General features: G+C 39.7%; 9 protein-coding genes, 1 long non-coding RNA gene and 3 pseudogenes across 12 annotated transcripts; 8 read left to right on the forward strand and 5 right to left on the reverse strand.

The window, feature by feature from the left end:
- Positions 1–3,675: 3,675 nt before the first annotated feature.
- Positions 3,676–7,023, forward strand: LOC139475043 (uncharacterized). The gene is made up of 5 exons (XM_071258266.1): positions 3,676–3,753; positions 4,316–4,475; positions 5,467–5,589; positions 6,138–6,197; positions 6,936–7,023. The coding sequence occupies exons 2-5, from the start codon at positions 4,316–4,318 to the stop codon at positions 6,944–6,946; spliced, it is 354 nt and encodes a 117-aa protein (XP_071114367.1). The 5' UTR covers positions 3,676–3,753; the 3' UTR covers positions 6,947–7,023.
- A 4,629-nt stretch (positions 7,024–11,652) lies between these two features.
- On the forward strand, positions 11,653–13,222 carry LOC139475144 (uncharacterized). Its single transcript, XR_011654015.1, has 3 exons — positions 11,653–11,671; positions 12,231–12,390; positions 13,104–13,222. It is a non-coding gene; the product is annotated as an uncharacterized lncRNA (long non-coding RNA).
- Positions 13,223–19,391: 6,169 nt separating this feature from the next.
- Positions 19,392–23,643, forward strand: LOC139475058 (uncharacterized). 2 transcript variants are annotated; one of them, XM_071258288.1, is made up of 5 exons: positions 19,392–19,420; positions 19,979–20,138; positions 22,050–22,172; positions 22,721–22,780; positions 23,553–23,643. In XM_071258288.1, the coding sequence occupies exons 2-5, from the start codon at positions 19,979–19,981 to the stop codon at positions 23,561–23,563; spliced, it is 354 nt and encodes a 117-aa protein (XP_071114389.1). In that variant the 5' UTR covers positions 19,392–19,420; the 3' UTR covers positions 23,564–23,643. The 2 variants fall into 2 exon arrangements, with proteins under 2 accessions (XP_071114389.1, XP_071114388.1); XM_071258287.1 differs by lacking the exon at positions 19,392–19,420 and adding an exon at positions 19,430–19,489.
- A 7,958-nt stretch (positions 23,644–31,601) lies between these two features.
- On the forward strand, positions 31,602–35,812 carry LOC139475085 (uncharacterized). Of its 2 annotated transcripts, none has more exons than XM_071258331.1 (5): positions 31,602–31,685; positions 32,242–32,401; positions 34,257–34,379; positions 34,878–34,937; positions 35,734–35,812. In XM_071258331.1, exons 1-5 carry the CDS (start codon positions 31,614–31,616, stop codon positions 35,742–35,744), a joined length of 426 nt encoding a protein of 141 aa, XP_071114432.1. In that variant the 5' UTR covers positions 31,602–31,613; the 3' UTR covers positions 35,745–35,812. The 2 variants fall into 2 exon arrangements, with proteins under 2 accessions (XP_071114432.1, XP_071114431.1); XM_071258330.1 differs by lacking the exon at positions 31,602–31,685 and adding an exon at positions 31,687–31,754.
- Positions 35,813–40,648: 4,836 nt separating this feature from the next.
- Positions 40,649–44,022, forward strand: LOC139474664 (uncharacterized). Its single transcript, XM_071257759.1, has 4 exons — positions 40,649–40,808; positions 42,633–42,755; positions 43,287–43,346; positions 43,938–44,022. The coding sequence occupies exons 1-4, from the start codon at positions 40,649–40,651 to the stop codon at positions 43,946–43,948; spliced, it is 354 nt and encodes a 117-aa protein (XP_071113860.1). The 3' UTR covers positions 43,949–44,022.
- Positions 44,023–48,147: 4,125 nt separating this feature from the next.
- Positions 48,148–52,342, forward strand: LOC139474665 (uncharacterized). Its single transcript, XM_071257760.1, has 5 exons — positions 48,148–48,231; positions 48,788–48,947; positions 50,725–50,847; positions 51,393–51,452; positions 52,246–52,342. The coding sequence occupies exons 1-5, from the start codon at positions 48,160–48,162 to the stop codon at positions 52,254–52,256; spliced, it is 426 nt and encodes a 141-aa protein (XP_071113861.1). The 5' UTR covers positions 48,148–48,159; the 3' UTR covers positions 52,257–52,342.
- Positions 52,343–60,256: 7,914 nt separating this feature from the next.
- Positions 60,257–64,718, reverse strand: LOC139474666 (uncharacterized). The gene is made up of 3 exons (XM_071257761.1): positions 64,584–64,718; positions 63,649–63,730; positions 60,257–62,433 (listed from the first exon to the last, which is right to left on the reverse strand). The coding sequence occupies exons 1-3, from the start codon at positions 64,615–64,617 to the stop codon at positions 61,326–61,328; spliced, it is 1,224 nt and encodes a 407-aa protein (XP_071113862.1). The 5' UTR covers positions 64,618–64,718; the 3' UTR covers positions 60,257–61,325.
- A 5,828-nt stretch (positions 64,719–70,546) lies between these two features.
- On the reverse strand, positions 70,547–76,360 carry LOC139474445 (uncharacterized). The gene is made up of 7 exons (XM_071257469.1): positions 76,261–76,360; positions 75,250–75,570; positions 74,020–74,364; positions 73,507–73,560; positions 73,013–73,063; positions 71,767–71,872; positions 70,547–71,266 (listed from the first exon to the last, which is right to left on the reverse strand). The coding sequence occupies exons 1-7, from the start codon at positions 76,337–76,339 to the stop codon at positions 70,819–70,821; spliced, it is 1,404 nt and encodes a 467-aa protein (XP_071113570.1). The 5' UTR covers positions 76,340–76,360; the 3' UTR covers positions 70,547–70,818.
- A 10,530-nt stretch (positions 76,361–86,890) lies between these two features.
- Positions 86,891–99,532, reverse strand: LOC139473611 (uncharacterized; annotated as a pseudogene).
- On the forward strand, positions 93,835–95,622 carry LOC139474021 (uncharacterized; annotated as a pseudogene).
- On the forward strand, positions 95,658–97,554 carry LOC139475773 (uncharacterized; annotated as a pseudogene).
- An 8,331-nt stretch (positions 99,533–107,863) lies between the features above and the next one.
- LOC139475135 (uncharacterized) lies at positions 107,864–119,104 on the reverse strand. Its single transcript, XM_071258394.1, has 8 exons — positions 119,035–119,104; positions 116,452–116,769; positions 111,197–111,562; positions 110,820–110,871; positions 110,627–110,691; positions 109,897–109,986; positions 109,008–109,110; positions 107,864–108,538 (listed from the first exon to the last, which is right to left on the reverse strand). Exons 1-8 carry the CDS (start codon positions 119,102–119,104, stop codon positions 107,935–107,937), a joined length of 1,668 nt encoding a protein of 555 aa, XP_071114495.1. The 3' UTR covers positions 107,864–107,934.
- Positions 119,105–121,839: 2,735 nt separating this feature from the next.
- On the reverse strand, positions 121,840–134,766 carry LOC139475823 (uncharacterized). The gene is made up of 6 exons (XM_071259026.1): positions 134,697–134,766; positions 131,345–131,665; positions 126,565–126,609; positions 126,360–126,434; positions 123,364–123,454; positions 121,840–122,833 (listed from the first exon to the last, which is right to left on the reverse strand). Exons 1-6 carry the CDS (start codon positions 134,764–134,766, stop codon positions 122,233–122,235), a joined length of 1,203 nt encoding a protein of 400 aa, XP_071115127.1. The 3' UTR covers positions 121,840–122,232.
- Between the last annotated feature and the right edge of the window lie 9,413 nt (positions 134,767–144,179).

The following is a 144,179-nucleotide window of genomic DNA, read 5'->3' on the forward strand; positions in this document are numbered from 1 at the left end:
GGAGTTTTGGAGGGAAACAAATGCTACTTGTTTGAGATTTAGTCCTAATTGTTTTTATGGAAACAAAAGATTTTATTTGTTAGAAAAAATAGTCAAGTCAACAGTGGAGCATGTGGTCATTGCACATGTACTTGTAGTGTCATGCAATAAATATTCATTAGTTTGGGTGTTATGGTGCGGAAATGAAACCCAGAGTTGTTTGAGACTCGGTCCAATTTGTTTTCATAGAATGGAAAGGTAAATTAAAAAATCAAATTTAGAAAGAAACAAAATTATAATAGCAAAAAACACTTGTTAAGATGATGGACAACATTTGTTTTCAAGTTATTGCCCGGAAACAAACCTTCCCTCGCGTGAGACTAAATCGAAAGTGTTTCCATGGAAACATAAGAAAATAAAATTTAGGCAAATTTAAGAAAAGCACTAAGCACCAGGTGATAAGTTTCGTTGAACGGTTTTCAAGTTATAACCCTGAAACGAAACCTACTGTCGTTTGAGTCTATGTCGATTTTTGTTTCCATGGAAACATAAAAGAGTATAATTTGGATTGTAGGCACGTAATACATTGGGAATTTGATGAAATTGTGTTGTCATATAATAAACCCAGAAGCCTTACTGGGTTAAAGTCACCGCTAATTCACTGCTAATTCCCAGATTACAATTAGTTAGATTTGTGTAAGAGGAGATAATATCCTTTCTCGACAGTGGTATACTGTGTTATCACTGATTATAATACATATCACTTAATATAATACTGGGGGCACGGGTGGCCCAATCGTCTAAGGCGCCTCGATTCGCTGTGCAGAGTTGCGTCCCTTGGACACGCCAGAAACCTATGATTATGGGTTCGAATCCCGGTTCGCCCCGATTATGTTTCTAGGTTTGTCAGCAACATACCCGTGCTCGTGGGCTTCACCGAAGTGGTAAACGTCTCAGACCTGCATCACTTCGGGCTTTCCTCCCACAATAAGCTGACACGCCGTGATTTAACTGGAATAGTGTTATAAGCGGCGTTAAACCCAACTCACTCACTCACTCACTCACTCACTCACTAATATTATACTGTGTTTTAAGATCCTAATCTATTTGTGACCAGAGTTAAATATAACTACGTGTATATATAAAACATACACGTTCATATCAACAAACGGGACTGGAAGAGTGTATTGATAGAAGTGAGTGAACAGTGTTTGCCAGCATTATCCAATTACAAGGGGTAGAAATTTACATTTTTAATACACTAACCAGCTGACAAACTACGTTGTCACAACGTTGTAGTAAGGTTGTGAATTGGTAACGTCGTGACACAACGTTGTCACAACGTTATTATTACGTCACTGTGCAACGTTATTTCACAACGTAATAACAAGTTTGCACATTAACGTTATGAAAACGTTTTGCATCGGAAATCACACGTTTTGTAACGACGTTTCTGAAACGTCGGTGGAACGTTATACAGTTTCTTGATAGTCTTTTAGGAATAGAACTGCTTCATGAAAATCAAGTTGATTTCGTCAGAATACCAAGGCTGTAAAGCATTCCTTTCCAATTTATTTGGCATTTTGATTTTCATCTTGAGATACTAAAATCTTACAGTTTTTCCTACATTTTAGGCAATTATAAAGAATGTGTTTTCTTTTTGGATAAACTTCAAATGTATGTTTACGCGTCCATTAAAATTACTGGACGGCTGTGTCCTGATTTCTGGATAATAGAATGAGAGGGTCTTGTGTTGCAATAGTGCTGAACTATATTTGTTTGTTTGTTTCTCGTTTAACGCCGCACTCAGCAATAATCCAGCTATATGACGGCGGTTTTAACTATATGTCACTGATTTCGTATTGCTGTCTCTAGATTTCTGTGTGTAATAGATAAGCAGAATGTTAAGTTAATTGTTGACGTATTTATTTATAAGAATTAACTTAAATATGCTATTTGCGTAAAAGCCGGTGTGGACACTTTGCGTAAATTTAAACAGTGTATACAGTTTATATCCCCATTTACACACAAGCCTATTGAAGTCAATTCTTATATATTCATTATACTAGTGAAATACTGTTTCACGTGCTGTACAAGTTTTGAAACTTTCTATGCTAATCTTATACTTGTTGTACAAGTAGACGTTATTTTATATTGCAGAGATCAACTACAGGAACAAATGTGGACTCCACAGGAATTTAATACTCAGTGAATTAAATTGATGAATTAGAATTCCTGTTTTGTTGTCATTTGAAATAGAAAACCCTATGTCAAACCTTATTTGTTTCGGCAGATGCTGGAATATCACGTTATCCGTTTATTGCAATTTGGTCAGAATAGGTCTTCGGCAACCCATGTTTGCCATAAAAGGCACCTATGCTTGTCGTAAGAGGCGACTAACGGGATCGGGTTGTCAGGCTAAGTGACTTGGTTGATGCATGTCATCGTATCCCAATTGCGTTGATCGATATTCATGATGTCAGCCACTGGATTGTCTTGTCCAGACTCAATTATTTACAGACCGTCGTTAAATAGCTGGAATAATGCTGAGTGCGGCGTTAAACAAGAAAACAAGAAAAAGCAATTGGGGGAATCGGCGTGGTGTAAAAGTTACTCATATACATGATCTACACATTCTTTAGGCAAACTGTAAACGCATATTCGACCAGACGAGTATTACCGGAACGCCTCCAATCGATCCAAACCGCTTTGGTATCAAAGTCACTCAAAGGAAATATGGTATGGGTGACGATTAAATTCTACTTTCCAGAGCAGTATAATTAAGTGTGCACTGAAACATTTGATCATATACATATGTAATATATATATATATATAAAATTTCTACTAGTCCTTATGATACCTTAACTATTGGCCAGTTTGGCAAGGAATATAGGACTAATGGCAATTTCTAATCGATTCCTTTGAATTTGCATCTTCCGTTTATCATGTTGACAGAAATTTTGAGGGGATAAATCAGTGGCTATAGACATAATATCCTGGTGGACAGCAAACCTGATATAAAAAGTGTGACTCGGAGTGAATCACGACTTCCCCTGTCGACACCTCTGGCAGGATGTAGTACAACGTGATTTATATGTTGACGATAAAACAAGGCAAAGTCTGAAGTCGTCACTGGTCAGAGTGGCTGTTGCCATTATAACTTGTCATATATGTGTTACGAGTAATTGGATACATGATTCTCTGTGATACAGCTAGATATTTCATGGTTGGTAGTTGAGTCCCGCTTTTAATAATGTATCTGTTATCTATAGATCATAAATGTGGAGTTTATGGAAAGAAAACATGAATTATAAATACTGGAGTAACAAGGACTACATAATACACCCTGATCAGTTCACAGAATGCTGGCCTATGCAAAAGTAGACCCAGAGGACCAGAACTAATGATATAATCAAACTTAAACTGCCAGTAGGTTGTCTTCATGCGGAATGGCAAGTAGGAACAAATTAAAGGCGGTACATTTAATCATAATTCAGACAAAATACATCCTCACCCAATATAACATAGTTTATTGAGACATGACAAAAACAATTATCTGTGTTGACGTGGTGACATATCCTAATTGATACCTATATGATGTTATCAATCATACAGTGCTGATTAGTCACATATTGTGATGTCTGATATGGTGTTGAAACTATCATTCATCGTTTATCACATCAAACAACTCATCTTTGATAGTGATCTTCTACCTTCTATATAACCCAGTCAGTAATGAGTCTCTGGCATCCGAATTCGACATTCGTCTGAAGGTAAGTCATTCTGTAGATTCTATTCAAGCTCAAACAGTGGTTGAAAGTTTTCGTCTAATAAGGAAAGTGCGTTAATGATATTTATAATTTTGTGTCTATTATTAAACTGTAGGCTAAGAGTGATTAATGCAAACAGATCTATGTGCGTATAAGAATCCTTAGTCTCCCACTGTCTATATAATTTTTTGTTTTTCTCATCTTCATCTTCTTCAAAATTACCAAAAATGAAACTAAAAGTATCAAAGCAACTAAGATATCCTTCATGTAAACCCATTCGATCGCCTTAATATATATCAGTTAAAGAAATGATCGAATTACTGATTTTCTAAAAAACAATTCGCGCTGTTATTTATGTTTTTGTTTCATAACCAGCTCAAAAATGCAACAGAGTTTTTCGTCTGTCCACCCGTTCGCCCGCCAAAAGAAAGTACTGTCAAAACAATTCTAAAAATGAGTTAGGTGTCCCCGTGTAGATCCACGGGTTTTTGTGCAAGTTCTCAAGGAACTCTCGTGCTATTGTGAATACAGTACACAACACCAGATGTTTTCTTTATTTGCCCAGATGAGACTGCTCGTGGTGTTCCTCCTGATGGCTTTGATTGTTCTCCCAACGGAAGGACTATTCCGTCGTCGTCGTCGTCGCAGGTGGATCCGTATCAGAAACAGGAAGGTTCTCACCGGAGTTGGCATTGCTGCCAGACTGGGACTGATAGGAAAGAGAGGTAAGACGATGAATATGTGACATCCATCAGATCTTGAACAGTGCTTGATAGGCACATATGTGTGGACTCTATTCTATGGATTTCTTATTGCTAAAACATATCAACAGTGACAAATGGCAAGTGTGACGTTATATTTCTTTAATAAGCACATCTTCACACACTTAAATATCTACAACCTCTGAGTATAACAATTGTAACTTTATAGTTATAAATTACTCTTTTGTAAACGAAAAAAGGAAATAGATTGCACTCCACCAACATGTATTCTACCATGACACTGAAGAATGGTTGATTCTGATTGGTCAAATTCAAGCATATAATTTCTTTCATACCTGAAAAATTAATGAACATGTATTTTCACACAAACACCTTGCATATGAGAACATCGCTCTATCGATTGTCTACACATTGATGCACACAACAATGGTTGTCGATAACCCTTAAGAAATGTGTACGTTCGATATCGGAAGACAAGCTTATGAAATATAATGAAATCTCATTCAGAACGGACGCAATTAAGCATACATGAAGTAATTAATCTTGAGCTTGAGTAATAATTTATATGTTTGTATCTACCAGATGCCCCTATTCGGCACGTTCCAAGATAGTTTGCCTGTTGACTCTATTTGCGCATGGTTCCAAATTAAAAAAAGAGGTTTCTATGTAAATATAACGACAGGATTATCTCATAATTTTATCTGCATTTGTTGGTGTGAATTACTATTCTGTATTTGAAAATGAAATAGAACAAACTCTACCAGCATACATCTGAATTATCTTGATATTAATGTTGTTGATATTTCAACAAAAAATATGCTGTAAAACATTTCATAAACGACATAGTTCAGTACCATTCATGAATGAGTTTTGTTATGTCAACAGATGAAGTATGTACGATTTATCCTTACGGTGAGAAGTGTTTACATTAACGACTAGAAATACATGTTTCAGTCAGGGAAGTCTATCACGGAAACTGTCATATATATTCCAGATATACAAAATGACCTTGCCACTGCTGATCTGAATGAGGATGGGAACATTGACCAATCAGAAGTTGAGAATCTGTTCGACAAACGAGAAGCGGAACAAATCCTGCAAATGGTTGACATGGACAGTAAGTAAAAAGACAGCAGAGGTATAGTTTTATACATGCCATGTGTATGATTTCCAATTGTGATTGACGTTAAGAGAACTAAGGACGATTCCTGTTATTTATGACATGACCAGTATGTTTCAAGATCACATAGTCGCTATGATAATTGTAATTATTTAAGCATTTGGTAATTCTAATGCTGCCAAGTTATGAGTTGAATTATAAGGCTGTCTCTTTCATTTATTACAATAATAAGGGGGCACGGGTGGCCCAGTCGTCTGAGGCGCCGCGATCCTCTGTGCGTCCCTTGGGCACGCCAGAAACGCATGATTGTGGGTTCGAATCCCGTTTCGCCCCGATTATGTTTCTATGTTTGTTAACACAATACCCGTGCTCGTGGGTTTCACCGAAGTGGTAAACGTCTGAGACCTGCATCACTTCGGGCTTTCCTCCCACATTAAGCTTACACGCCGCGATATAACTGGAAAACTGTTAAAAGCAGCGTTAAACCCAACTCACTCACTCACTATCATAATAATAATGCAATGTTTCGTCATGATGTGTTTCAGGTGATTCAGTCGTTAGTCACGACGAGTTCATCCGAGGAGTGGAAGACCTTTTCTCTCAGGGTGGGTGATCGATTTTTGTTTGTTAATGGAATGCAACTCACACTATTGACAGTCGGTTTACCTCACTCAGGTGAACACTACCAAGCTATCTGTCGCTCATACCCCGATGAACGTCAGTATGTCGTGTGAATACGAGAGAAACAGAAATAGGGTTGTGCATGTATGGCTCGTCACCGAAATGAAACGTCCATTCGAAGTTACAACAGAGAATGTTCTACTTACTACAAGAAATGACTAAGCTTCACACTGTTTTGTATTGCATCAGGGAATCCAACCGAGCCGCCTCAAGTGGTAATCTAGCCTTAGTATGACTCAAACACAACCCCGATGTTCAACGTTGATATTGATCCATTTTCAACATCAACCGGGGTCTGGATTTCAATCCAATTCCAACTTTACCTCGTTAATATAGTTCGATTTAAAAAAATAGTTTGGTGTTTAAATGTATTGCTTTGTAATGAGTTATGTGTATCTAGATTTATGCTGTCTGTCAAAATATGGATGGAAGTTGTATTTGTTGACGTCCATCAGCTGATGAAGACAATGCCTCCATGAGAATATTTATCCTGAAGCGCTTCGCGCATCATGGAATTTGCTCACGTGAGGCACTGTCGTCATAACCTGATGACCGTCAACAAATACAACTTCAATTCTGAATTATGTGCCATATGTTATTCTGCCCATGATGATTAGTAAGACTTAGGCACCTCTTTATCACGTGTGCATTTTCTGTTTCAGATACTGAATAGATACTTTCCAACCCAGCGCATTAAGATGATTTGATAATGTTTTCTTCTTAATGCTTGAAAATAAATAATAGCAGAACAAAGTCGTTTTTATTATTTGTGTGTCAGAACATTTAAACTATATATACGTTCCACTCCTATCTCTTTGATTTTCCAAATCCAATATGTACTTTCAATTGTTTGTCGTGTTAGACCAGTACAGGATATGTTTTCAGGACTGATGATCGACATTTCTCTCAAGAACACTGCTATTTAGATTAAGATAAACATCAATAAAACATTGTCATATTAACTAGTTGCATGAGTGAGGAAGTGAATAGGTTGATTCCGGAGTCCTATTATGTAAGCCTATGAACAACAGAGTGCATATTGTAATTCAGGCATAAAAGGAAAATCAACTTGCCGATGTGAACTTTATGAGCTTGGTCACGACAAAAAATGTCAGAGGCATGCATTTACCAACAAGCAATGATACTTCACGGGTTTGTTTCATTGTGTTGCTCAATCGCCCGTGAATACATGTACATTTGGCCGCAATTTTGTTGTGATCTCTATTTTTAACAAACGGTTAAGGAGATGCCAGGCTCCGGCGAGAGGGAAACCTTTCCAGCTGGTGAGGAACATACTCGCCATGTTTCTCGTTTGACGGTGTATGCAACATATTTCATGGCTTCGTAGATGTCTGCTCTACATATTATCAAACAATGATAGCAATCGCACAAAATACAGCACGCAGTACGGCTCATCGGACTTTCATGAGTCAAACGGACTCATCCCAATACTTGCAGCTTGCTACCAGTGCGTCACTACCACAAAAACAATTATCGTCTGGAAAGATCTCATGGTTTCATGCAAATTATAGTCTTGACACATTTCATGGTTTTATGCAGAATATTCATTTGCTGTGGAGCTTTGGTGGGAAACAAACGCTCCTTGCTTGAAACTGATTCGATATTGTTTCTATGGGGACACAAGAAATACAAAGAATGACGTCGCGTTCAAGATAGTTGCACTTATATATCGACGTGCATGCACGTGCGTGTATGAGGCTGCTTTTACCAGTCTGGACAAATGCCGATTTTATAGTGCTTGTTATAGCCAGACAGGTTAACAAGTACCATATTTTAACGTATTTTGGCATGACACTGCCGGGGATCGAACCCCCGACCTCCGGCAGTCAGGGCAGACGCACTACAAATAGACCACGGAGGCGGTCTGAAAAATATGAAAAGGCAATAGTTGAGCATGTGGCCACTGCACATGTCTAGCTCCACGCAAAAAAACCCATTAGTTTGAATGTTATGTCTCGGAAACGAAGCCTAGAGTTGTTTGAGACTAGATCCAAATTGTTTTAATGGTGACATAACAAAGTAAAAAAAAACAAAAATGTAAAGCAACAGACACCAGTTAAGCTGATGGCAAATGCATATGCCAAATTTCATTGACAAATGCGGAAAGGTTTTTAAGTTCTGACCCGGAAACAAACCTTGTGTTGTTTGCGACTATAAAAAAACAACATAATTTTTACAAATATGAGTAAGAAAAGAATTAGAAAATCAGTTTAAAAAAATTGAAATAGCAAAGTTAGCAAAGTTAAGCTGAAAAAAACATTTAACGTTTTAGAAGTTATTGCTCGGAAAAGGATGTGAACATCGACGCCAACGCCAATGCCAACGCCAACGGCAACCGAGCCAATCCCTTTGTGGGGGATACAAAATTCTGAAAGCTCAACATCTTTTTCTGTTCTATCAAATGCAGTGAATACTCATGTCGAGATCGTGGACACGTAAAAAGATGGGAATTGTGTTGTCCTAAAATAAAGAATTCCTACCGTAAAGTTGGTTAATGTGAATCATGATCATGAAATTCACTACGAATTTCCAGATTACAAATAGTTAGATTTGTGTAAGACGAGATAAATTCCTTTCCATACAGAGGTATACTGTGTAATATCTAATAATGATAATTATATAATTAATATGATACTTGGTTTTAAGTGCAATAAATCACATTGCACCTTTATATCTTAAACTGTTTTCGGTACCAATTCTTTATTATAATTTTTTTACAGTAAAATAAAGACGTTGTGCTCCACAAATTCTGTCTACTTTGTCATCCGCCAACTTCTAAGAAATGCATATCAAACAATTCATTCGTTTATACGGCGTGGTATGGACCGAATTAATCTCACAATGACAATTTCGGGGTGTCCTGCTTACTCGAAGCGCCTGACCAAGTTCGGCTAACGTAGCGATATACCTTTAACGTGGGCGTACTCGTCTCCAGATCATGTCCAAGACGTGTTCTATATGGGGAAAGGTCAGGACTCATGAATGGCCATTGCAGGGTGATGTTTTGCGGCTGGAGGTAGCCAGTTACGATCATGCACGACCAGTATAGAGGGCAAACGGCACAACTATTGGTGCAAGTATGTTGTCTCGGTTGTGCTGTCCAGGGACCCGTCCTGGGACAATATGTAATGGCGTCCTGGCATATCATGAAAGACAAAAAACAAATCTGTTATGTTCGCATGATGTTCGTTCGTCCACGTCTATCCTGAAGGTCCGGAGTGAATCTGGACTGATCTGAAAGCATTACACAAGACATTACATTAATTGAACTCTAAAATCCATTGGCGTATGGTTTGGACTGTGTCGATTTGTCAACGCTGGTCGCGGAATAAGCAATTAAGCATACAAGTTCTAATTCTGGTGGCCTGGCGCAAGTAAATTTGATTGGATGTTTCGGGTCAATCTCTTAACGATCATGGACTTGTGTTGTTGACCGAGGCCCCTGTGCAGGGTCGAGCATTGACATTTTGTCTGCAAAAACCTGTTCCAAAGTCTGCAAATCACGGACTAATTATAAGACCCATTGAACAATGTGGCTACCTCTCGCTGAGTTCTACCAGTTTCAATGGAACTGATTCGTCCATCACGTTGTAGACGACGCATGTGCATTCCCAATCTGATCACAAATACTGCATTACAATAAGAGCATATGGCTAACATTTTACTACAGATTTAACAAATTGAATAATGCTAATTGCTTAGGACGACGTGATAACCTTCAACTGTAGTGTCAAAATCAAGTTGACCCCTGCCAGTGCAGGGATGAATTGCATGGTCTAATTGCAATGTCTCTGCTGTACACGATTGTGTTGGGGCATTAGGTTTTGGTTTTGGCAGTCCCTTTTTAAAGCTGAGCTTTCTTTGAGACCGACTATACCATTTATATTTCATGATAGTGTTTATTTCCTGACACGTGTACGGCAAATAGAAAGAGGAAGGACGCTAACAAGTTTTGTGTTCTTTCTTGGTTTAAACATAAGATCACAGTGTAGCCTGATTCTATTCCTTATGGACCTAACAAGCTAAATTACACATTTGAATATTGTGGTAAGGGCATTTTGTGGCCTATCATTGTACATATTATCACTTAAATATGTCTACCGACAATGACAAGAAGTACTTTTCTAAAAACATCAACTTCCGCGGTGTTCCTGCTGTTTCTATAAGAGGGGATTTATTGTGACTTAATACATCTGACTGACCAATCAAACTCGAGTATTTTCCCAATTCTTGGTAGAAGTTTGTTTTACCAACATAAAACTAGAGGAACAAATGTTTAGAATAGAGGAATGTCAAATAATACAAAGTTTTTAACACAAGACAATGTCAAACATTTATAAAACTCTCTTTCAAGAATAAAATAAAGAAACTCAGAACTTTTTGATAATCCTGACTCTTTTGAACACAGACTTATTACGGGCTATAACATGTTAATGTAGTTGCGTTGAGAATAGTGTCATCGTGTATGATATAATGACCAATCGGCTAAGTCTATGTAATGATGGTTTTACCAACGAGTTTTAAACGTTCATATCAATAAACGTGACTGGGAGAGGTGAATATAAATTGAAGAGAGTGAACATTGTTATCCCGGCACCAACACATTACTCTGTCGTATTTATATATATCAGCAGCAGCTAGACCTTTGAATATATGGATATCAAATTAGTTATACAATGTACGAATTAAAAATTCCACAATGCACAACCGAAGCTTCGCTATTGAATTGGTCATGTGACAGACAATCTGAGGTGATAGATCAATGAACAGAGACCTTAGATCCTGGTGGACGTATGAAATGTGTGACTCGGAGTGAATCATAAAGTCACTTGTCGACACCTAACACACCTCTGACAGGATGTAGTAGGACGTGATTGATGTGCTGACGACAAAACGTGGCTTTGTCTGAAGTTGTCACTGGTTAGTGTGCCTGTTGCCATTATTACTTGTCATATATGTGTTTCAAGTAATTGGATATTTGATTCCCTAAAATACATCTAGATATTTCATGGTTGATATTTGAGCCTTGACAGATTAGGCATTTCACACAAATTTTGTTTAATAATGAATTTGTTGTCTACATATAATGTGTTACAAAATGGAAAGTAAACATGAAAATGATGAATACTCGAGTACATGTAATGAAGAGTACATTATAAATACATGACCATAAATAACTTATCCTAATTGATAGTTCTATAATTGTATCAATTATACAGTGCTGATGAATCACATATTGGGGTGTCTGATGTGGAGGTGAATATATTATTCATCGTTTATCACATCAAACACCTCAGCTGTGATAATGATCTTCTACCTTCTATATAACCCAGTCAGTAATGAGTCTCTGACATCCGAATTCGAGATTCGTCTGAAGGTAAGTCAATCTGTAGATTCTATTCAAGCTCAAACAGTGTTTTGAACGATTCGTCAAAGATTCTGATGAGTAAATATTCTTTAATGAATTTTTAATTTTGTGTCTATTAATGACCTTAGGGTTTACAGTCTCTGGTGCATTCAGACCTACAGTAATTGACGTATACAAATCCCCAGTTTTCAAACGGAATGTCTATAATTATGCTTATTTGTTTTTCCCATCTTTCTCTGCTTCCAAATTACCGTGTCTACCAAAAGTAACTGAAAGGTATTTCATGTCAACCAACCCCCTTGCCTACAGTTAAATAAATGAACGAATGATTGGTTACATAAAAAAACAAACGTTCGCGCTGATATTTATGTTTTGGATTCATAACCAGCTGAACAATGAAAAAAGGCTATTTCTCAGTCCATCCTTTCGCCAGCCCAAAGAAGGTACTGTCATAGTTTTCACAGCACTGTGATTAGGTACACTGGTTTTCGTACAATTTGTCAAGGGACTCCCATGTTATTAAATAGTGAATGCTATACATCACCAGATGTTTACTTCATTTGACCAGATGAGGCTGCTCGTGGTGTTCCTCCTGATGGCTTTGATTGTTCTCCCAACGGAAGGATTATTCCGTCGTCGTCGCCGTCGCAGATGGCTCCGTATCAGAGGCAGAAAGGTTCTCACTGGAGTTGGCATTGCTGCCAGACTGGGACTGATAGGAAAGCGAGGTAAAACGACGATTATGTGACGTGCATTTGAACAGTGTTTCCTTGGAATTTATCTGGACCCGCATTCTATGAAATTCCTATTGCTATATCAACATACATATTGACAATAGTAGTATATCCTGAATTGATAGAATAATTGCAACTTCATTTATTGTTATGAACTACTACTGTATTTGAACAGAAAATAGGTCGCAATCTACCAACATGTATTCTACCATGGCACTGAAGAATTGTCGACCTGTTGACCCATGACACAAGTGCGCGTTCACAAAGATCACCGTTTTGAAATTGCTCTTGTCGTCTTGGTAGATACAGATATATCTATTGTGTTTTGAAATAAAAATTAAAGGTTTCTAACTTACAGTTAAGCTACCTCAAATCTAAAAACACATTAGGTTTATCTCCTTACTGTATCTGCATATTTAGTGGTAAGGGTTACTATTCTGCATTTGGAAAAAAGAAATTATAGAATTCACTCCACCAGCATGTATCTTAATTATCTTTATCATTGTTTTGAGATTTCAACACAAATTTACTGCAACAAATTCCATAAACGACATTCCTTCATACCATTCATACAATGAGTTTTTTTTATGTAATCCCAACAACAGGAAAAACATGTATTATTTATGTGTTTGATGAGACTGTTAAGGACTAAAAACACATTGATCTGTTAGCGAATGTTTTCATGGAAACTGTCACATATATTCCAGATATACAAAATGACCTTGCCACTGCTGATCTGAATGAGGATGGGAACATTGACCAATCAGAAGTGGAGAATGTATTCGACAAACGCGATGCGGAACAAATCCTGCAAATGGTTGACATGGACAGTAAGTAAAAAGACAGCAGAGGTATAGTTTTATACATGCCATGTGTATGATTTCCAATTGTGATTGACGTAAAGAGAACTAAGGACGATTCCTGTTATTTATGACATGACCAGTATGTTTCCAGATCACATAGTCGCTATGATAATTGTAATTATTTAAGCATTTGGTAATTCTAATGCTGCCAAGTTATGAGTTGAATTATAAGGCTGTCTCTTTCATTTATTACAATAATAAGGGGGCACGGGTGGCCCAGTCGTCTGAGGCGCCGCGATCCTCTGTGCGTCCCTTGGGCACGCCAGAAACGCATGATTGTGGGTTCGAATCCCGTTTCGCCCCGATTATGTTTCTAGGTTTGTTAACACAATACCCGTGCTCGTGGGTTTCACCGAAGTGGTAAACGTCTGAGACCTGCATCACTTCGGGCTTTCCTCCCACATTAAGCTTACACGCCGCGATATAACTGGACAACTGTTAAAAGCGGCCTTAAACCCAACTCACTCACTCACTATCATAATAATAATGCAATGTTTCGTCATGATGTGTTTCAGGTGATTCAGTCGTTAGTCACGACGAGTTCATCCGAGGAGTGGAAGACCTTTTCTCTCAGGGTGGGTGATCGATTTTTGTTTGTTAATGGAATGCAACTCACACTATTGACAGTCGGTTTACCTCACTCAGATGAACACTACCAAGCTATCTGTCGCTCAATTCCCGATGAACGTCAGTATGTCGTGTGAATACGAGAGAAACAGAAATAGGGTTGTGCATGTATGGCTCGTCACCGAAATGAAACGTCCATTCGAAGTTACAACAGAGAATGTTCTACTTACTACAAGAAATGACTAAGCTTCACACTGTTTTGTATTGCATCAGGGAATCCAACCGAGCCGCCTCAAGTGGTAATCCCCGTCATCTAGCCTTAGTATGACTCAAACACAACCCCGATGTTCAACGTTGATATTGATCCATTTTCAACATCAACCGGGGTCTGGATTTCAATCCAATTCCAACTTTACCTCGTTAATATAGTTCGATTTAAAAAAATAGTTTGGTGTTTAAATGTATTGCTTTGTAATGAGTTATGTGTATCTAGATTTATGCTGTCTGTCAAAATATGGATCGAAGTTGTATTTGTTGACGTCCATCAGCTGATGAAGACAATGCCTCCATGAGAATATTTATCCTGAAGCGCTTCGCGCATCATGGAATTTGCTCACGTGAGGCACTGTCGTCATTACCTGATGACCGTCAACAAATACAACTTCAATTCTGAATTATGTGCCATATGTTATTCCGCCCATGATGATTAGTAAGGCTTAGGCACCTCTTTATCACGTGTGCATTTTCTGTTTCAGATACTGAATAGATACTTTCCAACCCAGCGCATTAAGATGATTTGATAATGTTTTCTTCTTAATGCTTGAAAATAAATAATAGCAGAACAAAGTCGTTTTTATTATTTGTGTGTCAGAACATTTAAACTATATATACGTTCCACTCATATCTCTATGATTTTCCAAATCCAATATGTACTTTCAACTGTTTGTCGTGTTAGACCAGTACAGGACATGTTTTCAGGACTGATGATCGACATTTCTCTCAAGAACACTGCTATTTAGAATAAAATAAACATCAATAAAACACTGTCATATTAACTAGTTGCATGAGTGAGGAAGTGAATAGGTTGATTCCGGAGTCCTATTATGTAAGCCTATGAACAACAGAGTGCATATTGTAATTCAGGCATAAAAGGAAAATTAACTTGCCGATGTGAACTTTATGAGCTTGGTCACGACAAATAAATGTCAGAGGCATACATTTTCCAACAAGCAATGATACTTCACGGGTTTGTTTCATTGTGTTGCTCAATCGCCCGTGAATACATGTACATTTGGCCGCAATTTTGTTGTGATCTCTATTTTTAACTAACGGTTAGGGAGATGCCAGGCTCCGAGGAGAGGGAAACATTTCCTTGTGAGGGACATAATCGCCATGTTCCTCGTTTGACGGCGTATGCAACATATTTCATGGCTTCGTGGATGTCTGCTCTACATATTATCAAGCAATGATAGCAATCGCACAAAATACACCCGCGGAGTACGGCTCATCGGACTTTCATGAGTCAAACGGTCATCCCAATACTTGCAGCTTGCTACTAGTGCGTCAGTACTACATGACATAGAGACGGCACATTGTCACAGGTGATTGATGATCGTTGTGTCCTTTTTAATACATTTGTTCATTTATGGAAATCCAATACATTTAAAGTAGTTACTATAAATGTGTTTGCAAATCCGAAAAACAATTATCGTCTGGAAAAATCTCATGGTTTCATGCAAATTATAGCCTGGACACATTTCATGGTTTTATGCAGAATATTCATTTGCTGTGGAGCTTTGGTGGGTAACAAACGCTACTTGCTTCAAACTGATTCGAGACTGTTTCTATGGGAATACAAAAAAATGACGTCGCGTTCAAGATGATTGCGCTTATATATCGACGTGCATGCACGTGCGTGTGTGAGGCTGCTTTTACCAGTCTGGACAAATGCCGATTTTATAGTGCTTGTTATAGCCCTTTGATGCCGAGCGCCAGACAGGTTAACAAGTACCATATTTTAACGTATTTTGGCATGATACTGCCGGGGATCGAACCCCCGACCTCCGGCAGTCAGGGCAGACGCACTACAAATAGACCACGGAGGCGGTGTGAAAAAAATATGAAAACGCAATAGTTGAGCATGTGGCCACCGCACATGTCTACCTCCACGAAGCCTAGAGTTGTTTGAGACTAGATCCAAATTGTTTTAATGGTGACGTAACAAAGTAAAATAATACAAAAATGAAAAGCAACAGACACCAGTTAAGCTGATGGCAAATGCATATGCCAAATTTCATTGACAAATGCGGAAAGGTTTTTAAGTTCTGACCCGGAAACAAGCCTTGTGTTGTTTGCAACTATAAAAAACAACATAATTTTTACAAATATGAGTAAGAAAAGAATTAGAAAATCAGTTTAAAAAAAATGAAATTATAGCAAAGTTAGCAAAGTTAAGCTGAAAAAACATTTAACGTTTTTGAAGTTATTGCTCGGAAAAGGATGTGAACATCGACGCCAACGCCAATGCCAACGCCAACGGCAAACGAGCCAATCCCTTTGTGGGGGATACAAAATTCTGAAAGCTCAACATCTTTCTGTACTATCAAATGCAGTGAATACTCATGTCGAGATCGTGGACACGTAAAAAGATGGGATTTGTGTTGTCCTAAAATAAAGAATTCCTACCGTAAAGTTGGTAAATGTGAATCATGATCATGAAATTCACTGTGAATTTCGAGAGTACAAATAGTTAGATTTGTGTAAGACGAGATAAATTCCTTTCCATACAGAGGTATACTGTGTAATAACTGATAATAATAAATATATAACTAATATGATACTTGGTTTTAAGTGCAATAAATCACATTGCACCCTTTATATCTTAAACTGTTTTCGGTACCAATTCCTAATTATAATTTTTTACAGTAAAATAAAGACGTTGTGCTCCACAAATTCTGTCTACTTTGTCATCCATCAACTTCTAAGAAATGCCTATCAAACAATTCATTCGTTTATACGGCGTGGTATGGACCAATTTTAATCTCACAATGACAATTTTTGGGTGTCCTGCCTACTCGAAGCGCCTGACCAAGTTCGGCTAACGTAGCGATATACCTTTAACGTGGGCGTTCTCGTCTCCAGATCATGTCCAAGGCGTGTTCTATATGGGGAAAGGTCAGGACTCATGAATGGACATTGCATGGTGATGTTTTGCGGCTGGAGGTAGCCAGTTACGATCATGCACGGTGGGCAAGAGCATTATCGTCTTGTAAGACAAAATGTGGACGAGTATAGAGGGCAAAAGGCACAACTATTGGTGCACGTATGTTGTCTCGGTTGTGCTGTCCAGGGACCCGTCCTGGGACAATATGTAATGGCGTCCTGGCATATCATTAAAGACAAAAAACAAATCTGTTATGTTCGCATGATGTTCGTTCGTCCACGTCTATCCTGAAGGTCCGGAGTGAATCTGGACTGATCTGAAAGCATTACACAAGACATTACATTAATTGAACTGTAAAATCCATTGGTGTATGGTTTGGACTGTGTCGATTTGTCAACGCTGGTCGCGGAATAAGCAATTAAGCATACAAGTTCTAATTCTGGTGGCCTGGCGCAAGTAAATTTGATTGGATGTTTCGGGTCAATTTCTTAACGATCATGGACTTGTGTTGTTGACCGAGGGCCCCTGTGCAGGGCCGAGCATTGACATTTTGTCTGCAAAAACCTGTTCCAAAGTCTGCAAATCACGGACTAATTATAAGACCCATTGAACAATGTGGCTACCTCTCGCTGAGTTCTACCAGTTTTCAATAGAACTCAGGCGTCCATCACGTTGTAGACGAAGCATGTGCATTCCAAATCTGATCACAAATACTGCATTACAATAAGAGCATATGGCTAACATTTTACTACAGATTTAACAAATTTAATAATGCTTATTGCTCAGGACGACGTGATAACCTTCAACTGTAGTGTCAAAATCAAGTTGACCCCTGCCAGTGCACGGATGAATTGCATGGTCTAATTGCAATGTCTCTGCTGTACACGATTGTGTTGGGGCATTGGGTTTTGTGTTGGCAGTCCCATCTATATTTCATGATCGCATAGTTTTGTGGTAGTGTTTATTTCCTGACACGTGTACGGCAAATAGAAAGAGGAAGGACGCTAACAAGTTTTGTGTTCTTTCTTGGTTTAAACATAACATCACGGAGTAGCCTGATTCTATTCCTTATGGACCTAACACGCTAAATTACACATTTGAATATTGTGGTAAGGGCATTTTGTGGCCTATCCTTGTACATATTATCACTTAAATATGTCTACCGACAATGACAAGAAGTTCTTTTCCAAAAACATCAACTTCCGCGGTGTTTCTGCTGTTTCTATAAGAGGGGATTTATTGTGACTTAATACATCTGACTGACCAATCAAACTCGAGTGTTTTCCCAATTCTTGGTAGAAGTTTGTTTTAACAACATAAAACTAGAGGAACAAATGTTAAAAATGGAGGAATGTCAAATAATACAAAGTTCTGAACACAAGACAATGTTAAACATTTATAAAACTCTCTTTCAAGAATAAAATAAAGAAACTCAGAACTTTTTGATGATCCTGACTCTCTTGAACACAGACTTATTACAGGCTATAACATGTTAATATAGTTGCATTGAGAATAGTGTCATCGTGTATGATATAATGACCGATCGGCTAAGTCTGTGTAATGATGGTTTTACCAACGAGTTTTAAACGTTCATATCAATAAACGGGACTGGGAGAGGTGAATATGAATTGAAGAGAGTGAACATTGTTTTGCCGGCACCAACACATTACTCTGTCGTATTTATATATATCAGCAGCAGCTAGACCTCTGAATATATGCATATCAAATTAGAAATACGAATTAGAAATTCCACAATGCACAACCGAAGCTTCGCTATTGAATTGGTCATGTGACAGACAATCTGAGGTGATAGATCATTGAACAGAGACCTTAGATCCTGGTGGACGTATGAAATGTGTGACTCGGAGTGAATCATAAAGTCCCTTGTCGACACCTGACACACCTCTGACAGGATGTAGTAGGACATGATTGATGTGCTGACGACAAAACGTGGCTACGTCTGAAGTTGTCACTGGTTAGTGTGCCTGTTGCCATTATTACTTGTCACATATGTGTTTCAAGTAATTGGATAATTAATTCCCTAAAATACATCTAGATATTTCATGGTTGATATTTGAGCCTTGACAGATTAGGCATTTCACACAAATTTTGTTTAATAATGAATTTGTTGTCTACAGATAATGTGTTATATATGGAAAGTAAACATGAAAATGATAAATACTCGAGTACATGTAATGAAGAGTATGTCATAAATACATGACCATAAATGACTTATCCTAATTGATAGTTCTATAATTGTATCAATTATACAGTGCTGATTAATGACATATTGGGGTGTCTGATGTGGAGGTGAATATATTATTCATCGTTTATCACATCAAACACCTCAGCTGTGATAGTGATCTTCTACCTTCTATATAACCCAGTCAGTAATGAGTCTCTGACATCCGAATTCGAGATTCGTCTGAAGGTAAGTCAATCTGTAGATTCTATTCAAGCTGAAACAGTGTTTTGAACGATTCGTCAAAGATTCTGATGAGTAAATATTCTTTAATGAATTTTTAATTTTGTGTCTATTAATGACCTTAGGGTTAACAGTCTCTGGTGCATTCAGACCTACAGTAATTGACGTTTACAAATCCTCAGTTTTCAAACGGAATGTCTATATGCTTATTTGTTTTTCCCATCTTTCTCTGCTTCCAAATTACCGTGTCTACCAAAAGTAACTGAAAGGTATTTCATGTCAACCAACCCCCTTGCCTACAGTTAAATAAATGAACGAATGATTGGTTACATAAAAAAACCAACAACATTCGCGCTGATATTTATGTTTTGGATTCATAACCAGCTCAACAATGAAAAAAGGCTATTTCTCTGTCCATCCTTTTGCCAGCCCAAAGAAAGTAATGTCATAGTTTTCACAGCACTGTGATTAGGAACACAGGTTTTCGTGCAATTTGTCAAGGGACTCCCATGTTTTTAAATAGTGAATGCTATACATCACCAGATGTTTACTTCATTTGACCAGATGAGGCTGCTCGTGGTGTTCCTCCTGATGGCTTTGATTGTTCTCCCAACGGAAGGATTATTCCGTCGTCGTCGCCGTCGCAGATGGCTCCGTATCAGAGGCAGAAAGGTTCTCACTGGAGTTGGCATTGCTGCCAGACTGGGACTGATAGGAAAGCGAGGTAAAACGACGATTATGTGACGTGCATTTGAACAGTGTTTCCTTGGAATTTATCTGGACCCGCATTCTATGAAATTCCTATTGCTATATCAACATACATATTGACAATAGTAGTACATCTTGACTTGATAGAATAATTGCAACTTCATTTATTGTTATGAACTACTATTAAGAACTACTACTGTATTTGAAAAAAAATAGGTCGCAATCTACCAACCTGTATTCTACCATGGCACTGAAGAATTGTCTTGCCTTTTCACACAGAAACCATGCATATGACAACATCGATCTATCGATTGCCTACACATTGATGCACATAACAATGGCTGCCGATAAACAATTATCGAAGTTGTATACGTTCGATATCAGAAGAACAGCTTACAACTATGATGAAATAAATTTCAGAAAACACACTTGTTAAGCAAAACACACCAACCACTATATATGTCAGGGATACAGAATCGGAGATAAAACGATAATCAGCCTTATTTCAGGGTGGTTCCATTGGCAATGATCTGAGGTTTCGGCCATATCCATCATTAAAGCATCACGTTATTTGTGAACATTATTTCAGGTCGAGGTTATCCTCTGGGTTCATGTAATTAGTAAATAGCACTGTCACCAACTATTGTTGAAGTCATGAACAGTAAAGAGTAAAAGTAGAAGGTCAATTCAGCCATGTCCAAGTTTGGGGTGAAGAGCTAGTAATATGAATATGTATTATTGTATTATTGTTTCTGGGTAGGTATTTCAGAAAACTGGTACATAAGTACACCTTCAAAATAACTAAAGTAGTAGTATAGTTTAATAACGTATTTGAGAAACAGGTCAGCCGGATGGAAGATGTCCTTTTGATTTCAAAAAACGATTTGGTCGAGTTCAAACAATGCAAATATGCAAAAGGTGAGGTGAGGTGAATTGGGATTTAACGTCGCCTCCAAGATTATTGCACTTATATAGCGACGTACATGTACGTGTTTGTGTGTTTGTGTTGCTGCTTGTACTAGTTCGGACTGATGCCGATTTATAGTGCTAGCTCACTCAGATACCATGCCGCAGTTTAACATGAATACCCCACTCAGACACAGTATACTGACTCCGAGCCGACCAGTCCTTGCTTTAGCCCCTTAATGCCGAGCACCAGACAGGGTAACAACAAGTACCATCTTTTAACATCTTTTGGTATAACGCCGCCGGGGATCGAACCCCGAACCTTCCGCTCTCCGGGCGGACTCTCTACCTCTTGACCACGGACGCGATGCATATATGCAACAGGTTGCGGTGAAGTTATATATATATCTATTGAGGTCTTTTTATCAATTCGTGTGGAATTTTTGTTACTCTGTAACCATTATTTGGAACTAGTCAAGAATATATAACGCAATCTGTGACTCCTTTTCGGCACGTTCTAAGATAGCTGGCCTGTTGACCCATGACACTAGTGCGCGTTCACAATAAAGAGTACCGTTTTGAAATTGCTCTTGTCGTCTTGGTAGATACAGATATATCTATTGTGTTTTGAAATTAAAATTAAAGGTTTCTAACTTACAGTTAAGCTACCTCAAATTTTAAAACACATTAGGTTTATCTCCTAACTGTATCTGCATATTTAGTGGTAAGGGTTACTATTCTGCATTTGGAAAAAAGAAATTAAAGAATTCACTCTACCAGCATGTATCTTAATTTAATTAATCATAATCATTGTTGTGAGATTTCAACACAAATTTACTGCAACAAATTCCATAAACGACATTCCTTCATACCATTCATACAATGAGTTTTTTTTATGTAATCCCGAGAACAGGAAAAACATGTATTATTTATGTGTTTGATGAGACTGTTAAGGACTAAAAACACATTGATCTGTTAGCGAATGTTTTCATGGAAACTGTCAAATACATGTATATTCCAGATATACAAAATGACCTTGCCACTGCTGATCTGAATGAGGATGGGAACATTGACCAATCAGAAGTGGAGAATCTGTTCGACAAACGCGATGCGGAACAGATCCTGCAAATGGTTGACATGGACGGTAAGTAAAAAGACAGCAGAAGTATAGTTTTATACATGCCATGTGTATGATTTCCAATTGTGATTGACGTTAAGAGAACTAAGGACGATTCCTGTTATTTATGACATGACCAGTATGTTTCAAGATCACATAGTCGCTATGATAATTGTAATTATTTAAGCATTTGGTAATTCTAATGCTGCCAAGTTATGAGTTGAATTATAAGGCTGTCTCTTTCATTTATTAAAATAATAAGGGGGCACGGGTGGCCCAGTCGTCTAAGGCGCCGCGATCCTCTGTGCGTCCCTTGGGCACGCCAGAAACGCATGATTGTGGGTTCGAATCCCGTTTTGCCCCGATTATGTTTCTAGGTTTGTGAACACCATACCCGTGCTCGTGGGTTTCATCGAAGTGGTAAACGTCTGAGACCTGCATTACTTCAGGCTTTCCTCCCACATTAAGCTGACACACGGCGATATAACTGGAAACCTGTTACAAACGGCGTTAAACCCAACTCACTCACACACTATTATAATGATAACGCGATGTTTCGTCATGATGTGTTTCAGGTGATTCAGTCGTTAGTCACGACGAGTTCATCCGAGGAGTGGAAGACCTTTTCTCTCAGGGTGGGTGATCGATTATTGATCGTTAATCGAATGTTACTCACACTATTGACAGTATCGGTTTACCTCACTCTGATGAACACTACCGAGCTTACTGTCGCTCATTTCCCGATGAACGTCGTATGTCGTGTGAATACGAGAGAAACAGAAATAGGGCAATCAGGGAAGGTATCATCACACGGCAATTCCTTTTAGACAGATTGTGCATGTATGGCGCATCATGATCCGATCACCGAAATGAAACGTCAATTCGAAGTTACAACAGAGAATGCTCTACTTACTACAAGAAATGACTAAGCTCCACACTGTTTTGTATTGCATCACGGAATCCAACCGCGCCGCCTCAAGTGATAATCCCCGTCATCTAGCCTTAGTATGACTCACACCCGAGGTTAAACTTTCATATTGATCCATTTTCAACATCAACAGGGTCTGGATTTCCATCCAATTCCAACTTTACCTCGTTAATATAGTTCGATTTAAAAAAAATAGTTTGGTGTTTAAATGTATTGCTTTGTAATGAGTTATGTATATCCAGATTGATGCTGTCTGTGAAAATATAGATCGAAGTTGTATTTGTTGACGTTCATCAGCTGATGAAGACAATGCCTCCATGAAAATATTAATCCTGAAGCGCTTCGTGCATCATGGAATTTGCCCACTTGAGGCACTGTCGTCATAACCTTCAATTCTGAATTATGTGTCATATGTTATTCCGACCATGATGATTAATACGACTTAGGCACCTTAATCACGTGTGCATTTTCTGTTTCAGATGCTGAATAGATACTTTCCAACCCAGTGCATTAAGATGATATGATAATGTTTTCTTCTTAATACTTGAAAATAAATAATTGCAGAACCAAGTCGTTTTTATGTTTTGTATGTCGATACATTTAAATTATATAATTATACGTTCCACTCCTATCTCTATGATTTTCCAAATCCAATATGTACTTTCAACTGTTTGTCGTGTTAGACCAGTACAGGACAGGTTTTCAGGCCTGATGATCGACATTTCTCTCAAGAACACTGCTATTTAGAATAAAATAAACATCAATAAAACATTGACATATTACTAGCGCATGAGTGAGGAAGTGAATAGGTTGATTCCGGAGTCCTATTATGTAAACCGATGAACAACAGAGTGCAAATTGTAATTCAGGCATAAAAGAAAAATCTATTAATTTATTGCGGCCTTAACATCCAAATGACAGGCATGCTTATACTGGAAAAGTACCCCCAATATCCAGCCTGGGGGACCGGCATGTCTCTGAATAAGTGAGTGCGTTTGGCTTAACACTGCTTTGAACAGTATTTATATTTTAGTTATATCCCGGCTTGTCGGTTTATAGGGGCACTATTCTTCTTCTTGGCTGTCTAACACTGCCAGCTTGGGCTGACCATCTGCCGATTTGCTCGCTGACGCAACTGAGCGTGACAAGAGGTGAGGTGAGGTGAAATGGGGTTTAACGTCGCGTCCAAGATTATTGCACTTATATAGCGACGTGCATGTACGTGTGTGTGTTTGTGTGGCTTCTTGTACTAGTTCGGACTGATGCCGATTTATAGTGCTAGCTCACTCAGATACCATGCCGCAGTTTAACATGAATACCCCACTCAGACACAGTATACTGACTCCGAGCCGACCAGTCCTTGTTTTAGTCCCTTAATACCGAGCGCCAGACAGGGTAACAAAAAGTACCATCTTTAAACGTCTTTTGGAATGACGCGGTCGGGGATCGAATCCCGGACCTTCCGCTCTCCGGGCGGACGCTCTACCACTAGACCACGGAGGCGGTCGAGCGTGATAAGAGACTGGACTACCGTGTTCAAGAACACTGATTGGTTACCGGTAATCTCTGAATCTCAGACAAAGGGCGCATGTTAATTAATTTCTTCAGCCTAAACAAACGGACAAAAAGAACGATGGAAGCTCATCGGATGTCGTTATTTGGAAATACCCAAGATGGTTATAAACTGAGGGCCAAAAGAAACGTTACCAGCATTAACTGATTTGCCACTTTGAAACAAAGATGCCAACCTGTTCAAAAACAGTAAAAAACACATTTCACGAATACAGCCTTCATGTTCTCTTTCTTTCTTTGTACGTGCTTTGCGGATTTTGGGAAATATTGGTGTTTTTCAGCAATTTTTTAAAACATTCTTTCCAAAATTATCGTGCAATTTCCGGGTATAAATTACGCAGGGATCTGTTCCCTATCTATGGTTGCAATGATTAACACCAACGAACATGCCAAGACTGACCGCTGTCCAGAGGTTTGCTGCAGATGGGAGCGACACAGAGAGCGGTTGCCATTAACATGAACTGCTCCAAGATGACCATTACCAGACTGGTTGCACGTCTCCGACAGACTGGCAGAACCGCAGACAGACCACGAAGTGGCAGACCAAAGGTCACGACCCCGCAAGATGACCGCTTTTTACGGGTACTTCATCTGAGGAACAGATTTCTTACTGTGACGTCATCAGCTGCCAACAGCTTAGGACATCCGGTCAGCAGACAAAAAGTGATGAGACGACCTTTCAAGGGCATGACCTTGACCCGTCAACATCGACGTGCCAGATTGACGTGGTGCAGGCAAACTCAGCGATGGCAACAAAGGGAATGGCGGCGAATGCTGTTTAGTGACGAGAGAGGGTTCCAACTCTTCAAACCTGATGGGCAGACGCGAGTTTATCGACGACGTGGTGAACGTACGGCTCCTTGTTGTGTCCTGGAGGTGGAACCTTACGGGGGCGGAAGTGTGATGGTCTGGGGCGACATTTGCGGGGACGAGAAGACGGAACTTGTCATCATCGAAGGCAATCTGACAGCACAACGCTACATTGACAATATCTTACGGCCAGTGGTTCTTCCTTTCATCCAGCGTCAACAACGGACGGTGTTCCAACAAGATAACGCCACATCCCATAAAGCCCGTATTACTAGAGACTTTCTCAACGCCAACAACGTGACTGTCCTGCCGTGGCCAGCTCGATCACCAGATCTGTCACCCACAGAACATCTCTGGGACCAGCTGGGGCGTCGTCTTCGGAAACGTCAACATCCTCCCTTCACGAGACAAGCGTTGATCGTTGCCCTCTGTTAGGAATGGAATCGGATACCTGCAGTCGATCTGAGGACGCTTGTCTACTCAGTGCGACGCCACATTCAAAGATGCATTGCCGCTCATTGAGGTCATATCCCGTATTGAACGGTCTGGGCCGTCGTCACCTTAAAGTTGTAACCAATGTTGTTGATCGAATACTGGACGAATGACCCCTTGTCAAGAAATGTCCCTGTTGGAGGTCAAGGACTTTGTTGTTCAATTAGTAAATTCGTATTTTACTGTTCTGAATGATGAATTTCTACAATACAATTGTTATTTGCTGCTTCAATTTGTGTTGGTCATATTTTATCCTAGAAATATCGTTGGTAACGTTTCTTTTGGCCGTCAGTTTATTTTCATAGTATCCCAGCAGTGAAAGCATTTTCGGATTTTGGATTGCGCGGATAATACGATTGCTATCTCTTGTTGTTATCCACGTTTTTGGCATAACCCTACACCTGTGTCTTTGTTGCCATTCACTAGAAGCTTAGTTAATGAACCTATTACAGGTATAGTTCGTGGTAGCACTACTCAGATTACCTCCTGACAACGGTTCTCATTTGGCATGTCTTGTGTCTGGGGTAATCATTTCATCTGAATCCAGGTTTGAAGTGAGGTGAAATGTATGTTATGTAATATTCACGTCGCAGCCCAGCAAGAGGAGTGATCAGTTCATTTACTTTTTTTGTAAACGGATCATTCCTCGCCATCAAACGTTCCACAGAAAATACGCTCATTGATTAATCACTGTTATCTTGCACAGTGGATTTGTAAGTGTTTACATGTGTAGGTTTACTAAAGCAGACGGAATACACTCATATCATGGCGTGAAGTGCCGATGTAAGAACATCATACTTGGTTCAAAGGATTAGCCGATAATACGTTTATTGATTGTTCATTGCTTTCTAACTCCATGGGTATTTTTAAAGCACCATGGACATCATGAACATAATTGTCACACGTGCTATCTTAGCTGACCGATGAGACTTGACACCTTTGTGAAACATCTGAAACAAACTTAGTGATCAGTTGAGAAACGAACACGGGTTATAATATCTAGAAACGCTATATGTATATATTTTAACATTTGAATGTAACAGTGCCATTTGACGTCGAATAAGTTTATTTGTACAGCTGCAGACGTATGGGATATTGTTCCTATATGTGAATATTCACGAACACATTCCTCGAACAAGGAAGCTGCCCAAATGTATACATAAAACTTCGATGGGTCGTAATTATGATATTTGCATTTTGTTTTCATTCATTGCTGTTGCATTGGATAGAATCATTTTTGTTCCTCTTGTACCTGTATGCGTGTATACATGTATATTACACTCAATGTCTAAAAAGTGATTCACTCAGGCAATTTATAAAATGTCTAAATATTTTAGTAATATAGAAATTGACTGAATCCAAGTCCAGATTGACTAACAATTTTTAAGAGGTTTAAAAGGGCTTAAAAATAGATTATTTATCCTAGTATTAGAGTGAGTGAGTGTGTTTGTTTTTACCCCGCTTTTAGCACTATTTCAGCAATAACCACTAGGCTACCCGACCGCCCCGCTAGTATTAGAAACCAAGACTATAAAAACGTACTTTGAATTTTGTTTTCTTTTAATCCTATCATTTTCAGTCACTGGGTGATGAAATTAAAACATAAAAATGTTTGGAATTCGTAAAAACAATAACATAAATTGACCGATTTTCAGTCAATTTGTAAAATAAATGAATATTTAGGCGTTGCAAAAATTGCCTTCGTGAAACTTGATACATTTTGGCTAAACAATATAGCCACAATGAACTACTACTCGGGGCATTGCTGTAGATCAGTGCCCCTTAAAAATTGGAGGAAACCTACCATTGTAGGTTTCTGGCACATTTAAGGGACGCAACTCTACACAACGAATTGCGACAACTCAGAAGACTGAGCCAGATGATGACTGTATAGGCAATCAGCACAAAAACACGAGAACGCAAGATCGCGACACTTGACCAATGTCGCAATCTCGAGTTTCTCGTGTTTTTGAAAATAGTTACATATAACTGTATAGACAATTAGCACAAAAACACGAGAATGAGAGAACGCGAGATTGCAACATTGGTCAAGCGTCGCGATCTCGCGTTCTCGCGTTCGCGTGTTTTTTGAAAATAGTACATATAACGGTATAGGCAATAAGCACAAAAACATGAGAACGCGAGATTGCGACATTGGTCAAGTGTCGCGATCTCGCGTTCTCATGTTTTTTGAAAATAGCACATATAACTGTATAGGCAATAAGCACAAAAACACGAGAACGCGAGATCGCGACACTTGACCAATGTCGCAATCTCGCGTTCTCGCGTTCTCGTGTTTTTGAAAATAGTTACATATAACTGTACAGGCAATTAGCACAAAAACATGAGAACGCGAGATTGCGACATTGGTCAAGTGTCGCGATCTCGCGTTCTCATGTTTTTTGAAAATAGCACATATAACTGTATAGGCAATAAGCACAAAAACACGAGAACGCGAGATCGCGACACTTGACCAATGTATAAATACAGTAGTTTCAAGAAAGAGGTAATTGTATTTATAATGTTAAGTGTATTTTACAACATGGACCAGGTTTATATTGTATCTTGTGATGTCAGGATCAATTTATCGTTTGTTTGTTTGTTTATTATAGGGTTAAGATAATGATTTTGTATATCATTGATTATTAAGTTCATGTTCATGTACAGAATATAGACGTATGTTTATATGAAATGAATTAATGTGTGATTATGAAACCTGTATGTGTATGAAACCTATGCAGTATTTTTTTAATAATGTTTTTGTTTTGTACATTAAAGGATGTCATTATCTACTTTGGCAATAAACACTCACACCCGTAGCCTATGTTTGAAATTGTATTTTCCATCACAATCCCCGGTTATAATATGACAATCGGTTTTTGGAGAAAAGGTACGTGTAATCGACCTGAGGATTGTGTGAGCATATGCGGGAAATACCCAGGCACCTTAAAGAGGGGTAAATATTTTTAAACCTTGTACATTTTATCAACATCCTTAAAGAGGCTGTACATAATGTTGATATCTCATATAATCATTAAACGACTCGTGGTTGTTGTTTATTGTACAATAAAACACTCGCTCCTCATGGTTTATTCTCCCTGCAGTATTTTATTGTACCCCCACTCGTCGTTTATTTCTTTAACAGTGGCCCGCTCATTTATGATAACATGCTGGCGGTTTAATGATAATTTTATCCATTTTAACTATAAAGTAATGTAAAGCAGGATGTTTTGTAGTCAGGTTGGAGCGGATGAAAATATGATAATTAATTTTGTATTTCAAATTGGTCTATGAGAATTTTGCCTTTCATGAATATGCTAGCCATGTATAAAATTGCCCCATTGAGAAACTAAATGGCCTGTGATTATTTCTGTAACTGTAGTACTGCTGATGCGGCTTTAAGCACTATTACTCACTCACTGACGGTAATAGATTTGTTTCCAGCTTTCGGACACATTAATGCTTTCACCATCTTTGGACATTCATGTACACAATTTCTTTTGTTAAATTATATTGAGCATGTTGAGGGTTTTATTATAAAGTACATAGGAAACTGTAGCAACGGGAGATGACTCAGACTTTGTGTATGTAAATTACATAGCATTTCAAGCTCAAGTCATAAGTTTGCTAAATGCTACTTGGAGAATGAAGAGCATGAAAGACGCATGACAAAAGGACTACTAACGTGCGCAAGCGCTTGACCTTATGATATTACGCATGCGCACGGACAGCGTCTAAAACGCGAGAACCCGAGAACGCGAGATCGCGAGAAAATGAAATGTCGCATTCTCGCGTTCTCGCGATTTCGTTATTTTGTGGCCTAATTTGACCAGTCGAGAATGCGAGATTGCGAGATTGCGAGATTTTGCATCATGTCCAAATGTCGCATTCTCGCGTTGTCGACTTTTGGCAAAAAGTGCTATGTACCAAAAACACGAGAATGCGAGATCGCGAGAACGCGAGATTTTGGCCAAATCTCGCGTTCTCGCGATCTCGCATTCTCGTGTTTTGGGCATATTTACCTCGTTTCCAAAGGTCAAGATCGCGAGAATGCGAGATCGCGAGAATGTCCCTTACAGTATTCCATAGTATATGGCTAACATTTTACTACAGATTTAACAAATTGAATAATGCTAATTGTTTCAACTGAAGTGTCAAAATCAAGTTTACCCCCTGCCAGTGCACGGATGAATTGCATGGTCTAATTGCAATGTCTCTGCTGTACACGATTGTGTTGGGGCATTACGTTTTGGTTTTGGCAGTCCCTTTTTAAAGTTGAGCTTTCTTTGAGACCGACTATACCATTTATATTTCATGATCGCATAGTTTTGTGGTAGTGTATATTTCCTGACACGTCCGCGGCAAATAGAAAGAGGAAAGACGCTAACAAGTTTTGTGTTCTTTCTTGGTTTAAACATAACATCACAGTGCAGCCTGATTCTATTCCTTATGGACCTAACACACCGATCACTTAAATATGTCTACCGACAATGACAAGAAGTACTTTTCTAAAAACATCAGCTTCCGCGGTGTCTCTGCTGTTTCTATAAGAGGGGATTTATTGTGACTTTATATATCTGACTGACCAATCAAACTCGAGTATTTTCCCAATTCTTGGTAGAACATAAAACTAGAGGATCAAATGTTTAAAATGGAGGAATGTCAAATAATCCAAATTTGAAAACTCTAGACAATGTTAAACATTTATAAAACCCTCTTTCAAGAATAAAATAAAGAAACTCAGCACTTTTTAATAATCCCGACTCTCTTGAACACAGACTTATTACGGCTATAACATGTTAATGTAGTTGCATTGCGAATAGTGTCATCGTGTATAATACAATGACCAATCGGCTAAGTCTATGTAATGATTGTTTTACCAACGAGTTTTAAACGTTCATATTAATAAACGTTACTGGGAGAGGTTAATATAAATTGAAGAGAGTGAACATTGTTTTGCCGGCACCAACACATTACTCTCTCGTATTTATATATATCAGCAGCAGCTAGACCGTTGAATATATGCATATCAAATTAGAAATACGAATTAGAAATTCCACAATATACATCCCCAGCTTCGCTATTGAATTGGTCATGTGACAGACAATCTGAGGTGATAGATCAGTGAACAGAGACCTTATATCCTGGTGGACGTATGAAATGTGTGACTCGGAATGAATCATAAAGTCCCCTGTCGACACCTAACACACCTCTGACAGGATACAGTAGGACATGATTGATGTGCTGACGACAAAACGTGGCTACGTCTGCAGTTGTCACTGGTCATTGTGACTGTTGCCATTATTACTTGTCATCTATGTGTTTCAAGTAATTGGATAATTGATTCCCTAAAATACATCTAGATATTTTATGGTTGATATTTGAGCCTTGACAGATTAGGCATTTCACACAAATTTTGTTTAATGATGTATTTGTTGTCTACATATAATGTGTTATTTATGGAAAGTAAACATGAAAATGATCAATACTCGAGTACATGTAATAAAGAGTATGTCATAAATACATGACCATAAATAACTTATCCTAATTGATAGTTCTATAATTGTATCAATTATACAGTGCTGATGAATCACATATTGGGGTGTCTGATGTGGAGGTGAATATATTATTCATCGTTTATCACATCAAACACCTCAGCTGTGATAATGATCTTCTACCTTCTATATAACCCAGTCAGTAATGAGTCTCTGACATCCGAATTCGAGATTCGTCTGAAGGTAAGTCAATCTGTAGATTCTATTCAAGCTGAAACAGTGTTTTGAACGATTCGTCAAAGATTCTGATGAGTAAATATTCTTTCCTGAATTTTATAATTTTGTGCGTCTATCAAGGACCTTGGGGTTAACAGTGTCTAATGCATTCAGACCTACAGTAATTGACGTATACAAATCCCCAGTTTTCAAACGGAATGTCTATATGCTTAATTGTTTTTCTCATCTTTTTCTGCTTTTAAATTACTGTGTCTATCAAAAGTAACTGAAAGGTATTTCATGTAAACCAACTCCATTGCCTACAGTCAAATAAATGAACGAACGATTGGTTACATACAAAAAAACATTCGTGCTGATATTTATGTTTTGGATTCATAACCTGCTCAACAATGAAAAAAGGCTACTTCTCTGTCCATCCTTTCGCCAGCCCAAAGAAAGTACTGTCATAGTTTTCACAGCACTGTGATTAGGTACACAGGTTTTCGTGCAATTTGTCTAGGGACTCCCATGTTATTAAATAGTGAATGCTATACATCACCAGATGTTTACTTCATTTGACCAGATGAGGCTGCTCGTGGTGTTCCTCCTGATGGCTTTGATTGTTCTCCCAACGGAAGGATTATTCCGTCGTCGTCGCCGTCGCAGATGGCTCCGTATCAGAGGCAGCAAGGTCCTCACTGGAGTTGGCATTGCTGCCAGACTGGGACTGATAGGAAAGAGAGGTAGGACGACGATTATGTGACGTGCATTGAACAGTGTTTCCTTGGAATGTATGTTGACTCGCATTCTATGAAATTCCTATTGCTATATCAACATACATATTGACAATAGTAGTACATCCTGACTTGATAGAATAATTGCAACTTCATTTATTGTTATGAACTACTACTGTATTTGAAAAGAAAATAGGTCGCAATCTACCAACCTGTATTCTAACATGGCACTGAAGAATTGTCTTGCCTTTTCACTCAAAAACCATGCATATGACAACATCGATCTATCGATTGCCTACACATTGATGCACATAACAATGGCTGCCGATAAACAATTATCGAACTTGTATGAATTATCGATATCAGAAGAACAGCTTACAACTATGATGAAATAAATTTCAGAAAACACACTTGTTAAGCAAAACACACCAACCACTATATATGTCAGGGATACAGAATCGGAGATAAAACGATAATCAGCCTTATTTCAGGGTGGTTCCATTGGCAATGATCTGAGGTTTCGGCCATATCCATCATTAAAGCATCACGTTATTTGTGAACATTATTTCAGGTCGAGGTTATCCTCTGGGTTCATGTAATTAGTAAACAGCACTGTCACCAACTTTTGTTGAAGTCATGAACAGTAAAGAGTAAAAGTAGAAGGTCAATTCAGCCATGTCCAAGTTTGGGGTGAAGAGCTAGTTATTCTGTTCTGAATATGTATTATTGTTTCTGGGTAGGTATTTCAGAAAACTGGTACATAAGTACACGTTCAAAATAACTAAAGTAGTAGTGTAGTTTAATAGCGTATTTGAGAAACAGGTCAGCCGGATGGAAGATGTCCTTTTGATTTCCAAAAACGATTTGGTCGAGTTCAAACAATGCAAATATGCAAAAGGTGAGGTGAGGTGAATTGGGATTTAACGTCGCCTCCAAGATTATTGCACTTATATAGCGACGTGCATGTACGTGTGTGTGTGTTTGTGTTGCTGCTTGTACTAGTCTGACTGATGCCGATTTAAAGTGCTAGCTCACTGAGATACCATGCCGCAATTTAACATGAATACCCGAGCCGACCAGTCCTTGCTTTAGCCCCTTAATGCCGAGCACCAGACAGGGTAACAACAAGTACCATCTTTTAACATCTTTTGGTATAACGCAGCCGGGGATCGAACCCCGGACCTTCCGCTCTCCGGGCGGACTCTCTACCTCTTGACCACGGACGCGATGCATATATGCAACAGGTTGCGGTGAAGTTAAATATATATCTATTGAGGTCTTTTTATCAATTCGTGTGGAATTTTTGTTATTTTGTAACCATTATTTGGAACTAGTCAAGAATATATAACGCAATCTGTGCACGTTTTCGGCACGTTCTAAGATAGCTGGCCTGTTGACCCATGACACAAGTGCGCGTTTACAAAGATCACCGTTTTGAAATTGCTCTTGTCGTCTTGGTAGATACAGATATATCTATTGTGTTTTGAAATAAAAAGTAAAGGTTTGTAATCTACAGTTAAGCTACCTCAAATTTTAAAACACATTAGGTTTATCTCCTAACTGTATCTGCATATTTAGTGGTAAGGGTTACTATTCTGCATTTGGAAAAAGAAACTATACAATTCACTCCACCAGCATGTATCTTAATTATCTTAATCATTTTTTTGAGATTTCAACACAAATTTACTGCAACAAATTCCATAAACGACATTCCTTCATACCATTCATACAATGAGGTTTTTTTATGTAATCCCGACAACAGGAAAAACATGTATTATTTATGTGTTTGATGAGACTGTTAAGGACTAAAAACACATTGATCTGTTAGCGAATGTTTTCATGGAAACTGTCACATATATTCCAGATATACAAAATGACCTTGCCACTGCTGATCTGAATGAGGATGGGAACATTGACCAATCAGAAGTTGAGAATCTGTTCGACAAACGCGATGCGGAACAAATCCTGCAAATGGTTGACATGGACAGTAAGTAAAAAGACAGCAGAGGTATAGTTTTATACATGCCATGTGTATGATTTCCAATTGTGATTGACGTAAAGAGAAATAAGGACGATTCCTGTAATCATGACATGACCAGTATGTTTCTAGATCACATAGTCGCCATGATAATTGTAATTATTTAAGCATTTGGTAATTCTAATGCTGCCAAGTAATGAGTTGGATTATAAGTCTGTCTCTTTCATGTATTATAATAATAAGGCTGCACGGGTGGCCCAGTCGTCTAAGGCGCCGCGATCCGCTGTGCGTCCCTTGGGCACGCCAGAAACCTCTGATTGTGGGTTCGAGTCCCGTTTCGCCCCGAATATGTTTCTAGGTTTGTCAACACCATACCCGTGCTCGTGGGTCCCACATTAAGCTGACACGCGGCGATATAACTGGAAACCTGTTAAAAGCGGCGTTAAACCCAACTCACTCACTCACTATTATAATAATAACGCGATGTTTCGTCATGATGTGTTTCAGGTGATTCAGTCGTTAGTCACGACGAGTTCATCCGAGGAGTGGAATACCTTTTCTCTCAGGGTGGGTGATCGATTATTGATCGTTAATCGAATGCAACTCAAACTATTGACAGTATCGGTATACCTCACTCAGATGAACACTACCAAGCTAACTGTCGCTCATTTCCCGATGAACGTCAGTATGTCGTGTGAATACGAGAGAAACAGAAATAGGGTAATTAGGGAAGGTATCATCACGCGGCAATTCCTTTTAGACGGATTGGGCATGTATCGCGCGTGACCGAAATGAAACGTCCATTCGAAGTTACAACAGAGAATGCTCTACGTACTACAAGAAATGACTAAGCTCCACACTGTTTTGTATTGCATCAGGGAATCCAACCGCGCCGCCTCAAGTGATAATCCCCGTCATCTAGCCTTAGTATGACTCAAACACACACCCGAGGTTAAACTTTCATATTGATCCATTTTCAGCATCAACAGGGTCTGGATTTCAATCCAATTCCAACTTTACCTCGTTAATATAGTTCGATTTAAAACGATTAGTTTGGTGTTTAAATGTATTGCTTTGTAATGAGTTATGTATATCTAGATTTATGCTGTCTGTCAAAATATGGATGGAAGTTGCATTTGTTGACGTTCATGATCTGCTGATGAAAACTATGCCTCCATGAGAATATTAATCCTGAAGCGCTTCGTGCATCATGGAATTTGCTCACCTGAGGCACTGTCGCCATAACCTGATGACCGTCAATAAATACAACTCTAATTCTGAATTATGTGTCATATGTTATTCCGCCCATGATGATTAGTAAGACTTAGGCACCTCTTTATCACGTGTGCATTTTCTGTTTCAGATGCTGAGTAGATACTTTCCAACCCAGTGCATTAAGATGATATGATAATGTTTTCTTCTTAAATAAATAATTGCAGAACAAAGTCGTTTTTATGTTTTGTATGTCGATACATTTAAACTATATATACGTTCCACTCCTATCTCAGGTCTATTTCAGGCCTGATGATCGACGTTTATCTCAAGAACACTGCTATTTAGAATAAAATAAACATCAATAAAACAATGACATATCACTAGTCTCATGAGTGAGGAAGTGAATTGGTTGATTCCGGAGTCCTATTAAGTAAGCCTATGAACAACAGAGTGCAAATTGTAATTCAGGCATAAAAGGAAAATCAACTTGTGAACTTTTAAGCTTGGTCACGACAAATAAATGTCAGAGGCATACATTTTCCAACAAGCAATGATACTTCACGGGTTTGTTTCATTGTGTTGCTCAATCGCCCGTGAATACATGTACATTTGGCCGCAATTTTGTTGTGATCTCTATTTTTAACAAACGGTTAAGGAGATGCCAGGCTCCGGCGAGAGGGAAACCTTTCCTCGTGAGGAACATAATCGTCATGTTTCTCGTTTGACGGCGTATGCAACATATTTCATGGCTTCATGGATGTCTGCTCTACATATTATCAAGCAATGATAGCAATCGCACACCCACGGAGCACGGCTCATCGGACTTTCATGAGTTATAAACGGACTCATCTCAATACTTGCAGCCTGCTACCAGTGCGTCACTGCCACATGACATAGAGACCGTACGTTGTCACAGGTTATTGATGATCGTAGTGTCCTTTTTGATACGTTAGTTCATTTATGGAAATTCAATACATTTAAAGTAGTTACTATAAATGTGTTTGCAAATCCGAAAAACAATAAAAGCAAATTATCTCATGGTTTCATGTAAATTTTAGTCTGGACACATTTCATGGTTTTATGCAGAATATTCATTTGCTGTGGAGCTTTGGTGGGTAACAAACGCTACATGATTGAAACTGATTCGAGACTGTTTCGATGGGAACACAAGAAATTAAAAAATGACGTTGCGTTCAAGATAATTGCACTTATATATCGACGTGCATGCACATGTGTGTGTGGCTGCTTGTACTAGTCTGGATAAATGCCGATTTTATACTGCTTGTTTTAAGCCCTTTAATGCCGAGCGCCAGACAGGTTAACAACAAGTACCATATTTTAACGTATTTTGGCATGACACATGACACTGAAGTTATTGCTCGGAAAATGATGTGAACATCGACGCCAACGCCAACGTCAACGCCAACGCCAACCGAGCCAACGCCTTTGTTGGGGATACAAAATTCTGAACGCTCAACATCTTTCTGTACTATCAAATGCAGTGAATACTCATGTCGAGATCATGGACACGTAAAAAGATGGGAATTGTGTTGCCCTAAAATAAACCTAGAAATCTAACCGTAAAGTTGGTTTATGTGGATCATGATCATGAAATTCACAGCGAATTTCCAGATTATAAAAAGTTAGATTTGTGTAAGGCGAGATAAATTCCTTTCCATACAGAGGTATACTGTGTAATATCTGATAATAATAAATATATAATTAATATGATACTTGGTTTTAAGTGCTATAAATCACATTGCACCCTTTATATCTTAAACTGTTTTCGGTACCAATTCTTTATTATATTTTTTACAGTAAAATAAAGACGTTGTGCTCCACAAATTCTGTCTACTTTGTCATCCGTCAACTTCTAAGAAATGCCTATCAAACAATTTATTCGTTTATACGGCGTGGTATGGACCGAAATAATCTCACAATGACAATTTTTGGGTGTCCTTCCTACTCGAAACGCCTGACCAAGTTCGGCTAACGTAGCGATATACCTTTAACGTGGGCGTACTCGTCTCCAGATCATGTCCAAGACGTGTTCTATATGGGGAAAGGTCAGGACTCATGAATGTCCATTGCATGGTGATGTTTTGCAGCTGGAGGTAGCCAGTTACGATACGTGCAAGTTGGGCAAGAGCATTATCGTCTTGTAAGACAAAATGTGGACCAGTATAGAGGGCAAACGACACAACTATTGGTGCACGTATGTTGTCTCGGTTGTACTACCCAGGGACCCGTCCTGGGACAATATGTAATGGCGTCCTGGCATATCATGAAAGACAACAAAAAAAAAAAAAAAAAATCTGTTATGTTCGCATGATGTTCGTTCGTCCACGTTTATCCTGAAGGTCCGGAGTGAATCTGGACTGATCTGAAAGCATTACACAAGACATTACATTAATTGAACTGTAAAATCCATTGGCGTATGGTTTGGACTGTGTCGATTTGTCAACGCTGGTCGCGGAATAAGCAATTAAGCATACAAGTTCTAATTCTGGTGGCCTGGCGCAAGTAAATTTGATTGGATGTTTCGGGTCAATTACTTAACGATCATGGACTTTTGTTGTTGACCGAGGCCCCTGTGCAGGGTCGAGCATTGCCATTTTGTCTGCAAAAACCTGTTCCAAAGTCTGCAAATCACGGACTAAGACCCATTGACCAATGTGGCTTCCTCTCGCTGAGTTCTACTAGGTTCAATAGAACCCAGGCGTCCATCACGTTGTAGACGACGCATGTGCATTCCCAATCTGATCACAAATACTGCATTACAATATGAGCATATGGCTAACATTTTACTGCAGATTTAACAAATTGAATAATGCTTATTGCTCAGGACGACGTGATAACCTTCAACTGTAGTGTCAAAATCAAGTTGACCCCCTGCCAGTGCATGGATGAATTGCATGGTCTAATTGCAATGTCTCTGCTGTACACGATTGTGTTGGGGCATTAGGTTTTGGTTTTGGCAGTCCCTTTTTAAAGTTGAGCTTTCTTTGAGACCGACTATACCATTTATATTTCATGATCGCATAGTTTTGTGGTAGTGTTTATTTCCTGACACGTGTACGGCAAATAGAAAGAGGAAAGACGCTAATAAGTTTTGTGTTCTTTCTTGGTTTAAACACAACATCACGGAGTAGCCTGATTCTATTCCTTATGGACATTACACGCTCAATTACACATTTAAATATTGTGGTAAGGGCATTTTGTGGCCTATCATTGTACATATTATCACTTAAATATGTCTACCGACAATGACAAGAAGTACTTTTCTAAAAAAATCAACTTCCGCGGTGTCTCTGCTGTTTCTATCAGAGGGGATTTGTTGTGACTTAATACATCTGACTGACCAATCAAACTCGAGTATTTTCCCAATTTTTTGTAGAAGTTTGTTTTAACAACATAAAACTAGAGGAACAAATGTTTAAAACGGAGGAATGTCAAATAATACAAAGTTCTGTTAAAAAAATTTAAAACTCTCTTTCAAGAATAAAATAAAGAAACTCAGAACTTTTTGATAATCCTGACTCTCTTGAACACAGACTTATTGAGGGCTATAACATGTTAATGTAGTTGCATTGCGAATAGTGTGATCGTTTATAATACAATGACCAATCGGCTAAGTCTATGTAATGATGGTTTTACCAACGAGTTTAAAACGTTCATATTAATAAACGTGACTGGTAGAGGTTAATATAAATTGAAGGGGGTGAACATTGTCTTCCCGGCACCAACACATTACTCCATCGTATTTATATATATATCAGCAGCAGCTAGACCTTTGAATATATGCATATCAAATTAGAAATACGAATTAGAAATTCCACAAGGCACAACCGAAGCTTTGCTATTGAATTGGGCATGTGACAGACAATCTGAGGTGATAGATCAATGAACAGAGACCTTATATCCTGGTGGACGTATGAAATATGTGACTCGGAGTGAATCATAAAGTCACCTGTCGACACCTAACACACCTCTGACAGGATGTAGTAGGACGTGATTTATGTGCTGACGACAAAACGTGGCTATGTCTGAAGTTGTCACTGGTGAGTGTGCCTGTTGCCATTATTACTTGTCACATATGTGTTTCAAGTAATTGGATAATTAATTCCCTAAAATACATCTAGATATTTCATGGTTGATATTTGAGCCTTGACAGATTAGGCATTTCACACAAATTTTGTTTAATAATGAATTTGTTGTCTACAGATAATGTGTTATATATGGAAAGTAAACATGAAAATGATGAATACTCGAGTACATGTAATGAAGAGTACATTATAAATACATGACCATAAATAACTTATCCTAATTGTTAGTTCTATAATTGTATCAATTATACAGTGCTGATTAATGACATATTGGGGTGTCTGAGGTGGAGGTGAATATATTATTCATCGTTTATCATATCAAACACCTCAGCTGTGATAGTGATCTTCTACCTTCTATATAACCCAGTCAGTAATGAGCCTCTGACATCCGAATTCGATATTCGTCTGAAGGTAAGTCAATCTGTAGATTTTATTCAAGCTCAAACAGTGTTTTGAACGATTCGTCAAAGATTCTGATGATAAATATTCTTTCCTTAATTTTTAATTTTGTGTCTATCAATGACCTTAGGGTTAACAGTCTCTGATGCATTCAGACCTACAGTAATTGCCGTTTACAAATCCCCAGTTTTCAAACGGAATGTCTATATGCTTAATTGTTTTTCTCTGCTTCCAAATTACCGTGTCTACCAAAAGTAACTGAAAGGTATTTCATGTAAACCAACCCCCATGTCTACAGTTAAATAAATGAACGAATGATTGGTTACATACAAAAAAACAACATTCGTGCTGATATTTATGTTTTGGATTCATAACCAGCTCAACAATGAAAAAAGGCTATTTCTCTGTTCATCTTTTCGCCAGCCCAAAGAAAGTACTGTCATAGTTTTCACAGCACTGTGATTAGGTACACAGGTTTTCGTGCAATTTGTCAAGGGACTCCCATGTTATTAAATAGTGAATGCTATACATCACCAGATGTTTACTTCATTTGACCAGATGAGGCTGCTCGTGGTGTTCCTCCTGATGGCTTTGATTGTTCTCCCAACGGAAGGATTATTCCGTCGTCGTCGCCGCCGCAGATGGCTCCGTATTAGACGCAGAAAGGTTCTCACCGGAGTTGGCATTGCTGCCAGACTGGGACTGATAGGAAAGCGAGGTAAAACGACGATTATGTGACGTGCATTTGAACAGTGTTTCCTTGGAATGTATGTGCACTCGCATTCTATGAAATTCCTATTGCTATATCAACATACATATTGACAATAGTAGTACATCCTGACTTGATAGGATAATTGCAACTTCATTTATTGTTATGAACTACTATTATGAACTACTACTGTATTTGAAAAGAAAATAGGTCGCAATCTACCAACCTGTATTCTACCATGGCACTGAAGAATTGTCTTGCCTTTTCACACAGAAACCATGCATATGACAACATCGATCTATCGATTGCCTACACATTGATGCACATAACAATGGCTGCCGATAAACAATTATCGAACTTGTATGAATTATCGATATCAGAAGAACAGCTTACAACTATGATGAAATAAATTTCAGAAAACACACTTGTTAAGCAAAACACACCAACCACTATATATGTCAGGGATACAGAATCGGAGATAAAACGATAATCAGCCTTATTTCAGGGTAGTTCCATTGGCAATGAGGTTTCGGCCATATCCATCATTAAAGCATCACGTTATTTGTGAACATTATTTCAGGTCGTGGTTATCCTCTGGGTTCATGTAATTAGTGAATAGCACTGTCACCAACTTTTGTTGAAGTCATGAACAGTAAAGAGAAAAGGTAGAAGGTCAATTCAGCCATGTCCAAGTTTGGGGTGAAAGCTAGTTATTCTGTGAATATGTATCATTGTTTCTGGGTAGGTATTTCAGCAAACTGGTAGTAACTAAAGTAGTAGTGTAGTTTAATAGCGTATTTGAGAAACAGGTCAGCCGGATGGAAGATGTCCTTTTGATTTCCAAAAACGATTTGGTCGAGTTCAAACAATGCAAATATGCAACAGGTGAGGTGAGGTGAATTGGGATTTAACGTCGCCTCCAAGATTATTGCACTTATATAGCGACGTGCATGTACGTGTTTGTGTGTTTGTGTTGCTGCTTGTACTAGTCTGACTGATGCCGATTTATAGTGCTAGCTCACTTAGATACCATGCCGCAGTTTAACATGAAAACCCGAGCCGACCAGTCCTTGCTTTAGCCCCTTAATGCCGAGCACCATCAAATAGTACCATCTTTAAACATCTTTTGGTATAACGCGGCCGGGAATTGAACCCCGGACCTTCCGCTCTCCGGGCGGACGCTCTACCTTTTGATCACGGACCCATATATGCAACAGGTTGCAGCGAAGTTAAATATATATCTATTGAGGTCTTTTTATCAATTCGTGTGGAATTTTTGTTACTGTGTAACCATATATTTTCAAGAATATATAACGCAATCTGTGCACGTTTTCGGCACGTTCTAAGATAGCTGGCCTGTTGACCCATGACACAAGTGCGCGTTCACAATAAAGAGCACCGTTTTCAAATTGCTCTTATCGTCTTGGTAGATACTGATATATCTATTGTGTTTTGAAATTAAAATAAAAAGTTTCTAACTTACAGTTAAGCTACCTCAAATTTAAAAACACATTAGGTTTATCTCCTAACTGTATCTGCATATTTAGTGGTAAGGGTTACTATTCTGCATTTGGAAAAAGAAACTATAGAATTCACTCCACCAGCATGTATCTTAATTATCTTAATCATTTTTTTGAGATTTCAACACAAATTTACTGCAACAAATTCCATAAACGACATTCCTTCATACCATTCATACAATGAGGTTTTTTTATGTAATCCCGACAACAGGAAAAACATGTATTATTTATGTGTTTGATGAGACTGTTAAGGACTAAAAACACATTGATCTGTTAGCGAATGTTTTCATGGAAACTGTCACATATATTCCAGATATACAAAATGACCTTGACACTGCTGATCTGAATGAGGATGGGAACATTGACCAATCAGAAGTGGAGAATCTGTTCGACAAACGCGAAGCGGAACAAATCCTGCAAATGGTTGACATGGACGGTAAGTAAAACGACAGCAGAGGTATAGTTTTATACATGCCATGTGTATGATTTCCAATTGTGATTGACGTGCAGAGAAATAAGGACGATGACATGACCAGGATGTTTCCAGATCACATAGTCGCCATGGCAATTGTAATTATTTAAGCATTTGGTAATTCTAATGCTGCCAAGTTATGAGTTGGATTATAAGTCTGTCTCTTTCATGTATTATAATAATAAGGCTGCACGGGTGGCCCAGTCGTCTAAGGCGCCGCGATCCTCTGTGCGTCCCTTGGGCACGCCAGAAACCTATGATTGTGGGTTCGAATTCCGTTTCGCCCCGATTATGTTTCTAGGTTTGTCAACACCATACCCGTGCTCGTGGGTTCCACCGAAGTGGTAAACGTCTGAGACCTGCATCACTTCGGGCTTTCCTCCCACATTAAGCTGAAACGCCGCGATATAACTGGAAAACTGTTAAAAGCGGCGTTAAACCCAACTCACTCACTATTATAATAATAATGCGATGTTTCGTCATGATGTGTTTCAGGTGATTCAGTCGTTAGTCACGACGAGTTCATCCGAGGAGTGGAAGACCTTTTCTCTCAGGGTGGGTGATCGATTACTGATCGTTAATGGAATGCAACTCACACTATTGACAGTCGGTTTACCTCACTCACATGAACACTACCAAGCTATCTGTCGCTCATTTCCCGATGAACGTCAGTATACGTATGTCGTATGAATACGAGAGAAACAGAAATAGGGTAATTAGGGAAGGTATCATCACACGGCAATTCCGTTTAGACAAATTGTGCATGTATCGCGCGTCACCGAAATGAAACGTCCATCCGAATTTACAACAGAGAATGCTCTACTTACTACAAGAAATGACTAAGCTCCACACTGTTCTGTATTGCATCAGGGAATCCAACTGCGCCGCCTCAAGTGGTAATCCCCGTCATCTAGCCTTAGTATTAGTATGAATCAAACACACACAAAGACAATGCCTCCATGAGAATATTTATCCTGAAGCGCTTCGCGCATCATGGAATTTGCTCACCTGAGGCACTGTCGTCATAACCTGATGACCGTCAATAAATACAACTCTAATTCTGAATTATGTGTCACATGTTATTCCGCCCATGATGATTAGTAAGGCTTAGGCACCTCTTTATCTCGTGTGCATTTTCTGTTTCAGATGCTGAGTAGATACTTTCCAACCCAGCGCATTAAGATGATATGATAATGTTTTCTTCTTAATGCTTGAAAATAAATAATTGCAGAACAAAGTCGTTTTTCATGTTTTGTATGTCGATTCATTTAAACTATATATACGTTCCACTCCTATCTCAGGCCTATTTCAGGCCTGATGATCGACATTTATCTCAAGAACACTGATATTTAGAATAGAATAAACATCAATGAAACAATGACATATTACTAGTCGCATGAGTGAGGAAGTGAATTTGTTGATTCCCGAGTTCTGTTATGTAAGCCTATGAACAACAGAGTGCATATTGTAATTCAGGCATAAAAGGAAAATCAACTTGCCGATGTGAACTTTATGAGCTTGGTCACAACAAATAAATTTCAGAGGCATAAATTTTCCAACAAGCAATGATACTTCACGGGTTTGTTTCATTGTGTTGCTCAATCGCCCGTGAATACATGTACATTTGGCCGCAATTTTGTTGTGATCTCTATTTTTAACAAACGGTTAAGGAGATGCCAGGCTCCGGCGAGAGGGAAACCTTTCCTGGTGAGGGACATAATCGCCATGTTTCGGCGTATGCAACATATTTCATGGCTTCATGGATGTCTGCTCAATACTTGCAGCCTGCTACCAGTGCGTCACTGCCACATGACATAGAGACCGTACGTTGCCGCAGGTGATTGATGATCGTAGTGTTCTTTTTGATACATAAGTTCATTTATGGAAATTCAATACATTTAAAGTAGTTGCTATAAATGTGTTTGCAAATCCGAGAAACAATAATAGCAAATTATCGTCTGGAAAGATCTCATGGTTTCATGTAAATTTTAGTCTGGACACATTTCATGGTTTTATGCAGAATATCCATTAGCTGTGGAGCTTTGGTGGGTAACAAACGCTACATGATTGAAACTGATTCGAGACTGTTTCTATGGGAACACAAGAAATTAAAAAATGACGTTGCGTTCAAGATAATTGCACTTATATATCGACGCGCATGCACGTGTGTGTTTGGCTGCTTGTACTAGTCTGGACAAATGCCGATTTTATACTGCTTTTTTTAAGCCCTTTAATGCCGAGCGCCAGACAGGTTAACAACAAGTACCATATTTTAACGTATTTTGGCATGACACATGACACTGAAGTTATTGCTCGGAAAATGATGTGAACATCGACGCCAACGGCAAACGAGCCAACGCCTTTGTGAGGGATACAAAATTCTGAACATCTTTCTGTTCTATCAAATGCAGTGAATACTCATGTCGAGATCATGGACACGTAATAAGATGGAAATTGTGTTGCCCTAAAATAAAGAATTCCTACCGTAAAGTAAAGTTAAAGTGAATCATGATTATGAAATTCACTACGAATTTCGAGATTACAAATAATTAGAAATGTGTAAGACGAGATAAATTCCATTCCAGACAGAGGTATACTGTGTAATATCTAATAATGATAGTTATATAATTAATATAATACTTGGTTTTCAGTGCTATAAATCACATTGCACCCTTTATATCTTAAACTGTTTTCGGTACCAATTCTTAATTATATTTTTTTACAGTAAAATAAAGACGTTGTGCTCCACAAATTCTGTCTACTTTGTCATCCGTCAACTTCTAAGAAATGCCTATCAAACAATTCATTCGTTTATACGGCGTAGTATGGGCTGAATTAATCTCACAATGACAATTTCGGGGTGTCTTGCCCACTCGAAGCGCCTGACCTAGTTGGGCAAACGTTAGCGATTGACTTTTCACGTGAGCGTACTCGTCTCCAGATCATGTCCAATACGTGTTCTGTAGGGGGGAAAGGTCATGTCTCATGGCTGGCCATTGCATGGTGATGTTTTGCGGCTGGAGGTAGCCAGTTACGATACGTGCACGTTGGGCAAGAGCATTATCGTCTTGTAAGACAAAATGTGGACCAGTATAGAGGGTAAACGGCACAACTTTTTGTGCACGTATGTTGTCTCTGTTGTACTGTCCAGGGACCCTTCGTGGGACAATATGTAATGGCGTCCTGACATATCATGAAAGAAAAAAACAACAACCCAAAAACAAATCTTTTACGTTCGAATGATGTTTGTTAGTCCACGTCTCTCCTGGAGGTCCGGAGTGAATCTGGACTGATCTGAGAGCATTACACGAGACATTACATTAATTGAACTCTAAAATCCATTGGCGTATGGTTGGACTGTGTCGATTTGTTAATGCAGGTACCGGGGGTCGCGGAATAAGCAATTAAGCAGACGATTTCTAACTCTGGTGGTCTGGCGCAAGTAAATTTGATTGAGTGTTTCGTGTCAACTTTTTAACGATCATGGACTTGTGTTGTTGACCAAGGGCCCATGTGCAGGGCCGAGCATTGACATTTTGTCTGCAAAAACCTGTTCCAAAGTCTGCAAATCACAGACTAAGACACACTGAATAATGTGGCTTCCTCTCGCTGAGTTCTACCAGTTTCAATATTACCCAGGCGTCCATCACGTTGTAGACGACGCATGTGCATTCCCAATCTGACACAAATACTGCATTACAATAAGAGCATATGGCTAACATTTTACTACAGATTTAACAAATTTAATAATGCTAATTGCTCAGGACAACGTAATAACTTTCAACTGTAGTGTCAAAATCAAGTTGACCCCTGCCAGTGCACGGATGAATTGCTTGGTCTAATTGCAATGTCTCTGCTGTACACGATTGTGTTGGGGCATTAGGTTTTGGTAGTCCCGTTTTAAAGTTGAGCTTTCTTTGAGACCAACTATACCATTTATATTTCATGATCGCATCGTTTTGTGGTAGTGTATATTTCCTGACACGTCTACGGCAAAGAGAAAAAGGAAGGACGCTAATAAGTTTTGTGTTCTTTCTTGGTTTAAATATTACATCACAGAGTAGCCTGATTATCCATCTGGACCTAACACGCTAAATTACACATTTGAATATTGTGGTAAGGGCATTTTGTGGCCCATTATTGTACACATTATCATTTAAATATGTCTACCGACAATGACAAGAAGTACTTTTCTGAAAACATTAGCTTCCGCGGTGTTCCTGCTGTTTCTATGAGAGGGGATTTATTGTGATTTAATACATCTGACTGACCAATCAAACTCGAGTATTTTCCCACTTCTTTGTAGTAGTTTGTTTAAACAACATAAAACTAGAGGAACAAATGTTTAAAATGGAGGAATGTCAAATAATCCAAAGTTTTTAACACAAGACAATGTTAAAAAATTATAAAACTCTCTTTCAAGAATAAAATAATGAAATTCAGCACTTTTTAATAATCCTGACACTCTTGAACGCAAACTTATTGCGGGCCATAACATGTTAATGTAGTTGCATTGCGAAAAGTGTCATCGTGTATAATACAATGACCAATCGGCTAAGTCTATGTAATGATGGTTTTGCCAACGAGTTTTAAACGTTCATATTTATAAACGTGACTGGGAGAGGTAAATATAAATTGAAGGGAGAAAACATTAATTTGCCGGCACCAACACATTACTCCGTCGTATTTATATATATATCAGCAGCAGCTAGACCTTTGTATATATGCATATCAAATTAGAAATACGAATTAGAAATTCCACAATATACATCCCCAGCTTCGCTATTGAATTGGTCATGTGACAGACAATCTGAGGTGATTGATCAGTGAACAGAGACCTTATATCATTGTGGACAGTTAAAATGTGTGACACGGAGTGAATCATAAAGTCCCCTGTCGACACCTAACACACCTCTGACAGGATGTAGTAGAACGTGATTGATGTGCTGACGACAAAACGTGGCTTCGTCTGAAGTTGTCACTGGTTAGTGTGCCTGTTGCCATTATTACTTGTCACATATGTGTTTCAAGTAATTGGATAATTGATTCCCTAAAATACATCTAGATATTTCATGGTTGATATTTGAGCCTTGACAGATTAGGCATTTCACACAAATTTTGTTTAATAATGAATTTGTTGTCTACATATAATGTGTTATATATGGAAAGTAAACATGAAAATGATGAATACTCGAGTACATGTAATAAAGAGTATGTCATAAATACATGACCATAAATAACTTATCCTAATTGATAGTTCTATAATTGTATCAATTATACAGTGCTGATGAATCACATATTGGGGTGTCTGAGGTGGAGGTGAATATATTATTCATCGTTTATCACATCAAACACCTCAGCTGTGATAATGATCTTCTACCTTCTATATAACCCAGTCAGTAATGAGTCTCTGACATCCGAATTCGAGATTCGTCTGAAGGTAAGTCAATCTGTAGATTCTATTCAAGCTGAAACAGTGTTTTGAACGATTCGTCAAAGATTCTGATGAGTAAATATTCTTTCATGAATTTTATAATTTTGTGCGTCTATCAAGGACCTTGGGGTTAACAGTGTCTAATGCATTCAGACCTACAGTAATTGACGTATACAAATCCCCAGTTTTCAAACGGAATGTCTATATGCTTAATTGTTTTTCTCATCTTTTTCTGCTTTTAAATTACTGTGTCTATCAAAAGTAACTGAAAGGTATTTCATGTAAACCAACTCCATTGCCTACAGTCAAATAAATGAACGAATGATTGGTTACATACAAAAAAACATTCGTGCTGATATTTATGTTTTGGATTCATAACCTGCTCAACAATGAAAAAAGGCTACTTCTCTGTCCATCCTTTCGCCAGCCCAAAGAAAGTACTGTCATAGTTTTCACAGCACTGTGATTAGGTACACAGGTTTTCGTGCAATTTGTCAAGGGACTCCCATGTTATTAAATAGTGAATGCTATACATCACCAGATGTTTACTTCATTTGACCAGATGAGGCTGCTCGTGGTGTTCCTCCTGATGGCTTTGATTGTTCTCCCAACGGAAGGATTATTCCGTCGTCGTCGCCGTCGCAGATGGCTCCGTATCAGAGGCAGCAAGGTTCTCACTGGAGTTGGCATTGCTGCCAGACTGGGACTGATAGGAAAGAGAGGTAAAACGACGATTATGTGCATGTGACGTGCATTTTAACAGTGTTTCCTTGGAATGTATGTTGACTCGCATTCTATGAAATTCCTATTGCTATATCAACATACATATTGACAATAGTAGTACATCCTGACTTGATAGGATAATTGCAACTTCATTTATTGTTATGAACTACTATTATGAACTGCCACTGTATATGTCATAAACCATGCATATGACAACATCGATCTATTGATTGCCTACACATTGATGCACATAACAATGGCTGCCGATAAAACAATTATCGAACTTGTATACGTTTGATATCAGAAGAACAGCTTCGACTATAATGAAATAAATTTCAGAAAACACACTTGTTAAGCAAAACACACCAACCACTATATATGTCAGGGATACAGAATCGGAGATAAAACGATAATCAGCCTTATTTCAGGGGGTTCCATTGGCAATGAGGTTTCGGCCATATCAATCATTAAAGCATCACGTTATTTGTGAACATTATTACAGATCGAGGTTATCCTCTGGATTCATGTAATTAGTAAATAGCACTGTCACCAACTATTGTTGAAGTCATGAAGAGCAAAGAGTAAAGGTACAAGTAGAAGGTCAATTCAGCCATGTCGAAGTTGGGGTTCTGAATATGTATCATTGTTTCTGGCTAGGTATTTCAGCAAAGTGGTACATAAGAACACCTTCAAAATAATTAAGTAGCAGTGTAATAGTTAGTTTAATAACGTATTTGAGAAACAGGTCAGCCGGATGGAAGATGTTCGAGTTCAAACAATGCAAATACGCAACAGGTGAGGTGAGGTGAATTGGGATTTAACTTCGCGTCCAAGATTATTGCACTTATATAGCAACGTGCATGTACGTGTTTGTGCTGCTTGTACTAGTCCGGACTGATGCCGATTTATAGTGCTAGCTCAGTGAGATACCATGCCACAATTTAACATGAATACCCCACTCAGACACAGTATACTTACTTCAGACCAGTCCTTGCTTTAGCCCCTTTATCCCGAGCGCCAGACAGGGTACCAACAAGTACCATCTTTTAACGTCTTTTGGTATGACGCGGCCGGGGATCGAACCCCGAACGTTCCGCTCTCCGGGCGGACACTCTACCACTAGATCACGGACGCGGTGCAAATATGCAACATGTTGCGGCGAAGTTAAATATATGTCTTTGGAGGTCTTTTTGTCAATTCTTTTGGAATTTTTGTTACTGTGTAACCATTATTTTGAACTAGTCAAGAATATATGACGCAACCTGTGACTCCTTTTCGGCACGTTCTAAGACAGCTGGCCTGTTGACCCATGACACAAGTGTGCGTTCATAAAGAGCACCGTTTTGAAATTGCTCTTGTCGTCTTGGTAGATATAGATATATCTATTGTGTTTTGAAATTAAAATTAAAGGTTTGTAATCTACAGTTAAACTACCTCAAGTTTTAAAACACATTAGGTTTATCTCCTAACTGTATCTGCATATTTAGTGGTAAGGGTTACTATTCTGCATTTGGAAAAAGAAATAGAGTTCACGCTACCAGCATGTATCTTAATTATCTTAATCATTGTTTTGAGATTTCAACACAAATTGTTCTGCAACAAATACCATAAACGACATTCCTTCATACCAATCATACAACATTTTCTTTTATGTTATCCCGACAACAGGACAAAAATGTATTACTGATGTGTTTGATGAGACTGTTAAGGACTAAAAACACATTGATCTGTTAGCGAATGTTTTCATGGAAACTGTCATATACATGTATATTCCAGATATACAAAATGACCTTGCCACTGCTGATCTGAATGAGGATGGGAACATTGACCAATCAGAAGTGGAGAATCTGTTCGACAAACGCGATGCGGAACAGATACTGCAAATGGTTGACATGGACGGTAAGTAAAAAGACAGCAGAAGTATAGTTTTATACATGCCATGTGTATGATTTCCAATTGTGATTGACGTTAAGAGAAATAAGGACGATTCCTGGTATTCATGACATGACCAGCATGTTTCTAGATCACATAGTTGCCATGATAATTGTAATTATTTAAGCATTTGGTAAATCTAACGCTGCCAAGTTATGAGTTGGATTATAAGGCTGTCTCTTTAATTTATAATAATAAGGCTGCACGGGTGGCCCAGTCGTCTAAGGCGCCGCGATCCGCTGTTCGTCCCTTGGGCACGCCAGAAACCTATGATCGTGGGTTCGAATCCCGTTTCGCCCCGATTATGTTTCTAGGTTTGTGAACACCATACCCGTGCTCGTTGGTTTCATCGGAGTGGTAAACGTCTGAGACCTGCATTACTTCGGGATTTCCTCCCACATTAAGCTGACACGCCGCGATATAACTGGAAAACTGTTAAAAGCGGCGTTAAACCCAACTCACTCACTCACTATTATAATAATAACGCGATGTTTCGTCATGATGTGTTTCAGGTGATTCAGTCGTTAGTCACGATGAGTTCATCCGAGGAGTGGAAGACCTTTTCTCTCAGGGTGGGTGATCGATTATTAATCGTTAATGGAATGCAACTCACACTATTGACAGTATCGGTTTACCTCACTCAGATGAACACTACCAAGCTAACTGTCGCTCATTTCCCGATGAACGTCAGTATGTCGTGTGAATACGAGAGAAACAGAAATAGGGTAATTAGGGGAGGTACCATCAAACGGCAATTCCTTTTAGACAAATTGTGCATGTATGGCGTGTCACCGAAATGAAACGTCCATTCGAAGTTACAACAGAGAATGCTCTACGTACTACAAGAAATGACTAAGCTCCACACTGTTTTGTATTGCATCAGGGAATCCAACCGCGCCGCCTCAAGTGGTAATCCCCGTCATCTAGCCTTAGTAATACTCAAACACACACCCGAGGTTCAACTTTCATATTGATCCATTTTCAACATCAACCGAGTCTGGATTTAAACCCAATTCCAACTTTACCTCGTTAATATAGTTCGATTTAAAACGATTAGTTTGGTGTTTAAATGTATTGCTTTGTAATGAGTTATGTATGTCTAGATTTATGCTGTCTGTCAAAATAAGGATCGAAGTTGCATTTAATGACGTTCATCAGCTGATGAAGACAGTGCCTCTATGAGAATATTTATCCTGAAGCGCTTGGCGCATCATGGAATTTGCTCACGTGAGGCCCTGTCGTCATCACCTGATGACCGTCAATAAATTCATCTTCAATTCTGAATTATGTGCCATGTGTTATTCCGCCCATGATGATTAGTAAGACTTACGCACCTCTTTGTCACGTGTGCACTTTCTGTTTCAGATGCTGAGTAGATACTTTCAAAACAGGGCATTAAGATGATGTAATATGATGCTTGAAAATAAATAATAGCAGAGCAAAGTCGTTTGTATTTGTATGTCCGTACATTTAACCATCTGACCTAGGCAAGGGAGTTAACTAACTATGAAACTTAAGTCTAATTCCAATGTGAAAACTGGATTTTTCAGTGTGTTAACTCCCTTGCCTCGCGAAGATGACATTTAACATAAACTATGTTCCACTCCACTCTCTATGATCTCTGTGTTTTTCCTGTTATATCTGTATAAGGTGATCATACATTACTGCCAAGAACAAGAGAGATTACACTGCTGTTTAGAATTCACAGTATTCTGCATTGGAGCCGACCAGTCAATTTTCATCCCATCAACGCCTAACGCAATTGCCATCTTTTAACGTCTTTTTGTATGACGCGGCAAGGTTATCGAACCACCGACCTTCCTTTCTCAGACTGTCACACTATTCAATAGCAGTATCTGATGAAGTAGCACCACAGCGCTACAAGTGCAAGTTATATGCACATTATATTTGACTAATGGGAATGTGACAACTGATCAAGAGATATTGGACATTATATCGTTTGAATGATTACTCTTAAATGTTACGCTGCTTTGCTGCCAAAACGCATATTTCTATACTTGTGAGATAATGAAACAGGAATCAACGTTGTGGTACAATAGATACATTATTTCAGTAATAAACGATACAGAAAGAAATTAGGCCCGGACTGTTGATATACACTATGTCAGCACTCGTCAAACACAGAAGAAACCCTCGTCTCAGTCTCAGAAATGTGCTACTTTAATAGTGTCGTGTGTATATATTTGATATCAAAATCCACTATTTCGAGAACATTTGGTGGTGAACAATATCTTTAAAAACATTAGTACAGATTGACCGACTCTAGACATTGACGGTAACATGTGTATGTTGCCAAAAGACCCAGACATAATACATTGAGCTTTAGGCTGTATGTTGTAATATAAGACACAACCCATTTTACTCAAATCAAGGATCCGTAAGTGTTTGGCAACGTTTTAGATGCGGCGGTTCATAGATGTTAGTGTACTGTGTTTGAGTGGAATATCAATCCTGCGACATTGTATGTCAGTGAGATAGAACTATAAATACCGACTTTAGTCCTGACCGGTACAAAACTACACGCACGCACGCGAGCACGCACGCACGCACACACGCACGCTGGCACGTATGCACGCTGGCACGTACGCACGCACGCACGCACGCAGGCTGGCACGCACGCTCGCACCCTAGCACGCAAGCACGCACGCATATATTTTTTTAAACCAGTACCCTTTCTGGCTTACAATCTTCATTCCATTTTGAGTTTTCACTTTTTGATGAAATAAAGTATACATATATGGAGGTAAGAGGTACAAGGAAGATATCTATAAATAGATGTAACGTATATTGTATGACTAAGGGCCAATCAGAAATACCGACATTCATTGTAAATGGTAAATTTGTGTAGCCGGTAGCAACATCACAAGAACAACTGATATTAAACGAAGAACGGATGAGGGAATATGGTATCTGCCGATAGTACTGTTGTGGAATGAGGTGGCATGGTTTTGTGACAAAGCTAAACGTACGCTTCCGGTTCGCCACTTTCAGGACAGAGGCATTCCCAGGAATCAGAGAACTGGGTACAGAGAATTGCTCCTGTCCCCGTGCCAAAGCGATCTTAACACCAAGGTGATCGAAACTCCCATATTTTAGCATAGGCTTGCTATAGTCGTAACGCTTTGCGCAACGGGGCAACAACAAGTTACGACACAGGAGGTTAAGACTCTGTTTAAACCTACTGTTCGGAATAGAGTTTCTGAAGAGAGCATTTCAAAAGCCAATAATCGCTGTAAATCATCGACGCCAACGTTAGCCATTGACTGAACAACACCGGGCAGGGGTTCTCCGTCATTAACTTTTCGCTATCTTGTTTGAAGATTAATGAAAGAAAAAGGTCTGTAAATAATCGAGTCTGGACCAGACAATTCAGTGACTGACATCATGAGCATCGATCTACGCAATTTGCATCGATGACATGTATCGACAAAGTCAGCAAGCCTGACCACCCGACCCCTTTTTAGACGTCTCATCCGACAAGCACAGTCGCCTTTTACGGCAAGTATGGGTTGATGAAGACCTATTCCGCCCCGGATCTTCACTGGCCAAGATATGTTATAAAGCGGTTCCTTCAATATCAAGCCGTATATCACTAAGACTTGTATTTGGAAGTTTCACGAGGCATTTGATGAATATGTACCAAAGACCTCTGATCTGATTACAAATTGTTATATTAATCGTTATATTTTGGAAACTAGTATGTACTCTTGAGTCCCGTGGGGTTCAGTTCTCTATTCATTTTGATCTTCACAATCAATAATCCAGGTGATGACACATGTACGTCAACAATCTGTCCACAAAGAACACATGCACTGTTGTTAACCTGAGCACACATCTATTTCTATACGGGGGGCACGAGGGGCCCATTCGTCTGAGGCGCCGCGATTCGCTGTGCAGAGTTGCGTCCCTTGGGCACGCCAGAAACCTATGATTGTGGGTTCGAATCCCGGTTCGCCCCAATTATGTTTCTAGGTTTGTCAGCACCATACCCTTGCTCGTGGGTTTCATCGAAGTGGTAAACGTCTGAGACCTGCATCACTTCGGGCTCTCCTCACACGCCGTGATATAACTGGAATAATGTTAAAAGCGGCGTTAAACCTAACTCACTCACTCACTCACTCACTCACTCACTCACTCACTCACTCAGGACATAAACGACAAACGATCCATGGTGACATTTTATATATCTCATACAAAACATTTCAAAGCCTATAAAATGTTCGAAACTTTTCCATGTAAAAAAACCCTGATTGACAGTGTCATAGATTACAACAAAATGAAAGAACAGACTAAATGCAATTAGAAGTCTGAATTATGACGATTTCATCAACGAGTTGTGGATGTTCCTTGTTTAGAGGGGACTAACACAACATATATGTATGTTGACCATTGAACTACGATGACACCCTCCTCTGTTACCATTTATTTGTCAATATATTGTGCATGTATTGCTTGTCAAAGGTTTTATCAATCTCCGAAAAAGAAGTATTGCGTTAATATCAACCCCAATTCCAAGCACCCGGGTATTGATTTCATCTACACATGAATATGTACATATATGTACAGTAGACCCAGAGGTAATTTGTGGCCAGCTATAACCTGGCAGGTAGAACGTCGATATATTTTCTATATCTGTTATTTGAGGAATGAGCCTGGGACCATTTTGGGAAGATGTCTTTGCACGATAATAGTAAGCAAATTTAATCATGGCGACAAAGTGGTAAACGTCTGAGACCTGCATCACTTCGGGCTTTCCTCCCACATTAAGCTGACACGCCGTCATATAACTGGAATATTTTTCACAGCGACGTTAAATCCGACTCACTAACTGGTCTCAGCAAGCGTCGAAACTAAAAACCCATACTAAGATGAAGAAGGGTAAAGTGCCTCTGTGTACATTCATTGAAGCGCCAGTAAAATAATAAATTCATCACTATTTTGCTTTTTACGCCAATAGGAATCCGCAGATCGAGACTGGTTATGCTCTGGCGATGACGTTTTAAATTTACACCAGCTGCCGCATGGCTATGACATTGTATTACGAGAAATGAATAAAATACATTGTCGCATAGTCTTTTATTAAGTGAAATACGTACACCTAATCCTGTTGTTTACTCTTTGTTATTTCTAAACGGTATATTTGATATTTTTGGATTATTATATGGATGCTTCAATCATATGTCAGTTCAGTCTACCTTACATTTGTTACACTGCAAAGTGTCATTGTGTGCACTCTTCTGTTAGTGAGTGAGTGAGTATGGTTTTACGCCGCTTTTTTAGCAATATTCCAGCAATGTCTCGGCGGGGGACATCAGAAATGGGCTTCATACATTGTACCCATGTGGGCAATCGAACCTGGGCCTTCTGCGTGACGAGCGAAAGTCCCCTCTTCTGTTAAATATATAGCCTACAAAATATGCGGATATTATGATACTCATTGGTCCATTAAGGACATGCTGTAAACACAACACCAGATAGTCACTTACATTGGAACCACGTTTGGAGAACCTGACAGACAGACAAGCGATTTGTTCCCGGACATTACAGTTACGCTAGTAACCTGTTAGCTAATTGTTTGTTTGTTGTTTAACGCGACACTAATCCATAGTCCGGTATTTGACGGCGCCCTGTTAGTCTCTATCACAAACGACAGAGCATATGCTAAGTATTCAATACACCATCCACCCCAATTTCACTCTCACCCTTTCTCATCTTTGGCAGCCTAAACTTATTCCCCTCCAAGCCCTTGTATCCCCAGCTCCTGAAATCAAGAGATGTGAAATTTCATCTAATGCTCTTGACTTCCCATGTTTAAATGAGCTTTTGTTCACATTAGACATAACTTCAGTTCAGTAGGTGGTTCGATCCCCGTTCACGTCATATCAATAGACGTTAAACCATGGTATTTGTTGTTACCCTGCCTGGCGCTCTCTCGCTCGACAGGAAGGGGTAAAACAAAAGCTGATCGGCTTGGGGTCAGTTTACAATGTCTGAGTGGGATGTCCATGTTAAACGGTGGCAAGGTATCTCGGTTGTCCAGCACTGTAAAAGCGGCATTACAAGTCCGGACTGGTACAAGCAGCCACACACACGCACGGGCGTGCACATATAAGAGTATACTAACATGAACGCGACGTTAAACCATATTTCACCTCCAATCACTCATTATTATTTTTACATCGAAACCGGACATTCCTCCAGAGAGTAGAGCGACGGATACAGAGGTAATAACGAACATCGATACGTATGTTAATCTGTATTCATTTTACACTATTTTTCAAGAATTACACATCACTATTTGAATTAAATATGAAACACAGCAAGGAAGTTTCGTGTACAACCAATAAAGTGCAATATGGGTTTTACACTTTTAACTCGACGGCTGATGAATGAATAGCCCAGAGCCTTCCTTTGTTATATCCCACTGTCCCCAGTGGGACAGGGTAAGAGCACCTGTTCTCGTATTATCCCTATTTGATAGTAATTCATAAACACAGTCATGCTAATGATAAGGTCGGAATCGTACAAGGAACTCTGCTTTCGGGAGATATTTCTAAATTAAATGATGATGGAACAATTTTCGCTTTATTTATTGCTGGGGACACGGGTGGCCCAGTCGTCTGAGGCGCCGCGATTCGCTGTGCAGAGTTGCGTCCCTTGGGCACGCCAGAAACCTATGATTGTGGATTCGAATCCCGATTCGCCCCGATTATGTTTCTAGGTTTGTCAGCACCATACCCGTGCTCGTAGGTTTCACCGAAGTGGTAAACGTCTGAGACCTGCATCACTTCGGTCTTTCCTCCCACATTAAGCTGACACGCCGTGATATAACTGGAATACTGTTAAAAGTGGCGTTAAACCCAACTCACTCACTCATTTATAGGGTCTCGGTTGTGTAATGCATAATGTGCATTCATAGGGTCAAAGTCGTGGGTCACAGTTATTCATGTCCTTGCTGGAGAGCTGGAGAGTATCCGCGTTCATGCAGTACATGAGTAGGGAAGTACGGGGAAACAACTTGCAAGCGGAGACAGCCTCCCTCATATCTGTACTCATTGTGTGTGGATACGATAAGCAAGATGACACCCGGAAACAGAAATGACTTCGAAATTAATTAGATACACGTTTCTTGTCCGTTTCCGGTTACGATTTAATCATCACATCATACACGTACGGAAGCATGACGCCCATGTGATACAGCTGACGTGGGAGAAGTAAGATAATTCTATGTGTAATGCAGGCTATATCCTTCGTCGCAGTCTTCATTTCCTGAAGACATCTCATTTGTCCATATATTTTAACAATGTTTTCGTATATGGATGAACATACTTGCCTTTTTTGTTATGGGTATGAGAAATGTACATGGGGATCTGGGGGCATGGGGACGGGTACTCGTCGGGAAGACGTAAAGAAAATTTTAAAAGAAACTTCATTTTTTGTCTCATATATGTTTAATGATATGCGTACATATAATAACTATATAATTATGAAAATATTTTTTAAGTATTCCTTTCTGTAAATCATTACTCTAAACATGTTTATGATACTCGTCATCAACCATGTGAGTGAGTCACGACCTACCCTAGGGCGCTTGCTCTCCTCGCCAAGAGGAGAAGGGCAGGGTACCATTCTAGCTGTAACCGATCTATTTCAACCCATACATTTCGCTGCGGTGAAACGTTGACCCATTTCCATAACGCGGGTCTGCCTGTTGAGAGGGTCGGGGACAGGCGTACGGTATATCGCTATGTGGGAAACGTTGACCCATTTCCGTGTAGGGAGATATTAACACTTTTGGACAGTGTGAATAATTGATGTGTCAGGCTACACGTGTAAACATATTACCATAAGGGATGTAACTCTCGTAGAGAAGTATAACATCAACTAGTAGATATGATACAATATTCTTTGTGTCGTGTTGATCCTGTGGAGTATTATATAATATTATATATGTTCGTGTCGTACGTTTTCTAATATTTCTGGCCTTACAAGTACATATGGGAGTGGGTTTTGTAACGCCGCTAGTGACAATAGTGCATACAAACACACAAACAATGAAATGCTTCCCTCTGTGCAATAACATTCGATAAAAAACTATTTAATCAGTGAATTTCACGTACCATAAGTATTCTATTTATTGCAACATGATTTTGCCATATATAGTAATAATTGGCAGTCACAATGCGCGTGATGATAAATGCGGTGGCTTCCTTGTTTTGCGGCCTGTTATCAGTACATTTCAGACAGGCTCGTTTCCTTGTGGCCTGTGTAGTATCTGATTCATTTGCATGACAGTGTAATGTCTGGAGTCACGATTAGCATATCACAATCGTGTCACTAAGTGAAGGAACGGAAAACAAGTTACAGCAACTTAGTAAGCCTTTCCCATACGAGTTTACTGAGAATGAATGTTAACAGTATTAGATACAGCCGTGAATACAACACTGGGTGTAGTTGTACACTATGGTGTAAAGCTTGATGAAGGATAACATTGGTATGTGGTGGGCGTGGAGGAAACCCCTGCAGCAATAAGCATTACAGCAAAATACTTTAGATCTAGAGAATAGTGAATGAGTGAGTGAGTTGGGTTTATCGCCGCTTTTAACAGTATTCCAGTTATATCAAGGGTCGCAACTCTGCACAGCGAATCGCGGCGCCTTAGACGACTGGGCCACCCGTGCCCCTCTAGAGAATAAGCTCAGTGAGTGAATATGGTATTGCGTATACTCCAGCAATATCACGGCGGGGGACACCAGAAATAGGTTTACAAATTGATCCCTAGTCGAGAATCGAACCCGGGTTTTCGGCGTGACGAGGGAACGCTTTAACCACTAGGCTACACCGAAGCCCCCGAATAAGTTTAGTTTAGATGGGGTAAGATTCTTGAGAATAACCAAGCCGCAAGGAATTGTCGATTCTGTGAATACATGTATAAATGGGAGGGGCTTACATCATACACACATACATAACCTGAAGTACGAATGACAAATGTACCGTTATATGAGGTGGAGTGGGTATGGTATACACTGTCTCAATGGGGTATGAAGGTTAAAACTACGGAATGGTATCTCAATGGGGAATCACTATATCACCAGCTTAAGTACGGGTTAGTACAATCAGATACACACACACACACATGCATGCACGAATGTATCATCATCATCATCAGCAGCAGCAGCATCATCATTATTACTCAATGTAATTAAGATATTTGTAAATCAGGCAGAACACTCTTTTTATATATTCAGTGTTAAAAAACATAATGTTTCTATGCCACTGTTTGTAAGAGAAAACATTGGTTGAGAGTTTCAAAACCATCAGTGTCGTTACGGACAGATACCAAGTCTTCCCTCATTCGGTTTATTCTTGCTTAAAACTACAGTGAAAAATACAATCTCATATGTGTATATATTTTTTTCAATGTGAACTGTTTCAATGGTTATACCTATATTAACAATCTTGCAAAGGTGACGAACCAAAACATTTCAATGTGGACCCCTAAATCACGTGACTGCCACTGACGTCGAATATTGACTCGTCACATGATCAGTATTGTCACGTGATGAATATGATCCGTGCGCTAGAAAACAAGATGGCGTCTGATACTACAGTTTGCAGTAAGTTTGAAAGACTTACCGTTTAAAGACTTAATAAACTTTAAACACATGCTAGTATATGTGTATATGGTTTTGCTGACTATATCCATAGCACATCCGGTGGTTACAACAACAATCTTAGGTAATAGAGTCGTATCAGAAGTACCTAGATGAATCCCTTGAAAAAAGTCATATTACCAGTTCCTTGTATGCAGTCACAGAGGTAATACCATAGGGTTTCAAATATGTATCTTAAACTTTCGGGAAACGTTCTTCGCACATTTACTGCCTAGGGTCTGCTCCTTCCGCAAATCCCACACCGTTTGGGGTTTTCGACATTGGTCTTGCGGTATATGTAAGGGGATAGACCGATAGACAGTTAAAAATCACCGAAACGTTTGATGTTTTTCGCAACATTAAATAGGTATATATGGAAGTTGCAAAACTTATTGAACGCCCCTCGTATCTAAATTGGTCGCAACGTTTCGACCACTATGCTACCTTTCCGCACACACAAGAGTGAAGAATTGCGTAGATCGATGCTCATGATGTCAATCATTGTCAGGACCAGACTTGAACATGTACAGACATCCATCATATAGCTGGAATATTGCTTAGTGCAGCTTTAAACAGCTTTGAACAATATGTCTGTTATATCACGTGTCAGCGTGAAGTTGGAAGAAAGCCCGAAGTGGCGCAGGTCCTAGACGACCCACATAAGAATGGGATTCGCAAGGTTGCATAATTAATGTGTCTACAGTCCTATGACTAATTCCAGTGTGACAAGGAACTGGAATAATGTTCAAAGCGGCGTTAAAAGCAACTTACTCACTCTTTGCACATGGGCAAATCTGAACCAGGACTACTGGGTTTCCTCACAAGCGAACAAGCATCTAACTGTGTGTCATAGAACGTTGCCAAGGACTGGACAGACCTGGCTGGTGTTTTCAATTTTGGCTTCTTTTTTATTGGCGGTTTCTCTTTGACAGTTTTAGCCTCCTTTCTGTCCCGGATGTGACGGGGGGTGACAATGTCAGCAGCTTCATATGCAGGTCCAACATCAGTAGCCATAGAATACACTTGTTCAGCATCTTCAGTTTCCTTTACAGTTTCGGGATTACTGAAACATTTTTGAAATGGAACAGCCTTTTGTTTGTGCTCAGTCTCTCCTATTCGAGACAACGGTAGCGTCGGGATGTCATATATCTGAGACGTACTTTCCTGTGGCGGCATTATGGTACCTAATGCATACGCGAGATGATTGTCATCCTGATTTAGTTCATCGCCAAGAGATAGGTTCTCCTCTTGAAATTCTAATCTGATCCCGGCATTGTTAAAATAATAGTTTTCATCAGTATCAAAATCGGAATTTTCTTCATCGGAACTGTCGTAGTTCACGTCAGTTTCTGATGGCTGTGTGGCATGACCAGGTCTTTGTATCGTGGGTACGGAATAAATCTCTTGCGAGACCCTCGCAACGTCATATTCATTCCTCAATTGTGGTTGCACCTGTGCTGAACCAAGAATGTTGTACGTAGAACTTGCTGTCGTTGTAGATGGCAACACAGCTTCTAGACCTTTGGGAACGACAACCTCATATCGATGGTTGAGGACTTTAGGCTTAGGTTTGTGGTTAAGGTGGTTATAGCCATAGTTCGTATTGTCTTGGCTGGTATTCTTCGTGTTGCTCGATTGGCGTCCTAAGGAGGAGGTATGTTCATACACACCCGGGGCGTTACCAATGTGATCATATCTGTCTGTCCTTCTCTGACCAGATTTTGGCCCATTACTCCCGTCTGGGTCTTCCACGCTTGCATAGGCATAGGCGTCGGCGTCGTCAAGGTCGAGCTCCACGCCGTATTCGCTGTGATACCTAGCAACGGGATTCCTGTAGAGTGTGCGTCGTTTCGGCACCAGCCGCGGCAGTTTTAATCCTCTGAAAAAACACATCGGTTAGTTCACGTCTTGTAATGAAGGTTATCATATATATCCACTGATTGATTACAGAGATAGAAATCTCGTTTCGAAAAAGGACGATTCAAATATTTATCTCCGTAACAATGTTACATATTGAAAAGCTATTGTCCATTAAACCAGTATTTTAATTCTATTAATGCGCTGGCGATACTGAACTTACACCATAGCAAGTAAAAATACGCAAATATAGGTAATAATTATTTATCAAACATGGAACACTCCAGTCTGTTGATTTCACCATATACTTATGATATCCCCATTAGGTACATGTATGTATGTGGCTGCATTGAAAAAAACTACAGATACAACAATAGGAACAATACGAATCTGTTACAGAATGGTGTGGAATACATATTGTAACATAATTAATAACTTTCCGAATTTTCGAATCATATGTGCATAATACTATTGCCCTTCTGTTATACATGTAAATGTCAAAGTGTAAAATGCGATTCATTTAGGAAATGTACAAATTGCCTAAATATGTCAGCCACTTCACAAACTGACTGACATATCTGATAATTTCTTTGGACGTATTGACAAAAGTATATTAAGAAGTTCAAAGGGCTTAAAACATCCCAATAGACTTATTATCCTAGGAACAGAAGCAGAACAAAAACATATACCTTGACTTTGTGTTTCGTTTAATCCTATCATTTTCAGTCATTAGGTGAAAAAACATGTTTGGAATTCATTATCATAATAAAATAAATAGACAGATGTTTCAGTCAATTCGTATTTTGTAATAAGTTTTGGAAATAGCCAAGAAGAAAATGTGAGTCATTTTATACACTGACTGTAACATATATAAGTGTAACACAGTGGTCACCAGGCGACAAGGTTCTTGACTCATGAGGTTCCATTGTAATCCAAGTACATGTAGGTCATGCTTCTTTTAAGAGGCGACGTGAAATGTTTTTGTTTGTTTGTTTGTGTGTGCGTTGTTTAACGCCGCAATATGCCAGCTATATTCTTAATCTGATGGACAGGCTCTTTGGATAATAACCAGTATAACTATTTGTCATCGCACCCAGATGGATAGGATCAATGTCATGCATGCAGTGACGTCTATATCTCGTACAGGTTCGATTATCAATGTGGCACCGATATCTTGCTGTATTGCTCTGTGTGGCAACACACAACGTTCACTCACTCACTCACTATGGATACGTACCTGATCCACATGCAGTACATGAGTAGAACGACAACACACGCCGCCGCAACGATTGCTACAGCGCCCTGGACGGCGGCTCCACCTGCAAATTAGAAAACGTTTAATAATATGTGCTCGACAATATGTTTCTGTTTACCTTACAATGGAGGAAGTATCACGCAGTAAAAACAAATTAAATATACATTTTATTAAGCTGAAAGCAGTTATGCGGTGTTAAAAGTCCACTTCCCGAGATATTCTGATAGAAATGCAATTCAGATACTGGTTTACTCACGGTATTCACAAATAGGGAACAAGGAAGCTTTCATAGGATGGGTTAAAATAAATGAGATGCATGAATCGAAACTTGTTCAGTGCATTCTAAATGTATCTATTCAAAATCAGAACTAAATGTAATGTCAACATTATATAACCGATTAGAGTTCAATGTGCCGTTTTAATAAGCATTGATGTGATCAAAAGTGAAATCTCTCTTAAAACTGCTATAAATCTCTAATCGGGAATGGCAATAACCAGATGATTTATTAACAGGGATTAGAGTTCATTGTGCCATTTTAATGTGTATTGACCGAATCAAAAATCAAATCTTTCTTTAACATTGCTGTAAATCTCTAACCGGGAATGACAATAACCAGATATTTACCAAATCATTTTCACCGAACAAAATTAGAACTACTCAGAATAAATCTTCAACTGAATCCATGCACAATCGAAGTTCAACATTGAATCATTAAGCAGAGGAGACTTCTGAATTAACTATAAAATCGTTATTAGTCCGGACAAGTACAAGCACACACACACACACACACACACACACACACACACACACACACACACACACACACACACACACACACACACACACACACACACACACACACACACACACACACACACACACACACACACACACGATATGAAACAACTCATCTCACCTGTGGTTGCAGCTGCCCCGAGAGGGAACATCATGAGCGAGGTAACACCTACACGGTATATACACTACATCACAGCGGTTTCTGGCGGGTAACCATGAGTACGCTTGTAATGAAACCATAACTTATGTTACTGAGCACATTGTTAAAGGCGGAAAGAATAATGTTTGTAGCAATTTCGTGTTTCGAAATGTTGTTTAAACTTCCTTGTATAAACTGCGTCCCCGTTAACGCTGATACAACGTCAAGTAAATGTAAATGAAGTGGTTTCAGTACATTATTACATTTTAATAACTGCAGTTTAATGCTAGCTTATCGGGTGATTTTTGCATTATATTCCCTTACAGACTTCGCGATCGAAATGTTTTGGGTATGCTTGTATTGGTCTTTATAGCTGGTGGCGGAAATAAGAATTAATATACAATAATTATAATCAAGGAAAAACACCTTTCCGCGGAATTACGGTATGCTGTACAGGGATCCAGAAAGTTTGCACATACAGGCTGTGGTACAACGTGGCCACGTTGATGAATCCTTAATATAACATGATAATGTTTTTTACCATCTTCTGATCATGATAGTCATGTGGTTACATCTTCTTTCATACGAGGTTTTATAGGAAAGGTGTCAAAACAGTCCTGCAACATCAATAACGATGTCACAGCAAGTGTTGATGAGTTTCTGGCACTATATAGTCAGGCATATGCAATTACACGTTTACAAAAGTGTACTTCAAATACTACACGAGAAATAGGTTCCCATATGAGTGGACCGCCTCCGTGGTCTAGTGGTAGAGCGTCCGACCGGAGAGCGGAAGGTCCGGGTTTCGATCCCCGGTCGCGTCATACCAAAAGACGTTAGAAGATGGTACTTGTTCTTACCCTGTCTTGCGCTGGGCATTTAGGGGCTAAAACAAGGACTGGTCGGCTCGTAGTCGGTATATTGTGTCTGAGTGGGGTATTCGTGTTAAACTGCGGCATGGTATGTCAGTGAGCTAGCACAATAAATCGGTACCAGTCCGGACTAGTACAAGCAGACACACACACACGTACATGCACCTCGCTATATAAGTGCAATAATCTTGGACGCGACGTTAAACCCCATTTCGCCTCACCTCACCTCCCATATGAGTGATTGGGTGAGTGAGTAGGGTTTTACGGGGATCTTAGCAATAATCCAGCAATATTCCAGCAATATTATGGCGGGGACACCACAAACGGGTTTCACGCATAATAATTGTATTCCCATATGAAGCATGCGTGTCTCCCTGATTGGTTTCAGCAATTTGGAGCAATTGGCAGCAGTGACGTTCTTAAACCAGAAAGATTTGTGTTTCGTGTTTGTTTGATTTTTGTGTTTTGTTTAGCGCTACTCTAATCAATATTCCAGATATGTGACTGTTGTCTGGAATATTCAAGAAACCCATGAACCAACTGACCGACCAGATCCATTTATTCACCTCTTTCGACAAGTACCAGCGACGTCTTATCTGACCAGGAATCCCCACAGACCAAGGTAGGGTGAACACAGGAAACTACTTAGAAATAAATGATAGATTAATGAAATACGCAAATGACCTTCATTACACAACGTTGAAACGATTGACTGGACCGTTAAACATGCTACATAGGGAGACCCTCCAATGTGATAAATCCTGATATGAAAGCTGCTGTGGAGAAGATGACAATGAATGCTCGATGGGTTGTAGCACCAGCCCGTGAATTTGAGGTTTCAGTGGGTAGGATGGAAAACATCTTTCAGTGAAGGAGTGGGTGCAGTAGTGAGAGAAGAAGTGAGTGAGTCTGCCACTGTTCAGCTTTCCATCCAGCTTTCCATCTTCTAAGCAAGAACTGTGAGAATGAGTGAGTGAGTGGGGTTTTACGCCGCTTTAAGCAATATTCCAGCAATATCACGGCGGGTGACACCAGGAATGGGCTCCACACATTGTACCCATGTGGGAAATCGAACCCGGGCCTTCAGCGTGACGAGCGAATGCTTTAACCACTAGGCTACCCCACCGCCCCCGAAAACATCTTTCATCAACATCCAGATATGTATAAGGTGTCAGCAAGGTGGGTACCAGCAAACATACTGCGCTAGATCCCCCCACAGGATGCAATGCATCTAATATAAATGCATAATTATGGAGGTGTTTTTTTATGTCTTCAGTTACACTCTTTTCATGGTTAGTCAAGGTTTGGTTGGGTAGTAGCGTACTCACTCGCTAAATCTCGCTCCCTCACTAACTTACTCCTTTACTCTTCAATCCGTCACTCACTCTGTCATTTCATCACTCATTCCTCCACTCACTCTTCACTAAGGTGGTTAATAGCGTACTCCCTCGCTCACTCTCCCTCCCTCATTCACTCACTCACTACCTCACTCACTCCTTTATCACTCATTGCTCCACTCTTCACACAATCATGCCTTTACTCACCCGTCATTCACTAACACCTTCATTCACTCCTTCACTCACCACCCCTTCATTCAATTCTTCCCTCAATCACCCCTTCCTTCACTCAATCCTTCACTCAATCCCTCAATCACTCCTTTACTCACGACTTCATTTACTCACTCCTTCAATCTTCCCGTTATTCACGCCTTCACTCAGGGGCGGTCGGGTAGCCTAGTGGTTAAGGCGTACGCTCGTCACGCCGAAGACCCGGGTTGGATTCTCGACATGGGTACAATGTGTGAGGCCCATTTCTGGGGTCCCCCGCCGTGATATTGCAGGAATATTCTTCCTGAATGTTTAGAAGGCAGAAGTGTTACTCATGCTTGTGACTGTTATCGACAGATTTGGGAATTTATACTATCCGCTCGTTTTATATGGAACCAATCAAATGTCTGAGTTTCTATTCTACCGCACTCCATGTTACATGGCTATAACGACGGATATAGAACAATACATTGACATTCTTATTACCTTGATAACGCTTTTTTTTAAAATGTACTATTTATCATCATTATTTGACTATAAATAATAATCATCTCGCTTGATATTACAATGTACATGTATTTCTTGCCCTTTTGTTTCTAAAGTTGTTCTATAACTGATGTCTGGTACACGGATGTTCCGACACTGACAATGCTTTATGAAAGCGTTAACTTCCAGACTGGTTCTAAAGTCCAAAGATGCCGTCACGATGACTTTCATGCAGGCATTGGGGGCACGGGTGACCCAGTCGTCTAAGGCGCCGCGATTCGCTGTGCAAAGTTGTGCCCCTTTGGGCAGGCAAGAAACCTATGATTATGGGTTTGAATCCCGGTTCGCCCCGATTATGTTTCTAGGTTTGTCAGCACCATATCCGTGCTCGTGGGTTTCACCGAAGAGGTAAACGTCTGATACCTGAATCACCTCGGTCTTTCCTCCCACATTAAGCTGACACGCCGCGATATAACTGGAATACTGTTAAAAGTGGCCAACTCACCCAACCCACTCACTCATGCAGGCATTCTCGTTTCGTGCGTTTATGTTCTTCAATGATAGTTTTGAACGCTTTGTTCCTCTTGGGACGGGGCGGTCGGGTAGCCTAGTGGTTAAAGCGTTCTCTCGTCACGCCGATGACCCGGGTTCGTTTCCAGACATGGGTACAATGTGTGAAGCCCATTTCTGGTGTCCTCCGCCGTGATATTACTGGAATATTGCTAAAAGCGGCGTAAAATCAAACTCACTCACTCACTCCTCTTGGGACGGGATTACGAATAATGACCCTGCTGAGGTCAACAAACAACAAACAAACAAACACATACAATCAATAGACACGTAGATGTTGCTTCTTGTTATAATATTCAAGTCGAATATATCAGCGGTGTTACAATAACCTCACGGAAGTCAGTTTCACAGGGAAGGATGCAATACGACAAGTTTCCTGCTTCGTGGTGTGACCTGGTGAGTCAACACATTGTCCCAGTTACAATGCAGTCGACAGACATGCCGTCCGGCTGTCTGATATGTTTAGGTCATGCCCTTCATGGGCCTTCAGGTCATGGGCCTGTGGGGTAGCCCAGAGTATGTTTACACATCTTTACAACGTGTAACACTTATTCTTGGTCCCCCTGCCAAATAGTAGAGCAGTATTTTAAACAACCTAAATCCCAACTCGCTCACTCTACACATTTTACATTTGTACGTGCATCACTAGCAGTTTTATTGGGTGATATTGTCTTGCTTGATTTATATGTGTGAGTGGCCGATGTTTCCACGCAAATGGAGACGACTTGATTGAAGATCGTTTCAGGATTTTAAAGCTGACGCCGAGAAAGGTCCTCCTCCTAATTTTCTGTGAAAATAGCCTTTGAGTGTCTGTGTCTGTGAGTGATGTGTTTGCCTGAATCAACATGTGTTAAGGTATTGTTTGATTTGTGTGTAAGATGCATACTTGTTGAACACGTGAGTGGTGGTTGAAAAGCCCAACTCTGAAGGCCTTGGTTCATGGAATGGTTGCTAGTTATTTTCAATCATAATCCCCTCTGAGGTCCACAGCGATGGTTGGGAGCCTGGAGGATAATGAGTGAGTGAGTATTGTTTTACGCCGCTTTTAGCAATATTAAGCAATATCACGGCGGAGGACACCAGAAATGGGCTTGACACATTGTACCCATGTTGGGCATGACTAGCGAACGCTTTAACCACTAGGCTATCCGACCGCCCCTCTAGAGGATAATGAATACGACCGCCCCCCTAGAGGATAATGAATACAAAGCCACAGTCATGTATTGTAGCGACGGTCTCATGACAGATGATGAACCTGGAGCGTTTCTGATCAGGAGTCAGAAGCCTTGGAACCCAGCGTGCGGAAACCTTTATAATGCTAACTTAATTCCTCAGAATGTTCCCAACTCTCTCATGAGAGATGACTCCTGTATTGGCTATGCCACGTGTGATGTGTCGTCAATCATCAATAATCAGATCATGTATTTTCTCAAAGTTTGCATTGGCGATGGTACTTGACGATGTTCCACTTGCACAAAGCGATCTTAGCGGTACGACTATCTTAAGTCCATGTTAGAGTATGGGAGTTACGATCATCGTAGCGCTAAGATTGCTTTATGCAAGTGGGCCCTAATCTTGGGTCATCTTCGAGGATAACTCATCTGACACCCGGTGCCCACCTTTTAACAATGACAAAGACACCGCGTCCCAAAAACATCATGTCCCAAAGGATGGCATTTAGCCACTTTTGTCCATTCTCATCATCAGAGTGAATGAGCGAGTTGGGTTTAACGTCGCTTTTAACAGTATTCCAGCTATATCGCGGCGTGTCAGCTTAATGAGGGAGGAAAGTCCGAAGTGATGCAGGTTTCAGGCGTTTACCACTTCGGTGAAACCAACAAGCACCGGTATGGTGCTGACAAACCTAGATAATGTATATATATCATCGGGGCGAACCGGGATTCGAACCCACAATCATAGGTTTCTGGCGTGCCCAAGGGACGCAACTCTACACATCGACTAGGTCACCCGTGCCCCCTTGTCATCATCAGAGAATACCTCTGATGCCTGCCTGTGTATTGGGATAAAATGCAGCCAGGAAGCATGTAAACTATTGTACTTTACATATGTAAACTTTGAGGGTGTATTATACATCCTTCGTATTTAGGTTCAGAACATTTGAGCCATCATTCGTATTTAAGCACTTAAACATGGGATGATTGATGTGCATGTTGGGGCAACTGTACGTGAACCAATTTCAGTCTTTAATTTTCTGGCCGTACGCCTGACGTGAAACAACTGTTTCGGTTTATATGCTCGCGGATAGTGCAATGAAATAGATAATTATCTGAAGATCACGCCAGCATCTAGAATATTACTGATAGAAGGAAATGAAACACTTGTGACAGCATAATCTAGAAGAAGGAAAACGTGCTATTCTGACAAGGATGTTCATAATTGTATCCATCCATATATTTTCGAAACATACATGTTATAATGGGTACGTTCATATAGTCGATCGGTCGTGAAAATTAAGCAAGCCACTCTTTAGTCGAATGCGATATATTTATTATAGAAGTATACGATATCTGAAACGTACTTGCTTAAATGTATATAACCATCATTTAAACGCATAATCAGAATTCATCGAATCGCCTTACATTAATCTAGCCCATCAGCCGTATAGCTACATATGCACTAGATGTATTGTATTAGCACTAAAGAGCACACATCTGTGCTGTTGGCAGGAGTTTGTTTCTGAAAGAAACTAGAACCTTAAAAGTGATCTTCCATCTTGTTATACTAGTTCAGTTTCACATGTTTCTCTGTTACATCATAGTCGTTGCTGACTTTTTCAGTGGGTGTCGCTTGTTTCAGATGATCATAGGCATTTTCATCTTGAATGTCACCCGCTACCTGCAAGGATTTCTCTGCTGAGGCTGTAGTGTCATATGTTCCAGCTGGGGGACTCCTAGATAATCCATCCCGCATATGGTTGTAGTCGTCTTCTTTGTTTGATCCTTGATTGCTTCTGAAGGGATGTTCCCCAGATTCGAGAATGAAATATGCATTCGAATTAATCACATCATTGGTAGTTACATAATCATAATTACTCGCAAGATGTTGCCGCAAGTCTTCAATTTCATCATAGTTGCCCTGTTGAGCGCTGTCCGCTGGCGGGTATGATGTGTTTGCTTGTCCATCTGGGGTTGTCTTCCTTGGGGTTCTTGGGATAGGCTTTTTATCATTTCTAAAGACATATGGAACAACGCATACATTAAAAAATATCAAAAGAAATGCTTAAACCTGTTAACGTACAATGTGCATTTGAATGTAGATTTCATTTTGAACACCGTCATCATGCCATGTACTAAATTTATAATCGGTGAACATAATTGAAGACCATCATGATCAACTTAAGCTGTGCCTATATTGTAATCACATGACTCTTGTTTCAACAGGGTTACATTCAAGGCCATCATAAAGCTTTAAAGAAGCGTTATGTTAGACATCAAGTGGACGTTTACAAATTTGACTCATCAATGATCATGATGATGTCCGATGCAATTCCCTATGTTGACTTGCACCACATGTTCCTGTGTACTTTTGCTGCAGACATTCGACATCGGATACTCACCGTTTCGCGAAACATTAATAGTGATTTCTTGCTTTCTAGGCGGAATCGTACAAGGGACTCTTTCAGCAGAGATTTCTTAAGATTATGGAAATGGTTTTGTCTCTTCTATTTACCTGTTTCTCCAAAACCATAAAGATATGACAACTGCTGCTACACATAGAAGTATGCCCACAACAGCTCCTGAAATAACACTGGTTGTGTCGGGGTTGGAGTTGGGGTCTGTAATTAGAACAAAAAATCATTATTACTCAGATTAATCTCAGACTGTCTTTACTATTAAAACATTTAAACTACTTGTAAATACTAGTGCCTGCCTATATGTTTTTCTTTTTGTGCAAGGCAGGGACTATATATATGTATGTATACACCTTCCATGTCTGTTGTATCGTACGCTAGATTTGTGTTATCAGGTTTGTGGACCGGCCTTTGTATGGAGAGTGAATGTTTTAGCCGCTGTAAGCAATGTTCCAGTCGGTAAATAACATGGCAAACATGGGATTAAAACCATGAGCAACAATCCACGCCATAGGGGCACAATGACACGCAAACAGACTGATTACAAAGACTGATCCCCCTCAATCCAATTTATCGCCTCTTACAACAAGCAACACAACTTTGGGGATATATCCTAATCGAGGGATCCGAGAAAGTGTATAAGACCGCGACAGTATTCTATCTTGACAAATAGTGGATAGTATTTGCTTGTTGTTTATCACCACACTCAGCACTATTCCAGTTATATGAAGGCGGTCTGTAAATAATCGAGTTGAGACCAGGCAATCCAGTGATGGACATAATGAACATTCATCTACGCAATGGGGATACAATGACATGCCGCAACGAGGTCTGCAAGCCTGACCACCCGATCCCGTCAGTGGCTTCTTACGGCAAGCAGGTTGCTGATCATGAAGACCAGTTCTAGGCTTGTTAATGTACAATGTGCAGTTAAGTGTAGATTTCATTTTGAACTCCGTCATCATGCCATAACTAAATTTATGATCGGTGTACATAAATGAAGACCGTCTTGAAGCATGACAAACTTCAGCTCTGCCTAAATAGTGATCACACGACTTTTGTTTTATCAGGGTCGCATCCTTCAAATCCATAGTAAAGCTTTAAAGAAGCGTTATGTAAATAACATGGCAAACAGGTGATTGAAACCACGAGCAACAATCCACGCCAAAGGGGCATGATGACAAGCAAACAACATGGTCACAAAGTCTGTTCCCTAAATCCAATTCATTTAAAACAAGTAGACTGTAACGTGACTGCTGTGTGTGGTGTATATTCATCTGTACACTAACTTTTTACATATAGTTATCAATATGTTACTTTCAAATGTGCTAGTATAATTGTTACCTGGTGTGTTTGGACGCCCAGTACCTCTCCCCTCCGTCACACTGGTGGTAACTGTGGACACAATGATGGCGTTAACTAACAAGGGCCATTGTACCTGGGGAACATGCATTCAGTGGCCATGCTGCAACTGAAATACTGCTCAAAGGGTTTAACTCACTATTTCACTGAGGCAAGTTGTTGTAATATCGAGATACATGTATTTGATACAATCATATATATTTCGGATGTAATATCAATATTACCGTTGCATATCAAAAGACAAGGGTTGCTTAAATGTTAATTTAGCAATCATTGGGTTAAGCTATGATGTGATGAATTAAGAGGGGCTAGAACAACGACTCGAGTGGGAGGGCATGCCATGCAAATCCAAGTGTGATTTCATGATATTGATAGAACCAGTCACTCTAAATCATCAGATTATATGACTAAAGCGTACATACCGACAAACATTATGACTCGTCGTCATGCTTCAAAAGAAGGCAAACCGTACTCACTAGGTCTTCTTGTCAAATCTATCATACTACAGTTGATAAAGAAAGTGCTGATAGCTGAAATATACAAATACTGCTTTAAATAAGAGTACAGAATCGGCTATACTCTCTTTTTTACTGTTTTTTGTTTGTTCTGGTCTGAGTTTATTCACATGTGAGTGAGTGAGTGTGGTTTTACGCCGCTTTTAGCAATATTCCAGCAATATCACGGCGGCGGACTCAGAAATAGGCTTCGCACATTGTACCCATGTCGGGAATCGAACCCGAGTCTTCTGCGTGACTAGCGAACGCTTTAACCACTATGCTATCCGACCGCCCCTTATTCACATGTGATGTGCAACAACTTAAGCATTTGTGTCAAGAAACGAAGTTCGTTACGAGACAGCATATGATAAGAAACAGAATCATATTCATTTGGATCTTGTGTACGTTGCAATACAATGGTTGTTCCAGGTGAAGATATCCATGCAGAAGAGTGTTTACCGTAAGGATAGCATGACTTTAGCGGATACTTACACTTGATTCGAAGCCAGACAATTGTTTGCGTTCCTTGTTGGACTTCGAGTGTTATAAATACACCATCACGTGCTTGTGTTAGTGGGAGCTGTCTGTAGGGCTGTATCGCGTCGCAGCCATACGGGTCTGGTAGAATGGTCAGGCGGGAACAATTTGCACTTTCTTCCACGGGACCAAGACGTAGATCAAGAGCGGTAATGTTTACAGGCATTTGTGACTTAATGATACATGTGTAACTATAATCTTTCATCTTAGCTGAATGAGTTGAGCCACTTTGATTGTAGATAATTGTGATGTCAGAAGCATTCCGTTCTGAGGTTGTACTGATGTTTACAATGGAATCTCCTATAACATATGAATGTTGAACGATAAAGTAGATCAAACTGCATAACAGGCTGGTTAAACAAACTTGTGCTTGTTTCTAACAACATATTTTCAAAACTAGCGGTTGGAGGATTATGATTTTGTCCGTTACACATCTGAAAACCTGATTCTAATGTACAACCTTGCAATTGCCTCTTTGGCCAGTGCTCCTGAAGCGAAAAAAGGGATTTATAGCCACGAAGCCACAGTCAATTTGATTCCCGGCGAATCTGACACACTACAAATGAAATAAGCAAAATAAAGGAACCTGGTGCACACAGGAATTGGTGTTGAAACAATCATTTCTTAGAAAGGATTATGGGCAGGAGCAATGTTAGCGGCCAATTGGTGATGAGAAGCAAGAGATATTTTTTAACAAGCCTTGTGAAGGTCTAACAAATCCAGAAAAAATATGACTCACACAAGGTACATTTCTGTAGACTTAACGAGATGTTGCAGATGCATCTCCCACATATATACTTGAACACGGAAGTAGTTACAGTTTCGAGAGAGTACCATACTTAAATGTGGCGTTTTACGAGAAATACCAAGTAGTTTTGATATTGTGTTTCTTGGATTACAACTCATGAATATTAATATGTCATTTTATTACGTTTGTTGTTATTATGATGATTATTCACTAACTCCCTTGGCAAAATTACCATCAATACATCGATATTCCATAACAGAAAAAAAACAAAACGCGTTTCTCCTTCCGACACGGTGCATGAATATGAGATGTTGTATGTGTTGAAAAGTTGATGACGATGGACGTCATTTCTGAATCGGTAAACGTGTAATGTTATTGTTATAATGTCGTGTAACGTTATCATTAAATTGTTGAGAGTCGAGAAAAAACACACTTACCGTCAATGCACTGATATTTCACAACAGAGAATGCATGAGCTGCACCTTGCCGGGGAGCACGATACACACATCGAGTCTCTGTTGAACAGTTGTTGTAGAGGGAGACCAGTTCAGTGTTGTTGAACCTGTGATATCCTTGTTCTGTCACATTATCCGGGTTCACTGTGATGCAACTAGAGACACCAGCATGACAATCTGTATTGCCAGTGTAGTAGGCATCATAGATTGCGATCTTCTGGGTGCTGCTGCAGTTGATGTCATGTTCAGTACATTTCAGGCCCCGAGAACCATAACATGCTTTACTCGTCTGTGTCGAGATCTCTACATGAAACAATATTCAAGCTATTACTAATTTCACAAAGTTGTATTCGAGGTTTATCAGAGCAATGGGTAGTTTGATCAGTTAGCAAACATGTTTGCCATTAGTTCCGAAGTATACCAATTTAATCATAATTCGTAATTGAAAGACAAATACCACCACAACTGACGGTAGTTCAATAAACAAAAAATAACATGATATTGGATCACTTTCCAAATTACGACTACATTGTAAATAATCGTGACAGTGACCTCTTGGCAAAGGAAAATATTCATATATATCAGGTGAGAATTTAACCAACTCACGTTGATGTCATCAGATATTTCACACTCGTATTTTATCATGAACCAATTCCGATTTTAAAACGCAAATAGGCAAATAGGCAAATAGGCAAATTGGCACGATTACAATTCCTGCCTCACATGGATTGACTTGCTTATCTTACAATCACTAGCAAATTGTAATAAAAGTACGAAATAGAACATACATCAACACGCCACATGCACGTACACATGTACAGTAACATTTATGAAAGATAACTCATTGCGAATCACATCAGAATGAACATTGAGGCTGTAGTTGGTATGTCAAAATAATATTGAACGAATGAAAGTGTGGTTAACTGTTTTACGTACATTCGAGGCATTTGTTATTAACATTGTAAATAAAAGTCGTGGTTTTGAAGCACTTACCCATATGTACCACACCAAGAAGAAGAAGACACAATGCCAGGCATACGGAAATCCAGTGGTTGAGTGTTGTGACTGACATGATCAGCTGTAGAGTTATCCTCTGTAGAGTTACATTCACGCTTATGCCCTTACAGATGTTATATATATATAGATGAACCAGGATGTAGATCTGTCGTTCTACTGTTGTAGCATGTCGACTGGGTTTTCCTGATGTGAGTTGTACATGTTATGAGACTAGTTCAATTTGCAACCACATGTACCTCCTTATTTGTTTGATACTGTGGTCTTCCAAATTCCTCATGTCAGTGTTCAGGTGTGTACGTTTACCATGAATGATGTGTCGTCTTGAAGATTGACATTACTTGTCTTTTTTTAATTAAAATTGAATTGTCGAATGTATGCCAGGGGGACATACTTCTTTCATCCTATACAATGCACTTGGTCCCGTGGTATGCGCCAGCAACTTGTGCTTGTCGTTCGAGGAGACCTAATGGATCGCGTGTTCCTGGTCAGTAACTTGGTCTCGTACCCCGACAACGTAAGTCATTGATCATTTTATCAGTCAGTGTTTTGACTGGTCGGGACTCGGTTATTTAGAAGCCGCCGTCATATACATGTAGCTTGTGTATGGCTGATTGCAGCGTTCAACAAACAATAAGTGTTGATAAGTTTTCTCCTGACTGGAAGAGAAACTAAAAAGTTTGGATATCTAGATATTCAGTTGAACTATAATGATGTTCAGTGATTTACGATTACACCTTTCACGGTTTACCAGCTGATATATTTAGTCGTCTCTTAAACCAGTATAAGGTGTAAGAAACCTAATCTATCCATGGGTACAATGTGTGGGGGCCATTTATGGTGTTCCCCTCCGTGATATTGCTGGAATATTCTTAAAGGCGACATAAAGTCATACTCACTCAGTCACTAACCCAGAATCCCCACTGGGTACAGATCTTAAAGACGTGGCCACAACGACAAAACTAACAAATGTGACATTAAACTACAACATTGACTGGACAAAATGAATTTAAGTGTCCAAGACAAGGAATACACATTTCCCCGAGAGAACACGTGTTGTTAGATAATATCATAGATGTAACAAGCTGTCGTGTAGACAATGTAGATGCTTCCGGCAGAACAGGACATGCCCTCTCACCACATCACTTTGTGACTGAGTATTTTGGGAATTCTACTTGGAACATTGTTACTCCTGCATGTGTTATAATGCATAATAGATCATACTTATTATTTGTCGTCAAACTGTACAAAAATGTCAATTGATCTAGAATGGAAGAATGCTTGTATTCACGTTATATCATGTTGGTTTGTTACTTTGTTGTTTAACGCCGCAGTATTCCTGCTTTATGACAGCGGTATGTAAATAATCAAGTCCGGAACAGGCACTCCAATGATTGACATAATGAGCATCGATTCACGCAATTGGAATACGATGACATGCATCAACCAAGTCAGCGAGCCTGACGACCCGATCCCGTAAGTCGCCTCTTACGACTAGCATAGTCGCCTTTTACGGCAAGCATGGATTGCTGAAGACCCCGGATTACTATTCTACCCCGGATTTTCACGGGCCCGATTATTTAGGATCTGCCGTCATGTTGAAATCGCTGATCATTACATCATCAATCGTTACATCATGTGCACCTAGTTAATGTTTGAAGTGGTACTGGGCGATCAAGGTATGAAGTGAGTGAGTGAGTGAGTGAGTGAGTGAGTGAGTGAGTGAGTGAGTGTGGTTTTACGCGGCTTTTAGCAATAATCCAGCAATATCATGGCGGAGGACACCAGAAATGGGCTTGACACATTGTACCCATGTCGGGAATCGAACCCGGGTCTTCTGCGTGACTAGCGAACGCTTTAACCACTAGGCTTATATACACATTTACGTGCAATATGGTTAAATATCTCTCATACATTAGAACATCATGACTTCCTAACGAATGCGACTCCGAATGGCCTGAGGATACTGGTTTCAGCTGAATGTGGGATATTTCATGGAATGGTTCTTAATGACTGACTTCCTTTATTTTACACCAAAATCAGGGTTTCATGAGGAAACAAGTTTTGTTCGCGATGGTAACGAGAATGAAAGTCGGTTAAATAACGAACGGAGTCATATAATTACATTTTAATGACTAAAATCGCCATTGTGCCAATTTCAAATACGATCAGTTATGCCACAGATTCCCCACACCACTTGAATCGTTTCAATAGTAAATGGTCTGCAATGAACTGATGTATATCAACTTATGTTGTGAGGCATCAACGTCATGCTCGGGCAGAGAACAGAATAATCTCCGAGTAAGAAATTATTGTGTGACGCCCCAGTCAGCATTATCTCTACAATATCACAGCAACATCACACCAATATGACATCAATGTTACATCAATATCCCACAAATATATCACGGCAATATCATGGCAATATCACAGCATTATCTCTGCAATATCATGGCAATATCACAGCATTATCTCTGCAATATCACGGCATTATCACAACACTTTCTCTGAAACATATCAATATCACAGCATAATCACAGCAATATATCTTTGATATTTCAGCATTATCTTGGCAATATGACATCAATTTCACAGCATTATCTCTGCATTATCAAAGCAAAATCACAGAAATGTCACAGCAACATTGCACCAATATCACAGCATTATCTCTGCAATATGACATCAAAATCACAGCATTATCTCTACAACATGACATCAATAGCACAACATTATCTCTGCAATATCACAGCAATATCACAACATTATCTCTGCAATATCACAGCAATATCAAAACATTAATTATCTCTGCAATATCACAGCAATATCACAACATTATCTCTGCAATATCACAACATTATCTCTGCAATATCACAGCAATATCACAACATTATCTCTGCAATATCACAGCAATATCACATTATTATCTCTGCAATATCACAGCAATATCACAACATTATCTCTGCAATATCACAGCAATATCACGACAGCCCTGTAAATAATCGAGTTTGGCAAACAACGTGTAGAGCAACGAGACACGACTGTTGGATACAATAACACAACTCTATGACCATTCGATCCTTTTTGAGGTCGGTCCTACGAGGACTTTTGAGAACGGGTGATCTCGGGTCTATAGGGATCACTCTTCATCGGAGTGGCGTTGGCGTAGCCTAGTGGTTAAAGCGTTCGCTCGTCATCCCGAAGCCCCGGGTTCGATGCCCACATGGGTACAATGTGTGAAGCCCATTTCTTGTGTCCCCTGTCGTGATATTGCTGTAATATTGCCAACAGCGGAGTGAAAACAAACTCACTCATTCACTCACTCGTCATCGGAATCTCACTCTATCAAATTAGGTTCGGAGCAAACTAATCATCAGTTTTAAATAGTTCAGGATAATCAGACAGTATGTTGGTCCACTTGTGTCACAACAACTATGCAAATATAACCTCCCTATTTATTCCAGCCACATAAACTATTCCGTTGACACATGGGTTAGACTGTGTACGGCTATTTTTTATCCACAAACAGCTTCCACGGGATAGGTCACTTGGGTGAAATTGATGAAATTGCACCACACCACTGTGAAGATCATCGTGACGTCACCAGGTACGTCACAATCAAATGACATCACTAATCTCTCTGTCACTGGTTATCAGTGTTCACAAAACTGAAAAGGATTTGGGATGATAAATATAATTTCACCCTCGTTTCTCTCGATAAAATATACCAACACCAGTTGATAACATTCGGCAAACCTTGGAGTTCTAGACTTTTATCGAATCATGCTGATATATTTGTTAGTGAAAGACATTCGGGTGCTATTCACTATATATCGCTCCGTATAATAAACGTCAGTTGCCGTGGACCGACTCTTAACCATATTAGGTCACTGTACCATACCGTAAATACACTTTAAATCATACTGGCAGGCAACATGTCCTATCATGAGATTCACATATTATACAGACCTTTAAATTTTATACCTTGATTCCGATGTCAGCCAATCGTATGCGAGTAACCAGACCCCTAATATTGCAAATGATGATTAAGTGATCAGCAGAAGTGTTACGATGCTAAAAGTATGAGTTGAGGCATGGAATGCTTAAACATATCTTCATACCTATTTTACAGGAAAGCAATTTTGTAATATGTCACAGTATTGCCATACTCATCAACAACTTTCACAACGCCGCTTTTAATATTCTGATACAATTTTATTCACAAAAATAGCAACAATGTTACTCAGTATAACTTTTTTGTATTTATCCACGCAAAAAAATCTACATCTAACTGCAGCAACCGTCTCAACAACAGTTTCACGAAAGCGGCAATATTGGGTTCATTTTGCATTGAAATACCATATGATGTGACGGATGAAGGCTTCAGGTGGGTTTAAGGACAATTTGCACATTATTTCAAGGTGTTTTAGTTGAATGTAGGGGGATGGCAAGAGTCTCAGACGTTTACCCTGCTGGTGAAACCTATGAGCACCATAATCAAGAGATCATAATCAGGGGCATCGGGTATTCGTGCCCACTTTCATAAGATACGTACTTCTTCAAGGACTGAAAGACGAACCGCAAATTTTCGAGGCAAACGTTTCTCCATTCTATTCTATTCTATTCGTATATTAATATGCTCTATATTTTTTCTATATTTTTCTATATTCTATATTGTGAATAGTAGCAATTGAAACGTTACATCTACAGATACAAATGCGATCGTCACAAAATATATCACGTTATGATTTATGCCCATCTGCTTGGGTGACAAAATAAAGAAGCCACTCGAGTCCTTGACGAGTTCACTTGAGTTTTTGTTGAAATGGGTGTTTCTGAATGATTAAGCACTGACAAGGAAAAGAACGCCTAAAGGCTTTGTTAAAACTATACGAGGAAATTTCAATTATTAATAGCACCAAACACACGTTACCACTGATGATTAAGAAGAAACAGGCTTCAAGTTTGTGTTGTATTTCGTATTTATTAGGTTTTTTAACATACGTGGATATCCAGCAAGCATAATGCGTTAAAATGAGTCTAAAACCAGACTTTCGTCCATCTAATGCTAAATCAAATAAAAATTACATTGCATAGTCTACTTTGCAAAAAGTTAAATCGTTATGCTTGTGCTATTACACTTTGTTCACAGTGCACGACTGACATCATCTTCAACTTGTATGAATAACGCATGTATACGTACGTCGTGGGCACGGGTGGCCCCGTCTTTTCAGACCTGCATCATTTCGCCCTCTAATTAAGCTGACACGCCATGCAATAACTGTTTGAAGCTGCGCAAAAGGTCACTCATACACACGGGCATATTATTAAACAAGTACAATGTTCACATTGAATCATCATAGTCAACATTAGCTCCTACAATCATGGCAAGAAAAACAGTCACATATACTTGTTATATGTAATAAATCCGCGGGGGTTTCATGAATGAATTATAGGTCTCCGACAACCTTTGCTTGCCTTACGAGGCGACTGAATGGATGGAGGGGTCAGGCTCACTGGCATGGTTCATATGATCAGAAGTCACTGTATCACAATTGCGTGGATGATGTGCTGTGTTACACGTGCATTGATACAATAGATCATTTAATGTTGCACGTGATAGTGATGGTGCTATATCATCAATCAATGTTTTAGTGATCTTGTTCTCCATCCCGTCGTAAGGTGAGTCATGTTGAGGATATTGGTGGCGTATAATCAATAGACTTCCAATTTAATATGATTTAAGCCTCTGCTATCACTTTAAGATAATACTGTGGCAGGTATATGACACTGATACGATTCCAAAAATCGTTTTTAGTGCAAAGGCGACCTTAACTCGAATGATTTAACATTGTAGCTCCAAGATTGCTTTGTGGAGCGAATCACTGGTCTGTACCACTGATCGCAGCCAATCTCAACTATCGGGTTATTTGTCACCGTCTGTAAGGTGAACATAGATGTTGTCTTCAATTGGACTGTCCAACTTTACTTCATCTTCAAACGTAGCAGGCGAAGCAGGGTGTAATGGTTTCATCTGACAAATGCGATCATAGTCGCAATCGGGGCGAACCGACGTTTCTGTTGAATCTTGGGTAGAATAAGTTCGATCATTTGACGCGGAAACATGATCTTTCTCGTTCGAGTTCTTGTCACCCAACACGTCTGTGTGGCCAGATTGGCTGGCAGACATACAATCACAGGCAGTGACCCGAACAGATGTGTTCTCACAGATGTTTGATACAGTACACAGACAATTATGCTGTTATTATAAGGTACAAAGACCATTATGCTTTGGGGCGGTGGGATAGCCTAATAGATAAAGCATTCTCTCGTCAAGCCAAAGGCCCGGGTTCCATTCCCAACGTATGTGTACAATGTGTGAATACAATTCCTGATGTCCTCCTCCGTGATATTGTTGGAACATTGCTAAAAGCGGCGTAAAACCATACTCACACATTATGACATCATGCCATTACATATGGGACACCCGAACAGCGGAAAGATACTCTGTGGCACAATGCGTATTGATTTGTGTTTAAAACGAAACATAAGGAAATACTTATTGCCTCCACACCATTCAAACCCTAACTTACGAAAAATATAGAATAAATTATGTCCAGTCACGAAATGTCCATATCGGTAAAATACACATGCATCTTCCATACTCTAAATATATGTTCAACAAGATGTTGTCAAAAAACATTCCAAAGAATAAATATATGAAGGATAATTCTATTAGAGGAACAAATGTTGTTGTTTTTTCTGGTAAGGATGTTCTGACACTAGCTAGCGATATAGGTTGAATGATTGTATGAGCGCATCATAGGTGTCGCCATTGATCACACCTGTTGGGAGTTCAGAAAGTGAGTTGAGATATACTTCGACGGCTGTAAACCTCACCTGTATACACGAAGATCCTTTACATATATGTGTATATAGATAGGTAGGATGTACATCAGTTTGGTTACTATATATTCGGTCTCGAAACTACCGATGCCTGTGGGTGGATACAAGCAGAGTTTATACATGTACGTGTATGTGTATTTCGTTTGGCAGTGCTTTTAGCTTGTATTCAGGAAAGTTTCTGATACAAGCGAAATCTTAAAAAAAAATTGTGCAATGTCAGTCCTCTCTCCTCTCGCTCTCTCCCCTCTCTCTCCATCTCTCTTTCTCTCTCTCCCTCTCTCTCTCTCTCCCTCACTCTCCCTCAGAGGCTGTGAACAAATTTTATGTGCAAACTCTTATATCTCCTGACACTGTATGTTCGTTATTTCTGTTTTTACAAATGTACCCACTCAGGCATATATGAAGAGTGAACGTATGTATGTATGTGTGTGTATCAACACCCGAGTTGTATAATCACAAAGAAGTTCTTAGTACTATTTTGCTCTTGTTTCCCCCAGCTGAAAATGTAGCATTAATCAGTACACAACTGCTGGGTATCTATTCTCGAAACATTCGTGGCGCTACGAATTCTCAGGCCCTAACGGCACCATTGGCAATAACTTAAAAAACTAAGATAAAAAGTATTCACGAATCGTTGTTATCGTTTTCATAAGTGTGTACACGCGTTTCTTAGTAAAACGTTCGTAAGTTAAAATAAGAAGTCAGAGTAACGATTCGTCCGTATTTTGTCATGCGAAGTCACACGCACTGTTGAATTCCCCTCGTGCCGCCGACACCCGGCCAGGGTGTTATAGTGTCGCCTTATCAGCAATAAATTGAAATCTGCCCCTACAAAATTTCATGCAAATTGAAACATCTACTGTTAAAACCGGCCTCTGTGCAATCCACCTATAAGTAAGGCGTCCTGTAACGCGTGTAACCTAAGCAGCTCACCATACATGAAGGCGGCAAAGTTTCGGGTGGTCTCCGCGATACACCATTTTTAGAGACGAATTAAGATTTTGCCTGCGATTCACAGTTGATAGACAACGTTTTTGGAGCCGTTGCGGCGAGGGCAACGATTCTTGACCATGATCGGTATAGGTGCAGAAGTGTCATGGTGTGGGGCAGTATTACTCAGTATTATTGCTGATTTGGTTATCATGAATGGACATTTGACTGGCCAGGGAAATACTTGGCACAATTTTGCGTCATGTCGTTGTTCCATTCGCTAGAATTATCAGCAGAAATTTTGAACTGCAAGATGACAATATTAGACCACATCGTGTCTAGGCCGTCACCTTTTATCTCCGACGAGAAGGCATACGGACATTGGACTGGCCCGCTTAAACCCCAGATCATGACATGTCTCGATCTGTGGGATGTTCTCAAACGGATAGAGTACTCAATTGGTCCAACTTGGAGTAGCTCTTCAGGAGGAATGACGGGCAATAAATACCAAGAGGTATACGCAGGTTAATCAACGGTATGCCATCAAGATGTTGTGCATGTATCGCCCGACATAGTGAACACACTATATATTGATCTTCTCGTCCAAAATGTATTTTACTATGATTTCATCATCCTGTTTTGTCGGTAGTATATTTACTGGTCAGCGAGCAACTTATTGGAGAAATTAATACATTGCCAACGACAAATGAAATGCGGAGTACGAAGTCATGTTAAATCAGATATCAAAAGCCAAGTCGATTTACCGAACTCGGCAAATATCTTTGAATACATATTATCATAGAATCATTCAGAGAATGTCGTTTCTTTGTGTTCATACAGAAAGCGTATCACCTTTGTGATTATGGGATAAATTCATGCGTTTTCCTGAACACATGGCTCCAACATTAGCGTTCGGCTGGATTGATTGGTACGTAACAATATCTACAAAGATCATAAGGCTATTTGTTGGCCTAATTAGGATTGAATGGTACTAACTTTTTCGTAGATTATAAACATATGATATCAATGCGTGCCATCAAATGTAATATTATGCTCTAATTTTTTAGGAGAGGCCCATTAATTATACACAGTACATTAATTATACACAGATCTATCTATCTACCAAATGGTGCGATTTATAATATAACTCAACTAACAAAAAGGGTGCCGCAAAATTATATGCAAGAAACATAACCTTATCATGACCTTGCATTATCAACTGTTTTGTAATGATTTATGGCAAAATGTCATTCGCGCGTTGCAAGTATGATTCCGTTTAACTACCGCATTTTAAATTTTCCTGTTGCGATATCGCATTTCGTTTTACACAATGTACAGTATACAGCTACAGACATATTTGAAAAGCCAATGTCTCTATTATCCTTACACATGTATTGTAGATGACAACTACAATATCGCTTGCCGTGTTATTGTGACGTGTGTATGGCTGTTCCTGATAAATTGATAAAATTGATTAATTGATAAAACAGCACAATCGTCACAATTATCATTCCCCTTCCTGCTTCACTGATAACGCGTGTTTGATTTGCAAGCATAGGTATGGCAAAAATGCACCATGATTTTATGCAACAGATAATTGTCCATAACCTACGTGGCCGCTCAGTTAACTATCACTTGGTCTCGAGTACCGCATAAATGCGGACTACGTATTTATTTACATACAAATGATGGGCCGGTTTCGCTGGTTTCTTATATGGTGGTGAGAACCTTCACTCTGAACGCTCTTCTGCTTAGAATTGCATGATGACATGTATCGTCATGCACAGTCGATCGGCTTGTTTACATGCATCATATAGTCAGGGAAGCAAATACCGGCCTGTGTCTGAATGAGGAAAGTGTGGAGATTACACCACACAATACTGTTCCTCCTTGCCCTTAAAGGACAAACACTGTCATTGTACTTGAAATAATGGTAATGCTCAGGTGTACATGTAGTGTCGGTATTTATTTCAAGCATTATTAAAAAGGCCGATTACAGTCTACATATGGAGTTATAGCCAATATTACAAAAATATACAAATTGTAGAAACAGCTACTGCTAAATAGCGAAAACGTTTAAATATGTATAATACACTTATACATTGTGATCTCAATAAGATTTGAGGTAAGTCCTTAAAAAATAGTCAAAGGCGCGGCAATGAACTGTAGAGTTGTGTCTCTTACGCCCGCCAACATCTGCATTTCGCGGGTTTGAATCCAGACTTTTTCCTTACTATCCTTATCAGCACCATACCGTTGTTCCTTGGTTTCAGATCAGTGGTTAATATCTGAGAAATTCGTCACTTTGGCTTTTCCCCTGACATGGAGCTGGAATATTGTTACAACTTAAATACTGTTCAATAAATCAGAGCGACAAAATTATTTCCATAATTATACTAAATATCTGCAGAAAGCGAAACCATTGTACGATTCCGACTATATCATGAGTATGTGCTTCTGAATCAATATAAGATAGTGATGCTACCAGTTTTCGCGAAACCATTCAATCCACACACTGGCTGAGATCCATACAGTAGACTATCATAGTGCTAACAGCCTGACAGTAATTTCGAAGAAGAAAATCTGGTGGTGTGAAATATACATTTCAAGGGCATACAGCCCTACTTTTCCCTCGGGACTACTAGACTAGATACTAATTTCATATGTGCTGGAGCCAAACTGAAACCAGTACACGACACGGATGAGCATAAGATGATTATCATAGAGTCATTATCTTGTCTGTGTTACATTTACAGAATGATTGACTGATGGTAAATCAAAGGTTTTAGTAATCTGGTGTAGCCGCCACCTCATGTGCAGTATCCCCTTGAAACCCGGAAGTATGTTCAATAATGTCATAGTTGTTGACAACAGCTCCATCTGACAGACCGGAGTAGGTTGGGTATTCAATGGAAGCTGGGGTGTCTCCTTGTTTCTTCACAGTAAGATCGTATCGACGCCTGAAAAGACACATAATTTAAGACTATACTCTGTAGGATAAGGGAATGGGGACGTCAGATTAGTTTCAGTTGAAGGTAAAATATTTGATCAACATAGCGAATATCCCATTGCGATTCCCCACATCTGTAAATTGGTAAATCCCAATCGTGGTGTCCTCTGCTGTGATATGGCAGGAGGGATTTGCAATAGTAAATCATACATTTCACAGCTCAGATGGGTGTTATTACTGGGCGTCCTTTCAAAGTACAGTGTTTCACTATATGATCCCGGAAAGATAGCTTGTGAATGTGCTTTGAAATATACCTTACAACGAAGACGTACACTGCGAGACCGATCAGGATGACAATAACAACCCCGACAGCCACCCCTCCTACAAACACACCGGCTGAAACACGAAATAGACCATGTTTACCACAGAGAACAAGAACGGGAAAACTGTTCATAATTCAATGACATTCAATGAAAAAAACATTTTGGAAAACTTCCATACACTATACTTGATCTTCAATGGATGCATGCAATATCTCAACTTCACAAGAACAAATACCAACAAAACCTGGCCAACCATTGTGTACAGTATGCAACGTTGCATATAGCCAAAACCTTTTCTATATGTACAGGTATAAGTCGTTTTGTAAGTTGCATCGACGATACATTAAGCTATCTACTCATTACCCTCAGAAGGTGCTAATTCACGTATGAAATCCTACAATGAGCAATGCTCACCTGGGAATTGTGAAGAGGTGGATACAGGAGACCTGTCCCCTGTTGACCCAGTGTTGAATCCCGCTGTGAAAAGATGGACAAACGTTTATGTGTTGTCATGGTCCACAATGAGTACAACCGATCGATGCAAAACGCACGGATATATATTTTTGCATTTGGAATAGTAGGTGAGGTGAGGTGAAAAGGGGTTTAACGTCGCGTCCAAGATTATTGCAGTTATATAGCGACGTGCATGCACGTGTGTGTGTGTGTGTGTGTGTGTGTGTGTGTGTGTGTGTGTGTGTGTGTGTGTGTGTGTATGTTGCTGCTTGTTCTAGTCCGAACTGATGCCGATTTATAGTGCTAGCCCACTGAGATATCATGCCGCAGTTTAACATCGATACTCCACTCAGACACAGTATACTGACTCCGAGCAGACCAGTCCTTGTTTTAGACCCTTAATGCCGCGCGCCAGCCAGGGTAACAACAAGTAGCATATTTTAACGTCTTTTGGAATGACGCGCCAGGGGATCGAAACCCGGACCTTCCGCTCTCCTGGCGGACGCTCTACCACGAGACCACGGAGGCGGTCTTGGAATAGTATATCAGGAACTAGGTAATGCAAAAATATTTAATGAGCTATTAATACAATATACACCCAAAACACATGTGACATCGCATTGATAATGATTAACGTTATGGATGCTAATGATAACCAAGATCTGAGTGTAGAATGCACTGTTCCAGAAAATGTACTTTGCGAATTTGTGAACAATTCCAATCTGGGGAGGAGCCTGTATACAATACGAGTGGAACATAATCGTCAGCAATCTTATCGTGACCTTGAGATCAGATCGAAATAGACTCAAGCTCAGGTTTATGAACTATTATAAAACTTCACTGGAGCAAGAACTTCCACAGAGCTGAACGTTTAGGTGAAAATATAAACTTAGGTTATAGATATACTCTGTACTTTAAGCTCAAAATGTACTCCATGATAAGTTACAACGAGCAGCATGTTTTATGAATAATTTGAAAATATATAATTTTGTAACTTTAATGGAAATGTATTGCATCCGTTAAACAGGTGCTGTATCTTTTTTTTTTGCAATGAAGAAATAACGTAACTGTTTTTTGCAGTGTGAACTAAGGTGATGCAAACGTATTCTCTAAGCTGTATCTGGTTCTCAATTTCTGATGTTTCTAAGCCGAAGTTGAACAATATTTCATGCACGTGTCTCTTCTACTTACTGCTTACCAGAATCCAAAATAGGGTTGATGACGATCGTGTTCTAAGACGTTCAGAGGCATCTTACGTTATCAAACGGGAACTACCATGACTATGTTTATCATTTTAGAGACCTTTTGCTGGAGAAAAGGTATCGATAAAACACGTCGAACTGGTTGCTTTCTCTATATTGTGCTAAATAGTGTGTTCATGTACGTTGTGTATCATAATGCATAGTACTTGTTGTTTGAGTGTTGTCCCTCGTCGTCACCATTGAAGTGATATCTATTGTCGTTGTTGATGCCTTTGCTCCTGCATGAAAAGACAATGCGATCATTGATTATAATACATTTTCTATTCATGAAGTCAACTTTTATTAGATATTAAATCATTAATAACATTATAAGAAAGACATTATCTCACATTAGTGAGACGTGGTATAATGCCGTTATTAGTAACGCATATCTTATTATCAAAAATGCATCTTGCTTGATCTGCATTCAACATGTGACAAGAATGCAATGTATCGCCCTCGACGCGCAAATTCTTATGAATAACAAAGCTAACATGCAATATGTTTACCTTTCGAGAAAGTTTCTGAATTAGAACCGTAAATGTTTTTGAATGTGTAATAATATCAAAAGACTGTACTGTACATATACTGTATATGCTACATCCAATGTGACTGATAATGGTACAATTTATGGAGCCGAATTATGTCAATGTCTGGGCTATATTTTACAACGTTTAAAGTAATTAAAATAAGTATGCATATATTTTATGAGTGAGTATGAGTTAACGCTGGTTTTGGCAATTGTCCAACAATACCACGGCGGGTAACACCAAAAATGATCTTCACACATCGTACTCGGGTGGTATGTATTTGTGATATTGAGAACTACACTAAACATTTCAAATGAAGCCACTGATTGTCTTTATCCCTCAAAATTAACCCGGTTGATATACATGTGACCTCGCCTGTTGCGGAAACATGCCTGTTTGATTACGGACACACGTTGGATATTTAGATAAAAAAATAGTGCACATAGCATCACATAACAGTTTAAGCAGCATGTACTTGCAACAAAAGGTGAACATCTGGACATGGTGCCTACCTGTGCTTGTCACTGTTTCAGTTTCGCATTTCACATTGAAAGGGTCTGATGCTGCAACACACACAGTAACATATGAGGGTGTAGTTTTCAGAAATTGAGATTTTTGGTAGATTTATTTTGATTATACACAATCAAACATTGTAAATAGATAACGTCATAGTAATGATTCCTGTACAACGACACATGCTGTTGCTGGGGGTGAAGTACGAAAAAACCTCTATATGATTACACTACTCATTCTCACCATTGATCAGAAGCCACACTAATGTTGATGGCGGCCTTATAATATCTGAGAAGTATAGAGATACTGGGAGCTCCGCTGTTACGTTGAGTCTCTCAAACGGTTGGAACAGAGTTGAACAATTATTTGTTATGATGACATCCCCAGGTAAGACAGATAACTGTGATAAGCATTGCCTTGAAGTTCCTCGTCCTGACCGCGCGTCAAGAACATACACTGATATGCTTGTAGCGGTGACATTAGACTTGAAAGTGCACACATAAGTGTTGGTTTGTGGCGTTGAACTTGGTATTCTTTGCTCTCCATGGGTGAGTGAGACTTGAGACAAGCCTACTGCAACACCTCCACTGATGTTCAATAAATCAATTTCTGAAACATTCATAAATTCAATCAATAGTCACTCTAAGATAAACCTTTGTGTCTTGAAGGTATCATATCCTAACCCTCGTTACATAAGTGTTGGTTTGTCTTCAGAAATTAGGTATCCTCTGTTCCCCATGAGTGAGTGAGTGAGTGAATATGGTTTTACGCCGCTTTTAGCAATATTCCATCAATATCACGGCGGGGGACACCAGAATTCTGCTTCACACATTGTACCCATGTCGGGAATCGAACCCGGGTCTTCTCACCTCGCAGAGAGATCTTTAGTTTTGTCATTGTTTGACAGACATATCTTTGTTTTGAATAAATGTTTGATACTTCAATCTTACTTGTAATATCAGACACCTATCGTCATTGAAACTGGAACGTAAGAGTCGGGCGAGGGTGTGTGGGGCGAACATCATTGGTTGCACATCGCAAACTCTTACAAACAATCATTGCACAATACACATTAAACATACATATGATATTTGAGCAGCTCGGAATCTCATCCAACTGCACAGGACGTTTTTCCCAATCAAAACAGTAGCAAGAGAGATAAACTATTCATCTTCTACCAATAGAAACTTACTTTCAATGCACTGATATTTTACAACAGAGAATACAAGAGCTGGACCACGCCGGGTGGCAGGATACACACACCGAGTCTCGGTTGAACAATTGTTGTAGAGGGAGACCAGCTCGGTGTTGCTGAACCTGTGATGTCCACGTTCTGTCACAGTGTCCGGGTTCACTGTGGCGCAATTAGTGAGACCTGTACCACACTCTGTATTGTCAGTGCAGTAGGCATCATAGATGGCGATCTTCTGGTTGCTGCTGCAGCTGATGTCATACAGAGTACAGGAGAGGCCAGGAGTACCATAGCACGCCTTACTGGTATGTATTGTTCCTACATGGAGGACACGTCACAACATATATACATGAACACATTCTGTGAAAGTAAATTAATTTCAATGTATTATTTCTGATTGTACCGCCTTTCTCTCCATTGCCCATAACTCACTTTTCTCGGGAGTATGCCATCTCACTGATAACCTGGAACGGGTGGTCACTCTATATTGTCAGTGTTGTATATGTCATACCGCCTCAGTCAGCAATATTCCATCTATACGATGGCTGAATACAAGAGACACCACGCATAACAATACGTGCTCTGCTTGCCTGTCCTTTGGAATCTTCACGGAGTGCCGTTTTGTAACTTAATTAATGTTACAATTGATGTGTTTCAAGAAACATTAGGCGATATATGGCACATCATGTGTACAAGCATGTGTCTAATGGAAAATTGGACAATCACCTGTGCTCTGAGTGTTTATAGTGGTGGTGTCGAACACATATATCGTAAACATATTTAATGCCAATATATAAAATGACATGCGACAGCATCATATATACAATTCCGATCAATGCATAACATATTATAGCTTCCCAGTTATTATAGATACTATCCCAATTGTAGAGTACTGTAGAGTACATATAATTTGTTTGTTTTTAACTCCGCACTCCAGTCTCTGAATCATGAAAATTTCTCTGTTATTGCTTCTGTACATGGCCGATCTTCATGTGAATTTTGGTTTGATTCATAATAAAGATCATATCTTGAGAAAAAGTGTTTAGCATCACTTAAAAAACAACTCCGATTTGAACATTTTCACATGTTTACATTTAGTACTAACTACTAAATGACTTTATCGCGCGTATCCAAACCATGGGCTAATTACGTCTGTAACCCAATCACCCCTCGTAACTCAATCACCCCGGGCCACCACTCGGCACCGTGCCCGGGGAATAATCCCGCGCAAGCATCATCCCGCCCTTTGTTAGTCCGTCATTCGCGAGCAGCCCTTCCCCAAGTACACACGTGTGTCACTGTATCTAATCGCTTTCCCATTTTACGTTTCCTTTGTACCCAGTCGCGAACGTTTCGCCGATTACGCTTTGAATACCATCTATTCCAACACTCGCCGTATCGCATTTACACAATCGCGACCGTTTCGCCGATTACGCTTTGAATACCATCTAATTCAGCACTCGCCGTATCGCATTTATTCCGCTCTACTCCCGAACTTCACCCTCGGGACAATTTACGCTTGCGGAATACCAACTCACCACCCCGACTTTTCGTGATGCCTCCCAAGAGAAGAGCAACCGTCAACCACAAGCTTGTGAGGGGAGCCAAGCAGGCCAGGACAACCAGAAGACAAACCCCGGGAGTACACATTGTACAGGAGACAACAGCTGATGGTGAGTCTGCCAATAACGGAAATATCAAAGGTGGCAACAGAATTAACGTACAATCGGCGCAGCTTGTAAATGCCGCGCAGGTTGCCAACTCGGCTACCCAGGTAAACGAGCAACTGGGAAAAATATTCCAGTTGCTGGAACATTCAGCGCCCGGCCCGGTTAGCGCAAACCAACAGGTAAGGCTTGGTTTTAGTTCTCCCGCCATTTCGCCCAACATAGGGAGAATCCCCGATGCGCACAACGAGGCCGACGGTGACGCGGCCCCTGCCAATCACATCGCTGGATACGGGGATTCCCTTTCCTTCCGTGCGGACGGAATAGACGCGCACGTCAAACAACAGGTGAGGGAAAAAATCTGGCGTGGCGAGTATGTCGACCTCGGCACAATACTACCAAACACCGAGGGAAGTCACGAGGACGGTACGATTACCATGGCGTATGACTCCTCAGGTAAGGTAATTTTTAAACCAATAAAACAGCAACCAAAGCGCCTGTCCCTGGCAAGCTGGACTTCAGCTTTCCACATTTTCATGTGTACTTACGTTAGTAGGCACTCCGAGGTCCGCACAACCCAGGGGTTGCTGTCCTACATGGAAACCATAAGAACGGCGGCACTTCGATTCGGGGGGGATGCCTGGTCAACCTACGACCAACAATTCCGACACAGAATGTCAAGGGACCCCTCACGACGCTGGGACAACATCGAAGGGGAGTTGTGGCTGAAGTACATGGCAACACAGCCGGTACTACAACCAGAATCAGGCGGACGGGGCGCAATGACACGCGTACAGGGGGACATCGCCAGTCAGGTATGCTGGGATTTCAATATATTTGGCTGTAGCAGGGTCAACTGTAAGTACACTCACAAATGCGGTAAGTGTGGCAAACATTCCCATAGCTCTAGGACCTGCTTTCGAGGGAATGGGGTCCAACCGACCCCATACAAGCCCAATCAGCCCTTTCCTAACAGAAAACCAGCCGGCAAGGCAGGTAAATTCAATGGCCCCTTCCCCCGTGGATCTCAATGAAATGGCACCTGGTTACGCCAATATGCTAGGGTCAATTACAGAGATGCAAATTATTTATGGGTAGGTTTTAGCTTTGGCTTTAAGCTCGAGTTCCAGGGAAGCCGCACGGGTCGCCTGGCACGAAACTTGCGATCAGCCACACACCAAGATACGGCAGGCTACGTGAAACAAAAACTACAAAAGGAAGTCGACCTTGGCAGGATGGCGGGCCCCTTCAAGGACACCCCCCTAGACAACCTCCAAGTATCCCCAATAGGCCTGGTGCCCAAGAAGCAGCCATGATATGGTCAGCACCTGGGTAAGCATGCGGAGGAATTCCGTCTAATTCACCATCTATCCTATCCCAGGGGTAAATCTATAAATGACTTCATAGACACAGAGGCCTGCTCCGTTGTGTACGCCAGATTTGATGAAGCTACCCAGATGGTGCAACAACTGGGAAAGGGAGCATTACTAGCAAAATTCGACATTCAGTCGGCCTTTAGAATTATACCAGTCCACCCATCCGATTTCGAGCTGCTAGGCATCAGATTCGAAGGTGAGTTCTATTTCGATAAATGCTTACCATTTGGCTGCTCCATATCTTGCGCCATATTTGAAACGTTTAGTACCTTCTTGCAATGGTGCATGCAATCGCATCTTCCAACGTGTCCGGTCATGCATTACCTGGATGACTTCCTAACGGGGGGCACAGCAGGCACCAGCCACTGCTCAGACAACCTCAACGGATGCATGAATACACTTGAACAGCTTGGGGTTCCTATTGCGCACGACAAGACGGTGGGCCCCACAACCAAACTGACATTCCTAGGGCTGGAAATCGACACCATTGCAATGCAGATCAGAATCCCAGAGCCCAAGATCAAGGAGGCAACAAGGGAAATCCAAGACATCCTGTCAACAGGTAACATCAAGGTCACAAAAAGGGCCCTTCAGTCCCTCATAGGCAAGCTTAACTTTATGTCCAGGGCTATACCAATGGCAAGGGCATTCAGCAGCAGGCTAATCGATCTGCTTAGCAAAGGTAAGCAACCATTTCACCACATTAGGATTACCAGCTGGGTCAAGGAAGACCTACAAATGTGGTTAACATTTCTTACGAGTTATAACGGCATTTCAGTGTTTCAGGACCAACTATGGGTGGACAGCGATTTCCTCCAGCTGTTTTCAGACGCAGCGGGTGGCGCCGGCTTTGGGGCCTACATGCAGGGCAAATGGTTTAACGGCGCATGGCCACCCCAGTGGGTGACGGATGGAACTACACGGGACTTGACGCTCCTGGAGCTGTTCCCCATCACACTGGCCATCCAAATCTGGGGCCATCAACTCGCAAACAAAAAGGTCCTCTTTTACTGCGACAACCAAGCCGTCGTAACAATAATCAACAAGCAGTCAACCAAGGCCCCCAGAGTGATGAGCCTACTCTGTCGCCTAATCCTGCAGTGTCTCCGATATAATATTATGTTTAAGGCAAAGTATGTATGTTCCACTGCTAACACTATTGCCGATGCTCTCTCGAGGTTTCAGCTCAAACGCTTCCGAGAGGCAGCACCAGCCGCGGACCAGAACCCTACACCTATCCCGTGCAACATATGGCTGATCTGAGGCAGGAAGCCGGCAGACTCCTACAGCAATCTCTGTCTACTAATACATGGGCCACTTACCAAACAGGCATCAATGCCTTGCACCAGTTCCGGTCCGCACACCAGCTACAAGAGGTGTGGCCAGTCCCGCTGGATCAGGTCGTAAACTTTATTGCTTATCTGTCAGTCACTCACCACTCCCCTAACACAGTCAAGACTTACATTGCAGCGCTGTCTTCACACCACAAATTCCACGGGCTCACCGACTGTACAAACCATTTCCTGGTAGGCAAGATTGTAACCGGCTTACACAAATCAGCGGGCCGACCAGACACCAGAAAACCGATCACTGCAGATCTGCTGCAGGTAGTAACCAACAATCTGCCTCACGTATGCTCATCAGCATATGAAGCCAGGCTGTTCAAGGCAGTCTACTGCACAGCCTTCTTCGGTTTCTTTAGGGTTAGCGAACTCGTCCAAACTGGACCCTCAAAAACAGGTTGCGCCATCCAGAATTTAAGCTTCTCGGGCAACCCCCAGCAGCTTTCAATCCATTTACCACACTCAAAGTCTGATCAGTACATGATGGGGACAACAGTTACAATGTCACCTATACCAGGTAATCCGCTATGTCCGGTAGTCGCCATCAAGCACTACCTGGAGGCGCGCCCCTCCGGCCCACAACATGCATTCGTCCACTTTGACCATTCCCCCGTTACAAGGTACCAATTCCAGGCACTCCTAAAAAAGGCCTTAGCACACAGCAACATAAACACGGCCTGCTATTCTTCGCACTCCTTCCGCATTGGGGCAGCCACATCAGCAGCCATGAACGGGGTGCCTGAACACCTCTTTCAACAATACGGCAGGTGGAAATCAGATTGCTACAATGCTTACATATGCTTACCAACAAATTCAATGTTTCACAATTAAATCAAATAGTCTTTCATGGTACTTACTACACTTCTTATTGTTTACAGTTTGGATGGTGGGATCCAGCTACATGGCCAGGGCACGGCAGTACTTGCTCCTGAAGGGCACCAGTCCGAACCAACCGAGGATGCTATGGCTGGCACGAGGGGGGATGAGGTGGAAGGAGCTGGACACCATTCTGGATGCACAGGTCAAGGCGACACGGCGCAGCCCCAGAGCCCTCATCATTCACCTGGGCTCCAACGACCTGTGCTCGGTCAAAGGCAGCCAACTCTACCTTGACATGGTGGCATCAATCCTTCGGATACAACTCCAGCTTCCTGACACCAAGATCATCGTATCCTCAATGCTGCCCAGGCGCTACTGGCACGATGCCAGGGATCCATGAAAGATCGAGGGGATGCGGAAGAATATCAACCGCCGACTGACCAACCGAGTCAAAGAGCTCGGCGGTACAACAGTGCCACATCCCCAGATCCTGGCATCTGACAAGACATGGTACGCCTGGGAGGGCGTCCACCTCAGTGACAAAGGACTGTGTTTGTTTACGGACAATTTATTGCATGCCCTGGCGCTCGTTTTGCGCCAGTAAGGATATTATCTCCACAGGTTAGTGTTTCCTTTCAGTACATAAGCAAGCCGGGCAACAATGCTATCTCCGCGTATCGCGTGGCCGTGGGTGTGGGGTAGCACTCTGGTGCTTTGTGGCGGGGTTCTTGTGGGCTACACTGCTAGTAACAAATTAACTTGCTTCCAAATTAATACTCGTGCTTAAGGCTACCTGCTTTTCAGCGGGAACCTTTCCGGGGTTACCTGCTTCTCAGTGGGAACCTTGTCTTTCCCGACTTTTCAGCCGGGGAATCGTAGAATAACATACGTTGGGGCAAACAGTTGCCACGTATATGGGCCCGGCGGCGGAAGTCGTCTTGTCAAGCGGTAGCTGACAGTTGGGTCCGCGGCGGGAGCCGCACAATGGTTTTGCTAATGGGGCCGGGCAGTGGGATCTGCTTTGGCCGGCTACCTGGGGCCGGGCAGCGGTAGACTGACTTAGGCCAGCAGCGTGGAGCTGCTTTTGGCAATGGTAGCGTTTAAATATGCTACCGTGAGGGCCGGACAGCGGTAGCAGTCTCAGGCCAGCAGCGCTAGCTGCAATCGCCGTCGGCCACGCGCGTGGCCATGGCAACGGTAGCATTTTTGGTATATACAATTAGCAGCTAAGTAGCCCACTAGTACCTGCACACCCTCGGCCATTTAACCCAATCTCATCTTCTGTTTTATTACAGGCACGGGCACCAACGGCTCGGTGGCCCGTGCCTCTCCTTGGCATATCGCGGGATAAATGACTTTTACGCCATATAGACGTCATCCCTAACAGTACAAGTCTATGGTTCATGAAAATCGGTGTGTAGTTCCACTCGTAGATCATGACCGAGCTTCATGTGAAAGTTCGGTTGGAAGATAAAAATAAATCATGACATAAGACAAAAGTTTAGCATCACTGAAAAATACATCAGCGATTTCAACATGACGGCAGACCCTTAATAATCAGGCCCGTGAAGACGCCGGAGAAAAATAGGTCTTCAGCAACCCACACTTGCCATAAAAGGCGACTAACGGGATCGGATGGTCAGGCTCGCTGACGTGGTTGAAAAATGTCATCGATCCCAATTGCATGGATCGAAGCTCATGATATTAATCACTGGATTGTCTGGTCCAGACTCGATTATTTACAGACCGCCGTCATATAGCTGGAATATTGCTGAGTGCGGCGTTCAACAACCAACCAACTTAATAATCGAGTCTGGACCAGACAATCCAGCGATTTACATCATGTGAGAATTGATCTATGCAATTGGCATTCGATATCATGCATCAACCAAGTCAGTGTGCCTGACCACCCGATATCGTTGGTCGCCTCTTACGACAATCATGTGTTGGTGAAGATCTATTCTAACCTTAAGTCTACACAGACACCCCTCGATACAATTGTATATGAAACCGTTAAAGGGAAATTGATGGTACATATCCGGTATTAGGAATAAACATTGTATTTAGTGAAGCTTCCTTTTGTTTAGGATTCCATAATGAACATAATAGTACAGTAGATAGGTAAGATTTAACTGGTAGTCAACGTTCATAATACAAACAGCAACTGTCTGTGTTTCCTAAACAGTGAGTGAGTTGGGTTTAACGCCGCTTTTAACATTATTCCAGTTATATCACGGCGTTTTTCCTAAACAGGCATGTAAGAAACATTATAGTGCTGCTGAAATTAGAAAATTAGAAGCTTGAAACTGAATTTAGAACTACAATATACAAAAACAAAGAGCTAACTAATTCACCCACTTGTTACACTATATGTAGCTTTCCGCACTTGTCAGTGAAACAATAATACAGTCATGTAAATTTGTTTGATTTTCAAAAGCGGTATCATGTATACCGTTACTAACTGCAGCGTCCAGGAGTCAGGAGCTAATAGTTGCTGAGGAATTTCGTTTCCTTGGAAAGGTGGTTTAGCTGAAGACGATTGAAGACGAGATAGAAGAGTAAAAGGTGCATACTAATGTTAACCTTATGATAGGGGCATGTGTTATGTTGTTTTATTTGAAGGTAAACAAGATTTTGTGTCCATCATATTCCAACATCATGGATCTGCAGAGCCCAACCGAAACTATTATATGTAGAACTGATTGAAACATAAATGTCCTACATTCTTACCAACAATATTATTGGTTAATGTTGGAAATATGAATGATATCATTTGAAAGTTGTAAAACTCAAAACATGATTTAGTTGACAATTTTGGTTGATTGTTATACAATCTAGCCCAAACCAAGCATGATAATATTGCACATACGCGGATTTGTAATGAACGCGCATGAGGATTATATTTACTGAAGGATTAGGGTTCATTGGAATAAGTCCTTACCTGTATAAACTGATTGCAGGGTGTAGAATAAAATGGCTATACCATTCGTTAAGCCCACAGCCTTAATCATACTGGTGTTGTGTATCCTGTAAAGAAGTCAAACATGTGCTTTGATCTTTGGTAATCATTCCATACGCAGTTAAGGTTATTCTTAGCCAATTGATATAATTTAATAGCTCAAAAGTTTACAGTAGATAATGTTTGGCTAATCTCATTAGATAACATATTTATCTCAACAAGTGACGAGAGGGTAAAATGCTTCCGTTCCGATATGTTAGGAAAGAGATATAATTGTATGATAAATTACGACATCTAAATGCGATACACTTTCAATGCCTCTCATATGTGACAGTTATCATTACTGCTGTAAAAAGCAGTTATTGAGTATATACAGCACCATACTTTGTCGATTGTCGGAGCTTCCTTGTATTATTTTCAATCGTAACCTACTCGAAACACTTGAATGAAATGATGCTGCCTCAGTATCTTCGCCAACACCAACTGTTGAATTTAATTTTATCATGACTGAATGGAGATAAACACTCTTTTCAGTGTAGATCTAGGTTGCCTGTAGACACCTATCTGCGCTATATATAATAGTTGAAACTTCACGCTGTGCTTTCAGTTCTACATTCAATGTAGCAACATCAAATCTAAAGGTAACAAATCTCGATATTGAAAACACTGTACAGTTTATTTCCGGAACACTGGCTATTGAATGTCATTGAAATCTAGTTGGTAACGTGGAAATCGGTAAATGTACAGCGATAGCGGTCGATCAAAATCTTACCACCATCCGTATAATAGATATACACACACCTACCTTTTCCACACAGCACTATGTGTCACACATAAAACGTCGAGGTAGGCAGAAAGTGCATTACATAGTATCAAATACTGATGTATTCATGCATGCAGTAGGGCTCTTCGACCTACATATATTGGACATAAGAAGATTTGACAGGTAGGATTAAACTTCGTCACTCATTCAGGACGGTATTTATTATTGAGATAACAAAAGCTCGCGCAGGCGCACGTTGAGTTAAGTCGGCATAAGGAAGTTTCACAACCAACTCTTTTGAGGTCTAGACAGCTGAATGACAAATGAATGTTGTTTTTTTGTAAATAATAGTGCACTCTAACTTCATTCTCAGCGCCCTGGGGAGTATGCAACCAAAAATGAATTCATGCATTAGAAGTTTACAGTCACATTATCTATGTGCTCTATGTGGTTCAATGTGGGGCACGACCTAAACCCTAGAAACACTCAGGTGTCAAGCTGCTGAACGCGATTACCCATCCCACTACTCTCCGCGGTCGAAATTGGTTAACATCACCTGATTTGTGACCTGTAATTCATTATATGTTTCAAAATAAACTGATCCAACAAAAAATATTGAACATACGACAATATTTTATCTAACCTAATATCAAGTGAGTAACGTCGATGGTTAACTGTTGTATGTAAAACGTAAAATGTACCCTTGCAGTCCTAGATAGCTAGATAATTGATATGATCTGTGAAATAGGTATCTGGACACGCCATGTTGTATTCTGAACATTACAATCTTTATCGAAAGAGGGGTTACTCATTGTTTTTAAGTTCATATATTTCTATATTACTAGTTCGATATTACTATGAAGGATGTGGAACATCTAGTCCCATCTATTGTTGCATTTTGACACTTTGGATATCGACAAACAGAAGTAACTGACTTCTTTGAGAGGCATATAGAAGTTGGAGTTCTAAGTAATTAATAATACAATATATAGCTTTCATTGTATTCTGAATGCTGTGACTTCTTTTGAAAACTTTTGGCCAGTTTCTGTAAGAGTCTCTGGATTCTGTGGCTAACTGTCCCAAAGTACAAAGCAGGGGAGGCTGATCACAAAGGGTGCAGATTGTTGACGGGGAGATTTCAGAGTTTTCTTGGTGATGTTCTGTATTGTCTGTTGTACTAGCTGGGGTAGTGGTTGTACTGTGTGAACATTTGTTTGAGGTGGCTTAGTTCCGTGGTAAGATGTTGCTTCGTAGAAGAGATTTTGTGAGCTCGTCTTTTTAGGGTTGAGATGATTCCTTTCTTGACTTGAGGTGGATGGTTGGAGGCATAGTAAAGATATTGATCTATGTGGGTTGGTTTCCGGTAAACAGTGGTCAGGAGGGTGTTGTTTGTCTTTCTGTACATGTACATCAAGGATGGGTAGTTGACGATTGGCTTCTTCCTCCATGGTGATCTGCATTCGTGGGTTTGAGGAGTTGGGGTGGTCCAGTAGGGTTCTGGGTCCATTGTTGAAATGTAGGATGACAAACCTGGAAGGGGGGGGGGGGGGGGGGGGGGGGTATGGGGGATGTTTCTAGGGCTTTCCCTTCAAGGTGGGTCATAAATATCTCGGTGATCAAGGGTGATAGTGGGGATCCCATGGGTTTGTTGATAGATATAATCTCTCCAGATGAAGTATGTTGAGCTGATACAGGAGTGTATGAGCCGGATGATGCTGTCAGTTGTTGGTCTGGTATCTAGGTATGGGTAGATTTCATCGATGCGGGTCCAGATGACATGAGTGGCCTCGTCCCAGGGTACATTAGTGAACAGGCCGACAGCGTCATAGCTTATTAAGGTGCCTGGTTGGAGAATGTCCTGGATCTTCTTCCAAAATTCAGACGAATCTACCACGAAGGACTTGGCAGTCTTCCCAAAAGGTGAGAGGAGGCGGGCGAGGTACTGGGCAGTATTGTAGTCGACAGTGCCTCTGCAGTAGACTAGGAGACGGGCTTTGACGCTTTTTTGTGAATTGTTATGTTTGCCAGGGCATTAGACGGCTTGGGGGAGGGATGATGAGCTTTCTATGGAGGGTGGGGCCGACTTATATTGTTGTCCCGAAGATGGTTGAAAAGGGTCATGCGTTCTTTCTATAGGCTGTTGGTAGGGTCTCTCTTGAGCTGCTTGTAAGTGGATTAATCATTGAGGGTCTTGTCGGCTAAGGCATTGAAGTGGGTGGGATCCATGATGACCGTTGCCTTTGTCTGCGGGCACGATGATGATAGTGTTATTAGATTTTAGGTTATTCAGAATTCTCCTTTCGTGATGAGTGAGGATAAGTTCTGGGGTTGGTCTTTGTTCAGGAAGTTGGCAATCTGGTCTCGTAGGAAGTCAACATTACCTCCTGGGGCCAGTTCTTGTAAGCCCTTCTCGATGTTGGCTATGATTTCATCGTTGGTGGGCCGGATGCTGGCTGGTGAGAACTTCAGCCCTTTTGGCCAGGACTACAATGTGTTTCTGCTTGAAGTTCTTGCCGCTTAAGTTGATGACAGTCTTGCTTTGGTAGTTTTAAATGGCAGATGTTCTTGCGGATTGATGGTTGTGGGTTTGTTTCTTAAGGTTATTGAACTTGGTTATGTGAGTCTTTTTTTGTGGCAGAATCCAGGCTACAGTGGCTGTTGGTCTGGATCGTTCTGAGGGCGGACTAGATTTGTTCTGGAAGAACTGATTGCAGGTAGCTTTTATGCATTTGGATGGCATCGAGGGTGAAGAACTTCGTTTTGCGATGGTGGCGCATCCGTTATATGAGAGACTCCCTTGAGGATGGTGCGTGATGCTGACAGGGCTTCTTAGCCGTAGGCCTATAGGAACGACCATATATTCATACCTATATTTTATCCTAACTTAGAAGTCGCCAGGTTTGTTTATAAACTGACGTAAAAGTACCTGATTTTGATATCCGTCTTGATTAGCTGCATGCGTACAACATGTTGCATGCAAATATAACATGTCCTATTCCGCACAACTCTCATCAAGTTTCATTCCTCAAAACATTGTCCGACTTTCAGGTTCACACGCGATTTATGAGAGCATGACTTATGAATGTCAAGTATTACTAAAACTGTTAAAAACATCCTGTACAGGCTCGGGGCCTGTAATAACTGAGATGTGAACTATAGAGTATTCCGATAGTATTTCAATATTTTAACAACATATCTTTGAAATGCAATCTATAAAAAAGAATACTAGTTGTTTGGACACCCCGTGTTTACAGTAACAATATCTGTCATGGAAAGGGTGATTCCTTTCTATAGTGAAACGAAGGTTGTAGAGCATCTAGTGTCATTAATGGATTTCATGTCTCGAAGGCCGTTTGAAGAAGGTCAATCGGCACAAATGGTGAGATTTCAGGATAGACGCCACTGTAGTAGATATTACATATATATTATGTTGTTTATGGCTGAAATATTGCCGTCGTGACTTTAATTAAACTCACTCACTCACATATATATTATGTTCTGCTTTAGAGTATTGTGCATTATTGTGCTTAATGGAGGATTCATCATAGGTTTGTGTCTCAGCATGTGAACTATTAACCAAGTCTTAGTTAATCACGCGGAAATGTAGACTTGACCAGACCAAATTCTAAACTAGTTGTAATCTACTTAAAGGCCGATCGCTTGAACGTCGTGTTTTAAAGCAAGACAAGGTCTCTGACAAAACCCCTAGGTCCCCCATACTAGTAAACAGTGGGTCCCATACTTGGGGGTTATATAGATCTTACGCCCGATTCATCAAGTTGCCTCTTACGACCAGCATAAGTTAATGACAATAAAAATATAAATGCAACACTAGTGGTTGTTTAACAAAAATTATGTGTCAATTTGGTTAGCTTGTTCTACACTATCATGCAGTCGTCCTTCCCAAACTCTTGATTCCATCTGTCACTGCCATTTAGATAAGGTCATTTAAAGTTTCTCTTTCTCATCAGTTCTTTCAGAGAAACTGGGTAAGTTTTGAATGAAAAGGAATAAACCCATTTCTGGTGTCCCCTGCCGTACAGCCATACTCCCCCACTCTGTCATACTCTCTACATATAAACCTTGAAACTTTGTTCAAGTTTTAGGAAGGTATTTATGAGTGAAATATAACATCCTATTGTCATTGCACAGTGTGATGCAACTGAAGAAAAGGTAAGGCTTCATGACACTAAACATTGCATGCTCTTTGTTAAGACACAATGTAATGCTACCCACTCTATATTATAATGTTCGCCTGTAAGATCGACCCTTGTCAACACTGGCTGCTCAGGTCATCTGTTATTTAATAAAGGTTTTCTTTGGAAACAGATACTCACAGCCATGTAGAGGTTTCCTTGCCAGGAACATTGTAGACATACCTAACTCTGGTAGGTATATATTTGGTCCCGTGATGATCCGGAGTAGAATAGATCTTCAGTAACCAATGCTTGTCGTAAAAGGCGACTAGGCTTGTCGTTCGAGGCGACTAAGAGGACCGGGTGGTCAGGCTCGCTGACGTGGTTGATGCATGTCATCGTATATCAAATGAGTCTTTTCGATGCTCATGATGTCAATCACTGAAATGTCTGGTCCGGACTCGATTATTGACAGACCGCCATCATATAGCTGGAATATTGCTGAATGCGGCGTTAAACAACAAACAAAGACAAACGACAATAGGTATAATTTTACGACTGGATCTATATAATTATAATATTAACACCTGTTGGCGTTTATACTTCAAACGAGTTAAAGGTTTTTTTTTCTATCCTGAAGAAGAATAGTATAGTACATACATGTACTTGTAGGTGGCATACGTCATTGATACCGATGGATTGGCTCCATTTTCTTAAAACATCTCCTTATTCTTCTTGAATCTTATTAGCTTCAGTTGAATATAAACATATATTTAGATGTGCACACGTATGTCCAACAACGTAGCTTATTTATTGAATGCTGTTACATATCTTCCACATCGCCATGGCCTTTTGTCAGATAAATAATGCTTCAACAATAATGCTTTATAATGTAGCATCATGCATGTAAAAGCTATCCTAATCGATCCAATGTCCTAGTTTAAATTTCTGGCTCAATAAAACATTGATGCCTGCGTCACTTTCCAGGGCTGAGGTGCAAACTGTAATGCAGTTTATATTAAAAGGGCAGATCTGTTTGTTTCGTGTTTCGCTTGAATTCGGGACTCGTGTCAACAGCATGCAACATTCATTGTTACTGATTTTCATCCTGGTCTAAATGTACCCCTTCCCCCTCTATTCAGTTAGGCAACATTAACGTCACTCTATACAGATGTGTATATCTCTATCATTATTGTCTGATTATGTTGCCTTTGACGGAATCTATTTCGGCGGATAATCGAGGATAGTTATTCTCTGGTGTTGGCGTTTTATATTTAAAGGGGTAATCCATGCGTACACGGAGAAGTAATTCGTATGACTACAGGTGCATGGATAAGCAGACTGATAAAAGCCACGCTACACGTATACGATGGTCTATCCCCAACACGGGAATGATATTCAATATAGCGGATTCAGCATTTGTTGTAGATGCGGTGGGATTTGCAACAATATGTCATGTGGTAAAACAATCACAGCTGCTAATAGCAGGTTAATACCCTTATGTCGTTCACACTTCCACAGGCATGATCCTGAGACATTATTATTGATAATGTTATGCTAATTATTGATTAAGGTTGTTATCAATGCAGTGTGGAAATCAAAATGGAAATGTCATCATCAATAAAACGCATCAAACAACACACCAAATACGTTGAACTAAAGTGACTATTGATTATTTGCGGAGTCTGTACATAGTCTCAAATAAACAAAATGCAATTGACATCACTACTTGCATTAACTCTAACTGATATGTGTGCACTGGTGCATTGTCCTTAATGACCAACACAAAGATTAACATGATCACATTGGTCATTAATAGTCTGGAGGTAGTCCAGGCCACGAATAGGAATATTTCACATTGACAGCTGATGTAACAGGCCATGCGTTCTATGACTGATAGTAGTGAACTCAAGACTTATTAATGGTTACAAATCGATTTCACAAATCAACTGTCTTTTCTTCAAAATGACGTGAATTCTAACTCTATCATAAGAAATGCCCACTGGATAGGAAAATGACACGGGATGAGTCGTAGATCATCTACAATCATATCACAAAAATATTACATGTAAACAAAAATAATTCATGACCTTGGATCATCTTCATGGCTCTATCTTTCCTCTTGAACACTGCGTCAGCCAATTTTGTCCATTTTCAACAACAGAAAATACTTAGCCTCTTTGACGCCACCAGCATTCGGTTGCTTTGTTGTGTATTAGATTGAAATGAGCTCTGTTGTCATGTAAAGTATAATGTGCATGAACATGTAAAGAGTGTACTATTGGATTTCGATCCGAAAGTTTCAGCCACACCTCATAATACAATAGTCAGTGTAGAAGGTACAGTCAGTGTATGACGCGGAGAATCAAACGAATAATAAGCATTCATGATGTATATCGGTTATGCTTCCACTGTGGCCAAGCAGGATCATTACTATACGGACATGATACATTAATACTGATCCTGTTATGCTGATTGATATTGATGTAAGTTGTTACCAATGCTTAATGTGGACGAAGTTGAAATATAACTTGAAATGTCATCTTCGATAAAACACATCAACTACACACTAAATCCTTGAATTTACTATTGTTCTTTGGTGGAGTATGCATACTCTTGCACGAAGGCACACGATGTCCGGTACTACTTTGACCACAAAGCGTGAAGGTCATTAACCACGGCTGGTATTAAACGTATGAAAACGAGTACTTTAATTATGTCATTGCCGTTGTTGATATGATGAAGTCGACCTCAAGGAAATGATGTATGTGAAAGGTACTATCCCAAGTGACAGATACAGTGAAGAATTAATACTGTAAAATATATCAGAATTTATTTTCTAATATGAACAAAAAGACATCGTGAAATAGGTGCCTCGACGTCTGTTACACAAAGTATATACTATTTGGAAGTAAAAGTATTAATTAAAGTACCCACATTTACATAAAGAAAAAATACTATACAAGCTCAGCAAAAACCGATTAATCAAGGTTGAATTATACTGATATACACTAATCTAATTACTCTATAAACAATATTGTTGTGCTTATTTGGTATTTACCTGGTATGTAATTACTGCTTGTAAACTGTATAAGAATTATCACAGTGGTATATCTGATGGTGGTAAATCAAATCTAATGGCTGTTAAAATACAAGGAAGGATTAAAGTGAATGTGAGTGAGCAGAATTGCAGCTAATCGTGCTGTGACATCTTAATATAAGAGAATAGCAAATATTACACGTTTCTCATTTTGACACACCCCTAAAGCATAGTGCTGACAAACCAATAACCATGAATTGATCCGGTTGAAACTGGGGCTTGAACACATGACAATGGCTAGTTACACAGCGAATTGTGGTGCCTTTAGACGGCTTGGCTACCCGTGTACAGCTTTAAACATATGAATCTTATATATATATTTCCGACATACTAAAACGTTATGTAAATAAGAAAAGCTTTTAGTGCCACAAATCCATTGTCAAGTTCAAGGTAACAATTTACGTAGATGCCGAGTGAATCACAACACACAAAAACATTCCATTTTAGGAATAGGCTCATTTCCTTTGCCCCGCAACAGAATGATCATAGTTGTCTTCCATTCCTGATGCAGTATCATACGGTGAACTAACAAGGTCATTGGTCACCCTAGGAAAATGGTCATAGTCGTCATCATCAGTGTTCCTATCGGTCCCAGTCAGTTGTGCCACTGCCCTAGTTGCAGAGGCAGCGGTGTCGTAATCATTCTGGTGTATCTGCGGGTTGGTTTTCTTGTGGAAAAGATTGTAACCATAATTGTCTTCTCCAATTGTTCCTCCTGTGTTTGTAGATTGAGCCACCGAGGCTGTTGTGTCGTAGTCACTGGTCTGTTGGGATTGTTTGTCACCGATGTGATCATAATCGCATTCGGTGGTAGAGGATGTTGAAAACTGTTCTGTATTTTGCTTCCCGGCTGGTTCAATAATGAAATATGTGTCTGCATTCGTAGGAATAGCTATGCCACCAGCAGTAGCGTAATCATAATTACTGTTCTGTGTCTTCAGATCCTGGATTTCATTGTATTTGTTCTGTGGGATTTTACCAGCCAAACTGTATGTCATGTCAGGCTGTACATCCTGTGGAAATGATGCGGTCTTCTCCTTTACTTCACTGTTAGCCAGTCTAAAATCAGTGGAGAGAAAACAGATAGCTTAAACAGTAATGCATGGGGTATTATGAAAGACACATTTCAATATATTCTTATTTTCTTTAACCAATAACAATTATTGACTTTTCAGTGATGGTGAAAATGTTTGTTCCCGTTGTGTACATAATTGCAAGATGCTTAGTGAGAGACTCTGCTGAGGGAGACACGTGTGTTTGTTTGTGTTAGGGCAACGGAAACTGGCACAGTGTGTAAAGAAAATCACTATATGAGCTTTAAATAAATGTGTGAATGTGTTGCAGGACCTCTGATAACTGATGCACGTCTCTTATCTCGTGTCACCTCATAAAAGTTTAGCTTGTTCCTTCTATATGTCATATCTATTACCATGATGCGCAATGCACGTTTTTAGTTGTTGTTGATAGCTACAATGGGCCTAATTAATATGTCACTGTAAAGATAATTTGAATACACTTGAATACTTACCTCTTCCGTATAAGCCCCACTGACACCAATGTTACAACCAATACAAGTAAGACTGTGGCCACAACCCCACCAATAATTGCACCTGTGTCATCTTCACTCTGATCTGAAATCAAGCAAAGTCTATTTTCGGTACATGTAACGTGAATATCAAATTTGGTGCTTATATATAACAATACACATTGTTAATAGGTAAATTAACGTTTCCCATACAACTTTTCTGTTGCCAATTGGTTTATTCTTCAGTTTGCACATAAAATACGCCCTCGGATGGTCAAGCTCTGTTTACTTGGTTGATACATGTCATCATATGCCAATTGGTTACACACACACACACACATATATCTATATCTATATTTCTCTCTCTCTCTCTCTTTCTCTCTCTCTCTCTCTCTCTCTCTCTCTCTCTCTCTCTCTCTCTCTATATATATATATATATATATATATGTGTGTGTGTGATTTCAACGTGGTTTGTTTTTGCTCTATTCCTTGCCTCGGTTACAAAATGTTCCCTAAATTGTTTGCAAACATGTGCAATACAACTGTAAGAAGGTAAGTTAAATATTAATGTTTTTTAAGTTAGTTTTTAATATTACTGCCAACACAATATACATGAATGTCATGCCTTAACTCGGTCGTCTAAACTCGTGTACGATTTTTTTTAATTTTTAGTATCTGCTTTCTAAATGTGTTCTTAAACGTCCAAGTTATGTCCCAAGAAAAGAATCCGGGTATTACTCAAAAGGTTCAAATAAAATTATTAAGATGTTGTTTGATGAAGAAAAAAGCTATATAAAAATATATTGAAATATAGTTAATGATTTGTACTAATCCATAAATAGGTATCTTAATCGAATCCATAAATGTATGGCGCATTAGCAATGCATCCTACCTGCTGTGCCAGTGTCGTTCTCCCTTGTCACTGTTGAAACTATATTATTGGTTGTTGTAATTGCACTGGACAGTAATACAAGACAGTGCACTAAAACAATACAAGTGGTACATACAAAAACAAATTTGTATAATATTTTAGTTATATTTTGGCGTGTAAGCTTAATGTTGGAGGAAATCCTATGAAAATAAAAGCTTGTATTTGGGTGAGTTCTAGTGACGTTATCTTGTTAAATTCAAGTTATTCTGCTTGACGGACATACATTGTTATATTGTCATTCACAATATGATGCGAAAGGCTCACACTGGTGAGATATACGGAAGGTATCGGTATTTGTAACATAACTCTTCAATTACATACTTTTTTTATTATTAGTTATATGGGCAGCTTTGCTTTATCTGTATATAATTATGTTTCTTACAAGGATATGATGTATCGGCTGTGACGTGCAAATAAATATGTTTTACAAGCCTATGAATAACATAGCTGATGACCTTCCTGACATTAGAATCTTCATGGTCAATCATGGTCAGGACTGCTTTTGAGTGCAAAATTTGTCATCACAAGAGAGTGGACAGAAACTATTGTGCATCCAATAAAAGCTTTAATGGCATTACACATGTCCGCTATTGTGTAAGTTTGCACAATTGTTATACTTTCTGGTATTGTGAACTATTATGAACTACTCAATGGCCGCTACTAATGGTCTCTTTTCAAAAACTTACATTACCTATTGATACATGACTTCTGTCTTCTGTGGAGGAAACATGATCGACTTGTGTTCCCGTACTTGTGATCGGAGTCACATTTTGATATTCAGATACACATGTTGAACGTGACAATAGAACATCACAGAAGTGACCATGCAACAAGTATATACAGAGAAATAAATTGTAAATGCGGATACATTTAGTGGTTGCCTACCTGTGCCTGTCACTGTACCAGCTTCACACTTCACATTGAAAGGGTCTGATGCTGCAATATGGCACACACATAATATAACACAGTTATGTTATCTTACTGCTTATCCATACAATAAAATAAACTACTGCTGATGACATTGCGTTGTGTGACTGCACAGTCAAAAGCATGCGAACAATCAGAAAATGATTAATTGAAAAACTGTTGATTAATTTGCGTAAGGGCCTGTGATTTCATAATCTACAATTGAACACACTGTAATAATTCTATAAATACAATATCTCAGTTTGCCTCTAACATCACCTGTACTGACATTACTCATACATCGTATGTCTCATTTGTAAACATAAGCATATGTGATTTCACTACTCATTCTCACCATTGATCAGAAGCCAAACTAATGTTGATGGCGGCCTTATAATATCTGAGAAGTATAGAGATATGGGGAGCTCCGCTGTTACGTTGAGTCTCTCAAACGGTATGAACGGAGTTGAACAATCATTTGTTGTGATGTCATTCACAGGTAGGACAGACAAGTGTGATAAGCATTGCCTTGAAGTTCCTCGTCCTGACCGCGCGTCAAGAGCATACACTGATATGCTTGTAGCGGTGACATTAGACTTGAAAGTGCACACATAAGTGTTGGTTTGTGGTGTAGAACTTGGTATTCTTTGATCTCCATGGGTGAGTGAGACTTGAGACAAGCCTACTGCAACACCTCCACTGATGTTCAATGAATCAGTTTCTGAAACATTCATAAATTCAATCAACAGTCACTCTAAGACAAACCTTTGTGTCTTGAATCTACCATGTCCGAACCCTCGTTGTTATCATGCTAGGAGAGGGTTAGATTAGAACAATTTATGATTGTCGCATCATACTTTCCACCTTTTTAATATAGTATGGCTTCAGGCGCACAGTGTGTCTTATACCCACAACACATTCTATTGTACATGTAGAACACCCCAGTTAGGTAACATTTGTGACGTTATTCTATTGTTCGGACACTACTAAAGTGAATTGTAATAGTAGGACCACTCGCAGTTTGGGTAGAAATTCGATCTGGTGGAAAGCTATCAGATTCTCATTACAGTGAAACCTGGGAGATGTGGCAATTAATGCTGGGCAAAAATTAGGGCATCTGCACTTGTAAATAGATAACTACAAACATACGATGATATTAATACATTTTATTAACGATAAAGTATTTAGCGTCGTTTACTGCACACAGACTGAATACATTGTGCAAGTTTTCTTACTGAGACACCCCACTGTGAACCTCATTGGAAAGGCAACTCGGTTGAGCTAGAAATTCTTTAGTATGCCTGCGATTGCGTACAGCCATGTATCTATGACCAGTCACTTCACATATTAGCTGCTTGCCTACCCACTGCCCGATGAAGACAGCTAGCAGCAAACGCACGCAGTGCTTAGTGCGGTATCCAGTCAACTTAGTCGATAGCTTATGTTGCCCCGAACGTTTTTCACAACACATTCTCCCTAGAACGTTTATCTAACGGTCGGAAATGAAACGAAGCTGTTAGAATTGATGATGGACACAGTAGGAAACAATTCCACAACACATCTGTAAGGGTTGTCAACACTTTCGTAGGCAACAATATCTGCTATGCTTGCTTACTCCACTGTTAGTTCAATATGCTTGTTCATTGTACATTAGATACCATCTCCGAGTTAACCGATCTGAAGCTGGTCCCCTGCGTAAGTTCCAATGTTCCTGTCACGCAATGCAAAGTTAATACCAACACTATATACCATCGCATCCAGCAGCTGCTCATGATTATCGTTTCCCAAACAAAATTTCGACCACAGAACGTCTTCTACCCCTGATGTAGCAATCTGAGCTTGTTTCTTCCTTTTGTGGGTATTGCTACTCACCTTCATCATATTATCCAAAGTATTCCTTAGTTCAGCTGAATAGGACCAGAGTAACCTGAGTTTCGATAGACCACAAAGTAGCAAGAGGACCCGTAAAAGGTAAAGAGGTAAGGACATGATTTTGACAAGTGGTTTGCGCGGATGTCGGAGAGGACAACTTTTCCTGGTCAGCCGTGGGAATGCAATAGCCTGCAGAGTTTAGCCAAGTAGCGTTTAACATAGGGATAACCTAAATAGCAAACTAACTATTACACCAATATGGAAGATACCAAAATGCAGCACTGAACAACGGTATCACTACAGATTTACACCCAGATATACTAGTATACAATAATATTATAGAGGTGGCACAAATGACCATAACTACATAGTATGAAATATCTATACCTATAGGACAATCGCGATACAGCGTGAAAATCATAGTAACAAAAACATTTTGAACACATGAATAAGGCACATGTAGCAAACATATGTGAGATAACACATATCAAATCAATACATGATAAAAATGTGCCATGAAGTAGCTAGAGTATAAAATATACAGGTCACCAATTCGCTTACAAAAAAAAAGTTAACACACTTGACAATGATGACCGACAGTCTTAGTTGAATTGTAACCGAAGTAGGAGAAGTGAAGGAGAGGAGAGCGGTGCGGTCACTGGACGTGACTTGAATATTATGGTTTTCGAGCCGGGGACAGCATCGAGGTACATAAGATGCAGATGAAGAAAGTCTACTGGGTATCCCAAATCATCAACCGTTTTCACCTCACAAACAAAACGGGAAATAGAGTAGATCGGAACATCACGGGTCAAATGTCTTCCAATTTCGTCAAAATATGACTTATGTTCCTGTCCTCAGCTAATCTGTTCCTGTAGGTCTTCAACCACTTAAAACTCTTCACCGCCCACCAAATTTTACTGCTGGAGGTTTCAGCGACTCTGAAATGACAAAAAAAACATATGTAGCCTCAACAAGTCACAAATTATGCTTGTATATGTTTACTTAGAAACTGAGAAGTGTGACCTGAGTCTTCTTTTATTAATTGAAGTAAGTGATCGCAATGCCAATTCGATAGAAAAAAACTTTGTTTACATGTATTTGTCGTTGCTTAATGAATACCCAAAAGTGTCAAGACTTATAAGTATCGAACACAATATCAGTGGAATCTATTAAAGGGTGACATTAGATCTTGGAGCAGTGAACATGTCCAGCTTCATATATCTCTTAAACACAGAATATCGCAGACCAATGACATATACAAATATCTGAACGAATGACGACCAGGTGAGAGCCGATGGTTTATATTTTTCGTGAGGCTTACAAGTTACTCATGTTAACCGGTCATGGCACCAGATGTTCAAGAGTCAGAATATTAACTATATCGATCTAATTCATAATTCTGTTTTGTCTTAAAACGTTCAGTTTCAAATGCCATTTTCTTCTGAAAGAACGTCGTGATATAACGGGAATACTGTTAAAAGCGGCGTTAAACCCAACTCACTTACCCACTCTTCTGAAAGAGTGTAATTAATACATGTTTTGGCAAGAAAGCAAATCTAAGGTAGATAAATATTTTATTTTGATACAAAATCACTCCAATCAACAGAAAAGAATGTTCTTACAATTTAAACAATACTTCATTTTATATTATGTGATGTCAGTTTTGTTCTAACATGTGTTATAACCTGACTTTTGAAATCATCCGACAATTTGCTAATGGGGAATACAAAGAGATGTTCACATTTATTCCAAATGTTAGAGTCGAAACGTTACATATTTCTGTGCACAATGCTGAACGTTGAATGCTCAAAATGGGGACGTTTGAGTGTTTCACCCTCAAACATATGACGTCACCCAATAATCAGCGTCTGCTTAAATACTAACTCACCAAAATACATATACCTTGCCTGTCCGACAGGAGGACTTCTCTTCATCTGTTTAGGTACACTATACCAGGCCGACGCAGTAGCAGACAAGGTGTTTCTCAGTCTTCTCAGCAGCTTCGCACGTGGCCATCAGTTTACCGTAATTAATATCTGACAACTCGAAGTTGTGCATAACTATTTTTTGCCATTTTACACGCTGTGGCTTCAGTGGCGCGTATGTAGGAAAATAAATTAACCAATTAATAAGATTGGTAATTCCAAAGGTAGACTCAACGTTAGACCATCGTAAGAATACTGTCACAGTCGTGGTTTAGGGCAGAGGTCCGACTCTGGGTAATGAAAATATCGCCTTTGTCAAAGGACTTATTTACAGCCAAAAGCTGAATTTGGAGCCCGATGAATATATATAGTTAACGGGTGCAGGCGATACCAGAGAAAGGGTAAGGAGCACAACTGGTTGTTCGAGTCAAATCTAGAAGTTAATTTTCAAACTGATCCAACAAAATATCAGAAACCGTATCTATGTTTAAACACAATCACAATAGTCTTTTCCAAGGATGAACGACTTGTTGCTTCCCTAATTTTAGTTCTTTTAATATGGGACGTGTTGCGATAAATTGGAAGTAAATGAACACCAGATATTCCTTCAGAACTATCTCAAATGCATGAAAAACCATTGACCTAATTGTTAGTTGAAAAATTTAGTTAAGCAAGGGAATATTTAAGCAACATAATATAATATTCAACATAATAAAAATAATATTCCTAAATTCATTGTATGGCCTTCATTATGAAGGAATCGAGTGCTATGCGGATATTCTTCTCTGTCTAGTAGTTTCAGTAACTGCTTTTCTTATCAACTTTCCAAAAACTGGTTGCATGAGTATAATGTTACGAATTAATTGACTGTTTTGAATGTGGTAAAATCTCTGTATGTTAATTCTTTTGTTGATTCTTTTAGAAGTAGAAACGTAACAGGTACAGTGAGCAAGTAAACCAAACTAAATACATCATTCCAACGTTTTTAGTGGGTAGCCTTGCTCTAAATTATCGCACTGTTTGCTATTAAACTCGCAAGATATGCTTAAACATCTTAGAAAGGTATGTTTATGCCTCGTATAACAAACATCCTATAATATAAGTAATCAGTTTAACATATAACACATCTTTGCACACACCCCTAAACACAGGACACGCCCCTTCTCACAAAAGAGGCGCCATTCTGTAGAAGACATGGTAAGACCAAGCTGGAGACCTCGCAATCTGTCTGCACACAACTGTCAATAACTGACTTGCAATTCGCATAATTATCGACATGCCACCATGATATACCCGACATTGTGTTTGACAGCAGCTATGTTGTCCTCCGTCGTGTCCTGTCACACGAGGGCACAGAAGGGAGCGGGTAATTCAGTATTCAGTGGAGGTACAATAGTGAATAGGTGGTTGCATATATTGAAAAAAAAAATCCAAGGCAGTTTGATGGGTGACGAAAACAGACGAAGAAATTGTGAGGAAAACTTCTAAATTGAAATAAGTTCTATTCTAATCAAGTCGATACAAACTGGAAAATTTCGATGCATGAGGGAAAAGCAGAACACAAACAGCGTTTCTTATGTGTTATTTATCACAACCAATCAGTTATTTTGAAATCAACCCACGCTTACTGACCATACATTGATATTTCACAACAGAAAATGGAAGAGATGCACTACGCCGGAGAGTACGATACACACACCGAGTCTGTGGAAAACAGTTGTGGAGTAGCTCAACCAACAACACATTTTTTTCTAATCAAAGCATTAGTTACAGGGATCAATTATTATTATAATACCAAAACAACACTTACTTTCAATGCACTGATATTTCACAACAGAGAATGTAAGAGCTGTACCTCGCCAGGGAGCACGATACACACACCGAATCTCTGTTGAACAGTTGTTGTAGAGGGAGACCAGCTCGGTGTTGTTGAACCTGTGATGCCCATGTTCTGTCACATTGTCCGGGTTCACTGTATCGCAACCAGTGAGACGACCTGTTCCACAGTCGGTATTGTTAGTGAAATAGGCGTCATAGATGGCGATCTTCTGGTTGCTGCTGCAGTTGATGCCATGCCGTACACATTGCGTGCCAGACCCATAGCATGCTTTACTGGTGTGTGTTGTGGCTACATAAACGACAGGTCACAAAATACATGTATGAATATTTTCCAGGCCTTGAAATATGTTTGAGTGTCTATCAGTTTAGTCTATCATAGTAATCCATTACACAACGTTATCGGATATATACTAACATATTGTTTAGACATTTCATAAATGTGGTAGTAACGTTAGAGAAATTGTAAAATATATATATTACATCGCAAATTTTGTTGTCGTGTTCTGCAGTTCAATTGCGAAATATTTTGAGAATAATTAGCGAATAATCCTTGCATATCCGCGGATTTTTTTCGAAAACTATTATATTGTTTTATGGCACTAATTTGGAGAACTATGGGACTATCACGCCGTCAACGCGTGGCAATACTCTCCATATATTTACAATATGTACATGTACATTGACTGCTACTCTGTCAATGGATAGAGGATACAATGTACATGTCATGTTTGATAAAATACATGTAAACGCCAGTTTCTAAAATATTCCTGCCATAATAATGCTGTCATTAAATATTTTTCTGGACATGCATATTTGATTTATGGTCAAGTTGCATTGTGTCTCTTCTCTAGTACAAATCTACCCCATGTAAGAATGATTAACTCTGATTGGCCCACGTGATCTCGATAAAATACTTTGTATCCCGCCTAAGGGTGATAAATCTCCCCAGGGGAGAATAAATCCCTTATACCCCGCCACGAGTAGTTGGGGTTTTATGCGTCCCAAGTAAGATTTTATTTTTCGCGCCTCCGACTCGTTGTATAAAACCAAATGCGGGACGCTTAAAACGCAATGTACCCCTCGTGATCCTGGTGCAACTTATTATGTATACATGTATTAACTGGGATTATACTTATGTAGTGGTTTGATTCATACCACTTTAACACTGGTTTTATCACAGTTGATGTGTGTTCCTGTACATACTTGGTTAAAAATCATTGATGGAGGGATGTCCTGATGGACGTGACTACACAGTTAACAATGTTAACAATATGAAGTGTAATCTGTACTTTGGTGCATCTACATGTATACGCATCCTGTCGATTTACTGCTGGACTATTTAATAACGTGGTGCATATCTATTTCATGACTCAAAAACAATACACAGCATGACAAAATGTTTCTCCAGTATGTTTAGAATGATCAGTTTAAAGTGAAAAAAACAACACAATGTGCCTACATAATTTGCTCAACACCCAAGCGAAAATAACTGTATAATTATTACGGTTAAATGTGTAAATATGGTATATGATAATTCAATAACCAGGTTTGATGTTTTATGTCGTTCAGTATTTACGTAAAGTGTATAGAAGGTACATGTGGTTATTACACTCTAGTGATAAATATAAACTTTCACATTCACCCCATATAAATCCGTTGTTGCCCCGCGGAGTGTTGGCGCAGCTACACAATTTTACAAACAAGCTATCTTGCTTGGGCAATATACCGCACAATAAGCTAGATCACACATAGTGAGCTCCCCCTTTATTCACATTAGAGAGAGATAGGGGAGGGGGTGGGGGGGGTGGGGGGGGGGGGGGGGAGAGAGATAGATGATTGAGCCAGCCAACATTGCCTTGCACGTAGGTGTAATACAGACTGATACAGAGCAAGATGACCGTATAGCGTCTCAACAACATTGGAGAATCACTAAAATGCAAATCTACAGACATCGGAAGATTAACACACTCGTTTTGTAATGAGCGATAGTATCAAACTTTTGATAATGGTCGTTCCTGTGAATTTAATGCAGGCATATATGTATACTGAACATCATCCATGTTCTTTTTGTCTTAGTCATATTACATCTTTTAAAACCAACACACAATTTAGACTTAATGCAAGGTTTGTTTTTCACACAGACAATACCGTCCATCTGGATAATTGGTATAGGGTTTATCAGGGCATTGTGACATTGGGCTTATCCGTCTCGTTTTACAGATTGGTGTCCTGTCCTTATCCTTACTCAGCGCAGTGTAGTTTCCGGCAATTCCACAATTCGACATTTAGGACACAATAAAGTGAGACCTTATTCTTAACATTAGCTCTTTTCCAGTTCCCTGTACACCTTTTGAATTTGTAGCATTAAATAAACCTCCCCCATACCCGCAAATAGCTTAGCTGTGATACAAATGCATAAACTGCATGTTAAAAATCAACAAATCCTTACGCTTACTGTCAGTTTGTATACAAGGAACAATATTATTTCATTATATTTCATTGACCATATCTCACCAAATATTTTCCATCCCCATATAAATGTATCATGTCTTACCTGTACAAACTGGCTGAAGAATGTAGCAGAAAATGGTGATACATTGCCAAACGATCACAGACGTCGTCATAATGTTCACTGCTTTACTCGCCATGACAAGATCATCTGTACATAAACATAATGGGAGAGGATTGCATTATCACACATAACTTACTTCCTGGTTTAACACTGTCTGTTTATGTAGGTCATGCAATACAGGTAAAACACAAGTGAATGCAGTCACTACGCCATCATGAGGGAGATAGTCTTGTGATACTCTGCTAGATGAGAATGGTCCTACCTGACAACCCCACCCATGACTTGTAAAGTTGTGAGATTAGATCACATAAAACTACGAAATGCCCTGACCTGCACGTGAAGTTAAAGAGGCCACTGTGTTTGTGTATGTAACCACCATATGACAGTAACTGATATGCATCACAGTGACGTAAAGAAGAGGGGCCACCGTGTAAAGTGTCTCGGGCCTATGTTCTCCCAGATACAATAAAAATTCCTGATGTTATTGAGAGTTCGTATCTGGACAACGTATGTGACTAACCTGCACCTGTTAGTGGGATAATATTTATATGTAGATACATCATGACATTGTGCTACGACTTCACGTGAACTGACACAGTGGAATGTATTAAGTAATCATCCGCCGTTGTTTCTTTTTCAATGTCGTTACATTTACTTATACACCTCGAACCAAGCTTCCATGTATATTATATAAAAAAAAATATGTTGGTGAGCGTAACTGTCGGACTAGATGGGAAAATGTTTGAAGTTGAAAGTTCAAGGTGTAGTATTCATCATATATCACCAAGCAGCATTAAATGTAACGGGTGGTGTCAAGATGCATTTAACGATACTTACTCCTGTATATTGAACACAATCAGGCTATTTCATTACGACATTTGTACATGGATCCCACGAGTAACCCCTCATCACGATACATTATTCTATCAAACAAATATTATTAAAACGTCACATACCTGTTCTTATCAAGCACACAAGTTTGCTGGTCACACATCCACTTACTCTTTGTAACCAACTTCGTTCAACTTCGCCCGAATTGTGACCTCTGTGTTGTACACAGGATCATGTTCCACCCCATGGACGTACAAACTGTTAGCTGTATTAATCTCAAACACTCGCAATCAAAGGCCCTACCTGAATCAACTGCGTTCCGGTTGTCAACAAGGAAGTAAAACTGGCGCGTTCGTTTAGGTCAGCTTGAACGCGTACTTACTCATGGAGCATTTTTCAATTGACTTGTGATTCCGTTCGACTGCACACATCATGACTACATGTACACGTGGTTCTTTCTTACCTCTTCACACAAGTACATTGTATGTTGGTGATGTTCTAGTTTAGTAACACAGCAGTCACATGATTCATACAGCTATGAAAAGACTGATACATTGACTAGAAATAAGATGTCATTTATGTAGCTAATATCGTAGCAATATCAAGTTAACACATATTCACATACAATGTAAAACGGTTATAACAGTAATATGGATATGGATCTACCTGGTCATCACTGGGTCATTACAAACGTGCCCTGCAAATATCTATACTTATTTTGTTAATAGCCTAAATAAAGACAAACCCTTTAAACTAAACATATACCAATAATTGCATTCCTTCACCAGATAATGGTTAGATAACAAAGATAAAATTTAAAAGTTCAAATCAAATGGACCTTTATTCGTTGATCAAACAGGTTATATTTACAGAAAAGTTTTCATTGGAAATTAAGAAACGCAGAGAAGAAAGAAAAAAGAGTTTGTTGTTATAAGGCACACTGAACCAATTTAAATAAGAAATTAACTATTTCACCATATTGTCAGAGTTAATCAGTTATTGTAATAACGACAATCATCTTGTTATACTGAAGGATCAGCTTGCCCATGGAAAGACCCCACTCCAGTATTTGGATGCCACCGGAATGCTTTTACAATTGCATAAGAATTATTGAGGACTATGTGCTATCTGGTAAGACATGTGAAAACACTGTAAAATGTTCAAGGCATGAGCGGTGACTGAAAAGTTCTGAGTCTAACTATGATGGACTGTGTTGATGGAGTTAGCTACTAATGTTTTTTCGTCATTGAGGCAATTATGTACATGAAAAGCAATATCCAAAGTTACAGAAACGGTGAAGAATTGATACTGTAATATGTATCATCCAACATGAACAAAAATAGCCATGATGGCCCAGAATAATGTTACACAAACGGTAAAATACTTGGTAGTAATTATTTACGAAATGAAGTAATCACACAAAAGGAATACTGTAAATGCTCGGTAAAAAATGATCACCGTGTTGGACGTAATAAGCGCCCAGGGCGAACTTCTATGAGATAGAAGACAAATTTCGCGGTTTATGCTGACAGCCTGAAATGTTTATGTACGACAGATATATTTTTCCAAAATTTAATGACCCATAATTAAGTGTGCATGAGTGCGTATTATACACATGAGTGCGTATTATACGCGAATAAATAAGTCTTGTGTACATTGATCAATCGGAAAAGGGTGCTAATTGGGATTGTCACTGTCCAACATATTAGCAAATATCGCCGTGGGCGCTTATTAGAGCGGGGCGCTAATTACGTCGAATACGGTAATCACGGTTGAATCAAACTTATATACACGTATTGTATTCATTGTACTTTATGAACATTATCGTTGTGCTCAACTGGTATTTACGTTGACCTTTTATAAGTCAAACAGTTTATAAACTGTATAAGTATTATCAAAGTGACACATCTGATAACGGTGGGAATGCAAAGACTGTTTAAATACTGCGAAGGATTAAAGTGAAAGCGAATAGGCATTATTGCAGCTGACGTTTCAGATTTATATGGAAGAACTGCAAATCTTAAATGTTTCTCATTTTGGCAAACCCCTCAAGGACGGGAATAGTGCTGACAATGCTATAATCTTTAATTGATCAGGGCGAAACTGGAGCTCGAACATGATCATATGCATAGACCGTGGCACTGCGAATTGCGGCGCCTTAGACGACTGGCTTACCCTTGTTCAGCCTTAAACATATGAGTCCAAAACATTTATTTCTGACATACAAAAAACGTTATGTGAATACGAAAAGTGTTTGGTGCCACAACTGAGGATATTGTCAAGTTCAAGGTAACCATGGAGATATTCCAACCACAGCACACAAAAACATATTCCATTTTAAGGATATGCTCATTTCATTGGTCCTGCAATCGAATAATCAGACTTGTCTGCCATTCCCGATGCAGTATCATGCGGCGAACTCACAGTTTCAGGATGATTGGTCACCTTAGGGAAATGGTCATAGTCGTCAGCATCAGTGTTCCTATCGGTCCTATCCAGTTGTGCTACTGCCTTAGTTGCTGAGGCAGCGGTGTCGTAATCATTCTGGTGTGTCTGAGGGATGGTTTTCTTGTGGAAAAGATTGTAACCATAATTGTCTTCTCCAATTGTTCCTCCTGTATGTGCAGATTGCAACACCGAGGCTGTTGTGTCGTAGTCACTGGTCTGTGGGGATGCTTTGTCTCCGATGTGATCATAATCACTTTCAGTGGTAGAAGCTTTGGAAAACTGTTTTGCAGTTTGCTTCTCAGCTTGTTGAAGAATGAAATATGTGTTTGCATTTTGCATACTATCCGCGGAAGCGTAATCATAATCACCGTTCTGTGTCTTCAGGTCCGGGATTTCATGGTAGTTGTTCTGAGGGATTTTACCGGCCAAACTGTATGTCATGTCAAGCTGTACATCCAGAGGAAATGATGCAATATTCTCCTTTCCTTCACCTTTCGTTCGTCTGGAAGTCAGTTCAGAGATACAAGGTGACATAATCAGTGATACATGTACATACAGAAGTATTATGAAGAACACATTTAAATACAATCTTAATTTCAATGATCATAACAAATTTGCCTGGGTTATAATCTCAGGATCTTTCAGTGACGTTCACTGTTTGTGAATGCGAGTCTCTCTGAAGTTTATAGGGTTCTGTTGTCTCAAAAAGACAATGTTTAACCTTTTTAAAGGTACATCTCCCACACTTTATTGGTTTGCAAACGTATCCAAGTTATAGTGTGTAGTCAAAAGGTAATAACTGATGAGACCGTTTGCTTTGCGTATTGTATATAATTGCAATATTCTTGGTTAGAGATTTTGTTTGAAGAAGAAATGTGTGTATCTTTGTGTCTCAAAAGATTGTTTTCAAAACAAATATGTTTACAGAGTGACAGTCACACACCATATATCTTTTATAGCAGGGTAGCTATACTGTTAATGATGAGTGCATGTGGCAGATATATGAAAATGAATCCATAAACAAATACATACCTTTTTCGTATAAGTCTCACTGATACCAATGTTACAACCAATATTGCTAAGACTGTGGTCACAACTCCACCAATAATTGCACCAGTGTCATCTGAGATCGAACAAATATATGTCGTTTAATTATTGTTATAGTATATTATATATCATTATATATGTTGGCTACACCTATCACTTCTCATTGTGTATGGTTACATCATTGCTTGATGATTAACGTCCTTCACACAACCTCCCTGTTGCTGATGGGTATTTACCCATTGGCACATGAAATACCTTTGTAAAGATCCGCGTTAGAATTGGTCTTCAGCAATCCACGCTTGTCATAAAAGGCGACTAACGGGACCGGGCGATCATGCTTACTTGATTGATGTATCGCATTTCAACCCCATTAACAAATGGATTGTTTGGTCCAGATTCTATTATTTACAGACCGCCAACAAACAGACATAGAATACGTCAACGTCACGTGTGATTTCACCATAATAGACATACATACTTCAATTCTTCATGATTTGAACATGTTTCCTTTTCTTTTTATCTCTAGCATCAGTTACTGTCATTAAAAGGATCCGTTAGAATCAAGTTTGGACTAACTTCTTTTCCAGTACAGAGTATAACTAAGTAGGTCAAACATAAGCATAGTATAAGTTATATTTTTATCCCCCGCCGGGTCAGAATGGCCGAAGAGGGATTATGTCGTGGCGCAGTCCGTCCGTCTGTCTGTCTGTCTGTCTGTTCGTCCCTCTGTCCACCCCACAGAGGGTACTAAGCTTGTGAAAACAACTACTCCTACAGTTTCCAGAGAATATCCCTGAAACTCTACACACAAGATGTCGACATGTTGATGATACGCATATCGCAGTCCCGTTTCATTTCGACTAATTTTGACAGAGTTACTGCCCCTGTTTTACGGAGCTTCATTTGCCTAATTGTGCGAGAAGGTACTAAGGTTGTGAAATCAACTCCTCCAACAGTTTCCAGAGAATATCCCTGAAACTCTACACACAAGATGTCGACATGTTGATGATACGCATATCGCAGTCCCCTTTCATTCCGACTAATTTTGACAGAGTTACTGCCGCTGTTTTGCGGTGCTTCATTTGCCTAATTGTGAGAGAAGGTACTAAGCTTGTGAAATCAACTCCTCCAACAGTTTCCAGAGAATATCCCTGAAACTCTACACACAAGATGTCGACATGTTGATGATACGCATATCGCAGTCCCGTTTCATTTCGACTAATTTTGACAGAGTTACTTCCCCTGTTTTACGGTGCTTCATTTGCCTAATTGTGAGAGAAGGTACTAAGCTTGTGAAATCAACTCCTCCTACAGTTTCCAGAGAATATCCCTGATACTCTACACACAAGATGTCGACATGTTGATGATACGCATATCGCAGTCCCATTTCATTTCGACCAATGTTGACAGAGTTACTGCCCCTGTTTTACGGAGCTTCATGAAATCTACTCCTCCTCCAGTTTCCAGAGAATATCACAATATCTAACTATAACTATAACTATAGTTAGTTTCCTTGTATAAGGCTTTTTGTGGGTGAGCTACATCCTTATGGCATTAGCAGTCAGGCTGGATTACTCCCAACAAAATGATCTGCCCAATTTGATTCAAATGCAGTGCCATATACTGTTGTTATTTCATAAAATACAAAGAAAATATAAACTCGTTAAAAAAATTCATGTTGTGCTCTCAGAGCAATCTTGTTTTACTTACATCAGATGCATTCAGACTTACTGTTGCTGTCTGTTGACGCGTACGGAAGGGGGCTACAGGAGGATATATTGAAATGTTGGTAATGATTTGTACTAATCCATACAGGATTATATTAATCGGATCCATAAAACATGAGGCAATTTACATGTGTACCATCACACCATACCTCCTTTTTTCGTGCCGTTGTCCGTAAGCCCTGTATTATCGGTCGTTGCTATTCCACTGGATTCTGCAATATGAAAAAAATATTTAAATCACATAAGTGATGTATCCTATTCTAATGAACTTTATCGAAGTCGTTCTGCACGGTGGACATATTTTTTATTTATTTAGAAAATACATCAAATCTTACATTGACAAAAAAGAATAAAAAAATAACTCGTATTCTCTTCAACGGTCGTTTGCGTATCACGAAGAAAAGGCAATAATGCATTCACATCGATCTGTCCTAAACTATTGTGCAGATGGTCTGGTATGTGTAATATTAACATTTGTATTTACACAATGCATTGTACATGTTGTTGTTTGAATGTAGCCCCTCGTCGTCGCTGTAGGAAGGATATCTATTGCCCTTGTGGATCTACTTGATCCTACATAATAAGAGAATATGATCGTTGATGATGATATACTTTAATATTTACCAGTTTTACATATATGACATATTTGCAAGGAGGTCATTTATAACACATTCCGATCAACTATACATCTGATGGGGAGATATACTAATGTGTGGGTATTTTAAACGCAACTCTTACATTATCTATTTATATGTGAATCTTTGTTTTTTTTGGATATAAGTGTGGATCTTACAAGGATACAATGTATCGGCTAACTATTATCAATGACAAGCTCTTAGGATTAACGAAGCTAACAAGTAATATGAAATAAGAATGATCATTGTCTATTAGACATGACTGTTTTAGTGTGGTGTTTGTCATTACAGACTGGACTGAAGAAATACGGTGCATCCGACTTCAGCGATACTGGCAAAAGTGAGTTAGTGAGTATGGTTTTACACCGCTTGTAGCAATATTCCAGCAATATCACGGCGGGGGCCACCAGCAATGGGCTTCACACATTGTACCCATGTCGGGAATCGAACCCGGGTCTTCGGCCTGACGAGCCAACGCTTTAACCACTAGGCTACCCGACCGCCCTACTGGCAAAAGTGTGAGTATGGTTCCAATGCGTTGTTACACATAATTATATTTCTATTTTTTATGATATTCAGAACTACACAACGGACGCTACTAATTGTCTCTATGCAACACAACTAACATTACCTGTTGAAATATGGTTATCATCCGTTGAGGAACTATGATTGATTATTGTTCCTATACTTGTACCTGTTTGACCAGAAAATAATTAGATATTTTGATACAATTATTAAACGTGGCAACAGCGCAATACAGATGTGATTTGACAACATGTATACGTAAACTATACAGTGAAAATCTGGATATAACATTGGCCTACCTGCGCCTGTCACTGGTTCACACGTCACATTAAAAAGGTCTGATCCTGCAATATAAAACACACATAATATCATACTATCAGTTTATCTTACTGTTTATCTGGAATAAGTCTAACCCATGTGTCATATCTTATTACTATACAATAATTAATACTACTGCTGATGGTGCAGTTTCACTCCACAAAAAGAAATACACCTAAATCTTTAATTTAGTTGTATCAGGACTGGTTGAGGTGCGACTAAGGAAATCTTATTCTACTATTGAACTCACTTCTCTAAATTTGTGTAAATTCAAGATATCAATATATCTGTATATATACATATACATTTCGCTTGCGAAAAAGACATATGTTTAAGTTTATTTGTCATTTTTACCATTAATCAGAAGCCAAATTAAGGCTGACGATGATCTGGGAGAATCCACGATGTTAAGAGATATTGGGAGTTCCGCTGTTACGTTGAGTCTCTTAAACGGTTGGAAGACAGATGAACAATTATTCATTGTGATCTCATTCCCAGGCAGAAGAGACAACTTTGAGAAGCATTGCCCTGGAGTCGCTCGTCCCAACCTCGCGTCAAGAGCATACACTGATATGTTTGTAGCAGTGACATCAGACTTGAAAGTGCACATATATTTGAAGGTTTCTATTGCAGAATTAGGCATCCTATTTTCTCTGTGGATGAGTGAGACTTGAGATAATCCCTCTGCAACTCCTCTACTGGTGTTCAGTAATTCACCTTCTGCAACATTCATAGTTTCAGTCATTAGAAACATTTAGATAAACATGAGTGTCTTCAAGGTACCATATCTGATCATCGTCGTTATCATGCCTGGAGAGGGCTCGTTTATGATTGTCAGATAATACCTTTCACCTTCCTAATATGACTTGTATGATTTTTGACGCACACCGAGTCCTTTTCCACATAACATTTTACTTTAGAACACTTGTATCACCGTTACGTAACACTCCTGACGTCATTCTATCATTTGACACTATATTTTTATTTTAATGGAGGGGCTTCAAGTATCGAAGAGCGAAGAGCGAATATTATATTTAATGTGACCTGTAGTACTAGGACCACTCGCTGTACGAATCGAAAATCAAGCTGGAAACTCGCACAAGAAAACAGATGAAATTCTATGAAACTGACACATTTTAATGATGATGAAGTACAACGTCATTTTGTACACAAAAAACATGTATCCATGTCAGCTACATGCAGACATGTTGATCGCAATGTTCAGTCGTTCTGTGTTTAGATACGCTCCAACTCGAATATGATAGGAAGGCTCCTCGGTCGAAATGGTATTTCCTTGAATAACAGTGCTTACAACTTTCATCTGAGATTCTGTAGCACGCCCATAAGACGGTTTATCCACGGTTGCAAATAAAACGCATAAGGTATAGTTGGCTATGGACATCAAGCGCTACATTTCAAACAATTTCATAACACTGTTACACATCTGTAGGCATTGCCCGGATGTTCGTCGGCAACAATGTCTGCCAAGCTTGAGCCCTCCACTGTTGGTTTTTGACCTGTCCTCACTGTACATTAGACACCTTTCTTCTTTACCTTGACAGATCTGAAATAGTGCAGCGGGTTCCCGGCGCATATTCTTGTTCCTGCTCACCATGTAATGCAAAGTTAATACAGCTCATCGTGTCCAGGTTGCTGCTTCCCAAACAGCCTTTCGGCCATAGAATGTCTTCTTCCTCCAGGATCCCTAAAAGCATTTCTTCTATGCTTTCATGGACCGCCTCCGTGGTGTAGTGGTAGAGCGAACGCCCGGAGAGCGGAAGGTCCGGAGTTCGATCCCCGACCGCGTCATACCAAAAGACGTTAAAGAATGGTACTTGTTGTTACCCTGTCTGGCGCTCGGCATTTAGGGGCTAAAACAAGAACTGGTCGGCTCGGAGTCAGTATACTGTGCCTGAGTGGGGTATTCATGTTAAACTGCGGCATGGTATCTCAGTGGGCTAGCACTTTAAATCGGCATCAGTCCGGACTTGTACAAGCAGCCACACAAACACGCATACACGTACATGTACGTCGCTGTATAAGTGCAACAATCTTGAACGCGACGTTAAACCCCATTTCACCTCACCTTTATACTTTCATGGCATTATCCTAAGTATCCCGTATCTTAGAATCCAGGTATAACTGACTGCAGATGACGAAACTATGCAGAGTATCTGGAGGATTATCTGAACCGTCAGCTCATCCTTGGCCATGTCTCCGAATTCCGTCAAACCAGGACGTATATAGCTGTCTTCTGATAATCTCTGCGTTACTTTGATACACCTTAAAACTCTTCACCTACCATCACATTTTACTCATGGTGCTGTCAACGAATCTGAAATGAGGAATAATTCTGTAGCCTCAACAGGTCATTGATTAACATATATGTATATGTTTACTTATAAAACGAGAACGATTTATCAATGACATTAATCTTTTATCAACTGGAGTCAATGAAAGAATAGATGCAATAGTCGTTGCAACTAGATCACACCAAAGTGCCAAACTGAAAGTTATCGAACACAAAGACAGTACAATCTATTACAAGCTGACATCAGGTATACTAGCCAGACAACTAAGTGATAATGCCGCTAAATTACGCTCCATAGTTTCACTTTGTCTTTAAAACTTCAGTTTTTCATGACATTGTTTTCCTTAAAAGGTGTAATCAAAATTATGTTTGATGAACGATTCACGATATTTATTTTTCTAACATTTCCGATATATATAATGTTTGAGGCTTTGTGAATTAATATATATGTGACATATATCATACAGTAATATTCCATTCTAACATTTGTTATACACGTTACTACTTACTAAACTATTCGATTATTTGTCATTGGACAAATCAAGAAAATGTATATGATATTCATTCATATTTATTTAAGAGAAGAAACATTACAGATTCTGTACATGTAACAATGCTGACACTAGCGGCTTTTGTAATGTTTCGAATTAAAGGATTAATCAACGACTGCTAAAAATGTACTTGCTCAGCAATATACGTACCATGCTTGCCTAAAACAGGACTTTTCCTCTTCAAACCTAGAAGACGCATCTATGATCAAACTGTGTCAAGTCTTCTCCTCAGCTTCGCACATTGATATCAGCTTATTGTCAGTTTTGTCGGAAATGTCTGGAGTTGACTTCACTATACGTTGTTCATAAATATTTCTGCCTTTTCAAACGTTGATACATCATCAGTGTCACTGATGTAGGAAAAAGATTCAAAGTAGGGCTTCTCAGAATCGGTAATTCCAAAGGGAGAATAATCATTAAAATTATCCAAACTGTCACTCTCGGGGTTGGGGACAGTGGTCTAAGTCAAGGAAGTGAAAATATCATCTTCGAATTATATCTGGCAGTTTTTTATTTTAAATTGATCCAATAACATAAATTCAGTTACTTACACACGAGCAACTTCATGACAATAGCATTGTCGTTTTTACGTTAGTATCACCTCATCATTGGCTTTCCCATGTTTTGTACAGGTAATGCAGGCATAGACAACAGAATCATACCGACTTGATGTGAGCCACTTAATGACTGGCTGCTTGTTCCTGTTTTTTGTTTTTGAAAATGTGACGTGTTACGTCAAATAGATATGAAGCGAACACCAGATTTTGCTCCGGGAATATATGAAACATGTCAAGTCACATAATATCAAGTTAAGATTGTTTTGTTGAAAATGTATTTGAAGTAGGGGAGTATCCTTGTAACTCACCGTTTCTTAAACACAATGGGTCTCGGTCTCCGTATTCGGCCACAAGTGTGGCCAATGAAAACATTGGAAGGTTTTACATTAATGATATAAGTGAATCTGATAACGTCATGGTGTGTTCGTTATTCGTCTGTGGATTATTTCAGAGTGAGTGAGTATTCAGTAAACTGTTTATATCACAGCTTAGAAGACAGCCAGTAGTAATGTCTTAGACGTTTACCACTATGATGAAACAGGTTACAGAGATCAGGTGAAACAATCTTAGTGTATTCTGCAAAAGGTATTCACCGAAAAGCCTTGCCTTGACTTCTGGCCCTGCTAGTAATTTAAAAAAGAACTGGGGCCAGAAATGTTTAATCACCCTTGAAAAGCACATTACTTGCGTGTACATGGATGTATAAAATATAATACATAAAGCCCGTAAATTGAGAAATCTCTCTCTCTCTCTCTCTCTCTCTCTCTCTCTCTCTCTCTCTCTCTCTCTCTCTCTCACACACACATATCATCACATACTTATACCGAGTTCTAGTCCGTCACCATTGCGCGCCTGCACATCGCTTAACTGTCAATTGCTAGTTATTATTAATCGGGAAATGTTGTCGTCATATATTTATCGAGGTGTAATCATGATATACATGTAGTCTACCATGAGTTTGACAGTAGTAACTTTTTCGTCTTGCGTGTTCTTTGTCAAGTTGTGACTGAAAGGATAATTTCGTATTCAGAGCACGCTTGATAGTGAATAGGTTGTTGTGTGTGAATTGCAGTCTCGTTTGCGACGAATATGGATAATTAAAAACTGTCACGAACAACATAACTTCAAAAATCGCTACATGACGCACATTTGCTACAGAATTAGCCTTTGTCTACGTGATCGCGAGTGGATGCAGTGGGTCGATGCACTGATGTTTTACAACAGTGTCTACAATAAATGCATCTTTACTTTGAGCAAAATACCAACAGCGAGTCTGATTTGTTTTTTATCGAAACTCATTAGTTACAAATAAATCAATTAGTGTCCATCAAAACACACTTACTCTTAATACACTGATATTTCACAACGGAGAATGCAAGAGATGTACCACGCCGGGGAGCAGGATACACACACCGAGTCTCTGTTGAACAGTTGCTGTAGAGGTAGACCATCTCGGTGTTGTTGAACCTGTGACATCCATGTTCTGTCACATTGTCCGGGTTGATCACTGTGTCGCAATTAGAGAGACCTGTGTCACACTCTGTATTGTTAGTGTAGTAGGCGGCATAAATTGCGATCTTCTGGGTGCTGTTGCAGCTGATGTCATGCCGAGTACAGGGGTTTCCAGCGGAACCATAGCATGCTTTACTGGTCTGTGTGGCACCTACATGGAGGACACATCACATCATGCATGTATGAACATCTACTGTGAGATGAAATGAGTTTAAAAGTAGCACTTCTGGTTATAATATCTCTGTCTACATTGTCAAGAACACAATGTTTTCGCAGTATACTTACTCATTGGTCAGACGTTCATATACATGTGTTAGTAAAGTCAGGGAACATGTAAGGGTCGTTGATAACAAATTGATATTATTGACATACATGTACATATATACATGCATTGTAAGATCGCTGATAGCACCGTTTATGATATACATGCTTAAATAAATACCATAAACTTCATATCACGATCCGATCTATATGCATGTGAGGTCGCCTAGCAGAAACTACTTTTCGAGCCCCATACATCAATGTGATGCCGTCTTTCTCATTAAACTATTGATTGATATAACGTTCTCGGTTTGCTTGGATATGGGTTTCCCATTGCTACAAACATGGGCCCGTGTTACTTTGCATAATATGGTGGTTCAATCACAAATTGTATCATACATACTGTGATACAGAGATGATTACCATCATGTGTTTCGGTATCATACTCTCTTAAAAAAACAAACGCTTTGTAGATAGTGAGAATGTTAATTTTGTTTATTCATGAAACATTCAATACAAATACAACCGCATCATCGCCACAGATGGTCTTGCAACTGGAGAGTACTAGTCAACGTACATCAGCGCCACATCTCGTCCATTGGATCGGTATACGCGACTAAATTCAACCAAGGGTCGCCTGAGAAGTGGTAGATCAAGAGTCGCCACCCGTGCGCAAGATTGCTACATCCAAGTCTCTCACCTACGCCACCGACATGCTACTCCAATCACGGCTGCAGGAAATTGGTTTGAGGAGGGTATCGGCCAAAACAATCATGAGTCGCCTGAAGAGGTGGGAAGTAGACCCAGAAGACCGGTGTTTGTCCTTGTATTGAGACGTTTGCATCGACGACAACGTAAGGGGCGGAGCAATATAAATGTAAAGACATGAAACTGGCGGCGAGTCTGGCTCAGTGATGAATCACGATTTCTTCTTCAACGCGGAGATGGAAGACAGCGTGTCTACTGACTTCGAAATGACAGTTTTGCACCAAACAGCGGTCGACAGGTTGACCGATTCGGTGTCGGAAGTGTGTTGGTTGAGGGAGCCATATCCTACACGCGGAGATCTGACCAGTTGGTTGTTCAGGGGAATCTGACAGCAAATCGGTACAACGAACAAATTGTTCAACGTCGCCTTCTTCCGGTTAACTAACAGAGGGGATGGTTTCAACATGACAATGTTACACCACACACAACTCATGTCACTATTGACTTCCAACATAATTCAAACATCAATGTCTTGCCATATCTTTCCAGATCTCAGGACCTGAACCCGATACAGTATCTGTGGGATGAAGTAGATAGACGTACACCACAACATACACCACAGACACCTGCACAACTGGCCAACGCGTTAACGTTGCAGGAAGATTGGCGGAGAATTCCAGAGGACAGAATCCGTAGATTTATTCAGCCTGTGTCAAGGATGTGTAGAGCAGTGATAACGGCACACGGTGGTCACATCAGGTACTGATCGGAATGCCCCCTCGTGGACGTAAGTGTCTTGCGACAGGACAATCAATATTGCCAATTATTTCTAATGAACACGTGACTATCACCATGCTAAGTTTCATCCTTGTTTCAATCATGTAATTGAAATGTGCATATTTAATTGAATATTTAAAAATTAGCCTGTGGATTTCCTTTTTTAAAGAGTGTATATTAGGAAATAAATGCAAACTATGCTCGCCAAATACAATGTTCAATCCTGATGTACGATAGAGACACATACTCGACGATTTAACTCTTGATGTAAAATGTAATGTAATGTTTGAGATTTTGAATGTAGTTTTGCTTCGCAATATTAAAGTTATTTCTTGACGGCCTGTACGTCGAGTCTGGTGGTTGATATCATGAAAAACGATTTATACCGTTGGGTCAAGATGTTACACAATAACCTAGGTCACTAATGATGACCGCCTCCTCATCCACATAACGGATAAGAAGTGGATGGAGCAAACCAACAATACCAAATACCTACAAGTAATTACATCAGAGAACGGTGACGTCAAGGCGCCTCGACTGACCAAACAGCATTAAGAATCGCTAAAATATAAATCTACACGTATCGGAAAGTTACAAGTTGTTTGTGTACCATTAGAGGTAATGTTAAACTTAAATTCTGGGACATTACTGTTATGTTTTAGGAGAATATTTTCTATAGTGAAACATATGTACATTCATGTCTCAGTTAGACATTTTAGAATATGTTATTACAGGATATATTCATGGCTCAGTAGTCTTGTTTGGGTTTTTACTTGAAAAAACAACAACACACAGTTTACTTTGGACAACAGGGTAGCCGTCAGTTCCAGTTTGCCATAGCCATGTTTGTTTTTCACTCGAACAATACCGTCTATGCAAACGGAGTAGATTTCCATTATATCACTGTGTTGAATACAATGTTCAGGAAAGTCCCCAACCCGTCATTTAGAACACCATCAGTTACGAACTATTGCAGGGTTTCTGGTAACGTTTTGAATCAGATGTTTGCAATGAATATTGCCGCCTTATGTGAGTACACTCATATATGGTTTACATGTGACAAAAATGCATACTTCTCATATATTTCATGTTTTGGTATGGTTTGTTGTTTAACGCCGCACTCAGCAATTGTCCAGCCATATGACGGCGGTTTGTAAATAATCGAGTCTGGACCAGACAATCCAGTGATTAACATCATGAACATCGATCCACGCAATTGAGATCGATGACATGCATCAACCAAGTCAGCGAGCCTGACCACCCGATCTCGTTACTCGCCTTTTACGACAGGCATAGTCGCAAGTATGGGTTCCTGAAGACCTATTCTACCCCGGATCTTCACGGGCCCTGTATATTTTTTTTATGTATATATATATGAAAAGCTGTACATGTTTCAGCTGCCGATCTTCATGTGCATTTGTAAATGTCTGTCTTACCTGTATAAACGGGTTGAAGAATGTAGCCAAAAACGATGAAACATTTCCAAACGATCATAGACTTCGTCATAATGTTGACAGTTCACCGCGTCATGATCAGCGCATCTTAAAAGACACAAAATGGGAGGGGTTTGTATCATCAACATAACTTACTTCCTTGTTAAACACCGCCTGCATGTATGTGTACATGTAGGTCATGTCGTACAGGTGGGCATCAACACTATATGCATGCAGCCAACATGTTATCACGAGGGACATAGTCTGGGGTGAGAGATAGTCTGGGGTGAGAGATTGTCTGTGTGAGAGATAGTCTGGGGTGAGAGATAGTCTGGGGTGAGAGATAGTCTGGGTGAGAGATAGTCTGGGATGAGAGATAGTCTGGGGTGAGAGATAGTCTGGGTGAGAGATAGTCTGGGATGAGAGATAGTCTGGGGTGAGAGATAGTCTGGGTGAGAGATAGTCTGGGATGAGAGATAGTCTGGGGTGAGAGATAGTCTGGGTGAGAGATAGTCTGGGATGAGAGATAGTCTGGGGTGAGAGATAGTCTGGGGTGAGAGATAGTCAATGACATTAGTCCTTCCCCGCGAGACCTGTTATCAAGGTGTGAGATTAAGTCACACTAAACTGTGAAATGCCCTAAAACGAAGTTCAGGAAGCCTTTTTTTTTTGTAACCACGATATGACAGTAACTGAAATGAATAACAATGACCTTCACCAAGAGGATCCCCCTTGTAAAGTGTCTTGGGCGGCTGTTCTCCTTGACATAATGCAAACTTCCTGATCTGACTGATGGTATCGAGAAAAAGTTGCCACCCTGCAGCTATTAGTGGAATATAATTATATGAACTTACATCTGAACATTGCGCTTCGATTTTACGCTACGAAACGTAATGTGATGTATTTTTAATCATCCGCATTTGTTTCTTTGTAATTTCATTATATTTAGTTCTTCCCCTCGAACCAAGAAGGCATGTTTATTTCAGAACATATGTTGATGAGCGTTGAGTGAGTGAGTGAGTGAGTTGGGTTTAATGCCGCTTTTAACATTATTCCAGTTATATCACGGCGTGCCAGCTTAATGTGGGTGGAAAGCCCGAAGGGATGCAGGTCCCAGACGCTTACCACTTCGGTGAAACCCACGAGCACGGGTATGGTGCTGGCAAACCTAGAAACATAATTGGGGCGAACCAGGATTCGAACGCACAATCATAGGTTTCTGGCGTGCCCAAGGGACGCAACTCTTAGACGGCTGGGCCACCCGTGCCCCTTATGAGAGTTGAACTCCGACCAGATAAAGAACGTTTAAATTTGTTTCATATTTAAAAATGAAATCTGAATTTTGAAGTTAAACGTACAGAAGGCGTATGAATATATATTAATTTTTCTGTCGGCCACTGACTAGTATCACACAGTTCAACATGGTCATGCTTGTATTATTCATTACACACCATGGCCAAGCGGTGTATTTGACGATCGGACGGGCGGTACCGGTGTATTTGGCAATGCTTAATCTACACTGCACACAGTCAGCCTCATCCTTTACGAGGTACATTGTTTTCTAAGCAAATTGAAACAAACAATTATCATAGATACGCGGACTTGTGAATAATCATACTTATAAAAACAAGTCATTCCACAGTTTTCGTAAACGGGCCACGGATGTGGGACATAATCTCAAAGTCAGTGCTGAGTTTGTTGATGGTTCTGTGCTGTTGGGCGGTACAAAAATGAGTGTCAACCAAGCGAAGTGCCATACCAAATCGGCCAAGACGACCGCTGCATCGAGTTTATGTGTGCAGTGTGTTGAGACGATCAGCAACTCTACAGAGTCCTCTTTTTGTAGGAAATCAGCTGGCCTGAAAAGTGAAACAGACGGCTTTCTGTTTTCTGCTCAGGACCAGTCCCTTCCAAATCGAACCGTCAATGTGTGATTTTGCATCAAAATAAGAAATATGAAATGTAGATTATGCAATGAATTTAATGAGGCTGTCCAACACATTGTCATTGGATTCCCAGCATTGGTACAAACACAGTATCTTAAGCGACATGATGGAGTGGCTCCATCATTTTATTACCGTTTTGCAATGCTTGTTGTTTTGACACAGAGGCCCATCCATGGTACGACCCAGAACATATATAGAGGGTTTCATGGAAAATGATAAATATATAATTCTTTGGAATAGGCCCGTATACAGCCTCAGACGTATCTAGGTCAACAAACCTGATCTTGTCCTTTTTGTTAAATCCAATGAAATCATATATGTCATAGAGTTTTCTGTCCCTTTTGACGCTAATGTGATTGACAAGATTCAGGAAAAACATGGCAAATATGCGGACCTCGCTTTCGAAATGTCACGCTTGCACCCCAAGTACCAAGTTGTCCGACTCGCCATTGTTCTTTGTGCCTTAGGTTTTGTACCTACCAATTTGTTGTCTGACATTGTAAGAGTACCAGGACTTGCATATCATGATCAAAGGGCACCATTTCTACTCCGGTGTGCCCATGAATAATTTCATTCTCACCGGGCAGGGGAGCGTGTAGTAACTCACGCATCTCACCAGGTACCAGTTCGCTGCTGGGTGAACAGGTACATATTTCAAACAAGTCATCTGCCTAAGGCCACAGCACATGTGACGGTCAACCATTAACCCACTCTCCGCACCCAATGTTTGTTTTTTTTAAAATTTCGCCTGATTTGTCACCTCTGTGATGTACGCAGGACCACGTTCCACAACATGTCCGTACAAACTGTGAAGTATTAGTCTTATCCGCAAGCAATTGAACTCTTACCTGTCTGAAGTGCATGCAAGTCAACAAGGAAATAAAAATTGGCGTTCGTCTAAATGTCATACCTTGTGTAACATTGTCACCTGACTGATCATTCCGTGCGACGACAATACACAGTAGTCCGAGGCTTGATTCTTTCTTATGTTATATGTACTAGACGACACTGTTGGAAATGTCACTGCTTTACTAACTACAGTAATAACACGGCTGTCACGTGATTCGAAATTTAATGTCAGTTATGCAGGTAATACAATACACAGCAGTCCGAGGCTTGATTCTTTCTTATTTCATATGTACAAGACGACACTGTTGGAAATGTCACTGCTTTACTAACTACAGTAATAACACGGCTGTAACACGTGATTCGAAATTTGATGTCAATTATGCAGGTAATACAATATCAGATAACACCTCGCGAGTGAGTTAAGATAACACCTGTTTACATAAGACACTTTTAAGTCTAATCTATCACTTGTCGTGTTGGATGGTCACACCAGGGACATTACAAACATACCCTGCAAAACCACATACATGTATGATAACAGTCACCATACATAAACAAATAGTGGATGTCAAACTTGCTTTCTGTATTCTTTATCATTCATGAACTGCAGGTGAAGTTGTTGTCTGCACAGACACTTTGTTAATATATATATGGCCATGGATATCTGCCCCGGGGGCCCTGTTGATGATCACTGTTGTGTCCTTTAGGTGTATCATATAAGTTAACACTGATCCTGGGTTTGAGTTGATGATTCGCCCTGAAAGTGTTTCTATGTTTGACAGCCCCATACTCGGGCTCGTTGGTTTCATCAAAGGGGTAAATGTCAAAGTCCTTCCTGATCAGTTCGTGTTACACTCCCTCATGAAGCTGACACGCCCTCGTATACCTGCATCTTCAAGGCGGCGTTAAACCAAAGTCACTCGCGACTGCAGAGTGGGGATGAGACAGGTGAGCACTCAAATGTGAAATAAAAGTATGTGTCACCGCATCATACACAGCTGGTGTTCGTATCCCGATAGAAATGCATGTCTGATGTCCATATTACAATAAACCGTCATCTGTGTCGATACAAAAAAATAGACTTCAGATAATTAAGAAATCTAATCTTTTCTAAGTACAGACTAACTGTTCGTTTTGTTACAGACAAACATGATTATTTTCATGTGGTGTATACGTATTAAGCTAAAAGGATCGTAAATCACGTATACGTAACCAGTAACACATGCCGATATGTGGAGGATGGCTGGAAATCCGTATTGTGTTAAAGTGGCGAGTGAGGAAAAATAGGCTGACACTTACCCCTGTCGGTAGTGGATCGAAACACTGACCTTCCACTCTCCGGAAGACCCTCACTCCACTACACCAATGAGCTTTTCTCTGTGGTAATGTATAGTCACCCCTATCCACACAAACCTCAACATCCAGATGAATGCATAAATAAAAATACTTGGGTGAAGGAAATAGTTGCCCAGTTTCACAGTTTCTAATTGTATTGCAATAGTATTATAGTAGATATATCATATCATAATTCACTGTGTGAACATATCAAACAGCCTGGATACCACCGTGCATTTATTCATTTATATCCTTTGACAACCACGTTTGGAACGTAACAATGCTGTGTGTGGCTGATAAAATTTTCCTGGAAGGATATGACGTACATGTAGTGTTGTGAGATACTATACCTTCCTTCACTGAGAACTCGGACAAAGGGCCCATTTGATTCAGAATATTATTCCTGGTACTGGGACACACTCTCTGTCTCTGCCCCTTTCTAACTGTTCCGCATTTACTGCCAAACTACATGTGTACATGTATGGTGTTTATAATGCAGATACCTTCCTCAAAAGCTATAGAAGCTTGATAACAGAGTACTTCAGTAAAATAACAGCTGTTGACTGCACTTGAATACATGTACAAAGGACTACATAGAGGTTATCATGTGTGTGTCAAGCCGTGTTTGTGACTTCCTTATACACTATGAGCCAGCCATTACAGACAGGAACAGGATCTTAAATGTTGAACTTGACACCAGTACATATCTATATAAGGTGTGCATCACGCCAGACACGTGACGCTGAAACGCTGTGATATAACTGAAATACTGTTCATAGCAACGTTAAACCCACTCACTCATTCACTGACGGCACTGTCCCTTTGAGAATTCCGAAACTGAAGCAATATTGTCAACGCTGTGTTTAGAGCTTTACTTTAGTCATGCATTTTACTTTTATGAGTGACCAAAGTTATGTTACCTATGCAAAAGAATGTTCACGGTAATTTTGCAGACACATTCATTTGTTTTTAAAGTTCGATTCTTTCATTCCTAATGTAGACTTGTATTATAATTACTTTGGATAATATTTTCTTTAATTATGACGATAATCGATCGATTACTTTAGTTCTTTTCAATTTCGCATTTGAATGTAGTGCTTATATGTGGTTATGATTACACATCACACATATCCATGACAAAACACAATATATTATTTAACTTTTTTTAAACATATATTCCAACAGTCAGCAATATTCAAGCCATATCTCGGCGGTATGTTGATAATGTCTGGGTCAAGCTAACCAGTATGGCATGAATAACGTCCCAAACTGTTGGGATAAATGATCACCCGTTTCACAGAGCCACCCGATCCTCACTGGAGTCGCAAAATATTCTCCCCAGGAATATACGATGGGGCAGGTCACTTATCATGTGAATTTGACAATGTAAAGATTAACCCCTGTCTGAAAAGTTGTATTCACTGAACAATATATTACTATATAAATCGTAAAAAAATATAACATAATCGTTTACTAAACACACATTGGTTACTTACTGACAAAACATGGTGGTAAGTGAGTTGTGATGCACATGCGCAGTGTCCTGGCCTAGTATTTAGATTGTTACATACGCTCACAGTAGTTCCATTGGAATCATCGTACATGTAATTCATGATATATACATTTCAAGAGCCCCGTTACCGCTGTGTAGGCAGTTGTAGCACATTACTGTAATTCATGCCCATTTCTGAAACAAAGCATATAAATATATATTGTGTCATTTGAGAAACTTCTTTTGATGATTTATTGTCAATCATTTATATCTACGCTTGTTGATAGCATAACTTTGATCTGATACCACAAGGGTTCAAACATAAAGATTTGTCTTTGATGGCAATGTCTATTTCATTGGTCTAGCAAAGGTATAGTCACCAGAACAACCTCTCATATTTCCTGCAGTGGTATAAGGTGAACCAAGAGTGTCAGAGCCTGTGGTTCCCCTGGAAAAGCGATCGTAGTTTGTTTTCGTCAGTGTTCTGGTCGATTCTACTCAGTTGTGGTACTGCCTTTGTCGCAGAAGCAGCAGTGCCGTTGTCATTCTGGAATGACTCCCTTGTCGTCTTTTGAAAAACAGTGTAACCATAATCGTCTTCTCCAACACGTTCTCCTGTGTGCCGGGGCTGAGTAACCGAGGCTGTTGTATCACAGCCACTGGTCAGTGGGGATGGTTTGTCCTCAATGTGATCATAATCGCATTCAGTAACAGATGCTGCTGAGTCGCTTGTATTGTTTGTCCCAGCTGGTTCACTGTTGGAATGGGTGTCTGGAAGAGGCATCTACCACCGGCAGTACCATAATCATGATCACTCGAAATGTGTTGTGCCTTCAGATTGCCTCTGTCATGGTAATTACTGTGGGATATTACTGGCCAAACAATATGTATTGTCAGTGTTCAGTACGTAGTCAGGGTCGGAGATGTGTTTGGCCGCATGTCATACTGCCGAAGGCATGGATGGTTGCTCACAATATCAGTCAATAGATTGTCTGGTGAAGACTCAATTACTTATAAATAGGTGAATACTGCTAAATGCGGCATCTAAATATCATTGCATAAATTGTCGTGACAGAATAAGTTTGGATTTAAGCCGTTTCAACAATATTTCAACAATATACTTTGAAATGCAAAATCTTCACATAGTTTTCTTGATACGAAAATATTGTATGCGTTGTTGTGATGCTGACGTCAATAAAATTACATGTTACATGTGCAACAATCACATTTCATCTTTTAAAGACATGCAAATTTAATAGAGAGTGAGGGATAGGTTGATGCACATTGGTTGTACATACATTCCTCAATTATAGCCTCCGCGTCTATTCCTATGATCATGAGTCAATGATACTTTATGTACTGCCATTGTTAAGGTATTTAGTCCTTCAATTCATCGCAATTGAGTTCTCATATATAGACTATATATACTATCCCTGTTTTCAACGTATTAACACTATGTTGTGTGTGACAAGTGTAACACATAAAGTAGTGTTTTTATAATGTTTCAAAGAGTACTTGATTTAATAAGCTTTGGTGTATAACAAAAAGTAATTTTTGATGTCAGTGTAGAAGCTTTACTGAGCTCTTGAATAATGTAACCTTGATCAAACAACTTTTGAGCAAGGTTTGTATGATGCTCTTTAAAATTTGGGGTGGGGGGTGGTCTCAGGGGTGGCCCAGTCGTCTAAGGCGCCGCGATTCGCTGTGCAGAGTTGCGTCCTTTGGACACTCCAGAAACCTATGATTGTGGGTTCGAATCCCGTTCGTCCCGATTATTTTTCTAGGTTTGTCATGATCAGCACCATACCCGTGCTCGTGGGTTTCACCGAAGTGGTAAACGTCTGAGACCTGCATCATTCGGGCTTTCCTCCCACAATAAGCTGACACGACGTGATATAACTGATAAACTGTTAAAAGCGACGTTAAACCAAACTCACTCACTCACGCCTTGAAATATGGGTAGAAAGAGCGTTTTACCTCAAAGTTGTGAAATGTAGACACCAAGGGCTGAGGCTGAAGGAATGTTACTCTGCATGAAGTAAAAGTTGACTATGGAAAAGTTGAAGTCATCCCCCTTGTCATACAGTCTTGTGAAGAGTGTTGTTTCATTCTGAAACCCTATGCATAGGTTTAATAACATGTATGAAACAGATGAAGCGGTCTCACTGGTCTCCTTTATTCCTAGTCCAGGTGGGTAACCAGTGGAAGGGGACTGGCTATTTGATGGTTATTGAACGATGTCAGATCATAGATATATCTGAAGCTTTAGTTAAACTTCTTACCAAAATTACCTTGTTTTGACGTTGCCAATCGGCGCAGAAATTAAGATTCATATGCACAATTTTACAGATCAGCAAAGAGAGGAGCGAAATTGGTGCCCATGGGGGTATGCCTACTTCTTACCTTAATGTCTTACCACAATAATTAACATAGTTTTTTATCAGTAAGGAAGTTTTCATTTTGGCAAATTGACTTTAAGATAGATATGTAATTATATACAAGGTCATTGTAACAAAAGCCCCATGGATCTAGGAATAAAGTTTTCCTTTTGGTTTCTCATTTGGGATAATGGTGTTAAAACTTGAAAAATCAAATGTTTTGACAGATTTCAACCTGGTTCTTTTCTGAGATTGTAAAGAGAGTTTTGGGAATCCACATGGTATTAATTCCACTTGTTTTCAATACTTTCTGTGAATATAAAGACAGTCCTTCCTTTATTGCATTGAGGATCATGGTTAACAATTGAGACATGGATTTGGTGGTACATTTACTGGACCCAGCAATATATCCCACTTTGTATTTCAATATAGCTTTGAAATCCTGTACACAAGGGAATGGTTTGGGTGGCTTTCTTTCTCAGATGACATACATGTACTGGCCTTTTATGTGGCATTTTATATGTATATTACTCATACAAAGTTCTTGATCGAATATTTAATGTTGTGATGCTTATATATAATGGTTATGTTATTTGAGGCCCTGTCAGTGGGAATAGCTACACACCTTTCATGTTAGACAGCCAGACTTTGAATGACAGCTGATCGGGACAGAATTAGTTTCTTTCCATTTCTATTTCCTCTTTATCAGTTTGTGTATTCTACCAATGACAACATCACGCACTGACTTGACCCACTCTGAAAGACATTCCACGTGTTGTTCTTATGAAGCTTTATTTGGCATATTTATGAATACATCCATCTAGTGGTTATCTGAATAAATCAACACTGTAGTCGTAAATGCTGATACCATAAATACATTAATGTTTGTCGAGTGATCCACCAGCGTTTGCTCATCCTGCAACATGCAGGATAAATAAACAGTAATCAGGAGCTTATTCTATCACGCACTGAGGGGCAATACTCTGTTATACACAGAGCTGTGTTGTGTGTGCAATGCAATAATAACACAACACAATGAACGACGAACGCTTCAGCTTTCCATTCTACCTCGGCCCTGCCTCAGGTTAAAGTTAAAGGGAAGTAACGCGGTGTTTGTTGTTAGAATGTGATAGTACATCCATCATGAACCTGCTAACATGCATTGGTTTTGGTGGCCATTAATTATCAAAGGAGCGTTCACATGTATAAACAAGGTTTCGCGCTGCAAACCTACACAAAAGCCCAGCCATCTTTACTCAGATTGAAAGTATGCTAGGTCAGTTCCATTGGTGTTAAGCTGATAGTCTTGTCTTCATTTCTATTTCAGACGTTTGCTGCTCATATATGTAGCAACAGAAAAACACTCAAGTATCAATTCAATTAATCAAGTTAATTTGCTCTTCAAGTTACTTTATGCTTTTGAATTATCGACTCGCAATATTTATTCATTTATTGTGTCTGTGTCGTAACACAAATGGTATAAACT

The sequence above is a fragment of the Haliotis cracherodii genome, unplaced genomic scaffold (genome assembly GCF_022045235.1).
Source record: "Haliotis cracherodii isolate W230 unplaced genomic scaffold, xgHalCrac1.p SCAF_3, whole genome shotgun sequence".
NCBI lineage: Eukaryota > Metazoa > Mollusca > Gastropoda > Lepetellida > Haliotidae > Haliotis > Haliotis cracherodii.

Bases quoted from the DNA above. Each gene is read 5' to 3' on its own strand.
- LOC139475043 (XM_071258266.1), top strand. From the start codon at position 4,316: ATGAGACTGCTCGTGGTGTTCCTCCTGATGGCTTTGATTGTTCTCCCA. The intron at 4,476-5,466 runs GTAAGACGATGA...TATATATTCCAG, and splicing joins GGGACTGATAGGAAAGAGAG to ATATACAAAATGACCTTGCC. The intron at 5,590-6,137 runs GTAAGTAAAAAG...GATGTGTTTCAG, and splicing joins GCAAATGGTTGACATGGACA to GTGATTCAGTCGTTAGTCAC.
- LOC139475058 (XM_071258288.1), top strand. From the start codon at position 19,979: ATGAGGCTGCTCGTGGTGTTCCTCCTGATGGCTTTGATTGTTCTCCCA. The intron at 20,139-22,049 runs GTAAAACGACGA...TGTATATTCCAG, and splicing joins GGGACTGATAGGAAAGCGAG to ATATACAAAATGACCTTGCC. The intron at 22,173-22,720 runs GTAAGTAAAAAG...GATGTGTTTCAG, and splicing joins GCAAATGGTTGACATGGACG to GTGATTCAGTCGTTAGTCAC.
- LOC139475085 (XM_071258331.1), top strand. From the start codon at position 31,614: ATGATCTTCTACCTTCTATATAACCCAGTCAGTAATGAGTCTCTGACA. The intron at 31,686-32,241 runs GTAAGTCAATCT...TCATTTGACCAG, and splicing joins AATTCGAGATTCGTCTGAAG to ATGAGGCTGCTCGTGGTGTT. The intron at 34,380-34,877 runs GTAAGTAAAAAG...GATGTGTTTCAG, and splicing joins GCAAATGGTTGACATGGACA to GTGATTCAGTCGTTAGTCAC.
- LOC139474664 (XM_071257759.1), top strand. From the start codon at position 40,649: ATGAGGCTGCTCGTGGTGTTCCTCCTGATGGCTTTGATTGTTCTCCCA. The intron at 40,809-42,632 runs GTAAAACGACGA...CATATATTCCAG, and splicing joins GGGACTGATAGGAAAGCGAG to ATATACAAAATGACCTTGAC. The intron at 42,756-43,286 runs GTAAGTAAAACG...GATGTGTTTCAG, and splicing joins GCAAATGGTTGACATGGACG to GTGATTCAGTCGTTAGTCAC.
- LOC139474665 (XM_071257760.1), top strand. From the start codon at position 48,160: ATGATCTTCTACCTTCTATATAACCCAGTCAGTAATGAGTCTCTGACA. The intron at 48,948-50,724 runs GTAAAACGACGA...TGTATATTCCAG, and splicing joins GGGACTGATAGGAAAGAGAG to ATATACAAAATGACCTTGCC. The intron at 50,848-51,392 runs GTAAGTAAAAAG...GATGTGTTTCAG, and splicing joins GCAAATGGTTGACATGGACG to GTGATTCAGTCGTTAGTCAC.
- LOC139474666 (XM_071257761.1), bottom strand. From the start codon at position 64,617: ATGATGTTCCCTCTCGGGGCAGCTGCAACCACAG. The intron at 63,731-64,583 runs GTGAGATGAGTT...TCTAATTTGCAG, and splicing joins CGGGGCAGCTGCAACCACAG to GTGGAGCCGCCGTCCAGGGC. The intron at 62,434-63,648 runs GTACGTATCCAT...GTGTTTTTTCAG, and splicing joins ATGTACTGCATGTGGATCAG to AGGATTAAAACTGCCGCGGC.
- LOC139474445 (XM_071257469.1), bottom strand. From the start codon at position 76,339: ATGTCAGTCACAACACTCAACCACTGGATTTCCGTATGCCTGGCATTG. The intron at 75,571-76,260 runs GTAAGTGCTTCA...TGTTTCATGTAG, and splicing joins TCTTGGTGTGGTACATATGG to AGATCTCGACACAGACGAGT. The intron at 73,561-74,019 runs GTAAGTATCCGC...TGTATATTTCAG, and splicing joins TGTCTGGCTTCGAATCAAGT to CTATCAGCACTTTCTTTATC.
- LOC139475135 (XM_071258394.1), bottom strand. From the start codon at position 119,104: ATGACGACGTCTGTGATCGTTTGGCAATGTATCACCATTTTCTGCTAC. The intron at 111,563-116,451 runs GTAAGTGTTGTT...TGAATGTTTCAG, and splicing joins GAAATATCAGTGCATTGAAA to AAACTGATTCATTGAACATC. The intron at 109,987-110,626 runs GTAATGTAAGTT...GTATTGTTTTAG, and splicing joins CAGAAGTCATGTATCAATAG to TGCACTGTCTTGTATTACTG.
- LOC139475823 (XM_071259026.1), bottom strand. From the start codon at position 134,766: ATGACGAAGTCTATGATCGTTTGGAAATGTTTCATCGTTTTTGGCTAC. The intron at 123,455-126,359 runs GTGTTGCATAGA...GTTCGATCTCAG, and splicing joins TTCAACAGGTAATGTTAGTT to ATGACACTGGTGCAATTATT. The intron at 122,834-123,363 runs GTATGTATTTGT...ACTGACTTCCAG, and splicing joins GTGAGACTTATACGAAAAAG to ACGAACGAAAGGTGAAGGAA.